Source organism: Pygocentrus nattereri, chromosome 16 (assembly GCF_015220715.1).
Source record: "Pygocentrus nattereri isolate fPygNat1 chromosome 16, fPygNat1.pri, whole genome shotgun sequence".
Classification (NCBI taxonomy): domain Eukaryota; kingdom Metazoa; phylum Chordata; class Actinopteri; order Characiformes; family Serrasalmidae; genus Pygocentrus; species Pygocentrus nattereri.
The window spans coordinates 27,742,313-27,886,491 of NC_051226.1; the positions used below are offsets into that span (position 1 = coordinate 27,742,313).

Genomic DNA, 144,179 nt, shown 5'->3' on the forward strand with positions numbered 1-144,179 from the left:
ATGTCTAATTTAAAGCAATTGATGTGATAGAAAGTAGTAGTAGAAGTTTGGGGCGCCAAGTCCTCCAAGATGTTTGTTTCTGGAGGGTAGCTAACTTAATGCGAGGCTTTTGGTGCTTCCAGTAGAACTTTATAACTGCATTGTCAACAGAGGAGAACCAGTCTGATGGTGGGGTAACAGGGGTCATAGAGAACAGATAGCTGATTTTAGGAAGTATATTCATTTTAACTGCTGATTTTCGGCCTATTAAAGTTAATGGTAGTTCATTCCACCTTTCTAGATTAGCCTTTATTTCTTGCATTAAAGGTATGTAGTTAAGTTTATACAAATTGTTTATGTTTGAAGAGATATGAATACCAAGATATTTAAGAGACTGTATGATATGTTCAGACAATACATCATAGACCTCGTCATCCCAGTTGAATTTACTTAGAGGCAGAAACTCAGATTTGGACCAATTAATGGAATAGCCAGACACCCTGCTATACTTATTTATCAGATCATGAACTGATGGAAGGGACAGTGAGGGGTTAGTAACATATAGTAAAACATCATCTGCATAAAGATTGATTTTATGGTGGGATGACTTTGACTGTATACCTGAGATTTCATCGCACTGTCTGATAGAGGCAGCCAAGGGTTCAATAAAAAGACAAAACAAAGCACATCCTTGTCGACATCCTCTTTGTAGCTGAAAGGGTCTGGATATATGTCTGTTTGTTGAGACTGAGGCAGAAGGTGAGTTGTATAGTGTTTTTATCCAGTTGGTAAAGTATGGACCAAATCCAAAGCGTTTAAGCGAAGCAAAGAGGAAGGACCACTCTACCCTATCAAACGCCTTTTGAGCACCCAAAGATGCTATTATACATGGTGATATATATGGAGATTTTTCGCTGTTATACATATGAATTAGACTGAATAACCTACGTGTGTTCTCTGAGGACTGTCTCCCTTTGATGAACCCAGTTTGATCTGTGCTTATGAGACCATGACCAATGACCAATTCCAATCTGATTGATAAAGCTTATGATTTTTATGTCTGAATTGATCAGTGAAATGGGACGGTAGCTAGAGCAATCGTTGGATTTTTTATTTGGTTTTAAGATAAGTGTGACAAGAGCCAGAAGAGACAGAAGGTCCAATCTCCTCACCTCATCCTGCAGCTTCTGTTCTTTTGCCAGGTCTTCCGTCTTCTTTTTTGAACATTATGAAATGATTTTTCCTCTCATCACAACTTTTGCTGTTTCCCAAAGTGTGCAAGCTGTAATGTCAGGATGTTCGTTAATTTCAATAAAGGCTGTGTGGATGTTTACATCTTTAGTAGAATACTTTTGAGCATTAATATTTGTAGTAGTATACATTTAAGCATTAACGTTTGTAGTAGCACACTTTTAAGCATTAATATCAGAAGGTATTAACTCGTGCTTAGCGTTAAAGAGTTATGACATTCGCATGGCAGGGCAGGCTACAACAGGCAGTATGCGACAAACATGCAGAGATGTACGCAACAGGAAACTGGCCAAGGCCACAAACTGAAGTAGGTCTGCGCTTAACCGTTAGAACATGAGGTTTTCGTTAGAACATGAGGTTTTCACATCCATATATGGTAAACCATACGTCCATTGCACCCACTAAACAGGAACATGTACACATTTAGGTTTAGCTTATACGCACACACATATTCAGCTTCAGGGTATAAAAGGAGTCAGAACACATTGGGAGGTCAGAGCTTACTTGGGATATACATGATGCATGTTCTCTGTTTGTAACCTCTCCAGAATTCTGTAATAAATCTTCGTTTGTTTCACTTCAGTCTGATGTACTTGTCTCATTTTTTTTTGCATCAACGAACACGCAGGACTGGTTTCGTCCACAGCTGCCCATTCCTGGTTAAAATAATCTAGAAATTCTTTGTCATTGAGTAAAGTAGCGTTAAAGAGCCATCTGGGTGGAGGGAGGGCTTGATAGTCTGCTAGCAAGGTGATACTAATCGGGGCATGGTCAGATATAATTATACTATTAATATCTGAATGAATTATGCTATGTGTGATGGAATTGTTAGACAAGAAGTAGTCTATGTGGGAGTATGACTTGTGGTAAGGACAGTAATATGAATATTCTTTACTACTGGGGTTCTGCAATCTCCAGATATCCACCAGTCCATGATCAGACATGCACTGTTTAAGCAAAGTTGTTGAATGATTATTTATGTTACATTGTGCTGAAGAGGAAGAGGAACGATCTATGCGTGGGTTCAGAACTGTATTGAAGTCACCACCAATTATAAAAAATGAGTCAGAGAATTTAGACGTTTCTGAGAAGAGTGAATGAAAAAAAGCAAGAGAATGTATTTGGTCCATATATATTTACTAAAGTTAAGGTATCTTTCCCAATAGTGCCATTAATAATAATGTAACGGTCCTCTGGGTCGGTCAGTATATAGTTACTTATGAATGGTATGTCCTTCCTGATCAAGTATTTAAATGGGCTGTAGGCTTAGGTTAGCGTGATGTACTGACGGGAGGGAGGGAAAAAAGGGGGGGGATCTTAAACTGAAACTGTTTGCTAGAGGTTATTTCATAGCCACTCGGTTATGGTAACAGGAGATTAGAATCATAATTAATCTTTAGGACTTTTACTTTCGATACTTAAGTACATTTCAAGGTAAATATTGTTGTACTTTTACTCAAGTGGAGGAACTTCTACTTTTACTGGAGTAATAGTTTACCTTGAGTATCTCTACTTTAACTCAAGCACATGATTTGTGTACTTCGTCCACCACTGATCAGAAGCATATGAACACAACCTGTTTTAAGCACCAAGCACAGCATAGCCTATAAGATTAAATTCATACAGTAACTACAAATGGTTATTCAAATGTGGCCCAATTGTAAGGAACAAATGCTAATAATCACCAGCATATTAAAGTTATGTTGGTTATCATTACTCCTGCAAAGCTAAAGTTTTTGCAAAGCTTTATGAGCTTAATACTTAATACAAAAAACACACAAAAAGTAATAAATTCATTCTAAAGTTCTAGATCAAAACCAGACACAACCAATCAAGTAAACAACATGTAAAGTGCATTTTTGTAGGCTACAGAAATGGCAGCGTCTTCAAACGGTCAGACAGCCACAGCCGTGGAAAGCGCTCTTAGGAAAGATGAGTACACAACAAACTAGACTACAGGTACGTTTGACCAACAGCAGTCGTTTTCAGTTTTCAATCATGAGGACACTCAGCAAGTGGTTAGCCATCTTGGACAAGACCTCATACCCTCTGCATATTACTCAGGAAACACTGAGAAACACGTTCAGTGGCCGACTGTTACAGCAGCGCTGTGTTAGAGAGCACCGTGTAAGATTTTTCTTACCCACTGCTACAAGGCTCTACAACCAGTCTCCTTACTGCAGAGAAGGTACTGATCTGTACTGAATCACATCACTAAATCACCTCTCTTGAATCATATCATAACCGCTACTGTAATGACGCTCTCACCACGCACTTTAGACTGTTTTGAAGTTCTTAGTCTGTCTGTCTGTCTATCTATCTTATGCAAATGGAAACCAGCTGTACAGGACTGCGGGCGGGAGTGGAACAAACTGCAGATTTTCCGATAAGGCTAACAAGTTTCAAAAAACTTTCAAAGCTATCAGGGGCATGCTTTAAATGGGTAAAGATAGCCTGATTTTAGCATTGTTCATTGCTCAGGCTGTAACAAAGACAGAACTTTGTTAACTGTGTGTTTAGTTTACTGATCAAGCCAATCATTACATATACCTTTTTCATTATTATTCAATTCTAGGCAGCTCAGCATGTGTCATGTAAGGGTTTTCACCGCTCTCTAACACGAGTACACTGTTTTAAGCTGTAGTTCTGCAAAAATCCTTGTTGTTGCTACTTATATTGATTCCCCCACTTATCTAATGCATCACACATGGACCAGCAGTGGGTGAATATCAAGCATGCTTTCCTTTACTTGTACTCAAGTAAACCGCCACTGCTGCTTCAGAGTGCAGAGTGTTCAGATTGATTAGCAAGTCATTTTGTAAAAATGAGTGAGAGCAGCCCCGACTTAGTGCTCATCAGAAGGGGATGCTGGAGACTTTGACATTGCATGGAAGCAGAGTGGCTTTAGATAGCAGCATTAGCAATAGACAGTACAATAAACTATGTACCATCATGGGGACAGCGCTGAAACAAACAACTAATTTGATAGTTGATTAATCTATCGATTACTGAAACAAATAATCGTTTGGATTATGAATCACTACATTACCAAATAACTCTTACCTAGCTATTAGCTTTTAAATGTATCTTGAGGTTGTTTATGCATTTACTAAATAACAATGAAGACAATATAGATGAATAACATTCAATAATTCAGTGTTTTAATGAACATTCCTGCTAATAAAAAAGATAAAAATATATATATATATATATATATTCTTATACATATTCTAATATATTCTTCCTGTCACAATTTACAACCAAGGAAGTAGCAGCAATAAAACATAAAACCCGTTTGTATAAATCAGCTTTCCTTTCCTAATCAAGTACATAGAAAAAAACGTAATGTAAATTTAAACGTTAAATTCAAACAGTGCAGTCTGTGCTCTGTGCATTCTGCTGCAACTCTACAATCACAGGTCTCTAGTGAAACGGCGGAAAGTCAGCATCTCTCGCTCCTGTGAGTCTCATACGAACTGGACCTTTGAACGACATCTGAACGATTTTATGTAAACATAACTAGGTCGGCTATACAAATAGCACAGCTGACACATTTCTTCTGAGTTTAGCTCCCACACTTTTAGGATTTTGTTCTTGAGGCAGCCATCACTCTCCAGTGAGGGATAACGTCAAAATGTTCCTAGTGAGCGCAAGAAAGACGTGTAATGACGTCACCAACTAATGGACTACGAATTTAGTTGCCAAGTAATTTGGTTATTTAAAAAAAAAAAAAAAAAAAAAAGAACAGAACAGAAGCAGTTTGGCCAGCTTGAGCTTGTTAAGATGGTACATCGGCTTAGCTGGCAGACCAGCATATTGCTGCTGTCAGAACAAAACCTTGTATCTCCATTTATGTTATTTTCAGTTTTTCACAACATTTGAAAATGCCTGTTGCCCTTTAGATTGTATGTAAATTTCACGATGAACAGACCAAAAGAAATGACCCAGAATTCTGGTTCCATTGACTTACATTAAAAGTAAAGTAGGTTTTTTTCTTCTCCTGTAAAGTTACCATTTTGGAGACATGAGGTTTAGCTGCTCTACCAGCATGACTAAGCTGGTTCACCAGCATGACCAGCTAAACTATGAAACTCAAAAACATACAGTGGTGCTTGAAAGTCCTTTAGAATTTTCTATATTTCTGCTCAAATATGACCTAAAACATCATCGGAGGAATGGGCTAAAATTCCTCCAAGCCGGTGTGCAGGACTGACAGGCCTGATCAACAGTTACCGGAAATGTTTAGATTCAGTTATTGCTGCACGGGGGGTGGGGGTTCACATACTTTTGCCACTCACAAATATGTAATATTTTAGGTCATATTTATGCAGAAATATAGAAAATTCTAAAGGGTTCACAAACTTTCAAGCACCACTGTACCCTATGTTGGTCTACTATCTTAAGCTACATAAATTATGTTCAACTATTTTGACCATCAAATACCAGCTAGCTTAGAGCATCTGATACCAGCTATCAGAAAAAAAGCTGGTCTTAGCTGTATTGATGTTTTCATGCATATATCCATTCATATATCCACATATCCAAATGTCACTCAAGCTTAAAGAACAGATATCTAAACACTGGCCTTGAGATTCCACACTACAGCAGAGTCAGCAGGACAAGTGGCACTCCAAATCATAGTGGCTAAAGCATTAAGATAAATAGAGTATAAATTAGAACAGGAGTAAACTAATGTCATTACACACTTCAAAAGCTACATCCATTGCAGTTCATTCTAAATGTCAATATTACAAATTGGGTCACTGATATTTATCAAAACCACAATCTGAACTATTGACCTAATGGAAAGTATGTGACAAACAGTGTGGGGGGGTTTACAGTGTGACTCACACCCATTTAATTTCTAACTGTCTTCCAACACAAGCGATAAAAAAGCACCAGCAGTAGGTAATAACACTGCTAATGAAAGGGTATCGTGATGCACCTTCTAATGCACTTAATTAGTCTTATCAAGTCAGTAGCTGGCAATTACCTGCTTGCCCATCAACACTTTACTAAGAAATCACGGTGTTTAAGCAGTTTTCCAAGTATTTGTATATTATACATTATGTATCACATCATGATCTTGGGCACAAGACTTTAACACAGGGTAAATGGGTTTTTCTTTCTTATACAGTAAATCACTAATTACCTCTGAATAAATACTTCTGAATTTGAAGTCTCAGATTTCTAGTTAACATTTAGTTTAATCAGATAGGAGAAGCTTCCAGAAGGTCAACCATCACTGCCGCACTCCACCAATCTATCTAGGCTTTAACACAGAGTGACCAGACAGAAGCCTAAGGCATGCACCTAAAGGACTCTCGGACTGTGAGAAACAAGATTCTCTGGTCTGGTCTGATGAAAACAAGATTGAACTTTCTGGCCTCATTCTAAGGATCATGTCTGTAGGAAACCAGGTACTGCTCATCACCTGCCCAATATCATCCCTACAGTGAAGCATGGTTGTGGCAGCATCATGCTGTGGGGTTGTGTTTCAGCAGACGGGACAGGGAGTCTGGGTAGGGTTGAGGGAACAATGAATGGGGCAAAGTCCAGAGATATTCTTAATGAAAACCTGAACCAAACTGCTTGGGACCTGAGACAGGGAAGAGGGTTCACCATCCAACAAGACAATGATCCCACGCTCACAGCCAAGACAACACAGGAGTGGTTTAGAGACTACTCTGTGAAAGTCCTTGAGCGACCCAACAAGGGCTGACTTGAACTCAATTGACCTGAAAATGACTCTCCACTGACGGTCCCCACCCAACGTGACAGACCTTGAAAGGATCTGCAGAGAAGAATGGCAGAAAATCTCCAAATCCAGGTGTGCAAACCTTGTGGTATCACACCCAAGAAGGGCTGTAATTGTTGCCAAAGGTGCTTCAATGAAATACTGAGTAAAGGATCTGAAAACTTATTTCAATGCTATCTTTTAGTTTTTCCTTTTCAATAAATTTGCTTCTAAAAAAAGCTTCTAAAATTGTTTTCACTTTGTCATTAGGGGTTATTGAGTGCAGAATGATGAGTGAATTTCTTTTCTTTTTTTAGCACAAGGCTGCAACATAACAGAATGTGTAAAAATGAAAGGGTCTGAAGACTTTCCGAATGCACTGTATGGTCTTTCATAAGTTCCTTATGCTCAGAAGAGAGTTTCACTGTGCGTCATTTTTGAGAACACATTGCTTTAGGAAAGACACAGGATGATTTTACCCCTCCATGCTGTACCACTTGCTTGTTATCTCCACATTTAGATGATAACTGAATTCAACCACATAACAAGTAACCACAAGCTGCACAAGCATAAGTGCAGTGGTGCAAAGATTTAAGACATCAACTGATCTTTATCTTACCAACACAATGTAATGCAGTAGAAAATCATAACACTTTTCTATGCGCCAAGCACACATTTGTAAGAGATCATTAGTATTCAAGTAGAGTGAAATAAGAGGACATTATATTCCATTCTTATTCTATACGTTTTTAAAAACTTCACCTTACAATCATTACCTTTAGGAGTCTAAGGGCTCCTAAAAAAATTGAACTGTTTAATAAGAGCAGCAGAGACATATGTTACAACAGCACCGAGAAGGGTAGCTGGGTCAAACTTAACTTGGAAGCATGCATCTGAATGTCAATGACAGACTGAAGCCAAAAATGACCCTAACACTTGCTTGTGGTGTATATATGCAGGCGCAGATGTGCAACATGGATATAAACAGGATTTTTTTTTTTTTTTTTTTAAAGAATCTGATTGTCTGCTCAGCGATCATTCAAAGAGCCGACCAACTCCGCGGCTATGAAGCACACTTAAATAATCTCGATCAAGATGTGGCTGATTAGCTTGTTGGTTGTGCTTAACGATTGAACAGTGGAACTGCGAGATAAACGCCAACTTGCCAAAAAGGTGGCAGCAGTTTCAGGGCTGCAGGTGCTGATGAGACAAGACTGAAAATCCTTTGACCATGTTTAGTTATCAGAACACACAGCCACAAATGGCTATGTGGTCAAGCTGGCATACAGTAGCTTCTCTGTAGTCTGTATGAAGCAGTTGGTATGACTGTATGAATGAATACTTTACCTGTCCATCTACACAGATAAAGCAAAGGTGCTGAAGTCAAGGAATACTATCCTCTCTCTTAGATAAGCTGCAATATTATTCAAATACACAGATTATAGATCAGTTCAGTCTCACATGGTGCATTTAGAAACATTGTGATTTTGCTTTGCTGCCATGTTTAATAAGCTAAGTGGTAGAATTTCAGTTACAAATTTTATACTTTGTCAATTAAGTTCTATTAAATTTAATGTTCATTTTAATTGAAAGTTCCAACACCAGATGTGTTCCTTTAGTCCTGTGAGGCTCCTTCAGCTTCTGTCTCTCCCTCTTTTGCTGTGCTGAGTAATATACTATTTTAATTCAGATTTGCAACACATCAAGAAAATAATGAGACCAGGTCAGTTTTTTATGCGATAAAAATCTTATCTGAATTTCATGGAGCTGCCGCCTCTTAATTTCCATCTACAGGTTGAAGAACTGAGGGATATACTTTTTGTTAAGAACACTATAGAACCTTTTCACTGACATTAACTTGTATAAACAACAATATATGCCAAATACCAGTGTCCCTGTTTCTAATTACTGAATAGAAATATAAAAACAAAGCATACAAATGATGATTTACATACACTGATGTTATTTCTGTCACTTGTTCTCACACTCAATATACAGAGAGGTTTCTTCAATTTCTGGAATAGTTGGCCTGTCACTTATGTTAACAGTGCAAATTATGTATTTTTATTTATATATTATGAGCCACACAAGCTATACCTAAGCACGGGGTATACGGACTGTCTTCATTTTCATCAATTCTTATATTGTAAATCATTCAATAAATGTAATTTGACCTCATATTTCTAATTAACATTGTTTAATCAGATGCCCTTCATCCATTAGAACAGCATTGTCTTTTACTTATCAATATCTCAAGAAAAAAAAAATCCTCTTTTCTAAAGAAAGTACCTGATAAACAGAACTTTTGCAGCACCTAATAGCTCTTATTTGACCTATGTGTGATCTATGCCTATTACATTGTTTTAGTCAATATCTAACTTGTTAGATTTGGTCCTTTCATCTTAGTAAAGGAATAGCTGGATGCCTTCAAATCAGTAGATGATGTAAAAACATGATGCAGAACACAAATAAAAGTGCTATTGCTTACGAAAGTAGTAAAGAGCAGCATGTTAATGACAAGGTTGATAAGACTAAATAATCACATCACAAGTGCATTATTAATAATCTGCTTTTAATTCAAACCTGCTCATATGACAATGTGAAAGTGATGGCATTATTTCTGCAATACATTTACTCAAAGACCAATAGTGGAAAATAGTTGTCATAGAAGAACAAAAAATAAATAAAATGCAATGGTTTTAGGGGTTTTCAAGAAAATATAAATATCTTCTTTCATAAATTAGAACAGAAAATTTGTTGAGAAGAGAAGAGCTCAGGTCATTTGTCCTGTGAGGTTTTTTTCTGGATACATTTGTTCAGGTGCTGGAGGAACAAATGCAGGGTGATTTCATCCCCTCTGGACACCACGCTGCAGTTTTTCTAAAAGAAAGTAGCACATCTAACATTAGTACATAGTCACACTGAAGTACAAAATCCCTTCATGCTGCACCACTTGCTCGTTATCTCCACAATAAGATGATGACTACATTAAATCACATAACAAGTAACCACAAGCTGCACACGCATCGAAGCAATGGTGCAAAGATTTAAGACATGAACTGATATTTAACTTACCAACACAATGTGATGCAGAAGAATTGGATTATAATTATATGCATAATGCAATATCATGAAGTAGGGTAAAATAAGAGAATGTTGTATTCCACAACTAAAACATACCACATGTTTCTGGTTGTATGCACTCAAATGTCTTAGCAAGCCTTGATCTTTCTGAAACTCAGAGAGTTGGGACAACTTGTTGTTTCCAGACAGTACTTTCTCAACTTGACAGAAAAACTCCGACTAAAAAAAAAAACAAAACAAAAAACAACAAACAAAGAAAAAAACAAAACAACAAAAACATTGAAATACAGATAAGTTGCAATATTATTCAAATACACAGATTATAGATCAGTTCAGTCTCAGTTGGTGCATTTAGAAACATTGTGATTTTGCTTTGCTGGCACGTTTAATAAGCTCCGACTCTGACTAAAAAAAAACAACAACAAAAACATTGAAATACATAATCTAACAGCTTTCTACTTTTCCTGGATAATAATAAAAAGAGCGTATATTTAAGGATGAATTTATATATTAATTTCCTATATATTAGAAATGTGAAATGTAAAAAAACATGAAACTTAATGAAGGTGGTAAATAGGTTGGATGCAAAAGCCAATTTATTTTACATAAGAACATCTTGGGTCATTCACACAATAGAAGAAATGATCAATTTCTCAAAATATTGAGTTAATGAAATGAATTCTAGGTGTCACTGCAAAAACATGCAAGAATAACACTGCGTGCACATTAAACAAGAATGTGGTACGATTAAACTGAAACGGAGCATAATACTGAAAGTAGCTGAACATTTTGTGGTGCCTCACCTCACAATCACTGAAAACCTTCTTTTCAATTTCCATCACAAAGATAGAATCTAGCTGCTCCTAGGGGCGAAAGAAAAACATATTAAAAGAAATTCCAAATCCAGAATGAGAGCTAAGACCCCTCACCTTTTTTCCTCAGATGTGACTTACCGTGGGCAATTTTTTAAGGATCTCGTCTACTTGTGCCTTCAACTCCTTCAACTGTTTAAAGGGAGCGCCACAGGTGTATGTAACAGCAATAGCGAGAAGCACAAACACAGTCTTCATGGTTGGGGCAGCTTGGTGAAGCCTAGCTTTGAAGGACTCTGATTGTCGTTGGAAGACTGAAGCTGAAAGTGATTCAAACACTTGCCATGGTGCACATATATATGTGCAGGCAGAGATGCACAACGCTGATATAACCTGCACTTCTTAGAATCTGACGTTCTGCACAGCAAGCATTTAAGAGCTGACAAATTAAGTGGCTATGAAGCGCATTGAGGTAATCTTGATTGAGATGTGGTTGATTAAATTGCTGGTCGTGCTTAATGATGCTTCAAATTCTCTGAATAGCGGAATTGAGAGTTAAACGACAATTTGCCAAAAAGATTGCAGTGGTTTAAGATAGAGCTTTGGATGCTGATGAGACTCTTGACCATGTTTGGTTTCCGAAATGCACAGCATGCTTTTAGTGGCTACAGGTAAATAAACTATTATAACCAATACAATAACTAATAGGGCTAAGAAAGAAAGAAATGTAAACCCATCTTACATTTATACATTTTTTATTTTCATTTTTAATTAATTGAATCATAATTTAAAGGCAATACCATGTCTTTTCATTAAGCTTATAACAGCATTTAAAGAGTAGAACCTTTCCATTTTTAATCAAGGCAAAATGACACAAGTACACTAGCCCAGCTTTACTGTAAAAAAAAAGGACTGCAATCAAGATTAGTAGCACTCAACTCTTATAAACCAGTTTTGTATTGCATATATTCAAACTATGCAAAGGATTTCAGACAGAGGGTAAATGTAGAATACAGTATAGTGGAATTTGACTGGGATAAATAGGGCAACAAAAATTTGCCCTGCAATGCACTCACACAGTGTCACGTCTGTAAATTTCAATGCTCCACAACAGAGCCAATGTCAGCTTGGCAGTAAAACGGAACACCAAGACTACATTTTAAACTGTGAGAAAGAACAAAACGCAGGGCAACAAGCAGAACAAGTGCAAGCAAAAACCTGCTGCATTTTGAATCAACAAACTGGTTTGAATGTGGGTGCTTCTAGACTTGGCAAACATGGTGCAAAGTCTTTGGCGCACAACAATAAAGAATCCCAGTCACATAAACCATCTCTTAAAACTAGAACAGAGCATGTTTATGTCAGTAGTCTACTACAGGTTTTTGTGTTCTTACTGATTACTTTAAGTATACATTCCTTTTTAGCTTCGGCAGTTCACCAGTCTCAGAATTATCCCTTAAGTGGCTTCTTCTGTACTGCTATGTTCAGCCCCTCTTTTCTGGTAGAGACATTGTGCAAGTGAAACCTCAGTGCAGGTAGGTGTTTAAACTTGTGATGTTGCACTTGGTGATCTCAGAGCATTGGTCCTGGTTCTTCTTGATTCTGTAGAAGTGCTCTACATAGTTGGAGCGACCCAGTAGCTCCACAAAGTCCTCATCGTGGGTGATGATGAGCAACTGGAAGTTGCGTTGCCGAGAACGACTCTTTATGATTCTGCCACAATAGCAAAAATAAACAGCAGAGGGTTCACAAGTCGCAGACAATGTAATACAAATGGAATTCAAATAATATCACTAAGCTTACTTGTCTGTAACATGAACCAACTGACAGACACATTTTATGTATGTTTCTAATATATGAATTTCTGAGTGGAACATTACAGGTTGGGTTGAAAGAGGAGTGGGCAGAAAGTTTTTTTTCCATCTTTGTCAAACATTCAGTCGCAGTATGCTTTTCTGTGCATATTAAGGAGATCATCACTGCTTAAAGAACACTGACCAACTACAAGTTTCATTACAGAGCACAATTAGTCCTATTTAATTGGATGTAGTGCAGTGAAACGTGAGAAATGTTGAATAATCACTGTATTCGTAGAGTTAGACAGTATTTTTTTTTAACTTGGCACTACCCGATCATTTTTGTCGGTTCCAACTTATGTTTGCCATACTGCCCATCCCACTGGAGCTTACTACACAACAAACGTGGAGAAATCTTAGGAAAAGTAACCTAATCTTTGGCAAACCTAACTTCTTATCAGTGGCCTTATTCCTGGGGTCAATTTCTACCAGAATAATGTTAACAGACAATCAAATGGTCTTCTATACAACATCTTCTGCATGGCACCCACATATGCCACATATTTGCACTCTGAAGCATAGCTTCTATCCATAATGACACTACTTCCAATGGAGTACTGCTGTTAACAGTTTAGAATACTCTGGTAGCTCTAATAATGTTTTGTATTTCTTTAAAATCTTAAAGATTTAAAAAATATATTAAACAAAAAAATGCTCTGAATTTCAATCATTAAAACACTTCAAAATCACATCAACATTTCAGTCACATCAAAAAGGGTTGATCTAGACTCACTCCACCAAGGCGTGGGCCAGGGACTCAATGTTTTCTCTGTCAAGATTGGTGGTGGGCTCATCCAAGGCCAGGATGCCACAATTCAGACAGAATGTCTCAGCCAGTGCCAGTCGGATGATGAGGGAGGCCAGCACCTGAGGAAAGCCCCACACATTTGTTAAAACCTTATTAACTGACAGTGATTTTTCTGGTTTCTTGCATAAAGTTAGCTTACCTTTTGACCAGCACTGCAACGTCCACGCATGTCTAAAGCTGTGTCTCCTTTAATCATCACCACTCTGTAGTTATATGTGCGCCTTCTGACTCCAGCAGAAGCGTTCTCGTCCACATCAGAACGGATCTCCACATACTCAATATCTGAGAGTAATTGAAATAGTTACATACGGTCATCAAGTTTTCTTTATTAAATCTGTTTTGGTAATTAGGTTCATGCATCACTGTAAGAGTGAAATGCGAATTTGACAGAGCTGATATGTACTGGGTCATACAGATTCACAATGGGTCATATAGTATCATGTGGGATTTCAGTGTTGCCTCCATGTTTGAAAACACTTCACAAATATGTAGACTCAGCATATGAAAAAAATACTGTCAGAAAAGACCTTGTCCACGATATGTGCTTCTCCACAGGTCTCGGATTATTTTGTTGATCTCTTCCATCTTCATACTGTGAAACTTCATGATTGTTCTATAAAAAATATACAGATAAAGAGAATTTCAAAACATCTGAAGTTTCATACAAAAATCTACAACAGAGCTGTTCCATAAACAAACCTACTAGAATGTGAGCGAAGTATTTTAGCTGTATACTGGCAAAATTTCAGACAGCACAATATGAAAATCTAAACTCTGCCTTTCCAATCAGATATATGCACAAAGAGCGCAGTGATGCTATCATCATGAGAACCTACTGGGCTGATAAAAAATGCTGACTAGATGAGCAAATGAACCAAATCCTGTAACTCAGAAGCCTCTTTCAAATTTCCTCTGGGTTAGCTGTTGACAAGAACATCCTCTTGATCATTACGCAGTGTAACAACTTTTGTAATAGGCAGTATAACTGAACAAAACATTGAAAGGGTACGGTCAAAATGTTAGAAATACACAAGTTAGAATAAACTGCCTCCAAAGTCATATTTGTAAACGTATTGAGAGACAACGAGCACTCTCCGAATATATGTGGTTGATTAGGCTGTGTGAACATCTGTGATTTCTCGAACGGCGGAAGGAACATTTAATCAAGACATTGTTATCTGCACTCTGCAAAGTAGCAAGCTCACCTCAACCTTATCCAGTGTCAGAGCAGACTCTGATCCCTAACTTCTCTCTTCATGTCTAAATATGTATGTATAAATTAAAGTGCAGTGTATTTTTGTATTCTGCTAGCATTTCTACAAGCTGACATCCAGGCTGGTAGTGCTTCCATGCTGGTCATGGGTGTGTTCTCATGGCATGGGTTGCGTCCACTTGTACTCCTAAACACATCGTTGACCAGCAACTGCTATGTTTTACTGCTTGGTGACCATTTGCAGCCCTTCGTGGACTTAATGTGCCCCGACAATGTCGGGATATTCAAGCAGGATGATGCACAGTGCCATCGAGCCCTAGTTGCCCAGAATTGGTTCGAAAAGCATCATGTAGAGTTCTGACGAGTGCTGTGCCCTGCACATTCGTCCGACATGAGCCCAATCGCACCAGAGATGCTGCACCCACATATACCACAGAGCTGTGGGTGACCATTCAGACAGAACTGATGTCACGTCACGTTGCTGCACTTTGCCAGGCTAGAGGTGGTCCTACATGACACTTGTTTCTGTCTCATGACTTGGAGTACTGACTCTGCAAGTATTTTATTATATCTTTTCACGGGACAATATTATAGAAATGAAACTTGGATGTAACTTAGTCAGTGCACAGCTTGTATAGCAGTATAGATTTACTGACCTCTGAAAATAACTCAACACACAGCCATTAATGTCTAAATAACTGGCAACACAAGTGAATACATCTTATAGTGAACATGACCAAATTATGCCCAATTGTGTCCCTCCCTGGTGTCATGTGACTCATTAGTTACAAGGTTCCAGGTGTGAATGGGGAGTAGGGCTGTTAAATTTGGTGTTTTGGGTACAACTCTCTCATAATGGCCACTGGATATTCAACGTAGCACCTCATGGCAAAGAACTCTCTGAGGATGTGAGAAATAGAATTGCTGCTCTCCACAAAGATGGCCAACACCCTGAAACTGAGCTATAGTACAGCAGCCAAGGTCATAAAGTGGTTTTCCAGGACAGGTTCCACTCGGAACAGGCCTCAGCAGGGTCAACCAAAGAAGCTCGAAAGAGTCCACGTGTTCAGCATCATATCTAGAGGTTGGCTTCAAAAAATAGACGTTGCCAGCATTGCTGCAGAGGTTGAAGAAGAGGAAGGTCAGCGTGTCAGTGCTCAGACCATACGCTGCACAATGCATCAACTCGGTCTGCATGGCCATCGTCCCAGAAGGGAGCCTCTTCTGAAGCTAAAGCACAAGAAAGTCTGCAACCAGTTTGCTGAAGACAAGACAAGGAAATGGATTGCTGGAACCATGTCCTGTGGTCTGACGAGACCAAGATAAACTTGTTTGGCTCAGATGGTGTCCAGCATGTGTGGTGGCACCCTGGTGAAGAGTACCAAGAGTACCTGTATATCGATCAGGCATAACATTATGACCACGTCCTTGTTTGTATGCTCATTGTCCATTTTATCAGTTCCACTTACTATATAGGTGCACTTTGTAGTTCTACAATTACAGACTGTAGTCCATCTGCATAACTTTGTTAGCCCCTTTTACCCTGTTCTTTAGTGGTCAGGACCCCCATGGACCCTCATGGAGCAGGTACTATTTGTGTGGTGGATCATTCTCAGCACTGCAGTAACACTGACGTGGTGGTGGATAAAGGATCTTTATATCAACGGGCCACGCCTTATGAATGGGCAGTCTGTCTAGTTTAGCCATTGAAAAAGGAATTGGACTAGGATGAATGGCAGGTGACTCTGTACTGTGACAGCTGAGTTTGAGGCAAACGACTCTTCGCCATGAAAGAGGAGTTTTACTAGGCCGTAAGCCAGGTGACTTGGCACCATGACATGAGATGTGACTGGGTCACAAGTCAGGTGATTACACATTGAGGTCAGGAAAGTTTCCTCTCCTCCCAGCATTGCGTGTTGTTTTTTTGCTATAAAGCTTGATTTTTGACATTACTTCCACTACAGACTTCTTTAAATGTTCTGTCACAAACGTCTAATGAGCTTTAGCATGGTCTTTCCTTCAGTAATGGAGTCTTCCAGGGTGAACGCCCTTCTGGAGCTCTTTTCGAGAGGTCCTGGCTCTTGGGTTAATTTTCAAACTAACTTTCTGACTTCCTGGTCGGAAAACTTGCGAGAAGCTCCTACGTGTGGCCAGTTAATGGTTGAATGATGTTATATGCTGTCATCCAGACAATGTCTTTTTCAGGTCTAGCTTATTTCAGCAAGACAATGCCATCCATTACAACAGCAATGCTCCACAGTAAAAGAGTTAGTGTGCTAAATTGGGCTGCCTGCTGTTAGATGCATCACCCACTGTAATCTGCTGCCTAATGAAATGAAAAATATTACAAATGAGACTGCTGAGCAGCTGAAAGTCTAATTCAAGCAAGAAATGGGAGAACATTTCACTTTCAAAACTACAGTAATTGGTCTCATCAGTTCCTAAATGCAATGCTTAGTGCTGTTATTAATACAAGAGGTGATGCAACACAGTGGTAAACAAGCCCTTGTCCCAACTTTTTTGGAACATGTTGCTGGCATCAAATTCAAAATGGGCATATTTTTCAAAACATGATACAATTTCTCAGTTTCAACATTTGATATGTTATCTTTGTACTGCCAATAAAATATAGGGTTTACATAATTTGCACATCATTGCACTATTTTTATTTACATTTTGTACAGCGTCCCAACTTTTTTTTTTTTTAAATGGGGTTGTAATTTTGCGTCTGTACACCACCACAATAGATTTGAAATTAAGAAGTAATATAAAGCAAAATAAAAGTGTTTTATTAAGTTTTTTTTATCTAGTTTTTTTTTTGTTTTTTACATAGCCCCTATCAGGGTCAAAAATAACTGGAACATAATTTATAAATACAAGGATTATTTTTAATACTCGGATGCAAATACTGTGTAATGACTGCTTAAAGTCTGGAACCCATGTGTATCACCGAATACTGAGTTGCCCTGAAATGAATAAGTTGTTTCTGAGCAGAAAGTACAACTATATACATTTCAGAATTTATCCTATTTCTATAAGCAGTCACATCATTAATCAACACCAATGCGCCAGTTCCATGCCATAACACGGCCTCCACCATGTTTAACAGATGATGTGGTATGCTTTGGATCATAAGCCTTTCCTTTCCTTCTCCATACTCTACTCATCTACTATTATATTCTGCTGGAAAAGTTGAACTTGGTTGCATTTTGGTAAACCAGATATTTACAGTCATGAAGATGTCTCAATTGCTGTGAAGAGGTTTTTCTTCCCAACGGGGAGAATTCTATAATCATCCACTAGATGTCTCTGTTTTAAGAAGGTACCAAATTGTTCTTCTGAACAACTCCTAACATTTCTGCTATCTTGCTCATAGATTTGTTTTACAGTCTACTGACGGCTCCCTTCGCCCGCATTGACACTTATTTGGACAGCATATTGAAAGTTCCCATGAACAGTTACCAAATGCATATTCAACACTAGGAATCATCTCCAGATCTTTTATCTCCTTAATTTGTACAAAATAACAAGGGAACAGGCCACACCTGGCCATGACAGTGCTCATCAGGCAACTGTCCAATTACTTTTGAGCATGTGAAATTAGAGGGACCAGGTTAAAAATGGCTGTAATACCTAAACAGTTCATGCAACATTTTTGTTAACCCCCTTAAATTAAAGCTGACAGTCTATTCTTCATTCACATCCCAGTTTCATATCCACTGTGGTGGTGCACAGAGGCAAAAATAAATAATTGTCACGTTTCAAATACTCATGGACCAGACTGCATGACTGCACACCACACTATATATAGGACAAAGCATTTTAGGGTGTTCATCATCCCAAAAAAAGGCATTAATGTGGTTCAGTGTTCTTTAAGTACCTACAATATCCACAGAAAAGAGGAAGTATTCCACACTACCACGATTCAATCTACTTGTCTACTTCACAAGCAAAGAATTTTTATGTAAGTAAATTTATTTTACTTCAATTAAAAAAGCTTGAATGTGACCTTTCAAACAAATAATGTGCACATCACAGATTTTTTAGCACAGAGTGCTGTGGGAATTCCCACCTATAGATATGTTAATGCGTTTGACATGAAAATGACAGTAAAATGAATGACTGTCAAATAATACCACACTGTCAGACAATACCACACATGGTTTTGTAACTTCATGCTCGATAAACTGGATGATGGTAATCTAACCCAACAATGAACTGAGGTGAAACCTCAGCACATTAATCACATTTCCTGTACTTTATTATAGATGGGTCACATACACATTCTATACTGGAGTGTCAGATAATGCTGTTTTTGTTTGTTATCTAATATACGTTTAGCAGTACTAATTAAGAACACAAAACCTTTTTAATAAAATATGTATACTAAACCAGGTTTGTCTTCATATCATCTTCCTTAAAGAGTACAACGATGATTTCAGCATAAATGAGGAAGACCATACTCTCATTTATATAAGTTAGGTCCTTGCTGCAAGTAACTATTAACAACTTTTACCAACTTCTTGGAGTCCATCTCATATAATGCATAACATGTTGATTGCTGCTCTGCAAAGAAAACCACAAAGCACAGTAGGAAATCTGGTCTAAGCTAAGTCAGTTGTGACTTTCTGGGCACAACTTTAAGACCGTTACACAATATGGTTGTAACCACCAACTTTGCCGAGCTGGGAGCAGGACCTTTTCAATGCTAGACCTTTTCAATGCTATTATAACCATTTTAAATAAGCTTGTTTTTGTTTGCAAGCAAAGATCTGTGCTAAGACTGCTAATTTCACTAGTTAACTACTAACGTGTATGAACAATAAGTTATTAGCTAACTACACTATACATATATATATATATATATATATATATATATATATACACACACACACACACACACACACACACACACACACACACACACACACACACACACACCAGCCACTTTATTAGGTAGACCTGTTCAGTTGCTTGTTAACACAAATAGCTAATCAGCCAATCACATGGCCACAACTCAGGGCATTTAGGCATGTAGAGGTGGTCAAGACAAGTTGCTGAAGTGCAAACTGAGCATCAGAATGGGGAAGAAAGGTGATTTAAGTGACTTTGATATATATATATATATATTTGTGTGTGTGTGTGTGTGTGTATCTATCTATCTACATATATCTATCTCACGGTTTTCTTCCTTGCGTTTGGTAGCAGTCTTGTGTGAAGTTTTAGCCTTGCCCATACTATATGTATAGGCAAAGCTAGCAATGTAGTGTTTACAAAAAAAAGCAGGCTGTAGAGCTGTTCTTCCAGAACTAAAATCCACATCCCCAGAGAAACATGAAGAGCTGCGGTAAGTTTCAGGGTTAAGATGGAGAGGTTATGGCTCCAAACGGTTGAAAGATAAGATAAAATAAGATAATCCTTTATTAGTCTCACAGCAGGGAAATAAACACACTATTCTACTGAGCCCGCCCACATGGACCATGGACATGGTTTATTAAAGCTGTTCAGAGGTTTATGAATCAGTGTTACTATAATCAGACTCGATAACCTCATCAAAATTCAAGTTGGCAAAATTACTTCGGCTTTTGCCAGTAGCAGATTAGGTGTGCTCGGCTTGCCTAAAGGGTCTGCTTAAAGCCACACTGACAGATAAATATCTTAACAGTTTAAACAGACAAAACGGTCATCATGGGCTGGCTCAGGGGGACAGCACTCAGTAGAAAAGCTTTTTTCAACCTTTCAGAACAGAGACCATCAAAAGATGTTCTTTTGGTTTTGTGACTTGGTCTTCTTGAAAAAACACAGCTCTACATATTTCTCTGCATGGGAGATGTGGACTGTAGTTCTGAAAGTACAACTTGGCAGGTGATAAAATGTAATGAAAGCTGAGTGTACTCTGCTACGCTAACAAACAATCGACTCAAGCTGATAGTGAACGAGGGTCTGCTCACACAGAGACGTGTTAGTGACTCTGGCGTGGTCGGACACTAAGCCGTCTTTCACTTTAAACATTCAGCCTTGGTAGTTACAAGTGGAACATCCCCTCCTCTTCACTTCCCTTAACAACCAAACTGTGATAAGATGATAGCGAACAAGAACAAAATTAGTCATTCGTCAGTTTTGGAGGAGGAAAAAAAAAACCTCAGCGATCTCAATCTCAGACCTGCCTTGAAAAACTGCAAGTACAAAAAGACACACCACTGGGTTGGAAGAACAAGATGACAGACATATCTTCATTCCTTAATGTGTCCACAACACTGAAAAATCAGCTATAGAAAATGACTAAGATTACACGTTCAATTTTAAAAGTCATTCAGGAGAGATCCAGAAGTGTGAGTTTTGGACAAACCATTTCTGTCACAATAGTCAACAGGGCATTTGAAGCCAACATTTCTATTTGCTTGATGCAATTTGACAGTAAAAGAGGACAGATAGTCATGCTTTTTGCATCCTGGTTTGCTGACTGTAATATTTATGCATGCAAGTTTTGGCCATCAATATCTTTTTTCACTTACCAAAGTTGCTTGAGCAATAACCAACACATTCACTGATCAAACATTAACCGGCACTCATGATCTTTGAAAACATCAGTTATAAAACATTCTGAAATTTGACTGACCGAGCTATGTTTAAATTAATTGTAAAATGCTTTGTGTACACACGCATATGATAACACAAATCAACTGAATTCTGTTTTAATGCACAGAGATAAAAGGATTACTTGCATGCACTGTAGACTGTAGCAGAAACAGGTATTAGAGGGAATATAAAGTAAACAACCCACAACCGGAACCAGAATAAAACAGTTGACAAAACGTTCAGCTACTTAAGTTCTATATTCTAAAGAGCTAAAGTTATATTGACCACTTAATACAAGCCTAAGTTAAAATGAACATACAGGCCATTACATGGGCTAGCATTGGCTCAACGTACCTCAGTGGCTCTCAAAAGCTGTCACTGTCCACCACACCCGGCTCTTTAATTTAACGCCCACATGTGAATTCCTCACAATAACATAATAATGAAATAATTCCTCATAATAATGAAAAGTAACAGATGCTTATATTTTATGGAAAATAAAAGAATACTTTATTAGCTACTTTCCCCAGACAAGGATTGATCAGATGTCTTGGACACTTAAAATACTTCTGAATCAAGGATTAGTCTTACTCTAGCTATAGACATATAGCTTTGTAGTTCATATATACACTTCTCAACAACAGATAACACACAAATGATGCTTATGAGAGTCTGATAAAGCATACCAGACATGTTCAGGAAACCCACACAGGAACTAACGCGATCAAAAAAAAAAAAAAAATCTGGTATTGATATGGCTGATAATATTGGGCCAAAAGACATCAGAAATAAAAGCAGAGATCAACAGTAATGATTTTCTGACTGCCCCACGATTGTGTTCAGTTCAGAAATAAGACCAAACAAGTAATTAATAATAAATATATAATTAATACATAATAAATAAATAAATGAATAAAGGAACGAACAAACAAACAAGACTATTCATCACCCACTTACTGGTCTAATGCCTTGTAGTAGATATCCAAGTCTTTGTTGGCCAGCTCAGTGGTCCTCATGACTATCATCTTATCCCGGAATCTCTCCTCAGCCTGGCGGTACTGGTCCTCACGGAGTTCCTTGCGGAAGCGCAGGATCTCCTCCTCAAAGCCCTTCTGTCGGCCTAAAGCCAAACTGCGGTTCTTTTTCATATCCTCCACCTTCCGCTCCAACTCTCGACGCTCACTGATCAACAAAAAACAAAGAAACTTCCAGTCTTTTTAATAAAAGCAATGTCGTGGCAACAGGCAGATGTTGGTTTGAAACCTAACATAGTTTTTAAGCTTCCAACAACCTGCTTATATGCATTTCACCTAGAAGAATGTTTACTTAAATTCACCATTCAAAATTGAGCAAATTAAGAATGATTCAATATAATAAACAGCAATTCGATTCAGCAATTTAACTCTAACTTTAACTGAGTATGTGTATGTGCACCAAAGAAATTTAAACGCTGACTATGATGCACTCAAGTCAGAGACAGCTTTATTTCCCAAACATTTTAGCTGATTAAAATTGTGACCACATACTGATTAATCCAGAGGAAACATGCAAGGTCTACACACTGCTGATTATTTATCTAAGTCAACAGTTGTCAACCAAAGAGTCACAAGATAATCGGGGGATGTGGGGAAGGGGTTTGAGAGGTGGTCATTTAAGAGAAAAAGCCTACATTTTGGCTAACATTTCAGAGAACGACTTATCAAGGAATATCTTTTCAATCTCACAGTAAAAGTAAGTACGAGCAGAAAATGTAGTGTATTAAACCACAACCCCAGTCAGTTGTTTTGCAAGTTCAGGCTTACAGGACACATGCAGTGTATTTTTCCAAATATAGAGCTTTGTCTGGCTCTTAGCAGCAGTACCCACACTTGTTCTTTACATTACCTCTACAGTATCATGCTGACTAATCAGAAAGTTACTGGAAGGAGCAAAGAAAAAAAAGTCTGACTTGTGCGGTTGAATAGCAGCACTTTTTGCATTAGGGGAGAGCCGGCGCACTGCTAGCAATGATGTGCTGCTCCCATAGCCAGCAAAAAGACAAAAATCCTTGATGATTCAACAGGGTACATAACATTACATAACGTGATGGTTCATGTAGCACATTCATACTACAGGGCACTCACTGGCTAGTCAATGTCTAGTAAAGTCTGATTTAATAAATAAAAATAAAAAAATAAAAAAAAAACCACATAGTTGCTGTGTTTCTTTGTAATCAGTAGTGCCTGGGCAGTGTTTTGTAAATCTGTCTCTGGGTTTCCTTTATCGTTTACATCTAGGGTTAGTTTGTGAGCACAGCCAGAGCAAATCATGAGCTGTGGAGCACTAATGTCAGGGGAAAAATCACACTAAATATCAAACACACTTGTTTAATCAAGCTTGTTCTGTTAATAAATTATCAATTCATAGCATTTAAAATTAATTTTTGACAGATTGAAATTTCTATTTTTTCCTTTGATCGATGCAGTTGCAGCAAGAGGAATTATGATTAAGAAAATTAATGAATTTCTAAGTAAACAATTCACCCCCCCCCCCTCCACCCCACCACAGAACATTCATAGCACTCTACTTGAGTTCACCAGGAAGAAAGTTCACAGAGTTTGTCATCTTGTGAACTCTGTCAATGGCCAAAAATTTACCACATTTAAACGCCTATTACAGATGCACTTAAACACACATGCAGACAACAACATGTAAAGGTGAAATTAATATAAAATAGTAAAATAATAAACAATATCTAGACTAAGGTTCACTCACTTGCGTAACTCCATGACTTTCATGTTGCCCATCTCCTTGAGTAAGACCTCCCTTTTCTTTGACACCTCTTTCAGTTCCTCCACACGCTTTCTTAGCGTCAAGTTATCCTGAAGCCAACGCTCTTGGACCTATAAGAACAGAAGGGATTAATTTACTATTCACATCAGTAGACAAAAAAAAGGCTATTAATCAGAGAGAAAGTAGAACAACACCTTCTGTGTGTCTATGTCTTGTCGGATATTGCCCATGTCCTTGTTGATCTTTTCCCGTTGTTTCTCAGCTTCAAGCAGCTGGGCATTTGTCTCCTGAAGTTCAGCTTCTTTTTGCTAAAGGAAGTAAAACGATGCCACAATGAATAACATAAATAATGTAAGATTTAAAAAAAATAAATAACAAAATGAATAAAAGAACTGATTTTTCATACCTCCTTGTACTCGTCCTTGCCCTCTTCGATATACCTGTTAATTTCTCTTTCAAGATTGGCCAAGTTTTTAATCCTGTCCTTTATAGCGTTAATCTACAATGAGACACAAAAACATCATTTTCAACTCATGACAGTTGCAAAGACATACAATACGTATGAAAAGATGATAAGACTTTAGGATTTAAGGATTAAATACTAATGAAATCCATGATATGCTCAGAAAATCTTATGGTGACAAATAATGAATTTATCAAGATAATTTAAAAAAATTATCATATTGCCCCGAGCTTGCTGAGTCAGAAAGAGAAAAAAAATGTGTGTGTGTTGAATATGCTTTGGTAAAATAAAAACATTTCACTTCCAAAACTACAGCAGTTAGTCTCCTCAGATCCCAAATGCTTACAGAGTGCTGATAAAAGATGAGGTCATGAAACACTGCGGTAAACATGCTTCTGTTGTTTTAAACGTTACTGGTGTTCAAATTCAAAATAAGCACATGTTTGCAGAAAACACAAATTGTATCAGTGTCAACATTTGATATGTTGCCTTTGTGCTTTTCTCAATATAATACAAAACGTTTAAATGATTTGCACATTGTTGCATTCTGTTCTCATTTACATTTTGCACAGAACCCAAATTTTTTTGGAAACAAGGTTGTATAGTGAATTTGTACAAAGTACCAGGTACAATCTGGGCATGACAAACATTAATAACAGCATATAATATTTTATTTATAACTGTATAAATAATAATATAATTGTTTTGGTTTACGTCCTTACAGTTTACAAGGAAAAATATATATTAAAAAAAAAAGAGACTCAACAGTTAAAAAAAAAAAATCATCAACATCATCTTGGTCCAGCTAAGGTGATGGTAGCAGCAGGGAAAGCAGAGAATCCCAGATGACCCTGTCCACTGTAACTTCTTCCAGCTTATTCTGGAGGACCTCAAGCCACTCTTAGGCCAACCTAGAGATATAATTACTCTAAAAAGTACTACGAGTAGTGGCGCCATTTAAGCTTCTCCCGGGTGTCCAAGCTCCTCACTCTATCAAGTGGAGTGTTACCACCCTGCGAAAGAAGCTCATTTTGCGTCTTGTATTTGCAATATCACATTCTTTGGGTCATTACCCAAAGCTCATGACCATAGGTGGTGGTTGGAAGGTAGCCCAACCGGTAAACATAGAGCTTGGTTCAGCTCCCTCTTCAACACTGTCCAGTACAGGGACTAAATTACTGCTACTACCTGTCCCAGTCTGTGGCCCATCTCATGTTTCCTCTTCTCAATACTTCTCAACCCAAGACACACTCCTCCTCCTGGAGCAGGTCCTTTCTTCTTACGTGGAGTGGGCATGCAATCCTTTTTCGGGCTAGGACCATGGAATCAGGCTGCAAACCCTTCAGTGCATGCTCGAGGCATCCATGTCATGGAGCAAAAAGCCCTTGCTGGATCATGTAATTGAAAAGCCAATGTAGGGGGACCGTGTAGGCATGTCACTTGCAAGATCCCATGTGGAGGATTGGTGCAATGCCATATAGGCGGTGGCAGATGGCAGAGAGGTCCTTGGCAGCATGGACCCCTGTGGTGGAAACTGACTCTTGGCACGTGGAATGTAACTTCTGGAAAGAGCTCCACCTACAGACTACATAGTTGTGCTGGGGGATTTCAACGCTTATGCTGACAATGAAACCTGATCGGGAATAACGTCTTACCCGATATAAAAATGAATGTTGGATAGTTACTGGACTTCTATGCTCCTAAATGTACTTGGCACCAGGGCTTCTTGGGTCAAAGGTTACTGTCATTTCATTTGACTTGGGAACACATGTTCTAGATACTCAGGTGAAGAGAGGTGCTGTCAACTCATCACCATCTGGTGGTGAGTTGCATCAGATGGCAGGAAATACTTACAATCAGACCTGGTAAAAGGCTGAAGCAAAATCTTGAACATGGGAGGAGTTTGAGGAGGCTATGGATAACGGCTTTCGGGTTGGTTTCAAGGAGGTTTTGGACAGCTTGCTCAAGCTGTACTTGGCAGGGGTGGAATAACTGTGACGTCAAATAAGAATACCGTCGGATGGTGGAAGGAGCACTCTGAGGAGCTCCTAAACCCGAGAGCCATGCCTCCCTCATGGAAGTCTGGGCCAGAGGCTTCTAAGGTGTCAGACTCCATTTCCTTAGTGGAGGTCACCGAGTTAGTTGCAAGGCACCAGGAGTGGATGAGATCCACCTGGAAAAGCGAAAAAGCTCTGGACGTTGTGGGGCTGTCATTGTTGACACGCCTCTGCAACACTGCATGGTGATGTACACAGTAGGACAACATGCTCTCTATTCAGTTGACCTGCTGTATCACAAGCTGTACTGAAGAAGCGGTTGTGTGTGTTAAAAATGGGCTAAAATCACACACTGTATTTCTGGCGAGCATATGCCAAGGTCATGTCTGAATTGGCAGAAGGCTTTGTGGCAACTGTGACGGTGTCTGTAACACTCCGCTGTGAGAGGATAGCCTCACTAATTGCATGCAATCTTTAGCGTGGTGGAAATAAACAATTACTGAACAGATAAATGGCTTTTTAATTCTATTTTCTCAAGAGTAAAAACATCTACATAGTACTCTGTGTACACACTGCATTTCTGAGGGAGGGAAAAATAAAATCCGCAAACTTTTTGCTGTACCATATGGGGCTCCAACTTTTTTTTTATTTGCGAGATGCTAATGACACTCAAATATTTCTGGAAATGTTAAGGTAAATACAAAGCCCTCATCATGATGTAAAGCAGACGCTCTACAGCAAACATTCGATAAAATTTCATGAATTCAAAAATATTCTCAAAAGTTTCACTGACAAAAAGTACATTCATGGTAAGTAAACATAATCCAGTCCCAATTCAACCAATAAATGTGAAAAAGGTACTTTTCCTTATCAGCGCAGCTCTTTATGATATTTATGATGTTTTGAATTGCTATATATATGCTTATAGTCGACCTCGGATTCAGGAGGAGCAGTGCGGGTTCCGCCCTGGTCGTGGAACACTGGACCAACTCTTTACCCTCTCCAGGATTCTGGAGGGTTCATGGGAGTTTGCCCAAACAGTCCACATGTGCTTTGTGGATCTGGAGAAGGCATTCGACTGTGTTCCCCGGGTATTCTGTGGGAGGTACTTCGGGAGTACGGGGTACATGGCTCTTTGCTACGAGCCATTCAGGCCCTGTACAAACAAAGCAGGAGTTTGGTTCGCATGGCCGGCAGTAAGTCAGACTCGTTCCCAGTGAGAGTTGGACTCCGTCAGGGCTGCCCTTTGTCACTGATTCTATTCATAATTTTTATGGATAGAATTTCCGAAATGAGTTTCCTCCGCAGGGTGTCTGGACTCTCCCTTAGAGATAGGGTGAGAAGTTCGGTCATCCGGGAGGGACTCGGAGTAGAGCTGCTGCTTCTTCTCGTCGAGAGGAGCCAGCTGAGGTGGTTCGGGCATCTGGTTAGGATGCCTCCTGGACGCCTCCCTTGGGAGGTGTCACAGGCAAGTCCACCCGGGAGGAGACCCCGGGGAAGACCCAGGACACGCTGGCGTGACTATATCGCCCAGCTGGCCTGGGAACGCCTCGGAATCCCCCCCAGGGAGCTAGTGGACGTGGCTGGGGAAAGGGAGGTGTGGGCCTCATTGCTTAGGATGCTGCCCCTGCGACCCGAACCCCAGAGAAGTGGAAGATGATGGATGGATGGATGGATGGAATTGCAATATATAGCATACTTTTTAAAATTGCAATGTATAGCATCTGAAACAAGGTCCATATGAAAGCTCTTTTTCTCCATTTTTGCCTCTGCAGCCATAATGTCAAAATTAATTGAAAAAGAAAAATAAATAAATAAATAAATAAAACATACCTTTTCCTGGCCTTCATCTTGCTTCTGTCTTCTCCTCTCTATCAGCTCCTGCTTTTCCTGTTGGAGCTTCTCCAAAGTGGCTGCCAAAGGAGACACTTGCTCTTTTGCTTCCTATAGCGCACACATTGTTAGGACATTTCAGCAAGACAAGAATATCTGGTTATTTATTTGAACATGTGTAGTGACTGTGCCATTATTTTAATCTTTGTAATTCCAAATCTTAATAAATAAACTATAAGGCTGAGCAGCACAAAGAAAACATATCTTAAAAATCAAAACAATAAGAATAAGCTGGTCCAGTTTAAAATGTTACCCGTATTTCTCTGTGCAGTGCCTGAATCTCAGTGGTTAACTCTACACACTGTTCTTCCAGCTGCTGCTGCTTCTGCATGTTACTGGAAATTTGGAGCTTTTCTGCACGTATTTCGTTCACATTGCTCTTCAGGGTCTGGATCTGCTCCTGCTGGTCCTGGATAAGTTTGCGCTTAAGCTCCATCTTACTGCATGCTGTATATGGAAAAACAGATAAGAAAGAAGTCTTGCTAGCTGTTTAATCAGTTATCAATCATAAATGTGCCCTGCACTTTCAAACCAAGGGAATTTCTACATGCTGTCTACTTGTTACACATGACCGTCGCAAACAAAATGTGGCACACAACCAGGTCAAATTATATGTTCTGACGATTTTATGTAAAAATCAATTTAGCACCCTCTACAGGGAACCACTGTAAATATGGCATTTTTGGTCAAGTTTAGTGCATAATTTCTTTTTATTTGCTACATTTAACACATTGGAAAATAATACAACATAAAATATACATATAAAGAATTCTGAAAATAAACTGTCTTTACAGAATGAGTTATCTTCACTTAGAAAATTAACAAAGCCATTAGAACAGAGACACCAAAACTTTTGAATATGACTCTGTATCTACCCCAAGCTACACTTTTTGTCCTAACTCAATTAGACATCAGGTGGAAGGGCAGACTGTGATGCACTGAGGAACTGAACAGTGCTTGAAGAAGCACCGGGTGCAGGCATGTGGGCCTTTTTAGGATTTTAGCATGCTGTGTGATGCCGTTAAAGATGGCAGTTTTACACACCCAAGATGCAAAGGTATGTACATGTAAAATATTAAATGCTGGCATCAGCCCAGAATTTCCGTATCTGTGCATCCCTACCAAATATTGAATTTACTCAGATTTTATGTTGAGTTTTAGTCTGGTGTGAACACTTTTGTCCAAGGTGCTCGATGGTAAAGGTTCATTGCTCGTACTGGTGTCCAGACGATGCTGGGTCTCCTGCTTTTCTTGGCTGACATGCTGCATCGTCCGGTTCAGATCCACACCCTGAAGCTTGGCCGCATGCTGAGCTATCTTCCTCTCCACATCCTTCAGGTCCATCTGCAATATAACAAAATATCACAGAATATCACATATTTTTGAATTCTGTTATATATTTTTGACCCAGGACAAAATAATGATTACAACTAAAAAAAAACAACAAACACACAAATTAAAAAACAGACATGCAGAACTAAACAGGCAAATGTGGCTGATCAGACAAAATTATTTTGCTACTACAATAAATTAAATCATAAGCTTTTATTGTGGAAATTATCAATGCAGGAAACCGATCAACGGCACATTTCATAAAAAACTGATTTTAAGAGTGGCATAGTTGCACAAGACGTCGAGAGGTTGCATGTTTCAATCACAACAATGCAGAGAGGTCAAGACAGCATAATTTGACCTACATAACTGGACACCATGTCGAATAAATATCAAGCATAGTGATAAAGGTTGGCCATCTAATCCACCTCATTATACAGTGTTATCCTGCATTTACAAATGTACTATACCATGCTGCAATGAGTTATAACCTCAGGAAGATAAGTCAGACCTGGTAGCGGTCCATGAGGGAAATGTCCTGCAGACAGGCCTTGGCTGTGTCCTCCTCTGACATCAACATAGACAGCATAGTCTCCTGCTCTTCTATATCCCCCTTCAATTTCTCTATCTCACGGTTCACACTCTGCAGCTTATTCCTCAGCTCTGGCAGTTCCTTCTCCTGCAGCTCCGCTAGAGTCTGTCTGCAGACGCAGGACACAACCACACTTTTTAATTTCCCATTAAAATGTACAAATTGTATGTAATTGTTCAGTATTTAGAGTATCCACCGTGAGTTGGTTACTGAAACAACTTAAAAAGGCACATGGCGAAACTCCCCCCTAGTCTGGTACAGTGTAATTGTCTGTAAGGAAACAAAACAGGTACATGGTGGGAACAACAACCAGTACCTTGACACGAGTCACCCTTTCAGTCTCCTAACTCTTTCTTTTTAAAGGGTAGGTGCATGGCGTGTGGACGAATTGCAGCTGGGCTCTCATTAGTAGGTCCCAGCTGAGCTGAATAAGAGGGGGTCTAGATCCTGGCCACATGCACCTCGCTGTCCACAATGCTGGTGCTGAAACACCTCTCTCAGCTGTTCAGCACCCTGGAGAAGGCCTGCATCTCCTAGGTTGGCTTGATTTGGTGTGCTATGGAGGAACCTTTGGATCTACCTTGACACCACCCCTTCTCTTTATAACAGCTTACATTCTTTGTTGCATTTTCTGCTTCTCACGATCCAAGTAATCTCAAATACATTCAGTGATGAGGAAACACCCGCAGCTTTTTTCTTTTCTTTTCTTTTTCAAACCCAGTGTTGAGTTGTCTTTTCTCAGTGGGAGTATGGACAGAAACAACTGTGAATTTTTTCAGATCTGAAGCAATAATGAAACTTGATTTCCTGCCGTTTTCACAGGAAATGAAATAACTGAAGGGTTGCATCTGACTTCCGCACAGCACAATACAAAGCTGGCAAATGAATAATAAATTGGTCATAAAATCAGCATTCAGATAAGCTGGACTGAAGAATAATTACCTAATGATCTAGTGATAAGGGAAATTGAAATGACCCCTGTGTGTCTGTCTGAACAGGTTCTGCAAGTTAAAGCAACAGTGGTCGATCAGACAAGATATGTTTGGTGTCTGAAACTCATTCCTTTAATTTTGCACTGGAGTAAAGGAAGATCATATCCCCCTGGCTAGAATCAGATCAAGCTATTAAGTGATCTTAAATAAGCATGTTTGTGTGATAAACGTACTGTCTGATGTACCTTAACCTGTGTCTTTTGAGGTAAGGTAACTCAACGGTAATATGGTGGAAAATTTGCTGCCTTTGCATGTCTTGGTTGGTCGACTACATTTGTGGTAGGAGGAAACTGCATAAATGTCATTTTGCTAATTCACTTATAAAGCAAGCTCTGCATTTTTACCCAGAGAAGGGGGACGCATACCGACTGTTTCACATCTCCTCGGAGAGTTTGTCATGAGATGTGAACGAGACATGAAAAGGGAAAGTTTTGTGCATGCTATGAATAGTCATGTCCTAGAAACGCTGTTGTTGTTCTGTTATTTCTCTGTCTTCATTAGAAAAATTGAGTCAAAACCCAGTATCAAATTATTGAACTGCTGGTTCAATTGTTCTGGAAAGATTTTGGGCATCACAGACAACATTTGTCATTTTGCTATTTTTATGTTTTCTATGACTATGTTTTTCCTGAAAGCCTCAATTATGCCTCAGCTACTTTTTCCTCTGTGGTAAGTGACAAGATTTATTTAATGTGACTTACAACCAACATCAGTTTGAACAGGACATTCTACTGAGCTGACCTGCAGGCGTAACCAATCGGCACACACTTCCACCAAACACATCTGTCCTCTATCTCTCCTCAGAAATGTGGTCCTCTTGGATGGTTTATTATGATTATGCAGATTGGTATTTGTGTGAAATACAATACTACAACAAAGTTCAGAACATCCAGAAAATGTAATTAGTATGGCACTACACAGTTTTGTATGTCATGATTGAGCCTATCATGGTCTAATATACTAAAATATGCTAATTGGAAGATTACAACATGACAGGAATCTTTTAGTCTTAAGGCCCCCCTTGTAGAGAAGAGCATCAATAGACATTGTTGGTTGTGGAGGCTGCATCTTTGCACAGTGCGCTGGCATTTCAGTGATAGTAGTCACTGTAGTAGACTAATCAGCGATAGTCCCATCTCAACTTCTCACCTGACAGGTTTGAGGGCCATCATGTCATCACGCTTGCGCTCCTTCCTCTTCAGGTCCTGCTCAGTGTTCTTCAGCTTATCAGGAACCAGACGCAATTTGGACTGCATGTCATTAATGACGTCCTGGAGCTCGGCCTCGGAGGGAAAGATGCGCTGGCACACTGGACAGCAAGGCTCACCTTCCTCAGTCAGCTGACTGATGAACTGTGTGTACACAGCCGTGGCTCCCGCCAGCATGGCTGATTGAGAGGCATTGAAAAGAAGACAAGAGGAGGGAAGGAAACAGAAAAAGTCACATGAGAAGAAAGAGAGAGAATGGTAGAGTATGTGACTAGGAGGAACAGGAAAATGTTATTGCACATTGTCTAACAGTTAGTATTTGTTACTTTCCTTTCTACAATAAAATTGTTCATTACCCCAGATAAAACCTGACAAATGAATAAGACACATGCTTTCTTTTAAAATATACAAGTTAACATAATTCTGAAAAGTAATTTAAAATGCTTTATGTCAGCTCATTACTGATAACCTTTAAATTAGATTAAAACAAATGTGTAAAATGTATTTATGACTAGGATATACTATCCTGAAATCTTTCATACCTCTCTGTTTAGAGCATTTCTCCAGGTCATCCTGCAGTTTGCTTAGGTCAGACTCAAAGTCCTGACTGCCGCATACATTGAAGAGCTTCTCCTCATAGCTGGTCAGCTGCTGCTCTTTGCGACGAATCTCAGCTGTAAAGTGACTCTTATTCTGCTCTCTGGATGCCAAATCTTTACTGAAAGATTACAGTGTGTAGACAATGTGGTTTGAGTTTGCTTACACTACAATTACAAATTAAGTAAATTACAGTTAAGTTTGCAAATCTTATGGCAATGCCAGTTCTCAGGATTGATCTGTGGATAAGCCCTGCCTATTTGGTTACTGTTGCTATAAGCTTTTGAGGGTGGCATTTAATACGTATTTAGATATAGGCAGCAAACCATGAACAGGAATTAATTACGTGCTACAGTAATGCTGCTTATCAGGCTGTGTCTACGTTATTCCTGCCTACGTTTTATTTGTTTCAGCTACAAATTAGACACTAAACCCAATGAGTTAACAATACCAAATACAAACTTTATTACCTAGCCCAGGGATCAGCAACATGAGCAGAATTGGATTTTTTTATGTAAAAATAAAATAATCCCCCTCTGCAGTAAAATAAAGCTCTGCTGATCTTTCTAACATGTTAACAACAAACGGCCTTAAATGCTTGAGTTAATATATAACTGCTAATTCACCCTTTAACCCTGAAGATCAGCGCACAGACTGCTCGTCACCATAGCAACAATAGCTAGTATGAAGAAATTTAAGACAAACATTGATCATTTGGAGATGAATGGACTTATTTGCATTTATAAATACTCTTATAAGCTGGTTTTCTGGTATGTTTAATCTGCAACGAGAAACTGTCAAGTCACTTCTTAAAGCTGCACTTAAAAGCTTCTTGTTGGAATTTTCCCATTCCATCTTAAATGATACAGCAGTTGTATTCTGGCACCTCAGGCACTATTTAAGGTGGAACGAGAAAATAAGAACAAGAAGGGTGAATGAGAAGACTTCAGCTAAAAAAAAAAATCAAACGTTGAGAGACATTTTACAAGGAACTATTCCAATTTTAAGGAAAAGTTTACTGCTGGAGAGGTGAGAAAACCAACTATAGCTGAGCTAAAGCTTAAAGTTAATACAACGTCTGCATTTTCATTTATTTATTTTTTTACTCTATACTAGGACATTAGCAAATACTGAGAAGGATTTACAGCCAGGATGATAAAATGTCGTGACATAAAATGTCGTTCCCAAGGCGGTTTCATTTTTGTTCAAAGGACAAAATGGCTTTTCTTAAAATTTGGGTTGCTGACCTGTGACTGAGCTTGACCTGCTACTTAACTGATATTACCAACTAAACCTTAAGATAAAAAAAGGAAGATGCAAAGAATTTTTAAACTCACTTGAGCTTGCCCAACTTCTCTCTCATTGTGTTGATCTCTCTGGATTTGCTATGGATCCAGTCCTCTAACTCCCTCTTATTAGGGAAGTGGCCCAGCAGAGAAACCAGGTCTTCACTGTGTCTGGACTTAATCTTTCTTACTTGATCTTCTTTATCTGTCTAGACTCCAAAATTTAAACAAAGCAATACTAGCAAAAGTATTTCGTATTCCCAAGATCACAACAACACACGTCCATAGGGCTGGATTGAACAGTTTGAAAACTTGAGTATTGTCACAAAAATTGTAATCTAAGCTATGAAAGATTTCATCAGTAATCGCCTTAGGGCATAAGTTAATCATAGCTAGTTTATGTTGAATGCATTCATTAATGTCAGGTGTCCACGTCTTCTCACTTCAAAGTGGAACAAACTGTACTGTTCTCCACATGGCCTTTGCTGGTGGCATTGAGGGTGGTGTCAGGCAGAGCACTCTGAATTTTGCAGAGGCAAAATTCTTCAGTGTGTAGACTGAACGCCGTATTCTGTGGGGTGGCCATAATTAAACTTTCAGCAATCCTGTTGCCTTGCAGCCTGAGATACATGGTAAGGGTGGTCCTTCTTGCATTCAGACAAGCCTGTTTCTTCAAAAGCTCTTCAATCATTTGTTCTATTCTATAAAACTTGTCTGTGACTGAGCTCAACTCTGCTTGCACCGCTTTCCATAGCAAAAAAGGGGCCAACTAGATCAAATAAACAAAAACAATGAACTAAACAAACTAAAACTGTGACAATGGAACTAGATAGAGCTACTAGAACCAAAAGAACAATTTGAATTTGTTACACACTTAGCATCTCACCCTTGCGAGACTATACATGTGAAGAGACACGTAAAGCTGCATCTGAAAGAGGGCTCTAAAGTCCTGGATTCTACAAGCAGTTGGGCTTCAGAATGATTATTAATACACTGTTGCCACCTACTGGATATATTCTGAACGGCAGTAAAGACACACATTTTTTGCTTTTTCAACAAGTTTAAAAAACAAACACCAATAAGTTTGAAGCATGTAAAATGCTGTTCAGCCAGCCCTACAATGCAGCACTGGGGATGAACAGAGGCAGTGGTTACACTGAAGGCAGAGTGCAAATGTCCTCACCTTGTCCTTTCTGAGCATGTCCATCTGCGTGCGTGCTGTGGTGTGCATATTGAGCGTCTCCATCTCCTGGTCCAATCTACGCTGGGCCTGGTCCAGTTCTGCTTTTTCTCTCTGCAGCTCCTGCACTTCTGCCTTCAGACTATCCACTGTAGAGCTTTGCACAGCATTATTCAGATCTCGCTCCTACACACAGTTGAAAAACAACATCTATTCAGGTTCTTAATTACTGTTGCCACAACACTACACACCAACACATACAGCAGAATTACTGTTACCTTTTTCCAATACTGATGACTGAACTGCTGTTACTATTGAAAGTCTCAGATAAATGACTTAAGAGTTCCACAGCACTCAAATAGACTTCTGGTTTAAACATAAAAGGGAGGTTACAGCCTGTTCTTCTTCTTCTTACAAACTTTTTCAGAGTGTCAATAATTGTTGCTGACATTCTGAGAGATTTCAATAAATGAGTACATGGATATATGAAGGCAAATCCTGTCAAAAAGAAAATGAAAATGAAAACAATAAAATGTAAATGCAAAGCTCTTTTTGCAGTTTCTTTTTCCAAACATCTGCGCAAATATGAAATGCCTTCATTTGTAATTTCATTTTTCACATGAGCACGAGCCGTTTGTGACAAAAATAAAAATAAATTGAAAACGCCTATTTATCATTTCATTTTAGTCGTTATTCTGGTTTTTCACGGACAAATCTAAAATGAAAACACTAACAGACAAAAAAAAATGCAAACTTCACTTTGGCTTTTATTCATGAAATGCAGAATACATGCCAAAACTAAAATCAAAATACAAAGTTTACTTTATTTCTGCAAATCTGATAAAATAAAAATGCAAAATGGATAAATCAACAGCAAAGTGGCAGTTTGTGATTCCGTTTTCGTAGTGGACGCTTTAACTGTCTGAATGAAAAAGAAAATGAAAGCGAACATCAGCGCCACCTGCTGGAGATTCACTTTTCATTTTTCTAACTGACCAACATGCAAATATATTTTAATTAGCACTAGGCGGGGCTACGGGGTACATTTTAGGACAGCCCCAGCCGTCTGAGGAAAAACACGTCATGTCTCAGATCTGGTGACCAAATGGCCCCAGAGAAAAGGTATCAGACCAAACGGCCTCAGTAAAAACTGTGAAAATGTTACACTGGCATTTATATTGAGTTACGCCATAGTTTTCTAAGTTATATGAACCAGTCTATGCTGAACCAGGCTTGTGTTTGGTCTGATAACTTTTCTCTGAGACCGTTTGGTCTGATGTTCAGTTTCACCAGATCTGAGTCATTACTGTGTTTTTTTTGGAGACTCGAAGTCTTTTATCTTGAGGAAGGATGGCGATTCTGATGCAGACGGGTTGGGCTGTCCTAAAATGTACCCCGAAGCCCCGCCTAGTGCTAATTAACATATATTTGCATGTTGGTCAGAAAAAGAAATAGAAAACTGGAAAATGAAAAGTAAATCTCCAGCAGGTGGCGCTGATGTTCGTTTTGATTTTCCTTATCATTCTGATATAGTTAAAGCGCGACCATGACGAAAACGGAATCACGAACTGTCACTTTGCTGTTGATTTATCCATTTTGAATTTTCATTTAAATTTTTTTCATATTTGCAGCCGAACGCTATGAAAAAGAAATAACAAAGTAAACTTTGCATTTTGATTTTAGTTTTGACATGTATAGTGCGTTTCACGAAGAAAAGCTAAAGCCAAAGTGAAGTTTGCAATTTTTTTTGTCTGTTAGCGTTTTCATTTTAGATTTGTCCGTGAAAAACCAGAATAACGACTAAAATGAAATGATAAATAGGCGTTTTCAATTTATTTTTGTCTTTGTCACAAACGGCTCGTGCTCAAATGAAGGCATTTCATTTCATTTTCAATTTTGGCAGGATATTTGCGAAGATGTTTGGAAAAAGAAACGGCAAAAAGAGCTTTGCATTTACATTTTATTGTTTTCATTTTCATTTCCTTTTTGGCAGGATTTGCCTCCCATAGGATATAAGTGGAAACCTTAACTTTCTCTTACAGATGGCTCCTAACCTGTGCATTTAACGTAAAGAAACACAACCACTATCGTCTAATAATTAAATGTACAGTAGCCAAATCCATACACTGCAATGAATTCTACAGCTATGATTATATATAGTTTGTAACATTTATACATGTAAAAAAAAAAAAAAAAAAAAATTAGACATATCTAGATTAGCATAGAACTAAAGTGACTTGCGTCAGAACTGCGTTACCATAAGAAAAAATCAGAAAATATGGGCGAAAAGCCTCACCGCTTTCGTGAGCTCCGTCTCCAGCTCCTGCAGTCTGGTGGAGGAGCCTTCTAGTCTCTGCAGATCAGACTTGATGTTCTTCAGCTCCTGCTGCTTCTTGGCCTGTATGTCCCTCTTCAGCTCAATGGTTCTCTCTAAGCCGGTCTTCTTATCACGGATGTCATCAACGCTCTGCTGTTTCTGTGTCTCCTTCTCTTGCAAGTCAACCTGGGAAAAGTGTTTTCCATCACATCACTACGGCTTGAAGGTAAATTAAATAAAACATGCAAGTGATGACATATGAGGTATTGTGCAAGTGCCCACAGAATATCTAGTGCTAAAGTGAATTACATTTTTCATTTTATTTATTATTCTTTTTTTTTAGTAGTATAGTATATAGTTTTATATATTTTTTTCAGTTATATTGTACATTGGTTTTTGCAGGTACGTGTAACAGCAATGAATTATCAAATGACATTGATAAGCAAATGTTGTATGTTGTAAGAAAAAAGTAAACACTTAAAATGTACTCAACAAAGGCTAATCTGTGCTTGCAAAAAGCAATACTTACCATGACCTTGTTGAGGGCCTCTATCTGATTGTCCTGTCTCTCTTTGACCTGTCTATGGAAGCTCTGGAGTTGTCGCTCATTGAATGGAGCTCTATCATAGCCCTCCATTTCTAGATAAGACGCCAGGGACTTGACTTGAGCATCTCTGTTTTTCACATGCGATGCCTGCCTGTCCGCTTCCATCTGGAGACGCCCTATATAAAAGTCATGAAGACATGTTAAATACACATTAGCAGTGAAAATACAAATGTAGTCTGTGAAAAAAGTGCACAAAAGTACAAGCAACAAACATAGATGTCCTTATTTGTAGACAAACAAAAGCAACATGCTTAGTATGAATAAGGTCAAACGATTCTAATGTAATGCTGATTTTGATACAAGTCCCATGGCTGCCCCCCCCTTTATATTATTTTCATAATACAGTCAGTCAGATTCATGATTTTTATTACTCCATCCCTTCAACACACCTCCATCTTTACCAGATTTTGATCAAATTAGCCCTACAGGTTTGTTAATGGGATTACAGAAGTTCACTGTGCTATAATAGCACTCATGTTGAAAGCAGTCAATGTGATTTTTAATGTTGTGTTTTTCAGGGATGCGTTGAAATTTCCACCAATAAAAATAGTCAAAAGTCAGTTTTTAGCCGAAAAGAAAAAAGCAAAAGATAAACGGGTCTACAATTAATTTTCAAGCCCTAACACTTAACAAATAACCTAAAGGATATTGAAAATAAACTGTGTAATTAAAGACAGTTTGTTTCCATAGATCTTCTGGTCATTGTAGATGCATTCAAACCATTTGAGCACCTGAAGATCAACAGTGAAACACCCAAATACAATTCCTTGCAGCATAGACCCACACACTACACGGCATTTAATTTACATGCTATTAACATACATTAATGGGAACTTCACAAATAAAATTTGTTCGACCCTCCTGGCATGCTCATAGTGCTTTAGTCAAGAATTTCATCACACCACTAGTGTTTTCTAAGGCTATGCTCACACAATGACCCTAATCTGACTTTCACCAAATCCAATTTTTTATTAGGCTCTACGAAATAACTTTTAAATGTGAACTATACCTGACATTAGTCTGAACAGATCACATTCCTAAACCGCATACACAAAAGAACAATGCTTCACATGGCATGCTCAACTAGAGGTAAACAATCAAAATGGAGTCAACAGTAACAGCCACTAGTCTTAATTAATGCTCATGTTAACGTGCGATAGAGGTTTCAGTTTCATCTTTGCCAGCATCACAGGAGCTATCAAGAAGTTCCAATGCTTGACAGCTGGGTTTATCACTCACTCACTACAGAACTGGAGGTGGTAAGGAATGGCAAGCTGGGAAGATCGCATGTCAGAGAGAAAACGGACTGTGTGTGGAAGCCACTGGAAAAGTGGGGAGTTGTGGTTTTGTTTGTGCTTTGCGTGTGAACAAGTTAAAATGCTTGCTGCGACTGCTTCTTCTGCCTCGAGCGTCCTTCCTCTACCTGGGGTAGCACAGTCCATGCTAAAATATAATTTAAAAATCCATTAAAGGGAAACATTAAAAGAAAAATGATTAGGTACCCTGTTCGATAAGTAGGTCGGACTTGAGGCGGTTCATTCTCTGACACTCTCGACCTGCCCTCTCCAGGTCACGCTGGCATTCTGTGAGTCTCCTCTCTTTCTCCCTTACAGTGCGCTGGTGGTTCTGGTACATCTCCTGCAGCTGCTCATCTTTACCCTGGAACACCTGCACAGATCAAATCAATAAAAAGAACAAACATAAGCACATTTGAATTATCACAGACTGTCCACCGATTTTGCTGACCAACTAATTTAACAGAATGTCTGCGTATATGTGTAGGTACAAAATGAAACGATTAAATTACCAAAAAAAAAGAAAAAAAAGAATTATATTAATCATCTGATTAAGGTTCTTTACATTCAGAGCTTATTTGGAAGTTTTGAAACAGAGAATTCATCAAAGCCCAGGATGATACATAAGACCAAACTACTTCTTTATTGCTCCTTCATTCTCTCATGTTGATTTAAAAGAGAAAAACTACACTTAAAGCTTCAAAAGTATTGATTTGTGAAAACGTACAATGATTGTAGAAATAAAGCGCATCATCTCAATTTGAAGTTTATACTGCCCTCGACAGGATTACCCTGCTACAAAAACCTAAATTCGCATAATAAACTAACTGTAAAGAATTCTTATTTTGGAGGTTAATGGAGGTCAATTTAATTTTACTGGGGAATAAATATAATTTTACAATAGTCAATTCAAGACTGTATATCAGAGTTTTTTTTAAAAAGATGCTAATATAAACAAAATTCATGCTAATCTTGTCATTATGCTAATTGTGCCATTTAATTTACAAAACAGCAATTTCTTAAAAGTTGGGACACAATGTGAAATGCAAATAAAACCAGAAAGTACTGACAGTAAATTCTGTTTGACCTGTATGAACACGAGCACATAACATCTTACAACCAATGACAATACACTTTTGCACACTTTTCACTCCACAATGTTCACTACAACTCCAAACACTGCAATGTCATTATATATAATACATAAAATATATATAAGTGTATACGTTGCTATATCTGTACTTGTCTAAACAGTCTACGCTACAACTGACTGAGGGATAAAAGAGTTCCTAAACCTATTAAGCATTGACTTCAGTACTTTAAAGCATTCATTTAAAGGCAATAAGAAAGGTGAACTATGTGAATGTATTACTATGAAATATGAACTATTTATTGTGTACTTTGTAAATACATTCATTTGAAATTTTATATCTCTAACTCCATCCAAAAAGGTAGACAGGTGCAAGTTAACCACTATGTTATTAGCATCTGCACTCTGATTATGCAGCCATCTTTCAACATTATTGATGCTGTAACAGATGTGCAGATCTGTCTCCACAGATCTGTCCCTTGACATGGGCACTAATACACTCTCATACCATGACACACTCTAGCTTTTGAACTTTACACTGATAACAATCTGGATAAACTTGAGGAAACAGGAGAACATGAATATTTCTATAAACAATCTAAAATGTTTTCTCAACAGACTGCAATACATTTCCACTGTTCTCTATTTAACATGAGTTAACATTCTAAACATGTGGTTTCACATATAAACTTCATACCTGTTTCAATAGTAACTGTTACAAGCAGATTAATGAGGCTACAGAACATTATATCTAAAGTACTTTGATTTCATACCACAACTGCATTAAGCTACTTGAAACTTCTAACACTCCTACGTCTAAAAGAACATGATTACTAAGAAAGGAAATTAGATTTTTTTTAAGAAACGTGCAGAATTCCAAGTGTGTGTTCAACACTAACATTTCTACACAATGCTTAAATTAATAAAAAGTTATAGTATAGAGTAGAGAAAGTTCTAATCAAACAAGTATTTAATTTATGAGCTTTCTTCACACAGCTCTACTTCCAAAGGGAAGAAAACCCACATGAAGACTCCCACGAAAAGATGTATAAGGTTAAAACAAAATTCAAAGAAACATATGGATTAAGTAACATTGACATTTCTGTAAAATAAATAACTTACAAATCAAAGATCAGCTCACTAATAATCCTGATTAATGAATTTGAGAATTCAAGAGTCATAAAATAATTATCAAGTGTAGGGAATCTTACACACTGACATTTTAACAGAGACACAGAGGTAGTTTCCACAGTTTGATTAAGAAAGGAGAAGTCACTGGATTTGACTGAAATATTATAGGACTTTGAATTCATCTAGTTAATACAATAGCAGAGACAGCATCCCAGGATTTTAGAGTTAGTCTTGCAAAGATTCAAAGGATTCATGACTGCTTGAATTGCACTAAACGCGTTTACACAAAAGGAAATTTTAAAAAGTGGGCTAGCAATGTATACTCAGGGTCATCTGGTCTGGTGTCTTATCTTGGTCTTTGCTAAATGCGTTCCTGTGTAGGGGAGGATATGTATGTTTGTTGATGGGTGGAGAATTTCCAAAAGTCATATATCATTTATCTGTATTAGGTCAAAAGGTCTCTAGACCTACTGGGCTGGTTTAGAGGAAAGATGGTTCTGATAAGACCTTCCCCTACACACGCCCTCGCAATTCTGTCACAAGGTGTGAGAGCAGATAGGTGGTAGGGACAGTGTCCTTGGAGCACTCTGGGGTCTATACTCAGACACTCACCAGACTTCATGGTGCCTGGGGGTTAAATCTTTGTAGCTTAAGGTTTGCTGACCCATCTTTGCTAATAAAAGAATAGGCCATTCCTGGATGCTCCTTTTATGCCCAGCCATGATGGCCTCTTCTGTGATCAACACTTCACAAAGTTTCTAGTCTGAAACTGCTCTTACATCAACTTTTTTGGAACATGCTGCAGGCATGTTTTAGAATGGGCATATACGAACCACAACAGTTAAGTTTGTAACAGTTTCAAACTACAACTAAAATGGTTGCCATTGCGACCACAATGATTAATTTAATGAAGTAATTTAATAAATGCTAATTTAATACATTTAAAATAATATTTAATTTAAGTTGCCAGTCATGAAAGGTAGCAACTTTGAACTTTATTTATTTTTATGGGTAACTGTTTATTAGTTTTGTTCTACATTTATAAATTATAAACATTATAAATGTATTTTCCTTTATCATTTTTTAACTTAAAATTCACTGACAGGCTTTAGCATCACATGAACACATTTGCCTATCAAAAAAATGCCTGCATGTGCACAGGATTTCAACCAGAGTGGCAAAATGAGACAAACAAAGCAGACGAACTGAGCTGAGCTTCTTGCACTGAAACCTTTCAAAATGAACAAGCAGCCTCAACCTCAGTACTCAGGAGAGACACAGTATTTCCTTGGTAATTCTCAATTCAATCTGGCAGCTGGTCTCAAACGTTTTTTATTGCTTGCTGTAACAAAGAGAGTTTGCTATTTAATTTTACCTATGTTTACCTATGTTTACCACTGCACTAGCGCACATTACGTTTTTGCAATGCTAGGCATATGACACTAAGTAGATATAGGCTAACTGTTATGAAATTTATTTTATTTATCTTATTTTTTTCAGGATTTATAATATCACAATATCATGAAAGTGAAAAAAATCATTTAAATACATGATGAATGATATGATTATTTTTTTAAACAGTGGCATATGTATACAATATTTACAATGACGTAAACATGAAAAATAAAAATAAAGAACTGTCCATAAATATACTTACTGTGTATCAATATTATACAGGGCTATATGAAGTCAGTCTGCCATAAAACACTGAGACCTTTATCAAGAGCTGCTCCATAAAACAGAACATGAAACAGAATTTGGGCAGTATCGGTCAAAAGATTTGCAGTACTGTTTATATTTTGTTAGCTTTTTTTGAGTTTTTAGAATTGTTTAGTCAGTTCTCCTTGATGCTGTTTGCTATTTTTAGGGTTTGTCATGGTATCTATACCATGAAAAAACATCACACTACTTAATATAAAAGTGAAAGTATACACTATCCTTAACAGTTGGGCCATGTTTTCTGTACTGGTAGTGGTGGATGTGTTGAACAATTGGGTTTTAAAAAAAAAAAAAAAAAACCTCACATGATGATGAAAACCACAATGATACCCACAGCTAACTGCAAAGCAATGCCCCAGCAGAAACTTTGATTAACAGTAATTTCCTGCTGCTGACGTTTAGACCTCACTGTAAATTTGATCACTATCTTGCAACTATGAGCAACACTGGCAGTGCTCTGGATTGTGCCATAGATAAAAGTTTGGTGTTTTTTTTTTTTTTTTCTTTTTCTGACAAAAACAGCATTACCTGTTCCATCTTCTCTTCTAACTCTCGATTGTCATCTTCCATCTGCTTTTTCCGGCTGTCTAGAGTCTTGATATCATTATCCAGTTTCATGACTTTACCAAGGTTATCGTCGATGTCATTCAGCCGATTCTGAAAATGCAGATAAAGCAGACATGGTGAGAAACACTGATTTGACTGTAAAGGCAGGCGTAAAAACTTGAAAGAAAAAAAAAGAAAAAAAAAAAACAACACAGCTGGATTTGCTCTCACACCTATACAGTAAACCTCATGTTTGTGTTTTATACACACTCGCAGTGGTCTGTTTTAGCTGTCCAATAATCAAAGCCAGAATGCATAGTGATGATGTGTTGGATGATGAAGTGCAATCATTTAGGTTACACTTATTAGTTCATATGTTCATGACATAGAAGAAGAAGAAAAAAAGCTCACTTTCACTTTAAATACTGGATGAAAAATAAACTTTTTTATTCTTATCTTAATATTACTATTCCTAATATTATTGGTAATGTGTTGTCTGTATGATTGGTCTAATTCTCCTCACTTATTTTACCTTTAGTTTATACTTGTTTAACAAAACAAAACTGAAACACTACAATGAAAAAATATGATCTTCCTGATCTTTAAAGTAGCACAATAGTCACTCTGGCAATACTGAACAGGTTGCTGCACTGTTTGAATGTGATTAGTGGTGCAGGAGAGCTGAGGAAACTTTATTACTAGAGTCTTCGATAGTAAAAGCAACTTTTTTATGGTTGAGTGGTCAGTGAGTAGGAGAATAATATATTCTGTTATGGATCCAGGCTTAATTTAATGGATATTTGGTATTGGCTACATGTCTAATCCACTTCCAAATTCCGTCATAAATGGACATGATACACAACCTGCAGAAGGGTGTTTAAAACATGAGTGTTAAAACAGGCATGTAAACAAGCATGTGCTACTGTGCTCCGAGTCTATTTTTGCCACTTTTCTGTGAGCGCCATGCCACTAACTGCATGTACAACATAAACTCCCCTGCTGAAACACTTAGCTTTAATGGCTGTGCAGTTTCAGGTTTAAAGCTGGCAAAATGAATGATACTGAGAAATAAAGAAGCAACTCGCTTTCTTTAATACAGACACATTCAAACTGTTCAAGAGGCAGAGCAAAACATACAATGCTTCACACGCATATGAACTTGAGTGACGTCCCATTCTTAATCCACAGGTTTTAATATGATGTCAGCCCACCCTTTGCAGCTATAACAGCTTCACCTCTTTGGGAAGGCTTTCCACAAGGTTTAGGAATGTGTTTATGGGAATTTTGGCCATTCTTCCAGAAGCGCATTTGTGAGGTCAGACACTGATGTTGGACGAGAAGGTCTGGCTCACAGTCTCTGCTCTAATTCATCCCAAAGGTTTTCTATCGGGGTGAGGTCAGGACTCTGTGCAGGCCAGTCAAGTTCTTCCACACCAAACTCGCTCATCCATGTCTTTATGGACCTTGCTTTGTGTACAGGTGTGGAACAGGAAGGGGTCATCCCCAAACTGTTACCACAAAGTTGAGAGCATGAAATTGTCCAAAAACTCTTGGTCTGCTGAAGCATTAAGAATTCCTTTCACTGGAACTAAGGGGCCAAGCGCACAATGCAGTCAGACAAGTACCGTTCTCATGGCAACCGCCAAACCCAGACTCGCCCATCAGATTGCCTTTCAGAGAAGCATGATTTGTCACTCCAGAGAAAACGTCTCCACTGCTGGAGTCCAGTGGCAGCGCTTTACACCACTGCATTCGACGCTTTCCACTGGTGATGTAAGGCTTGGATCCAGCTGCTCGGCCATGAAAACCCATTCAATGAAACTCTCTATGCTGTTCTTGTGCTAATCTGGAGACCAAATGAAGTTTGGAGGTCTGTAGCGATAGACTGCAAAAAGCTGGTGACCTCTGCACACAATGCGCCTCAGCATCCACTGACCCCACTCTGTCATTTCACGAGGCCTACCACTTCATGGTTGAGTTGCTGTCGTTCCAAATCGCTTCCACTTTGTTATAATACAGTTGATATAATGACAGTTGACTGCTGGAATTCACTGAGCTCCTGTGAGCGACCCATTCTTTCACAAATGTTTGTAGAAGCAGTCTGCATGCCTAGGTGCTTGGTTTTATACACCTCTGGCCATGCAAGTGACGGGAACATCTGAATTCAATGATTTGGATGAGGGAGTAAATACTTTGGGAAATATAGTTAACTTGGGAACTTTTTACCTCTAGTTTTTGAAATTCTTACTGTAACATTTGTAACATCCTGCTGTGATTTACAGCTGTGTGCTGTCTAAATATTAAAAGTTTTAAGATTAGTTATTATATAAAAATGATTTATTATTACAAAAAGATTATATACCATCATAGTAATGAAGACTGAAGCCCATCTGCTCACACGCCATCTCATTTTTCATCTCAAAGTTTTTAAAGAAATATCTTTAGCTACTTCTGCAAAGTGCGCTGAACTAGAGACATTACAAAGGAGGAGAAGGTCACTAGTTGGAAAATGAATGGCAAAGTTCGTCACTCTCAACATTTCAATAAAATGAAGCAATCAGTTTGCAGTTTAAGATGAAAACTGGAAAGCTCCCCCTCACTGTGGAGATACACGCTTGTGCAGTAGCCAGAACAAGCTGGAAAAAAGCTTGTCTTTTGTGCAGTATTTGAGCCAAATGCTCCAAACTATTTATACTGTTTTTGTCAGATTTCATCAGTAATTTCAAATACGTTTTTGACATGTTAATGTGGTTTTTAGTTTCGGTGTTGTAGGTCTTTCCTCATTAAAAGAGATACAAGCCTGGTCTTGTGTGATTGGAAATGCCTGAGGGCGCTGACAATATCACTGTCGAGTGGACAAACTTTCCTATAAAGACTGTGGCTGAACAGTTCTTGTAAGAGACCTACAGATAAATTAGCAAATTAACAAATGCAGTAGCAAAATGGAAAGTTTATCTTGAGAGCTGTTATATTAATCAACAAGCTGTATGAACATGAACAAGTGCAACACGCCTACAATCACAGAGAAGTGAGATCATTCATGATATATGCACATACAAAGATTTCTTTTATTAACATGCTTTAGGCCAAGTCCTTAACAATACATCACAGCATCATCTAAGCCCTGCTTTATTTAATGTCTTACCTCCAGCGGGTCAATCTGGCTTTCAATGCGCTGCACACTCTCTTTGGAAGCTGCTAGTTGGGCTTCTTTAGTGGATAGCAGATCCTTGATCTCCTGAGCCTTCTCTTTGTTCTGCTTCAGATATTTTAGCTCCATTTGACAGGCCTTGACAGTGTTGGACTGCTTCAGTCTCAACTGCCGAAGGGTTTCTAGCACCTTAATGTACCTATGGGAAAACAATGCATGCTAAATACAGTCTGCTAAAATGCCAACTTCTGAAAAACAAAAAAGGGAACACAGAGAAATATTCAGCCATTTAGTTTGACCAGAAAAATAATAAATACAATGAAATAAATTAGTGACTTAGTCAAGTACAGTTCCAGGTGAATAAGTGACTACAAAACCAAGGGGATTTAGTCTGCACTTAAAACCATGCAAAAAGTATTACCCCACCTATATAGTGGAAATCTTGCATGTGTCAATATGTCAAATATTTCATTTTAACAAAACATAATTGTCATGCAAGCAATAGAAGCTGACTGGTCAATGGATTACAGGAGACATCAAATTAACAATAAGAATGTGCAAAACACTGAGGAGATCAGGATTACATTGTCACCTTGTGGCTGAGAAAATTTCATCAAATTTCTGCTTCAGTGCCTTTCCTTCACTGAGTGGCCAGTTGGACTCTTCTTGGTGGCAGAAGATGACATGGTTGAGAACAGCTTTGGAAACGCCCAGAGCCGAAATCATCTCACGGTCTATCTCTGCACATTTAGAGCTCAGGCTGACCTTCTCTCCATGCCTGTCATGAACACAGATTATTGCTAATAAATATGATAATACTGAACAAAAGTAGACTTATTCTGTACTGATTCTGTAGATTTATTCTGATTTTGAACATCTACGTAAGTGATGTATCAACAGTACAAGATATTTACTTCAATATATTCAGATGTTTTACTACTGCTACTCCACTGATATGTTGTTGATGTGTTACTGACTCTTAAGAGTTTATTAACCATCTACAAAGGACCACTCCAAATACAGTGTTAAATTCATTGCAGGCATCCTCAGTTGGCCTTAGAGCATAACAAACTGTGCTACTTTCCACAAGGCCATTAAAGCTACAACTGTAAACAAACCTAAGAAACGATATGTGGGTGACTAAATTATTCAACAATGTTTTAGAGAAAAATGCTCAGTCCAAATTTGCAATAAGATTTATGTACTACACGTTTAAAAATACAGCAGCAGCAGCAGATCTGTTTATTGTGATGAAATCAATACACTTTTAGCACTTTATCAGAGAAGTCTCTACTAGACCCACTGTTAGCACAGCAGAAGAGCTGCAGCCACCACACCAATAAGATGACATAACTGATATTAAAATATAATTCTGAAATGTTACAGAAAATGAGTGTGTCGTTTGGCAGGATCTCTATACAGTGAAGATTTTTTTTTTTGACACAGGAATTTACCACAGCCATTGTGGACCAAGAGGATCACATCTGTTCCAGTCAAGACTAAAAAGGACGTCAAATATTTTGTTTTTAAGGGTGATATCACAAATAACACTCAACAACTATCTGAAGCCTGTAATATTCTGTTTGGAATAACATTAAAAGTTTCTGTTTTATAGGTCTTGTTGTATTAGACATTGTGAATCTGCTTGGCAACAGGTTGTTTACTTTCATGTTTGCATTTAGTAAAGGCAGGAATATGCAGATATACATAATCTATCCCCAAATGGCTAAACAAATAGAGATTTTTAATCATATTGTCCAGATCCAGGTGGTAGAACATTTTACAGTGAAATAAAGAATCAGCCTGCTGACCAGTTATGAAAAGCTTTAACCATAATCAAGACACAGTGCAATAAAAATGAAACCCACTTAATTCTGGTGATGACTCCTTCAAGGGTTTTGAACTCTGCTTTTTTGCCCTTCTGTGTGCTTAGCATGGACCGCTGAACAGCTACGGGCTCCCCATTTACATCTTTGAACTGCAGGCGAATCTGGGCACGTACATCTGTCTCATGGGCATCCTACAAAACAGCCATTATGACATACCAACTAATGCACTACTGCTTTTTTATATTTCCGTTCATATGCGAAAGTCAAATCAAATATCTGACAACTGAGACATTAAGCAGATTTGCTTTGAGGCACATTGGCACTTCAAAATATTTCTCAGCCACTATTTAGCCACAAATAAATAAATAAATAAATAAAACAAACATACCTTTGGATCATGAACAAACGTATTTCCTTTGCTTCCAGGTGGAAAGTCTCCAGAAGTGACATACTTCAGGCATTCAATAATAGTCTGAAGAGAAGTGTAAGGGGAAAAAAAAAACAGGAGTTTTTGAAAAATATTAGTGGACCACATGACCAATTTTGTTTTGCTTCTTGTAGCCTGATTTATGCATCCACATCATGGATGCCAACCAAGAGCCATTCAGTAAGGTGCCTTTTTTTTGCAGTGTTCTGTAGAGCAGGACGTTTCCTTGCCAAATTCAACCCACTCAGAACATGAACCTATTAACTTGGAATAATAACGGTCATTTGAAGACATTAAAGCTGGAAAAATGTATCTGACATCTAGAGTAGTCATTTGTTACGTTGTTATTCGATTCTCTATTTAGTATTTATGAACTTTCCATGTGTTTCATTTAATCTAAAAAAGTAAAGATACTTCAGAAATCATAGGAGCACTATGTCTAGTGCAATAAGAGGCTGTTCTACCATGGAAGCATGACAAGTTTAATTAATGATCTCAAATAAGTAAGTATAACGGTACTTGAGTACAGCTAGTCTCTGGTGAGGGCAACTGTAAAATGGGGGAGCTCAAAGCCTTAAACCTCATTTGTTTTGGTGAGCTCTCACAGTGGCAAAGAATAATGGCATTGCTGTTGTCATGCCGTTCTCAGTCAGACGAGACTAGCACAGGCGTGAAATCAACTTTAGTAACTCTAGCCAGCAACTTAAAAATTAAAAATCAAAGAAATCAGTGCTGCAAAAAAGAGCTACTCAAAGAAGCTGAGTAGTATGGTGTCCACAAATGAGCCATCAACCGTCCAGAAGTGCCTGCAGAACATCACCAGCTACAAAAGGACACACCCCCAGGCAATGGGCGACCGTCAGCTGGCTGGTGAGCTTAACAACTTTTACTGCAGGTTTGAAAAGCCCAGCTTCACACACCCATTCAGCACAGATTCACTCCTTCCTATCATTCAGCTATCCATGCAGCCTGCTCTAAAGACTCTTCAGGAGACAAAAAGTTAGGAAAGCACCAAGACCAGATGATGTTTCACCCTCCTGTCTGTGGGTCTGCACTGACCAGCTCACACCAGTCTTTACAGCACTCTTTAATAAATCACTGGAGCTATGTGTCGTACCTGCCTGCTTGAAACGTTCCACCCTAGTACCAGTTCCCAAGAAAGCAATCATCGCAGGATTGAATGACTATAGACCTGTTACATTGACCTCTGTAGTCATGAAATCCTTTGAGAGACTGATGCTCTCCCATCTGAAGAACATCATAGATCCTCTGCTAGACCCCCTGCAATTTGCATACCGGGCAAACAGGTCAGTGGACGACACAGTGAACATGGGACTCCAGTTTATTCTTCAACAGCTTGAACATATTCAAGAATTTTATTCTTGGACTTTAACTCAGCCTTTAATACAATCACCCCAGGACAGCCACACAACAAACTACTCCAAGTAGTGTGCCAAGCCCCACCTGCCAGTGGATCACCTACTTCCTCACTGGCAGAGAGCAGCAAAAGAGGCTGGGAAAGTTCACCTCAAACACCCAGATCATCAGTACAGGCGCTCCACAAGGTTGTGTTCTCTCATCATTGCTCTTTTCTCTATACATGAATGACTGTACCTCCACGGACCCCTCAGTCAAAATCTTGAAGTATGCAGATGACACTACAATCACCGGTCTCATCTGAGATGGTGATGAGCCTGCTTACGGATGGGTGGTTGACCAGGGTGTCCTTTGAAGCAGCCACAATAACCTGTTGCTCAAGACAGCAAAAACAGTGGAGATGACAGTGGACTTCAGGAAGAGGCCTCCAGCCCTGCCAGCACTCACCACCCTGGACAGAACTGTGCTGGCAGTGGAGTCTTGCAAGCTCCTGGGCACAACAATTACCAGGGACCTGCAATGGGACAGCAACATCAGCTCCATCATCAAGAGAGCCCAGCAGAGGATGTACTTCCTGCTCTAGCTGAGGAAGTTCAACCTGCCCCAGGAGCTGATGGTGCGGTTCTACACAGCCATCATAGAGTCTGTCATCACCACGTCCATCACAGTCTGGGGCAGCTCAGCTACTAAGCATGACCTCCAAAGACTTCAGCGCATCATCAGGTCTGCAGAGAGGACAACTGGGGTTAAGTTGCCTACACTGCTAGAACTGCATGCCTCCAGAACCAGGAAGCGTGCAGAGAAGATCTCCACAGGCCCCTCTCACCCTGGACACCACCTATTCCAGCTCCTTTCCTCAGGCCGGTGCTTCAGTCAGATGAGGATTAGGACATCTAGGCTACAAAGGAGCTTCTTCCCACAAGCTATCACTCTCTTAAACAGTTAAAATATTACACAAAAACAATATAGTATCAAGCTCAACTCCATCCTCTGGAACTGCCGCTCAAACCAGTGTTTGTTCTAGCATCTTACTCATCTGCCATATTACCCCACCTATCTGACTGTCACCTCATTGATCCCTTTCTCTGCCACTATACACTAGGGGTGTGCGATATATATCGTCTACGATAATATCTTAATTGCCGCGTTAACGATGTGTAAGATGACGTTATCGAGTATGCTACAGACTGGGGGGGGCGCCTCGGCTGCTGCGCGTGCGCATTGAGAGAGTCCATACTGTGCACTAGCATAAATGCCTAATGCTAAACATGAGTGAAGACACTGCGCCAGCCTCGCAATCTACCGCCTTAGATTTAATTCCTAGGCGAGGATCATCTTCACTCGCGTGGAGATGGTTTGGATTTGAAAAGACTGACGTTGGTCAAAAGACACCAATTTGCAAACTTTGTAAGAAAGCGGTTGCCGTAAAAGAAAGCTCGACAACTAACCTGTTCCATCATCTCCGAACAAACCACCGCAAAGATTATGAGGAATATGAAAAGCTGCGGGAGATCGCTGTCATAGACAAACCTGAAACAACTAATGTGTCTGGTAAAACACACACACAGCAATCATTAACGGAGGCATTTAATAAAAAAGTGCCTTACAACAAAAAAGGCAGCAGGTGGCAAGAGATAACAGACGCGGTCACATATTATATCGCAAAAGACATGGTGCCTATTCAAGTAGTTGAGCGAGATGGCTTTAAACAACTTTTAAACACTATAGATTCAAGATATAAACTGCCTGGCCGAAAATATTTCAGTCAAACCGCTTTGCCCAAACTGTATGAATCATGTCGCCAAAAATCTGGCGCATAAACTAAAAGAGGTCGCACATTTTTCCACCACGGCGGATTTATGGTCAAGCAGAACGTCTGAGCCATACCTCTCACTGACAGCGCATTTCATCGACGAATTTTGGCAACTGCAAAGCTACTGTTTGCAAACATCATACTTTCCTGAAGATCACACAGGAGAGTTAATTGCCCAAGGTCTGCAAGATGCGCTGGCATCTTGGTCGCTGCGAGAAGACCGCATGGTGTGCATGACAACAGACAGTGGGGCTAATGTTGTCAGTGCACTACGGATAAACAAATGGAAGAGGCTTCCATGTTTTGGACACAGACTACATATTGCTATTGGTGAGTAACTTTTATATAATGCAATTGAAGTTACACTTTGTTACAGTAGTGTGTGCAAACGTGAAAATGTTATGTACATTGTGTAACATAAAGCAAAGCTGTTGTTGTATGCAAATAACAATATTTTAAATAGTACATGACATTTAAATATAATGTAATATATAATAGGTTGTAATGTTTTATATATATATAACATTTTTCAGAGAGGAGCATGCGGGATCCGAGAATAGACAGAGCCATTGGGGTTTGCAAGAAGGTGGTCGGAGCTTTTTCCAACAGCTGGAAAAAAAAGAAAAAACTTGCTGATGCACAAGAGCAGCTGAAGCTTCCGGAGCATAAACTCATCACAGAGTCACCAACAAGATGGGGCTCAAGACAGTGCATGATAGAGAGATTCCTTGAACAGGAAAAGGCCATTCGTCATGTGTTGGCTGAAGACAAAAAGCACAGACACCTTGTCCCAACATGGCAGGATGTGGAGGTGCTGGAAGCGGTCAGCAAAGCACTTGGGCCTCTTCTAGAGTTCACAGATGCTCTTTCAGGTGAGAAACTTGTAACAGTTTCCTACCTAAAACCTGTGCTGGCTTTGTTTAACACTGAAGTCCTGAAGATAAAATCTGATGACACAGACCTAACCAAAAAAAATCAAACAAACTATCCTTGAGTAGCTTAACACAAAATACACAGAGGACTGTGTGGACGAACTGTTGAGTCTGGCATCAACACTTGACCCCCGGTTCAAAAATCGCTACAATGATGATGACACAATCAAAGTCATTGTGACAACAGCTACAGCAGAACTACAGGCTATAGCAACAGAGGAAGACAGCCCTACCCAAGGTCTCTCAACTGCTTCAGCTCAGGCATCAGCAACAAAAGTTGGAGGAGATGATGACACAGGAGAGCCAGCAAAGAAGACACAAAAGTCTTTTAGCAGTTATTTTAAGAAATTGCAGGAATTCAAAGAAGGTGAGTCCCTGCACACCATAATTGAAAAGGAGATCAAGAGCTACTTGATGATACCAGAAGTGGACAGTGATGTAAATCCACTTGACTGGTGGAAAACGCAAGAAGTAAACTTCCCCAGATTGGGTAAGCTTGCGAAAAAGTACCTGTGCATCCCTGCCTCAAGCAGCCCTTCTGAGAGGGTTTTTAGCACCGGAGGAAATATTATTACATGTAACCGTGCTGCTTTGAAGCCAGATGCTGTGGACAGGCTGGTGTTTTTGTCACACAACTTGAGGTAAATCCCAAGAAGCCCAGTGCATCTTAAAATTGATGCTGGAAAATGCTGCTATTTTTTCTGTCCTTCTGTCATTTTGATACAAAGACAATGTTACTTTCTTGTCTGAAAATTGTAGACTTTGTTAACATTAGAGTCATTGGATTACAAATGCTTTAAAAACCTTTTTTCCCCCAGAAGTGCTGCACCTTTTTTGGCAAGTTCTTCAGTTTGTTTAATACTTTTTGTTATGTATGTGCAATATTATATATACTTATATTATATATATTAATATATTATATAACTATTATACAGTATTATGGTTATTCATTTACTTAAACATGCTATAGTTTTTTGCCTTTTGTGCAATTTGACCAAACTTGAAGCAAGTAATTTGTTTACAAATGTTGTATTTGTTTCTGTGTCTGCTGAATATTTGTTCTATTTGCACTATTGATTTCAATGTTTTTGTTTGTTTGAAATAAAATATGCCTTAAAAAAGAAAATGCATTAAGTATATTGTTTCAATTAATAAGCAATAATTAATATCATTTAAGAAGTGCAAGCTAAAAATATAAGAATATTATATATATATATATAAAGGCTTTAAACAAATGTTTAAATAGTGCAAAATATCGTCTATTATTGTTATCCACAAAATTACAGAAAATATCGAGATATCATTTTTTGGCCATATCGCACACCCCTACTATACACCCTTTAACTGCTGCTGCACTCAGCACTTTAACCCCATACTTTGTATATATATATATATATATATATATATATATATATATGTATGTATGTGTGTGTGTGTGTGTGTGTGTGTGAGAGAGAGGTAGGAATGCAGGTTTTATTTTATTTTGTTATATTTCGTATTTATTTTATCTTATTCCCTACATGTGAATGTCTGTCTGATACTGCGCACTGTGAGCTCCTGTAACCAAAACCAAATTCCTTGTATGCGTAGCATACCTGGCCAATAAAGCTTGATTCTGAAAAAATAGAAGTTTGGCTAATAGAAAGAAAAAGAAATGTGCTAGTGTGTGTTATGTGTTTATTTATCCCACACATTGGGAACTTTGTCAAAAAAAAAAAGTAAACTAATAGGAAAAGACCATCTGAGATTTTGGCTCTGAAGAAATCAGAATCAGCTACAAAAAATTTGAATGGTGCATGACTAAATCTAAATAAAACATATTAAAACTAAACCAGCATTTACTATATAAAGCGATCATTTTAACCGGTTACACACTTTGAATCTAGATGTGACTCATAAATGCCTCATTGAACAAGAGGGCTAAACAGTGGACTACTAATATATTGCTGCCGCCTATTGGATATATTTTGAATTGCAGTCACAAACATGCAAAAAATCAGTGGTTACAGGTGATTTTGAGCATTAATATTTGAGTACTCATACTGAAACACATTCCAGTATTCGAAGCCCGTAAAAATGGTGCTTGGGCTAACCTTAGAAGACATGGATGGACAACTTTACATCTTGCCTTCCAATAAAACAGACTAAAGCATGACAAGCTCCTCATGAGAGCCTTGGAAGCAAAACAGCTGTGTTGCTCCAAGTATTCATATAGGCAAAACTCAAAAGTGGAGGAGGAAGGAAAAAAAAATAGTTATTTCTTAAAAAAACCAACTGCAGTTTCATGTTAAAGGGAGGGAAGTTGCAAAACTCAAATAAGGAAAAGAGAGAAAAAGTTAAAAAGAAAGAGGAAACAAAGTTAAAGGTTATGACTTTTACATCACTATCTTTTTCGAAGAAACAGAATGACGTCACGTTCATGGTGTCAGTACAAAAAGCGAGGAGTGCTGGTGCAAAAAGAAGACAAGCATCGGAACCAACCGTTTTTCCAGCTCCATTGGGTCCTACTAGCACCGTCAAAGGGCTGAAGAATGCTATCACTTGTTTATCCTTGTCTTCTACACCAAAACTCCTCACGCCAAGGATGCTCATCTTCTCTATTTTCGACATTTTAACTGTGTCCTTAAGCCTGCAAGCAAGAAATAAAGAAAAGCAAGTTAAAAACTTTCATCTCCGCTACTTGAAATGGCTACTGTCATCACCTAGATCAGTGGCTCCCAATACGGCTCTTGGAGTGTCCCCCTTTCCTGACACAACAAAATAGTTTATTTCCTAGACTAAGAAAACATGGGAATCTGCGACCTAGAGAATGACACTAATCTGACACTAGTTTGCGATATCAGGTCGAGATCAGTTGAAATGCTGGATGGCACATAGATTGGGAAGAAGAATGAACCCAATCCAGGCTGAAACACTCCACAGTCATACTAGGTGTTTCCTTCTGTGGGGCAGCAGAGTGTTTTGAGTAATTTGAGCACAAAGATACTTTAAGTGCATCAAAAAAAAGCATGTTTAAACAGAAATATCAGATTGGTATCTGTATGGGATCAAATTTAAGATTTATGTGTTGGTATATGAAATTAAAAGTGGTATTGTTCCACCTCTATCATCTTTTAGACTGCAAAAAGCAAACCTGTGTTTCCTCCCCCATAACAGACCATTAACTAACATGAAAACTGCTGGCGTTTTCAAAGCAACAGCAAGCAAATGCCAACTGCCTCCGAGCAGTTCAGGAATTACTGTAATATTCTTTAAGGCCATTTCTATGTTTATGTTTTATCTGTACATATTACTTCATTATTGCACCTTGTCAGTTATTTTTCTTCTTTTGTCCATCTTTTTTTCTAATTCTACTTATTGTTTTCATTATTATTATTATTACTATTATTGTTATCATCATCACCACCATTATTCAGACAAAGGGGAATTTCACAAAAAGCCCTCACATCTAGCCTGATAAATTTGATTTAAAAACAAACAGTCGAATAGATATTATTATTATTATTCAGACAGGACATTTCACAAAGCAACAATTCAGCCATTTCTTCTTGCCTGATAACAACAGTCCAAGACAATCCTGAACTTACTGAGAAATCCTGCTTTGTGAAATAGTGAAATACCCCACAGCCGTGGGAGTGATAAAAAAGACAGTTTCAGTTTTAAACGAGCTGTAATCTCCCAAGCTAGCTAGCCAGTTAGTGGAGCTGTCAACATTACCTTAACTTAGTTAACTAGCTAGTCACCTAACCGACTGTTAATGTGCCCTCGCAATCCATCACTGTTTATAGCTAGCTGGCTAGTCAGCTAACTTTACCACGTAAGCAAACAGGAGGCAACAGTAAGCACAGCAGCGACATGGCGCGCTGTGTACTAAAACTAGAACAACGGACGCTCGACACCGTTTTAGTCCAGCTCTCCTAGTGACGGATGTGAAATAAAGCAAATAAACGCTCCATACTTTCACAACGCAGGTTACTCTGTACAGCTAGTGTTGAAGTCCGCCGCACTCTCGGACTCGCCACTTTCCCGCGCCTGACGTGACGTTCTTCCGCAACGATCAACGACTACAAATCCCACAATGCCGCAGCGCTGCCAGACACCTGAAGACTTCGTGAAAAGGCCAGTGTACAAAAGTTCGACCTGAGTTTTCAGCGCTGAACAGTTTAAAAATGCTATAGTATTAGCTATGCAACCGACGTGCTTCCAAAATACCAAAGTTCTGCGAATCTTTGCTTGTCCTGTTTCTTCTCTGTAAGTAGTCTCTGTATGGATGCAGTCCGTGCGTTAATTTCAGTGAACGGTTGTTAGCTGTGTAATCATCTAACGGTGTAATAGGCTACGCTGCGTGATTGTACAGTATCTCCAGATTGGCGTTTGAGCTTTCAGAACTTCAGGAGACGCGTCATATTTACATGAATCCCTCGGTGTTAAACCAGATGAACCAGCAAAACCGAGCTCTGCTTTTCATGGTGTTCTTCTAACACTCAGCTTTGAGACCTGTGGCAGCACTAGCAGTGAATCAACAGAGTGGCCTAAAAGCATTCCACTAAAAAAAATGCTGCAAAGAATTGTTGCTTGTTGAAATGAAGAAAAAGTAGATAAATAAGTCAAGAAATAACTTCAGTTAGAGTGAAAAAAAAGATTCAGACAGCTTGAAAGTGAGAGCAAAGCATCCCATCCACTGTATGAAAAGGAACTGGCAGCTAAATGTAACTTCGCATACAAACCTATGTATATAATACATGGCATACTTTGTGATATCAAAAGGAAGTGTGGATTAACTTACAATTTAAATGACACATTCTTAACCAAAGCGATATATTTTTGTGGCATATATGATAAGTATATACCACGGTTGTGAGAACAGGAGCCTCCTGGTTTGTGTGTGTACAGTCATGGCCAAAAGTTTTGAGAATGACAAATTATATTTTCACATGATCTGCTGCCCTCTGGTTTTTATGTGTGTTTGTCAGATGTTTTTATCACATACAGAAATATAATTGCAATCATATTATGAGTAACAAAAGCTTTTATTGACAGAATGAGTTAATGCAGCAAGTCAATATTTGCAGTGTTGACCCTTCTTATTCAGGACCTCTGCAATTCTCCCTGGCATGCTCTCAATCAACTTCTGGACCAAATCCTGACTGATAGCAGTCCATTCGTGCACAATCAATGCTTGCATTTTGTCAGAATTTGTAGGTTTTTGTTTGTCCACCCGTCTCTTGATGATTGACCACAAGTTCTCAATGGGACTAAGATCTGGGGAGTTTCCAGGCCATGGACCCAAAATCTCTCTGTTTTGTTCCCTGAGCCATTTAGTTATCACCTTTGCTTTATGGCAAGGTGCTCCATCATGCTGGAAAAGGCATTGTTGATCACCAAACTGCTCTTGGACGGTTGGGAGAAGTTGCTCTCGGAGGACATTCTGGTACCATTCTTTATTCATGGCTGTGTTTTTAGGCAAGACTGCGCGAGAGCCGATTCCCTTGGCTGAGAAGCAACCCCACACATGAATGGTTTCAGGATGCTTTACAGTTGGCATGAGACAAGACTGGTGGTAGCGCTCACCTCGTCTTCTCCGAACAAGCTGTTTTCCAGATGTCCCAAACAATCGGAAAGGGGATTCATCAGAGAAAATGACTTTACCCCAGTCCTCAGCAGTCCACTCCCTGTACCTTTTGCAGAATATCAGTCTGTCCCTGATGTTTTTTCTGGAGAGAAGTGGCTTCTTTGCTGCCCTCCTTGAGACCAGGCCTTGCTCCAAGAGTCTCCGCCTCACAGTGCGTGCAGATGTACTCACACCTGCCTGCTGCCATTCCTGAGCAAGCTCTGCACTGCTGGTAGCCCGATCCCGTAGCTGAAACACTTTTAAGAGACGGTCCTGGCGCTTGCTGGTCTTTCTTGGGCGCCCTGGAGCCTTTTTGGCAACAACGCAACCTCTCTCCTTGAAGTTCTTGATGATGCGATAGATTGTTGACTGAGGTGCAATCTTTCTAGCTGCGATACTCTTCCCTGTTAGGCCATTTCTGTGCAGTGCAATAATGACTGCACGTGTTTCTTTAGAGATAACCATGGTTAACAGAAGAGAAACAATGATGCCAAGCACCAGCCTCCTTTTAAAGTGTCCAGTGGTGTCGTTCTTACTTAATCATGACAGATTGATCTCCAGCCCTGTCCTCATCAACACCCACACCTGTGTTAATGGAGCAATCACTGAAACGATGTTAGCTGGTCCTTTTAAGGCAGGGCTGCAATGAAGTTGAAATGTGTTTTGGGGGATAAAGTTCATTTTCTAGGCAAATATTGACTTTGCAATTAATTGCTGTTAAGCTGATCACTCTTTATAACATTCTGGAGTATATGCAAATTGCCATTATAAAAACTGAAGCAGTAGACTTTGTAAAAATTAATATTTGTATCATTCTCAAAACTTTTGGCCATGCCTGTACATAATGCAGCAATTTGAATATAAAATGTCTTTGTGTTTTCACAAAAGGAAGCTGTATCTGATGTTTCAACGCTTAAATCTCTCCATAAGTAAACCTGAAATTATACATCTAAAAGTTATTCAATGAAATGGTTACTACACTGTGTGATGCCTGAAACATTGCTTTATGCTAGTTTTGAGCCGGTAATGGCCTAAAACGTGTTTCTTCCAATGTCTTTATGGCAGTGAGGTACATGTATGGTGTTTTAAAGCAAGAAATCCACCGCAGTGGAGGATGGAGTGAGCTTTAAGTCGTGAAAACCATCTTTGAGCCATGTAATGACACATGAAGAGCCTAGTAGTTGTTAAAGCTACACTTGCAAAACTTTATATAGTAAACGGAAACTAGTAAAACTCAACAAACAAAATGACCAGTTTGTAGTTTAAGCCACCTTTGTGGTGGACGGAGTGTTTGGAAATGGATGTGGCCGGCGGTGGTAGAAGAAAATCCTGACGAATCTCAGATTCTGCCAAGGCAATATGCTACACTTCACAAAATCAGTACTAATACATAATAAATCAAAAATAAATGGGCATTAATGTGATCACACGGGCCTAAACCACAGCTCTGGTGACATACATGGGTTGGTCATAGTTTCTTTCTTTACACACCCCCAGCTTACTGCAGATCCACAGGTTATGTATAGGAACTGCTAGTCATGTTAATTTCTAGTGAAATTCCCCACCACAGGCTACATGTATAAATAGCCTGATATGTTGATCAAGCTCAGCCCACTCTCTTATGATGCTCAAATTGTGTAAATGCATTTTGTTCCTCTGCGTAGTGTTGCAGGGCACGACTCGAGGGGATGACACAATCCGTGAAATCCTTGGCCGTCTCAAAGACCTTTCTGGCTACTCTGAACTCTTCACTTTTGTGAGTTGTGCACCTTCATGCTTTGCGGACAAATGTTTCACTTGTGAAGATGTATTTACAAGAAATGATTTGCTGTAAAAACTGCCATTTGTCTTGGGTTTTTATGTTTTCTCTTTTTTTCTTCTTCAAAGGACATGAGCACCATTTACGTGCCAAATGTGCTGATGGATAACAGCGATGTAAGTTTCTAAGATCTACAAAGCAACAGGTTTCTCAGAGCTTGATATTTACACGGTGGAAAGCAACTGATACACTAAGTATTACTTTTACTAGTCCTTTTGTGCTACTTATTTAATTCAGTAGGTGTTACATTTTATTGGATCTTCATTTTCTATGTGTCATCACCAGTAGACTCCTTATAGCAACAGTAACAACTGATAAATATGCCAGTGAAACTGACAAATTCAGTGAATACAAGCTCAATGCTGAATAAATAATATATAAATAACTTTTGCTTTTGTTCAACAGTTTTGCAACTGTAAGGAATTATTCGCCCAAGAAATTCTGAAAACTCTTGTTCTGATAAAGACCACTGACCAAGGCATGGGTCAGGAGCCACGTGCGATCGTCCGAATGCTGCAGTACAATATTAAGTCGCTGCTTACTTACTCAGGAGCAGTAAGTAGAACTCTGTTCCTTTTTTTTTTTCATTGCATAATTTCCTCATAACTGCTACACTCTTAAACATAATGGAGCAGATTTACTGAGAGCTGCTAATTACCTACAGACTTCTTTGCACTGATGGGTTTGGCCAGTTTAGTGGTTTATCTCGTACAAACTCCCTTGCAAATGAACACAGGTGGGGCTTTGTAATTAACATGTGACCAGTGAAGTATAACTGCATGTTTGGCTCACATGCTTTTTGTATGAAATCCCAAATCCACCAGGCAACAGGAAAAAAAAAAATTATTCTTCTGTTTCAAAATTAAACTCCTACTTTATTTTCTCAACGCTCATTGTTTCTCAATATTTTGACTTGTACAGTAGACAAAAAGAGGTACTACTTGTGGAGGAAGCATGTGATTATTTCAATATAGAAAATTATTATTATGAGAAATTAAAACAATTTTTGGCATCAGAAAATTTACAAAAGTGATTATTTAGATTTTCTGTTTTCAAACGTTATTTTTATACTGAGTGGATTAGTTGAGTTCTGTGTTAAGTGCACTTGGAACTGCTATTGTAAAATCTGAGCTAATCCAGGTCACTTGGAAATCCTATAATTTTGAGCACAACCTCTTAAGTACATGCAGCATATTGAAGAACGGCTGTATAACAAAGGAAAGCGTAGCTTTAGTAAAGAAAGAACCATCATTTGGAAAAGAAAACTCATTATTTAGGCCCATGACGCAGTCCCATTCAGCCTGCAAAGTTTTCACGTTCTTTTCTTAGTATTCTGTTTCACCCTGAGATGCACTACAGTGCCCAGCATGCATTGCAACATAGAGCGCGTTCTGACCCCCTTCCCCCAACAACAATCTCTGAGACAGCAGTTAGACAAAAAGAAAAAAATGCCTTGTTAAAAAAACAAAAAAAAACAATTTATTTTTATTTAGAATTATTTTTGAATAAGCATTCAATGCCAGTTTTGCTGTTGCAGTTTTAGCATGTTTTGAATACATAATGGCCTGTTCAGGTGATGGCAAAATGCTAAGTAAAAAAATACTAAGATAGCTGGCCCACAGAGTTGGTGAGATTTTTAAATATGACCTTTTTAGTGGTTGGGTTCAACACCCTGATTTAGGCAGAACGTGCTCTTTGACATACCAAAGCTTTTTTTTAAACATATCTTTTTCTAAAAGTATTTGGATTTTGATTTTTATTTCCTTCATCACATTAAGAATAAAATGGCATGCATGGCCGGCGTTAAGGGTTTTTGTCCATTGGAAATACATAAATTGTCTGGGGAAAAAAACTCTTTATCTGAGCACAAACAATTGCAGCCATGTCAGCGCCAAGAATAAGACAAGCTTTTCACAGACGTTAAACAGTATCGCATTTACTATCAGTCTTAGTAATTTGGAGCAGGTGCTTCATTATAATAATCTCCTCCCAGTATTTGGTGCTTTGAGCAGCTCCTAAAAATGCATATGCAATGAAACTAAAGCACAAGAGAGCAAAGATGCTCCTTTTGCTCCTTTATAGATGCAAAAAGGCCACTTGGCCTATTTAGAGAAATCTGCCTAAAGGTTCCCAGGAACAACCAGAGTTAGTGTAGAACCTTCACATTATGTTTAGGGTTTTTCAAAAGCACTCATACAAAAACGGTTCTTTCATGGAATGGAAGTATAGAAATGTACTTTATGGAACCAAAAGTTGTTCTTCTTTTGGTATTTCTCCAAAGAAGCGTTTTTGGAACCTTTATTTTTAAGGGTGTAATATTACATTCCAATGCATTCATTTTTCATGAATGGTGCCAATTAAAGGGAAATTCTGCCGATTTATTTTTGTTTACAGTTGATCACGTAAACAAAGTCATTCAGAGTGGTTTGATGTAAATTACTCCATTCGAGAAACTTACTAACTTGGGTTTTTTCACAGTGGTGGTGATTGCGATTTCTACACTCTTAGCCATTTTACTATCTAAAACCACCGGCAAACACATCTTATAGGTTCTTATATGGAATATTGATATTAAACAAATAAGTAAAATAAAGTTGTAAAAAAACTTTTTTTTTTTTTTTTTGTTTTTTACAATTATGTCTAGCAACACCCTGCATGTACTCCAGACCTATATAACAATGTTTCAGGCAGTGTAGTCATAAGTATTTCATGGAATAACTTTCTGTGATGAAGCTTTTAGAGGATTGAACAGGTGTCTGGTTCCCATTATCACCACTGTGAGCAATTCTGTATCTGCAAGTTTCTCTACACTGTAAAAAGGTTGATATTGCAAACCTGCTGTTAAAGTACTTTAACATTTCATGGTCAACACCTGTTTTTTTTAAAGGTTAAATGCATGCAAATAAATGCAATATCTGGTTCTGTTATTACTGTAATAAAATGTGAGAAATAGTGAAAGGTAGTGTTTCTAAGAAATTACATGATTACCAGGTTTTGTCTACAGCTGGACTTTTTACTGTATTTTCCTGCTTTTTTACAGTGTAGAATGCTTAACCATTTAATTGTGCCAAACCTCCACTTCAATGACAGTGTTAACATTCACAAATGTATTTCTATGTTTATTTTGCTTTTCTCCCTTTTGTGAAAGGTTGAAGAGCACTGTCCAAAGGATAAAGCAGTAGTCAACTTGAGGACCCGGCAAAAGGCTCAACACTTGATCTTTATAAAGCAGTGGATCATATTTTTTCAAGCTTGGATGAGTAGGTGTGTGAGCAGTCATGGCTATTGATCTATTATATTAGGTTCATTCTTGTAATGGCATTATACATCACAGCTTGTTGAATAAATGAAAACTGAATGGCTTCTTTCAACTTTCTGACTGCTGTTTGCTTGGCCTGCCTCACTGTTTTAGCTCACCTCCTGAACAGGAGGTTTGATGTTTGCCAATACATTTTTTTGCCTCAGATTCAGTGTGATTGGTGGAAAACTGTGTGCTTGAGGGTGTCCTGATTTGTGGTACCTAAATGTGAACAGCAGAGGGCTGTATCTTACAACAGGGATGCTACTTCATTGTATCAGATGGCAGTTGTAAGCTGCTATATTGTGAAGGATAAAATCCTGGTGTTTATATAGATTATCTTGTGAAAACCAGTGAAAAGTGTCTGGGTTTAGTGTGCATTAGAGTTTACTGCATATGGCTTCATGTTGTGAGTTCATGGCAGAAATAGGTTATAGGCTTGTGCAATTTTCTAAATGTGTAAAAGGCCCATATCCAGCATTTTTATTTTTTTGTTTTTGCTCCGGAGATCCACTTAGAACATTTCTTTGGATTGATAGTAACAACTCATTTTTATATGACCATCTTGCAATCTCTATTTACCCCCTACACTCAGAAAAGGGGACGACACTTGAGAATTACACCATTAGTATATGTGCCCTTTAAAACATTTTCTAAACAGTGCAGTTATTCACTCAGTAGTTTTCTTGAAAAAGAAATGAACAAATTCATGTGTTTTGCTTGTATTTTGTAAACTTGTTTTAAATGCAAGCCAATATCAAAATGGTCTTTTTTTCCCCTTTTTTATGAAAAAGTTTTTAGTTGATGCCTCGGGCAAACGTTAAGTACAATTCATCATATATCATTTGATAATATTTCCCTTCTACCCATCGTTGAGGAAACAAATGCTCAGATTGATTTACTTTGTAAAGAGCTCTTTTCACATTTCTGAGCCTATTTTCTGTTTATAGAAAAATGGTTGCAGAAATAAATTGAGTGGAAAAGCAATGCCAGCTCACAGCAGCTACAAACTAAAAGCACGATCTAAACCACATGTGTGGAAGTGAAACTACCTCCAGTACACAATCAAAGATCATACAGACCTTAACATTAGTTAGTAAAGGATATGCACTCCATTCATGCACACATCACACTACATGAACTATCGTGTTCTTTTGAACGTGAGATGCTCTGAAGGGACTGGAGTGAAACGCTTTCATCTCTATTACTACCTTTTATTAAAAAAGAGCAAAATGCCAAACTAATAGAGCTCGAAATTGCTATGTGCTTGATCCTGTATCAGGGAAGTATTTGTGTAATTTGTGCAGCCAGCTGATTTAATAAAATGAATAGAAGATGAAGACGCCCAACGTCATTCGGTGCAGCCCTGGAAGTTCGCATACCAGTTTGGGAACCACTGCTTTATGGGATGGTATGCCGCTTTTAAACATCTCTAGTTTCCTTTTTTTATGCACTACTGGAAATTCAAATTCTGACATGCTGATAATGAACTGAAGGGTGCTTGAGGCAGTGGCAGATAGCAACGGTTGCTAAGCAGTGATTGGAGGGCTGAGGAGAAGAAAGCGATGCTTTTCAGACAGCATAATGATTTGATTGGCCACAATACAATGACAGCACACTCACAGAAAACAAAATTTTAAAGAATTCAGCATAATAAATGTCATTACCTCATTGGATTGGGTCACCCTGTGATCAGTCTGGGCAGGCCCTTGTTTCAGAAATATTTAGTCTCTATTTCACAACTTGTTTACCTTACCTGAAACAACATCAGCTTGTGGTACACGAACAGTTGCTGTTAGCAGTGTCCTGATTATATTCTTTAGCAGTGCTGTGATGAAGCTGGATTAATTTATTAGCAAGCACTGGGAATTTCATGCTGCAAGCAGTAGGAGCTCAAGGTCGACCGTTAAGAGCCAACAGCGAGACGAGGTCTTATTATGCCTCCATCTGCCTTCTGTACATAAAGATTCACTGATTGTGACCTATTTCTGTAGTGGAAGGTAGAAGTCATGTACTCATGTGCGCACACAAAACCAGCTCTGCAGCTGCTTAGAAACACACACATCAGAATCTCAGAACAGAAGAAGCGAGCAGGTGGAGCATTGAAATGTAGGCGGTGAGTTATTTTGAGAAACTGAGGTGGGTTGAGGAGGAGTTCGAGTGGTGGTATAGGGACCAGAGAGTTGTTTGACAGACCATACTAGACAGTGCTGTTACACACACAAGCACTCGCTCTCACTGACACTGCAGCATCGTCATAGCACATCCCTGTTAGTCAAAGAGGCTGGTAGTTTAGGGGGTTTCGCAGTGGAATTACTAGTGTTGTTACGTTTAAAATAGTGCGCCCTAAAGTAACAAATTTACTGAATTAAGTGGCCTATGCATGGTCCATCTACAAATGCATTCTTTTGCAGCAACTGTTGCTAGGTTGGACGAGCTTTGTGGCATCCTATTCATCCTCATGCTGTGTGTATTATGTTTTGCTAGATATGAAGACCCGCTTGGACACGTCTTCTAACTAACTACCTACCTACCTCACTCACTCACTCACATTTAGCAGGCTGACGGTCATCCGCACTCAAATAGCTGTTGATGTTTCATAAGAGCAATGCTTTGCATCAGTAGCACTAGGTGCATTTCATTTGCCTTCAAAGTTCCCTGCCAAGTTGAACTACACAGTATATTCAGGCATTTTGAGAATGATTCCAAACCATACAGAGTGAAAATGCTACTTTGGCAGAGAACATTAAACTGCACAGGGTGTAGTTAACAATGGTTAACCACTTCACAGCGAGTTGCAGGAATGTTTCATTGTCACGTCTGTTGAAGATGTGTGTTGCTTCAGGTTTGATTATGATGCTGCATGAAAATCTAAATGAAGGTACAGTCTTATACACCAGTGGCCTTAAATGTAAGACATATCTATCTTAAATGTAGAGGATATAACGAGACTGCTTTAGGGACCCTGTGGAATCAAACACAGCTTATATATCCTTGTTGTTTTGTGTAACAAGGACCACAGTGAAAATGAGCTTAACAGGAGTCAAGCTTTCAGTTTTTAGCAGTGTGTTAACGTTAATTCCCTTGAATGTACTTTCAATTTGAAGTTCCATATATTTGAAAGATGTGTCTGGTGATTGTGTCAAAGTGAGACATGATACTTCGACAGAGTTGAGACTGACAGTAGTGTCTGTGCTCCTCAAACCAAATGCAATCTCACAACAGCCCTGATGCTTGATTTGTTTAGCAAGTGTGTTTTTATACAGCCAAGTGATAATGTTTTAACATTTTAGCCAGCTCTCGACTTTTACACTATGCAATTATGAATCTGAATAATTAAAGCTCCAAAAGCCAGATAACTCTGCTGCTCAGGAGGCAAAAATTGTGCCTCATCCTTTCTCAGATCTCCATCAGTTGATCAGGGTGATCCTATGGTAAATGTTATTACTCGTGACAAATATTGTCCAGCAAACATTTGTGCCCAGGGGCAGATAATTTGATGATCCAGGCCTGGCTGCATGTGGATGTTTCTGTGATATTTCTATATGGCAATGAAGCAACAATAAAGTATTCATTTAAATCCACTTGAGACACACAGCAGTCCTTCCGTTACTGTCTTTATAATATTAAAGTCATGTTTCTTTTTTCTTTCTCCAATTCATTTTTGTGTATGACATGCATCTGACTTACCAGTCTACTTTTGCCCCATTAGCTAGATGCAATGCAGCGGCTACATCCTTTTGCATTAAGTTGAAATCTGCTGAACATTTTCGCTGCATTGAAATGAATGGGAGACAAAGTGGACATGCACCATTGGGGCTTCATTGTGTCTTTGCTGATTTACCTGCTGTCTAGTGTTATATATATTAAATATCAAATAAATTGAATGAAAAATTGAATTTTAGTGAACATTTTAGCTTTATCTAAATACATAAATTTGGAGTGTATTATTCACTTGTTCATGCATAAATTATTGAAGATTTGGGCCTTTTTCATTTTTTTATCACTCAGAAGAGCAAAAAAGTTGCATTTTTTTCCAAATATCGTTTTCATTAAAAACCTAGCATTAGCACGGTGACAAATTTGTTGTTTTTTCCAGCTTAGCTACTTGTGATTTGCTAAAACAACATAGTCCAGCTCAGTAGCAAAGCATTCTAAACTAGAAACTCAAGCTTACATAGTAAACCTAGAGAAAGTGTGCTACAGTTTCTCTTTAGGTGAAGTAGGATTTTTGCCAACTTTCTCTGAAGCTTGTCCAGCCTGCCAACCACTGCAATGAAACAACAGGCATTTTTTTATAACTATGGATCTCAATTGGAATACAAAGGCAGAAGAACAAATGAGATTAAGCAGGCTTCCATGTTCACAGAGGCTGTGAATTTTTGTATGTGGAGCAGAAGCAGCTGTCTCGATGTTTAGCTGTCTATGCTGTCAGTCAGTGGCCTAGAAGGCAGCGATGTCCACTGTGTCAGTGCTGGTGCTTTCTGATATTTTTTCTAAGCACATCAGCACAAACACAAAGGCAACCGAAGGATCCACGCTGCCTTCAGAAAATGGCCTGAACGGGGGAACCGCCACAGGCAGCATTTTACACACACACTAGATTCAGACATGACTGCATGCCTCCCTGCCTCACAGTACTGTATGAGTAGGCAGCGTTTATTATGATTCAGACATAGCCAGAGAATCCCATTAGAGTTTCCCTGTTGGGAGTGTCTTTATGAGAACGGTCCAGTGTGTGTCAGGTCACGCCTGCTCTATATAATGTGGAGACCCGAGCTTTCCCTCTAAAAATTAAATAAATAAATCCGAGTACATTTTATATTAAAAGAGAAAAACTATGACTGTCTTAAGAAATTAATTCTTAGATAGTCTGTTTTATTTTGGACTGCAGTCAGTCCTTGCTATTGCTTTTTTCCTGAGTTAAAACCTTAAAAAGGGGATTCCACTAATGTTAAAAAAATAATCAGCTACATTCAATGGTTATGATGTAAACAAAGTCGGAGTAGTTTGATGTGAAATGGTGTATTAAAGAGAAACTATCAGACAGACTTCAGTGTTGGTGATAGGAACCAGCGGTCACAATGTCATCACAGATATAACTATTTTATTTACTATCCAAACCAAACTAAGCCTACACGTGTCAATAATGGTAAAATAGTGGCACATCCAAAAATAAAAACAATATTTCAGACATCAGGTAACATATTTGTAACAATTACATGTACTAACTTTCTATGATGTAGCTGTTAGAGACATTACAGTCTTCATGCGTCTGGTTCACATCACCACCACTGTGAACAACTCTGACTCAGTATGTTTCTCTACAAAGAAGCACTTTGAATGGCTGTTTGTTTACATCTTAATGATTGAACCTTGCAGAAAAATCTGTGAAATCACCTTTATTTCAATGTGTCGAATGCAAAAGTTTGTGTGCCCTCAGTCAAAGCCCTCTGCAGAAAACACACTTGCACATTATAATGTACGATTACTGGTTACTTGTTGAAGTTAACATATTGGGGGGGAAAATAAACAGAAAATTCATGTGCAAAATTTAAGGCACATTTCATATTTTATGTCTTGGGTTTTTCCAATGTGTTAAATTCAGCAGATAAATAGAAATTGTGCACTACATGTAATAAAAAAAGCCATATTCAAGTTTCTTCTCTGCTGAGGAGGTGTGAACTTTTTTCCTTGTAGAAAACCATCAAAACGTCATTTTTTATCCAAACGACTCATTCAGTATTCAGTTCCCTTATATAATGGTCACATTCTTATGCCAGTAGCCAGTGCTTTTTTCAATGCCATCCTGTTTTGAGAAGAGCATGTATTTTTCATACATCAGTGCTCTCCAAGCTGGTGACTTGGACTGGGGCATCAAAGGCTTTAGCATTAGACAGAGGAGGGGATTTGAAAGAGATTTGACTGAGTGAAGGTGGGTGGAGTTGTCAGTGATCTGAATAAGGCATTATGAAGTAGGCTAAAGCACTGCCCATGCTTTAAGCTTTGAAGTTTATATATGAGTTTTAATATTCATCTTCCAGTAATCTGCAAAAGGCACAGTACTGCATGCGGATAATGGTTAAATCTTAAATAATGTAAGGGACATTATAGATATAATATACATTATGCCCTCATACTGCAGTATAATGCAGTTTCTGATTCCTTCATTCCTCTCATGCTAATGTTTCAGCATTTTAAATATACATAACCTGTTGTTTCAATAAATTCACCTCATGCTTGCTGGCACTAGTGAAATACATCTGTTTGAATAACCACACATGCTGTCCTTTAGCTGCCAGCAGACAAGCAATCAGTCCATTTCATGGTTTTTTATCAAAAGTGGACGCTGTCTATTCTCTGCAAATACACTTTAACCGGACAAATAGGGGAAACTAGAGGAGCTGAAATGGTCTAGTACCAGACAGATTTACACATGATGCAAAATGCAAGAAACAGCCTGACCTTAACATGTGGAATTTATAAGAATAACAAGCACGGGAGATTATACATCAATCAAAATGTAAGAAAAGCTGTCATCCTTAAGCTAGCCCCACCTAAGACCTTAATCATTCATAACCTTTCATAAAGTTTCACTTCAGATTCAACAGAGCAGGTGTTATTAGGTGGTTTATCATTCTCAGCACTGCAGTGACACTGACGTGGTGGCGGTATGTTAGTGTGTGTTGAACTCCCATGTAAATAATTCCTGCTCTGTGGTGGTCCTGGGGGGTCGTGACCATTAAAGAGCAGGGTAAAAAGGGGCTAACAAAGTATGCAGAGAAACAGGTGGACTACGGTCTGTAATTGTAGATCTACAGAGAGCCTAAAAGGAACGTGTAGAAACATGGAGGTCTATGCATGACCAACAAATGTTTTTGCTACTGTCACACAAAAAAACCCCTTTTGGTATTATATCGCACCTTTAATTTCATTTTATTTATATTTTTGGCTAAGAGTGTACCAGGATGCTTGTTCAGCTTCCAGTTCTTTGGCCTTGAGCACTTAGGACACTCTTAGCATTTTGGCAAATAAGAAACTTAGCGAAGCAGAATCTCTCCTAAGCTATTCATAACAGCTGCCAAGGGAACTAAATGTCCTTTCCGCAAAAATACACACTAAACAACCGCTCTGAGGACATATAAAGATATCAGTCAGCACGTTTGTTTACACTGAAGGAGTGGAAGCTTTTTAAAATGCCTTTCTTCTGGGATGCAATGGCAATATGGAAGGAAACAACTAGTGTTATTCTAAATAAAAGTGAAATAAGACCCAGAGATATACAGTGCTGTGAAAAACTGTGTTCTCCCCTCTAGAACAAATTGTTTTCTTTACTTTTGCATATTTCTCACAATGAAAGGTTTCAGATCTTCAGACAAAATGTAAAAGTGGATCTTTATAAACATTAAGAATTAAATTGATATTAGGGATGTTCAACACAAGAACCACCCACAGGACAATGTAATTGCCCTCTTAGTTACTCAAGCAACAAATTAAACAAATTTATTCGAGAACGTTCAGCTGATAGAACACTGCCAGGCTTGAATGTAGCCCTGTTGAATGCAAACCTCGCTCACAATCAGAGCGATGTTGTTGCCACAAAGTTTTTACAGGCATGACCAAAAGAAAATGTGAAATAGATCAGTCTGGAAACGGTTACAAAATCACGTCTATGTTTCTAGCATGCTCACACAGTAAGAGTGGTCTCCAACCCTGGTCCTGGAGAGCTAACTTCTTGTAGGGCCTAGTTCCAACCACAATTTGCCACACCTGCTTCAGCTAATTCACCTTCTCCCAAGTAACTGATTAGCTTGATCAAGGGGCAGGGAAACTTATCGGATACAGGTTGTAACTAAACTTTGCAAGAAGTTAGCTCTCCAGGACCAGGGCTGGAGACCACTCAAGACTTAAAATTGAGAATCCTAAAAACATTGGTGAATCTTCCCAGGAGTGGACAGCCTGCCACAATTTCCCCAAGGGCACAGAGACAAATCATTCAGGAAGCAAAGTGTCGAACAAAACATCCAAAGAACTGTCAGTCTCTCAGCTAAGGTCACTGTTCATGGCTCCTCAGTAAGAAAGGGAATGGACAAAAGCAGGCTTCATAGGACAGTAGTAACACTGCTAACCAAAAAAAAAAAAAAATCCATGTTTGTCTATCATCTGGACAATTCCTAAGCCTCAAATATCAAATGGACAGACCAGATTGAAGTGTAACTTTTGGGCGACACAATCATTTAAACATATGTTTTGCTTTTTAATCCCCTAGTCTAATATTACATTTTGTATACAGACCTACAACCATTCAGTGTGATAACTTTGCAAGAACAGAGGAAATCATGGAGGGGGGGGTCATGCTTTTTCACAGCACTGTATGATTTCAGGGGCTAGTCACATTCATCATCTCTTTGTATAAATTCTCTTAAAGCACCCGTTAAAACACTTGTGTACTGTCCTCGCTGACGTGTTGAGACTTCAGTTAGACAGCCAGCCAAACTCCATACACATGACACTGGAGTCAGGGAATAGCCTTTGGCTCCTTTATTTATTGCAGACTCACTGAGAGTGAAGATGTGTCACAAGAGTGAAACTAAAAGGACATCAAATAAAATATTCTTAAAACAAGTTCCAAAATAAGTTTCAGACACATTAGCATTAAAGAAAACCACTGGTACACATCTAGCATATGTTTTAACCAGGCATTAAGGCTCAAATCTAACATTGTTTTTCCTCTCCTGATCACTAAATATGACTGTATATCTGTAGATAACATATCAAACAACATAATTTCAACTTACAAGCAATGTCTCCACTGGTACATCAACAGGATGGCTACTGATTGTCTCCAGTTCTACTAACAGCTCTACACATGAACATAGGCTTCCTACTTCATGCTTCCTGTCTAAACAGGAAGTATAAAAAATATTTACAAATATTGCCTAGAGGGCAGTACAACTGGAGATAACCTTTTTTGAAAAAACATCTGGGTGGCTGGATTATTTATGATCGCTGCTGTTGGAACAAAACCTTGTATCTCCATTTTTGTCATTTTCATATTTTTGACATAATTTGAAAATGCCTGTTGCCCTTTACATTGTAAATGTCATGATAAATAAATCAAAAGAAACAGCCCAAAATTACTTGGAAAAAAGTCTGGTTCCATTGACTTACATTAAAGGAAAGTATGTTTTTTCCATCTGCTGTAAAGTTACCATTTTGGAGATAAGGGGTTTTGTTCCGACAACAATGACAAACTATGAAGTACTTCTATACCTGCACACTTCCCAATACATTCCAATTTCCTTGGGAAAAATACACACTGACACATGCACTGCAAGTCAAAGATGATGCTATTCACCATACTTTTGCCTTTGTCCTGTAATCCAAACATCGCTGCAGGGGACTGTCCCTCAAATTGATAATTGTGTGTCCCCTATGGCAAAACCACTGACTATGTGACATAATACATAATAATACAGAACTAGCAGCCCTGTACTTCCTATTCAGTTGCCTTTACTGTTACCTACCTGCGGCAATGTGAAGTGAGAAGGAGCCTAATCCCTATCACACATCCATAAAAAAGCCCTTGTTATTGCTCTGGCGAAGCACATCCTTGTTTAGATGGCCTGGCATCTCTTTGAAGCATTATCTTCTCAGCCACAAAAGTTCCTAATTTTCCTCTGAAAATGTTCCATGAAGTGAGTTATTCGGCCCTTTGAACCTCTCAGATTCTGTTAGATGCCAAGGCATATTGGCGAATCCGATTATGGATGACCACATGAGTCAGTAGGCTGGCGAAGGAAATAAATGAATACATTAGTCGCAGAAGCTCATTGGCTGACTGATGAAAGCCTGAAATAGAATAAAATATTCCAGCCAGAACAGACCTCAAAGAATCAAAGTTGCATCAGCTGTTTAAAGGAGCAGAAAATGCCAACATCCCCTGAAAGTCTGGATGTCAAAGCAGCTCGAAATTTTCCCATTATTCAATAAATGCTGAGACTGGGGAAGAGGGAAGTGATTAATTTTTCTTTTACCCTGCATTTTCAGCTTGCTAATGTGTCTCCATCCATTTGTTACTCTAATGAAATATTATGCACCAAAAATGTGATTGCCATTGAAATGACTTCCCATTAGGGGCTTCAAGGAAAGACACTGGTGTGGTCTGCTCTTTTACTCTGCAACCATAATCTCTGCTGACAATTGCAAACTCCAAACAGGCCATAATTTTCAATCTGGCACTGAAGCTTCAACATTGTTATTGTCATCATCCTGGGACAAAGTGAAATGAATACTGTGTCATCAGAGACACTCCATTGCCTTCGCAAATGGCTATTTTCTCCTCCTGACGGCTCGTGTCTGATTAGAGAGTTAAAGTCATTAAAAGTTTCAGAATGCAAATAGTGTGTCTATCTATTTAATTGGATCATCTTTGTGAGCATGCCAATTAGAAGAAAGTCTTGTCAGAAGCGTATAAATCATCTCTGACCTTCAGATGAGTGAAGAATGGCATGTGCTTTGGCTATGTAGCATTGTTCATCATTAAGACCATAGTCTTCAAACAGTAACGCTCAGGAATACAGAGTTGACCAGTGAAAGTTCAGGACTTCTCTGCCAGTTAGTTCCAAAAGAGTACCATCATGTTATGACATTATTTTGCTATATTATGCTGTTGTTGATCACACAAGGGCAATTTATCATGTCTAGCTTCAGTCAGTCTGGGAGCAGAGCCTCCAAGTGCTTTGCCCAAAGAACACAACCAGGAGTACCCAATAAGTCTGGGATTTGAACCTTCCAGCTGCTGGCACACCATGCAAAATATACCAGCATAAAATTCTACAGCTGCACTTTTCTTCACCACGCTCTTCAAAACAAAGATGCCTTTTGAGAAATGCCATAGAAGAACTACTTTCTGTTCCAAAGAACCTTTCAATGGATGGTCCTTTAAGGTGCCAGGCATGCATATTTGAAGAATCCTTTTTAAACTTATTAGAACCTTCACATAATGCAAATGCCAATTAAAGTTGTTTTGCTACAACCAAACATTCAAGGCATGACCCCTTATTTTTAATGTGCCATTCTGGACTAAAACTAAAGATTAATGTATTCAACAACTTCATTTGTTTGACAGACTTTATGATTTCATTTTTTTTGTTTGTTTTCATTCATCACTGTTCTCTCACTACAGTACCCAGTACGCATTTCACAAATATTGTAATCCATTCTTTCTAAAGTAATGATGATTTAAAGACAAGTGCCATGGTAATACAGCTGCAAGAACATATTTGAGTTCCTTCCACAATTGGCAACTAGTGGAAAAAAAGTTCAAAACTCCAATATAGTTCCTCCAACCTTCAAGATGTATTATCAGAAGGGAGTTTTCCAAGTCTTAAGATCAGAAAATCCCACTCCAGAGACTACCGAGGCACCACTGTAGCCGCCCATTAGGCATATTTAAAACAAATTACTACATTTTGTCATTTCTTTTAAAGGGGAATTTAAAGGGATTCGTTTTAAAGGGGAATTTCACAGATTTTTTTTTCCTAAATATTTACACAAGTCAATCATTGACATGTGAACAAAGTTGTTCAGGGTTTTTTGGCATGCAATGGTTAAATGCAGAGAAGCTTACTGACTCTGATTTCTTTACAGGAGTGATGACAGGAACCAGGGGTTGCAATGTCTAAAACACACTTCTGAGTGTTATAAGTAACACTGATAATGGTAAAAGAAAGGTAAAATATTTTCTCTGAGGACTATTTTGCCTCAATACTCCACCATGAATAGATTTAAAAATGAAAATGCATCAGGCAGCATATTCATGAACACTTCATGACTGACAATTTTCTGTGAGGGAGCTTTTACAGGCATTAAACACGTTAAGACATCTGGTACCTATCACCACCATTGTAAACGGTTCTGACTCTATGATTTTCTCTAGAACAGAGCTTTCACAAGAAACCACTCTGAATTCATTTCTTTATGTCCTAAACATAGGTGACCAGTGTCCTCTCTGTGTGGAGTTTCCATGTTCTCCCCGTGTCTGCGTGGGTTTCCTCCGGGTTCTCCGGTTTCCTCCCACAGTCCAAAGACATGCAGTCAGGCCAATTGGACGTGCTAAATTGCCCCTGGGTGTGAGTGACTGTCTGTGTCTGTCTGTCTGCCCTGCGATGGACTGGCGACCTGTCCAGGGTGTATCCTGCCTTCTGCCCGATGACCGCTGGGATAGGCTCCAGCAGCCCCCCCGCGACCCTGAAGGAGAAGCGGCTTAGAAAATGAATGGATGGATGGATGGATGTCCTAACCATTAAAATATGTATTCATTTTGAACAACCAAAGGCATTTCCCTTTAAGAGTGCGGATTTTTTTTTATTTCTTAAGAAAATTCTGACTTTTCTAAATAATATCAGCACTGATGCGTCCATAAACTAAATACAACAGTGTATTCAAAAGAAGGAAAGCTTTAGGTGCACCTTCACTCTCTGTATTAGTTGCTCAGGCTATCCTTTGTGTCTCCGAACGCAATCTAAAATATTCTCATAACGGATACGTTAGCCTCCACAATGTTAGTAGCATCAAAAAATCCATGCACACACACACTTCAATCGCAAATGCACATCAAAAGGCCTTTGAATATCACCCAGTCCTTTCACTCTAACCCCACCATTTAGTGCTAGCGGGAGCAGAGGATGCTCTTTGACTCCTTATCCTCCGGCTGCTCTCAACAACCGGATTAGCACCCGGCGCTAACTCTTCCCTGTCTGCCTGGCCTTGAGTGTGATTCGTGTTGAGATGACAAAGAGGATTTGCGGTGCTGTATGTCTCAAGTCATAAGCTCAGTGTTACTCTTAGTAATGGGGGGCAACATGAATTTGAGGGCTTTTCTATCTGCAAAATCCTCCCCAAACAACCCAAAACCCTGCTCACAATCCTCATATGGGAGGTTTTAGTAAGAGCAAAACAAATGAGATCTACACTCCACATGGCAGTTGCTTCATGTTGACAATTTCTTTCAATAAGAAGCATGCTGTGGTGATTTGTCATTCCTCAAATCATCCCAGCATGCTCTAGTCTGTGATGTGCTCTAATACTTTTAAGGGCTGGAACGTCAAGGAATGGTCAGTTTCAGTGCTCAGACTGTTTTATGGTTGTGAGCTCAATTTCACTCTATAATGAGTAATTGTTGGCTAAAATCAGGGCTGGACTGGGAACTAAATTCAGCCCTCGACATTTGTACAGACCAACCCCACAACCACAGTGACCTGGTGTTTAGAGGAAAAAGTGACGAAGCAGGTAACGACACATCCTGTTAGACTGCTGGTCGATTTAAAACATGGAAGCAAGGTGCTTCACAATTTGTCTTGAGCACCTTCCTCATATTCCTCATGTAGTCTTAATTTATAAAGGCACACACACACACACACACACACACACACACTCACTCACACTCACTCACACACACACACACACACACACACACACTCGAGATGCCAAAAAGAATAAAGGATATAGGCTGTTCTCCAAAAATGACATTTTTGACTTTCAAGTTAGCTTAACATAGTCAGCTAACTTAACTAACCTAGCAAGCTAACTTAGCTAACCTTACTGGAAGTTGTTGGCTTGTTTTAATATTTATATAGATATTTAATATATTAATGTTTTATATATACATGTAGTTTTAAATGTTGTGACTGAGGAGGTGACAGCGAGAGCCCGATTGTGCCAATCAATGAGGGAGAATGATGTATCTAACAAAGTATAGGTTTGACACAGCTAGAGCTAGCAACGAAGAGAGAGCTGTGGCTGCAGTGTTATTGTGTACTGAGTTGGCTAATCAAAGCTACTAGCAGTGTCCAACAAATGAGTTTAAATCTGCAGCTGCAGTGCTTAGTTAGGCTAGGCTGCTTTTGCCACCTGCTAGTCTCTGAACTTCTGATTAAGTTTATTTTTAAATTCTCTTTCTGGTCTGTTCTATCTTTAATGGTGCTGCAGTTACATTCTGCTGCCGGCACGCCATTTATGGAGACCACTAGACATTTAAATGAGAAGCCAATCTTTCTTTTGATAGTTCCTCTTTAAAGCCAGAAAAGTTTTTCCAAAGATATTGTTTAAAAGTTATTCCTGCTGATTGGCTGGATCCATTTTGACGTTACCAAGTGATTGGTGGAAATTTTATGAAAACCCATGTATGGCTAATTTTGTTCAGCGTTGTGGCACTGAGGAACACAGCAAAACACCTTAAAGCTGGAGTGCGCCAATTGTTTTGGTTTGACCAGAAGTTAAATGATCTGCTAACAGAAACCAATGAAACAAAGAACCTGGAGACATGAAAAGGGCATGTTAGCCACTGTGTGATAAGCTAGTCATCTGTAGCCCTATAGTGAACAAGTAGTATGAACCGGATTGCTTTTTAGAGACTTTCTCCATCTCTCTAGCTGGCCCTCATGATTTAACTTTCCTGGTTATTAACTATCCTGGTCATTATACTTTGGTCTGGTGACGGCATTTGTGTTTGGCCAATGGCCACACTGAAAATGCACTGGGCCATTAACGAGTCTAGATATGTGCTCTTGGCACACGTTTGCTCCTGGTGGTCTCCAATTATTTTATATAGAACTACATTAGAAGCGACTATGCATGTCTCTTTTTGCGCTCTCTCAGTGGTCCACACACATAGCAGCTCACCAGGAATTGCCCAAGTCCAGTTTTTGCATCTAGAACTGAGATGGGTTAACTCTGGTATTGGAGAGTCCTGCACAGTTGGGTGAAATTCCCACTTTATGACCCTGTTTAAAGCTGGTATTAAAAGGGCCATTTCATACAAATCCTCACTCTTTTAAATAAGAGTGTTGGGTACGATTGACTACCCAGTCCATGTAGTTGCAAAATTTTGGGCACCCTTGTGTCTCACCCAAATAAGATATGTTTTTGAATTTGTAAGTGAAAATAAGTTTCTTTCACAAGAACACACTTCTGCACCTTTCAATGCATAATTACTACTGATTTGCAGAATTTCATATACTGGGCAAACAATAAAGCATACATAAACACAGCAAACAAATAGAATTTTTTGTGTATGTTAACTTATTTACACTTAGAAAATCAACAAAATATGTCATTTGTCGTTTTTCAAACTTTTGCACTAAACCGCTGTGGCAAACTAAGCTGCAAAAATAACCACCGTTCAGCCGATGTAGCCTACAGCAGTTTAGCCGTGCCCATTCCTGCTCAAGTTATTTTAACCTAGACCTTTTTTTTTGGTTTTAGAATGAGATACAATACAGAGCAGCAAATCAGGGCCCAGTTTCCCAAATCTAACATGTTAATGGTAGAGAGAGCATTTGATGTGATGCCCACTTTACCATTTAAGAATTGTCTTAATGTTAAAATTGTTTTGTGAAATCCAGCCCAAAATGGTCATCCCATTGTGATTAGGGGTGGTCACATTGTTAAGTATTGTATTGTAAGAAAAATGTTATTCTAATAATTATTATATTGTATATATTTGTTTTATTATTTAAAAATATTTAATGGTACTATTTTGGTATATGTTGTATTTTCTAGCAGCAGGAATGCATCAATTGGATTTAAAAGGCTGCTTCTGGGCTGCTGTTCCATGTCATATGTTGGCCACATAAAGGCCAGATATGGCCCAGGTTACAGTGTTGTTACAACTTCCACGCTTAGCTTAGTTAACAGAGTTAACAAGAATGTTGACATTAATATGAAGTGAAAGGCATGATGTGACTAGAGGCTCACATTTTCTTATTATCGTGCAATTTAGCATATGATTGAAGCATGAAAGACCCTCAAATGACATGTGTGATTGTGCTTGAGTTCTCCAGTTATGTCTTTTTCTAATTCATCAGAGGACTGAACAGGAGACCTAAAAAGAGAACGCTTACAACAAGCAGTTAACTTCTTGATATTGGTGGTGCTCGCTTCACATTTATTAAGCTGCTTATTTGATAAGTCATGCGGGACTTGGCTGAAATGTCCCAGTTGTGTTCAGGGAGGGAGAGTGAACATCAGCTAGGTCAAGATTTGATACTGTTTTCAACACTGTACAACAGACGATGGCAGCTGTCTACCTGTCACACACCTCTGTTCCATGGAGGAGGCTCATCAACAGCAAAATGAAATCAGTCTGGCGAATGGACTAAATGTGTCCATTAGCTCTGCACTGTTTTCCTTCTCCAGCCTCCACCGTCAGCCTGTGTTTCTTGGAAAGTCTCCAGCTGCAACTGAATAAGCTGAGGGCTACAACAAGAAGACTGTGAATGCTTTCTATTGTCCTGCCTTAATAGAGGTTGTACAGCTGCTTTCTGTATCACAGGCCTTCACAAGTTATTTGGTCAGCTTTACTGAAAGCGTTAATACAATAGAGGCAATGAAGCTGTCATTATCTTAATCCTTTGCCTTGACTCATCGGTGGAGTTGTATGTAGTTGGTGCCTGGGTCAAATACTCAGGAGTGGCAATGAAGGAAGAAAATTACTACTCACCTTGGGTTCAGGCCAGATGTTGAAACCTCTGTAGTTACATAGTGACAATGTCAACAAATCAATATGCTTGAAAATCCTCTCCAATGGATGTCAATGTTTTGTCCTCAATACAAACAGTAATGCGGCTGTTAAGGGATGAGCAAGCAAGATGTTCTAGATGTTCTAGTGGGGTAGCAACTTATAGATGCTGACACAATTGATCCAGTTACTCAAGAACATACAGCGCTTTGGAAACGTTAAAATTCATTTCTTAAAGTGAGGAAAAAAGAGAAACAGAAAACAACTAAACAACTAATGAAATAGAATTTCAAATAACATATAAGTAATAATTTTCTGCCTTTAATGCAGCTTTCATTCTCTCAAGGAGACTTGCTTTCAGTGTTTCAAAGAAATCTGCAAGGTTATTTTTCTTAGTTTACATTTTCAGTTTTCTGATGAATTCTAATGAAGTTGGGATGTTGTGTAAACATAAATAAAAACAGAATACTATGATTTGTTTTACACAACGTCCCAACTTCACTGGAATTGGGGTTGTAGATCCTTCATTGCCTGCAGCCTGAAATATTCACTATTTATAATTCTAAAATCTTAAATTGGTAATTATATAGGGCTACTTATGTGAGTATTTAGCTTCATGTTAGATGCTAGTGATTGGAGCGGCAGTCAACATGTTTGAGACCTCTAAATTGCAAGAAAACAAGCACATAACTCATTTTTTATTCATTCAATGCAATTTTTTTGTTTGGTACACTCCCTATTAGGCCACATAAGGTCTTCATTATGCCACTGACACTGTCCAAGTTACTGCAACAAGTAACTGGGGTCCTGAACACCCCTGAAGATGTTTGTTTGTAAACAAGTCAGTTCTTTGTTCTCTAACCAGCTAGAACGCACATTATCATCACATTGTTACAGTGGGCTAAAGATGTATCATCTGATCACTTGCTACCAAATGATGCCACTTGCTGGGGAGGATGTCAAAGTATTTCTATACTGGAGCACTTCAGGATCACATATTATGTAAACTGGCCTCGCTCCAAAGCAACTCCTCAAGCTCCTTGTCAACACACATCATTTACCCTTCACTTTTGTGCCAAAGCTTATGCCAAGCATGTTCTATTCAAAAGTATGCAAAAGTATTCAAAAACTATGATTACCACAGAGAGTAATTTCCTTGTGCACTATCATAATGTAAGCTAATGGGTAGATGCTATGGCTTCACTCATACAAAACACATCCAAAAGTTCAAAAGAATCCCCACATTCGAAGGTTCTGAAATCAAGGATATTAACTGGGAACTTGTTCTAGATCACAAAAGCCTCCCCAGTCTTAAAGCTCCATCACTACACATTTCTATCATACACAGTTCCACTGCTCCACAGTCCAATGCTGGGGGACATTATACCCCTCTGGCAAATGCCTGGCATTGGGATCCAAGGTTCATATGCAGATGCTTCAGAGCATCCCATTCTACTGACAATGCTTTCTATGGAGATTACAGGCTGCATCTGTGAAACATTAGGTATGCCTTTTTAAAAATTCCACTATTTTTGCATAATTCAATCAAAGCTACACAACAAAGTTATTCCATGTGATTTGATGTGAAATGGTTCATCAGGAAGAGACTTACTGACTTGAACTTCTTTACAGTGGTGGTGATGAGAACCAGGCATGATGTCTCTAGCACAAATATATCAGTTTATTTACAATCCAAAATGACCAGTGAATCTACACTGTCTTCTGAGCTTTTATATGTAATGTTAATAATATTGCGAAACCAAACAGTGTTTCCAGGTAAAACGTTGCCCTTAAACACCTTGCTTGTACCTCTCCACTCTGCTTGTGTTAAAAAAAAAATAGGTTGTATGGGAAAAACATCTCAAAACTTCTGTAAAATGAAGTAAAATAGGGTTAAAACTGAAATATCAAGTTAGAAATATGACTCTCTGCCATGAATGAATTAACACCTAAATAAAAAAAATCTGCTCTGCTAACCATAAAACAGTGTCTCAGTCATCAGAGCTAAACATTGAAGCTTCACATGTGTTCCTATCTGCACCATGAACAATTCTGATCCAATATGTTTCTCTAGAATGGAGCACTTCACATCAAATTACTCTGAATCACTTTGTATCTTTATCATTTATTTGAAAAATCTGAACAAATCCCATATAAAGTAGCTGAATTCACTAAATTAAAGGGGGTGCATGGATAAAATACATGCAGCACATGCAGTTTGGACATACAGTAGATTGTTTTGAGTGTGCTTATTTTCTAATTACTCATTGACATAACTGCCTATGGTAACTAGCCCTATGACACAAACACAACAGCAGTGGTGGCCTGTAACAAAGTAAATATAATTGGTTACTGTATTTAAGTAGTTTTTTCATGTATCTGTACTGAAGTATTTCCATTTTGGGTGACTTTTTACTTTCACTCCACTACATTTTAAAGTCAAATATCTGACTTTTTACTCCACCACATTTTGCCAAGTCTGTCATTCCTTTTGGTTTATGTATGCATAAAACGTAATATATATCAAAATGATAGAAGCGCAAAGCAAGAACACCAATCAGGGCACAGTACACACTTTGTTTTAATCTGTTGGACATACTGACCCAGTGCAAGCACTTGGTTCAACATCAGTGCAGCAGCGTAAAATTTTGGGAGAGTCTGTTCAACATAAATGAACTAACCTAACTTTGTGTAAATAGAGCACAAAATAGAAATATGTCCACATATGCAGTCGTGACTAATGTGTCTTTTTTTCTGAATTTATACAAACAGTATTTCATTTTATAGTAAATTTGTTTTGGCTAGTTTATGTTTATGAATAGAGACCTACAGATGCCGTTTAGTAAGGGAACCTCATTTGTGAACCTGTGATTAAATCAAGTTTTTTAAACTTAAAATTGTAACTAGGTCGCAAATAAATCTTAAACTGAATCTTCGCTTATTTGCAGAAAGTTTTTTCAGAGCCACTCGGTTCTACCTGATTGAAATTGTTAGCTTTTAGTTCTATTTAAATATTGGTGTAACAAGAGTCACCCTGGAGTATTTTCACCTAAAATGAGTTAATGAAGCAAGATTCTTGTTACAGTTAGGGCATTAGAGCCATAATTCATCTTTTAGTACTTTTAATTTTGATACTTAAGTACGTTTGAAGGCAAATACTTTTGTACTTTTACTCAAGTGGCAGTCTAAAGGTAGGACTTCTACTTTTACTGGAGTAATATTTTACCTTGAGTATCTTTACTTTAACTCAAGTACATGGTTTGTGTACTTTGCCCACCACTGCACAACTGACAGATAAAAGTTGAAAAATGCTGGTTTATTGCTCAAATAGAATGACCAATAAGCTGAAATACGCACAACAAGCAAATTATATTCCATATTCACCCTTGTATATTTTTTTCTGCCGTGCTTTTGGGCCCCTTTCAGTTCAGAAAGGCTCTTCAGGCTAAGCGGATGCCCACACATCTCCCTCCAAAAAAGATATGTGGGTGTTCTAGCTGCCAGGACTTTTGCACTTGCTTGTCTACATGGATTACTCTAGCATGCACTCCGGCAGCACGGAGGCCCGTCGAGGATCTGCTCAGCCATTGGCATCAAGGCTGCTTTAGTAAATGCTGAGAAGAGGCCAGGAGCTATGAACCACCAGCTCAAAGAATACAAAATAAAGAAAGGACTATTGCAGGTGTGGATTAAGAACCTGACACTGCCATTTCCCATACAGCTCTAGACAGTTCATTCATAGAGCTAATAGGCCTGCAGTGGTGATGATCTAATCCGGTAGATGGCCTCATTGAGCCATTTCATACGCAAATACGAGGCACCTTTCGCTCCAATAACTGCTGCGCTAATATTTCACCCTCGTAATTACGCATATGGAAATAATAACAATGATAATCATAATGAGGCTGCGAGCAGAGCCGTAGTTTAAGCTGCCCGTGTCTACAGCCATGATCATATAGTAAGAGTAACAGGCTACAGCACACAAGCACAATATGACGATATCTGGGCCAAATATAAGCTGCGCTACCTGATTTTACGTTCGAGCCAGGCTCGGTTTAATGGCCATCATCATCACCACCATCATCATCACCATCATCATCCTCCTCATCCTCCTCCTCCTCTTCGCCCAGAGCACTCCAGACGCGTCAGCGCCGTCTGGGAGGACAGGAGGCGCATGGCTGGCCGCTCTGCCTCCGAACTTGCATCGTGCGTCAGGGAAACTTAGGAGGCGGCAGCGAGTTGAAGCGAGCAAAGCGAGAGCCGCTGGACTGCTGCCTGCTGCGACTCAGCATCGCAGAGGCAGTTTGGAGCGGGGTTTTTTTTTCCGGAGCTGAAACGAAGAGGAGCTTTCAAGAACGTAACGCGCGCTGATGCGCTTCGTTACGCACAAGCGAGGAGCCTCGGTGCGTTTCAGGTGACGCGAACGGGACGATATTACTTACTAATCGCAGACATACGCGTCAAGCCTCCGCGGATACCAGCGAGAAAGTTGACTAAAGGGGAGCCGAACGCTGTTTTGGGGACCCTGGAACGTAAGAATGGACCGCAGAATGGAGAGAGAGATCGCGTTAGGCTGAAGTGTGGAAACAAGTTTCACTCCAAGAACGAAGTGATGCTTGTTTTGTTTTCCCTCTTTTAGTATGTCAAGCAGCGCCAGAGACGCGAGATGGGGCACTTCTGGGGGAAACGTATGCGTCCTATAGATGCGAGCGTCCGTCCTGGCTGGAACTGTAGCGTGGACCAAATCAACCAGACACGCTTGGACGGTTATTAACGAGGACCAATCAGACCAACGCAGCGCAAATACAATCGATAGCCTGTATCGATAAGCTCATATATAAGGCTAATGATCGCGCTTGCTTATGTTTGCCTAACATGCTGGGGGAGAATACGCTGTGAAACCATCAGCAGATGCGCAAGGACCAGGTACTGAGAAGAAGAAAACATTCCCCGTTAAGATAAAACGGTCATGTAACTGAATTGGAAGTTTTTCTCAGCTTATGCTTTAATGGTCAAGTCATGCTAAATGAGAACGTGGTCAGAGATACACACAGGGGTCATCAGTTTCTGGCTTTGGGAGAGGTAATGTTGAGATAATGATGTACAGTTTCTTGCAAAATGACTGTGAGCACGGCGATAGATCCCACAGATCATCTGGTCACTCGGCTGTATGCCGCTGCTCTGATTCCTGTGTAATCTCTAACGCTTCGGACTATTGGAATTATGGGGTGACTGCTGCTGCCGCTACTCGATGAAAAAGCCATGGATGTGAACTACTCCACGGTCCTCGACAGCAATCTAGCACAGCGTGGTTCGTCGAAGCGCGTCCTGACCGGATGCTTCCTTTCGCTCCTCATCCTGACCACTCTGTTGGGGAACACGCTGGTCTGTGCCGCTGTCACCAAGTTTCGCCACCTGCGCTCCAAAGTCACTAACTTCTTTGTGATCTCGCTGGCCATTTCCGACCTCCTGGTGGCCATCCTGGTGATGCCATGGAAGGCGGCCACTGAGATCGTAGGGTTCTGGCCTTTCGGCGCCTTCTGTAACGTCTGGGTGGCCTTTGACATCATGTGCTCCACTGCCTCCATTTTGAACCTGTGCGTCATCAGCGTGGACAGGTACTGGGCCATCTCCAGCCCATTCCGCTATGAGCGCAAGATGACCCCAAAGGTGGCTTTCATCATGATAAGTGTGGCATGGACACTGTCCGTGCTCATTTCCTTTATCCCCGTGCAGCTGAACTGGCATAAGGCTCAAAGCACCAGCTATGCAGAGCTGAACGGCACCTACGATGAGGTCCCCGACAACTGTGACGCCAGCCTTAACCGCACGTATGCCATCTCCTCCTCCCTCATCAGCTTCTACATTCCGGTGGCCATCATGCTGGTCACCTATACTCGCATTTACCGTATCGCCCAGAAGCAGATCCGCAGGATCTCTGCCCTGGAACGAGCGGCCGAAAGTGCCAAGAACCGCCACAGCAGCATGGGCAACACTGGCGGCATGGATTCCGAGAGCTCCTTCAAGATGTCCTTCAAGCGCGAAACCAAAGTCCTCAAGACACTCTCGGTCATCATGGGCGTGTTCGTGTGCTGCTGGCTGCCCTTCTTCATCCTCAACTGTATGGTGCCCTTCTGCGAGCCCAACGAGAGCGCAGACTTCCTGTGCATCAGCCCCACCACCTTCGATGTCTTTGTGTGGTTCGGCTGGGCAAACTCCTCGCTCAATCCCATCATCTATGCCTTCAATGCCGACTTCCGCAAGGCGTTCTCTATCCTGCTAGGCTGCCACCAGCTCTGCCCCGGCAGCAACTCCATTGAGATTGTGAGCATCAACAACAACGGCGCCTCCGAGCCTGCCTCGCAGTATCAGCCCAAGGGCCACATTCCCAAAGAGGGCAACAACAGCAACTATGTGATCCCTCACAGCATCATGTGCCAGGATGATGAAGCACAGAAGAAAGAGGATGACTCTGGGATTAAGACCTTGGAGAAGCTCTCCCCATCCATGTCTGGCAACCTGGACAGTGATGCCGACATTTCCCTGGAAAAGATTAACCCCATCACTCAAAATGGACAGCACAAATCTATACCTTGCTAAATTTGCTGAGGTTAATGGGGTTTAGGACCACAAAATGGTATGGAGGACACATGCAAAAGAACCCTGGCGTGGAAGGAGTGTGGGATTTAAACAAACAAGAAATGAGACTGCGTTTCACTGAAAACCTTAAACAACATCTTGACTAAATAAAAATTGTGAAGATCAAAAGAATGTTCAAATTGAAGGCACTTTATCTGGATAACTATCTGCAAAATACTCACAGCATTTGTTGATGAAATTGCCAGGTTAGTTATACATTAAATAACTTGAATAAAGCAGTGCGTCCATATGTACACACATTTTTTTGCGCAGTGAAATGTGTTTACATGTGCATGCCCGTTCAGTTGTGGCAGGAATACTATTCAAGCTGTTGAACTATGGATAAGGCATTAGAACATTAGTAAAATCTTGTAGGTGAGTTCTTTACATTAATGTGTACTGCTCACAAGTAGAGATATTGGTCGCACCTATTTACTGTCAGCAGAAACGTGTATATAGCGTTGTTTTTATTTTTCACTGTTTATCAGAGTTGGCTCAGTTGACAGCTCCATATGCTGCTAGTTGTGCTAATTTTATTTCAACAGATGCAAGCGCGCTCAAATGTCCTATTATTCAAGGAGAGTGGTAGCGTCGCTCAGCTACTCCTTTATGTGCATTGCTGTGACGTGAGCCTGAGGTAACAAAGAGTCTGTGCAATTTGAGTTTGATTTATCAACTGATGTATCAGGTATTTCGGTGTAGGATTCACCTCAGCTTTAAAAGTATGTCTTCATAAAAACCCATCCTTCTCATTGCTAATGCAAGCCCGCCACAAATAATTTGACCAGCACAATGTAAAATGTGGTCTTTGAGAGGTTCCTCATGTTGTTCACTCTGTCAAATTATGTAGGGAAACCTATCATACTAGAAAAACACAAAAGCAGAAGGACATTTGTTCAAGTTCCCAAGAAGTCTGATGTAAATCTGTATGCATTGCTGCTATTCCCCACAAATTCGGTGCGACCATCCTCTGCGCATATACTTGTCAGCACATATGTTATTGTAAGTTGGGTCAGCCAGACAAAACAAGACACTGTGGTTGCCCTGAATAAATGCATAGATCGACATTTCAGATCCCTGTTGGACTGCTTTGTGACCTTGGTTAAAGTGCAATGCCATCAATATGTAATTGAAAAACGTTATCACTGTACATTCTGTCCATACAGAATACAATTGACTCATTGTGACCTCTGTGAAAACCATCAAAACCTTCATACTGCAGATTACATCTGTTTATGAGAGTGGAAAGTGGGATGTAGTCAAGTTTAACTCTTCACTGAAGCAAATCTAAGTCATTTAACAAATCTATTTCCATTGACCCTGCTCACATCTTCCTCTTTTTAACCCTTATTTCTACTGCAGTAAGCAGATGGAGAAACTGTGGTTGACAACCCATGTTTCTACATCCGTACACACAGCTGGCTTCTAATGAGCCATGCATTGAAGTCACCATTAAAGAGCAATAAGTAAGACTTTGTTAATTGTACATCAGAAGTCTTAGATGCTGCACAGCAAGTAAACCACCTAACGAATTTAGTGATGCCTCATGAGTAAGCATAAACAGGAGCACGCTGAGGTACAGTAGGGCTGCTGATGCCGTATTGCTTCTAATCGTTTCTAGTCGAGCTGTGTTGTCTGGTTATGCAAGTGGCCTAGATCTAAGTTAATTCCAGGCCCTGCAAATGCAAGCGAGAGCTGCCCATGAACATGGATTTGCACATGCTAGAATGTATGTGCTAAACATAGGATCATAGGATCACATGTTCGTGTTGAGTTTGTTACCACGTCACTTAACCTGCATCTCTGAGAGCTCCAGTCAGAAGAAGTGCATCCAGTTTAAAATTTCCAGCAGCAACACAAGATTTGTATAAGACCCAGGCATCCATCAGATTTTGCCTTCTGTGCACCGTGCCAAAATCTTAAAGCTTAAAGAGATCACCTCCCACTGCCAATCGGCACTATCTGCTTCTCCCCTGCTGCCACACTCTCTCTCTCTCTCTCTCTCTCTCTCTCTCTCTCTCGTTCTCTATATCTCCCAATGCTGAGTGGACCACTAAGCTTCACTGTGTACTTTTCAATGTCGGGTTGAAATGAGTGTCATGCAGTGATGGACAGTGGTGGAGGGGGCAGTTGCGGAAGTCAACATATTTTTTTCTAAAACTGGACATTGTTTGCTGGAGGGAATTTTCCAAAAGGCTTTATTTGTGCATTTGTTTACTCCTCTGCAGCCAACCCTCCCCCATTTCATCAGCGGCACTATTTAGACTTTCGTTTATTTCCCAGAGCCCCTTCGCTTCGAAGTGATCCTCATGATCTTTATACAGACGTTGAACTGCTGATATATTATGTTTGGATTGTAATGACCTTTTTTTAAAAAAAAAAAAAAAAACGGTTCAATGGGAATTCCAACATTTAAATGAGAGGGAACTATTTCACTGTTGCGGCCCACTGGTGCACTCATTTAACCAAAAGTCTTTCCAATGGTCAACTTAGCATTTCAAATGAACCAGTGTTGCCATTTGAAATAGTCCCAGGTGTTGTCATCCCTACTAATACTGAGGTAATGAGGTATCCTAATCAAGACTCAGAGGACTGCTATTCTTAATCCACTCAGTGAGGTGGGAACAAATTACAGAGACCTCAGATTTTCTTTCTTTCCTTTGTTACCAAGGACGCAAGCTTTAGCATGTAATTTTGCAGGTGTTTACAAACCAGAAACCATTCATTTCAGAGCGAATGCCTTCTCTACAGCCAGATACAGAGATTCACAAGTGAATTGCATTGGCAGCAGCACAGAGTTTAGTGGGAGGACGGCTTTTCTTCAAATGTTTTTTACCTCCTCTTCCTCCCATTCCTTGTCGTTGGCACCAAATTCTTTCTTTTATGTCAGCCAACACTGCCAGCGTTTATAGTAAGCTCACACCAGAAGGTTCAGCTCAGTCTGAGAGTTCATTTTCATGCTACCCATTCATCAGCAAGATAGCATCACCGCAAGACCTAAATGTAACATAAATGGAAGAAAATGTATTGTACGATGTTCAAATGTAGATGTGAACACAAGTGCTTTTTATCTTTAAGATCCTTAAATGTGAGTAGAGCAAACAAATACATGTGCTGTTTTTAAAATGTCAGTTCGTAAAATGCAGTGGAGGCAAATGTATGTGCTGCTGTTGTTTGAAGAGCGTTCAAGGTATACCCAACAAATTTATTACAGTATCTAGTTTACAGTTTGTACAAAATGTTCCCTTTCTATCTGCAAAATAAAAGTGGATGTTGGTTTTGTAATACTCTTGCTACATGAATTCTTTCTTGTTTTCTGTTGAATGCGTTGCTAGCAAGTTGCGAGCTCCCTGCAAGTAGCATGAGCTAAAAACAGTAGCTAAAAACAGCACCTTGTGTACTTGTGTCTCTTGCTGTAGACAACACAAGTTCCAGAGACTCGATAGGCAAGTCTATTTGAAGTTACTTAACATCTTAATGTGTTTTGAGGTGAGTGTGTGATGAGTTAGGCACACAGTTTGCACAATGCTAATTTGTGGGATATGCTACTATTGCTAGGCGCAATTGCCTTGAGTCTCCAGTTCAGAACTAAAGAAGCAAACTTGAGGCAAATATGTCTTGGTTGAGTGACAACAGTGCTGTGCAGAAGTCAGAGATCACCCTTCATTTATTTCATTTCCAGTCAAAACAGTTAGGTTTTGTGTCAGGAAAAAAAGCAAAAAACATTTAAATTACACAGAAGCCTCAAAAACGAAATATACCATATTTTCAGTATTTGGTGTGTTCACTCTTTGTCTTTATTACAGCTTCTTTTCAGGAGATGTGCTCTTGGTTTTTTAGTTCAGCCATAGAAGTTGGTTGCATTCTTGGCTTCCCAACACCAAACACATTCAATGACGCTGAGGTCTGCACTCCGGATGGTCATTGCATTGTTCTGAGCAGCTTTTTTGTCTTTTTTCCTCATTTCTTTTGCTCCGTAGCAACTTCTTCACAGTTACATACCCTTTCAGACCCAGTTTGTTGAGTTATCTTCAAGGAACACCTATGGATTTTTTTCAGATCTGAAAAAAGAATTAGGCTTGATTTTCTCCTCCCTCTCAAAGATGAAAGGTTTAAGTACTGTCTATCCATTGGTGACAGTCTTGCATGGCTGTTAGGAGACTTGTTTTGTCTGTATCTTTCGATCAATGTTTGAACTTCAGGTTTACACTGCTGCTTTTCTCTCTCTGACTTTTCCTCTTCCTTATGCAGTCTTATATCTGACCTCCTTAAAAATATGAATGAATAACATAATGGCTGTGTTGACTGGAAATGAAATAAATGAAGGGTGGTCTCTGACTTCAGGGTGAAGGGAAAACAGTTTTTTTTTTTCCAAATTTGAAATAACTTTAAGCCCAAGCTGTTTCTGTTCTTGTCAATCTGTATTTTTACTGTTGTCAGTATAATTATTTAATTGTAGGAGACAATTCCAATATTTAATGCAATTCAATGCTTTCCCAATTTGCACCCATAATCTATGGAAAATGGTTCAGAAAAATATTTGAATGAGCAAACGACTTCAAGAGAAGAGGAAAATGATAAATAGCCTGTTTTTAACTGCAGCTTCTTTAAGAATTTGGGAGTCGTGCAAACTGTATAAACATATTTGTTTAAAAAATAAGCAATATAAAACCTTCGCCCCACCTGTCTTCTAATATGTGCACATAATTTGAATATTGTGGGTTTTGTAGTCAGTCGTTTAACTCAGCATTGGTCATTAGTTACATATAAATATCTGGTTCACTTGGGCACGATGCAGGCCTATTCTGTGAATTCTACTTGCAAATTAGTTGGATATAGGACAGAAAACATACAATGCAAACAAAGGTCCATTTGGTGTACTCGGATATTTATACCTGTTATTTACAGCATGTCATCCATATGTCTGCTAGCAATTTATATATATATAATTTATATAATTTACATATATAAATTATATGTAATGTAAAAATAGTATATGTAATGTAAAAATATAATTTACATAAATAAATTAGCTGGGAGGATGAACATATAATCAAAGCCAGTAGTCAGTCACATTCTATTTCATTACAGAAGTTCTTGTCCACACAGCAAAATCCATTGTTGAGTACTGCAGTATTGAAATAGCAATTAGAATGTTCATTTAAGCTCAGCTACACATGGATGAACATTGTATGAGTTAATTTAACATTGGGGATTTGAGAATGTAATAAAGATGGTTAGGCCTCTGCAGTGATCTGAAGGCTAGAGTAGGCTTCGCACAAAACAGGAGCCTTACGCCCTATTCCAGGTGTATTAGTTTTAACTGGGGATGCACCGTAATTTGAGTGATTATTAATGATATCTGTCATTTGAATCCAATATGAATTTACAACTTCTGCAGTTTTTATAAGTCAATGTAATCGCAATGTAATAATTACAGACTTACAATTAACAATGTGATGAGTGGCTAAATGTTAAATATGGTGCCAAAAACAAAACAAAACCAAAAAAATCAAATACTGGATGAGGACGGAGACTTTACATCTCATTTAAATGGTGGGTGATGCCCGTTTAACTCAAAATGATGGTGCAGAATCATGGCTTATGTGAGGGAATATACACCAAATTGTTGCGGATTTCACTAGTCTTGTCATGAACTTGAGGACTAAGGATTAAGGTCAAACCAAGCTCCACTGAGCTGTTGGCCTTGTCTACAAGTCACAGGAACACTTTCCAATTACTCATTTTTACTCTTTTATTACTGTGAAGTTGAATCGATCAGGGCTGCTATTACTGATTCATACTGGAATAAAATCACAGATGTCGGTGATAATCATCTACAGCAGTTCCCTACACTCCTTCAGTAAGAGAAGTGCTAATTGAATCAACCTCATGGTAATAATGTAATATCAAAAGTGCTTAATAGACATCTGTGCCTCTGATTTTTTGGGGACTGGGAGATGAGACCAACTGCACAGTTCCTTTATCCTCAAGTTCAAAACAGACTAATCTGCAACACTTTTGGTGATGGGCTAAATACAACCCCAATTCCAATGAAGTTGGGACATTGTGTAAAACATAAATAAAAACAGAATACGATAATTTGCAAATACTTTTCAACCTATAATTAATTGAATACACCACAAAGACAAGATATTTAATGTTCAAACGGATGAACTTCAATATTTTTGCAAATATTCACTCATTTTTAATTTGATGCCTGCAACACGTTCCAAAGAAGTTGGGACAGGGGCATGTTTACCACTGTGTTACATCACCTTTCCTTTTAACAACACTCAATAAGCGTTTGAGAACTGAGGACACTAATTGTTGAAGCTTTGTAGGTGGAATTCTTTTCCATTCTTGCTTGATGTACAACTTCAGTTGCTCAACAGTGCGGGGTCTCCGCTGTTGTATTTTGCGCTTCATAATACGTCACACATTTTCAATGGGAGACAGGTCTGGACTGCAGGGAGGCCAGTCTAGTACCCGCACTCTTTTACTACGACGCCACACTGTCGTAACACGTGTAGAATATGGTTTGGCATTGTCTTGCTGAAATAAGCAGGGACATCTCTGAAAAAGACGTTGCTTGTATGGCAGCACATGTTGCTCCAAAACCTTTATGTACCTTTCAGCATTAATGGTGCCTTCACAGATGTGCAAGTTACCCATGCCATGGGCACTAACACACCCCCAGACCATCAGAGATGCTGGCTTTTGAACTTTGCGCTGATAACAATCCGGACAGTCCTTTTCCTCTTTGGCCCGGAGGACACTACGTCCATGATTTCCAAAACCAATTTGAAATGTGGACTCGTCAGACCACAGGACACTTTTCCACTTTGCGTCAGTCCATCTCAGATGAGCTCGGGCCCAGAGAAGCCGGCTGTGTTTTTGGGTGTTGTTGATATGTGGCTTTCACTTTGCATGGCAGAGTTTTAACTTGCACTTGTAGACGGAGCGACGAACTGTGTTCACTGACAGTGGTTTTCTGAAGTGTTCCTGAGCCCATGTGGTAATATCCATTACAGAATGATGTGGGTTTTTAATGCAGTGCCGCCTGAGGGATCGAAGGTCACGGGCATTCAGTGTTGGTTTTCTGCCTTGCCGCTTACTTGCAGAGATTTCTCCAGATTCTCTTTTGATGATATCATGGACTGTAGATGATGAAATCCCTAAATTCCTTGCAATTGCATGTTGAGAAACATTGTTCTCAACAATGTTGTTCACAAAGTGTTGACCCTTGCCCCATCCATGCTTGTGAACGACTGAGTCTTTCAGGGATGCTCCCTTTATACCCAATCATGACACTCACCTGTTTCCAATTAACCTGTTCACCTGTGGAATGTTCCAAACAGGTGTTTTTTGAGCATTCCTCAACTTTCCCAGTCTTTTGCTGCCCCTGTCCCAACTTCTTTGGAATGTGTTGCAGGCATCAAATTCAAAATGAGTGAATATTTGCAAAAACAATAAAGTTTATCTGTTTGAACATTAAATATCTTGCCTTTGTAGTGGATTCAATTTAATATAGATTGAAAAAGATTCGCAAATCATTGTATTCTGTTTTTATTTAGGTTTTACACAACGTCCCAACTTCATTGGAATTGGGGTTGTAGATGGAGAGTGAAATTAAATATTCATTCAGAGTGGTAACTGTCAACTCCAATTTCTTTAAATTTGCGGTAATAGAAACCAAGGATCAACAAAAATATAGCCATTTTATTTACCATCCATAATGACTAGTGAACCTATGTGTCTTCTGAATTTTACATGTAATGTTAATGACAGTAAAATATTGCTGAATTAAAAAAAGAAAGTTTTCTTTGATACTATTTTGCCTACATTTACTCCTCCATCATGTATGGGATTTAAAGATATACAAAATTCTGCAACATAATGTCTCAGGCATCAGCCAATGCATTCATGACTATGTATTATAATAACTTTATGTGAGGGGAGACATTTTAGAGATATTAACCTCTCCAGACATCTGGTTCCCATCAGCAGCACTGTGAACAATTCTGGCTTAGTGTTTCTCTAGAATCAGACATTTCACATTAAACCACTCAGAATGACTTTGTTTACTTCTCAAAGATTTAATTATGCAGATTTTTTTTTAATCTGTGAAATTTTCCTTTAACAAGGCATTCACACCCTGCTGCTGCTGCTAATTACTGCCATTTGTTCTAGATGATCATTAACCTGGCACAGTGCTGAACCTGTTCCACAGATTGGACCAACTGCGCGGAAAGTGCCCAGTTATGTAATTAAAAGTGTTAAATCTTCCTAATAGACATGAGAAAAGTCACTATTACACATATTCAGCATGTTGTCTAAAAACATTCTCTAAGTTTGCCGGAGGTGCTATGAGTCATGCTAAGAGTAAGCACGCAGGAAATGGGACTCAGTAAGCAAATTGTTTTTTTTTTTTTTCTTTTTTAGAATAAGGGGACCCCCAGGACCCTACCTACCGCTTCTAAAATTGAAACCACCCTCAGGGTTATTCAAGCAGTGAAAATACAAGGCAAAAGCAAGTGAGGTGATTGCACATTCAGGGTATGATTTGCAGCCGTAAGCTACACAAAACAAAGGTTTCTAAAAGGTTATTGGCTTGGATGTGGGTTTCTAAGAGAAACATTAATTGGGATAGAAAAGGTGTCTCAAACTTAAATTACTTAGCGGCACTAGCCAGGCAGTTTTCTCCAAGGGCTAGGGCGGTAGAAAATATCCAGGAAAAAAGTCCAATTTTAAAAAGTCTAAACTTTAAATATGTAAACTTTTCCATCTAATGTTGTAAAATAAATTACAGGAAATTATCGTATAAAGTATGAATTTTACAATCATTTAAGTGCATCTTTGTCCATGTTTCTTAGGGATTTTTGTATCACCACACACCACAACTATAAGTACTACTGCTTTTATTACGATTAATAATAGTAAACAGTAATAATATTAACAATAAAGTAGTAATTATAATAATAATAGCAAAAAACTAATATAAATAATAATTATTATTGTCAGGACTACATTTATTATTAGTAGTAGTAATAGTAGTAGTAGTAGTAGTAGTAATAGTAGTAGTAGTAGTAGTATAAATACATAAGGTGTTTAATAAATACTTTTAATTAAGTCTAATTTAAATTTTAAATAAATGTACTTTTAAGAATTATATGGGACTCTCTTTGAGCAGTGAAATCTACATTTTCAGAGGATTTGTTTGATAATTTCATTCATTTCTTCATTTTGACATTGTTTCTGCTGCCTTATCATGAATGAATCCACAAGGGCATATTTAGCTAACATTCAGCTTAAATTAGAATAATATTTAGGTGTGCTCTATTTTTAATGTAAAGCATCAACTTAAGCTGATTTTATATAGCTTAAGTTGGGTAACCAGACAGTTTTAGGTAGGTACAACTAATCTACCCATCAGATGTAAATATATACTATATTTCCAAAAGTATTCAGTCCCTCATCCAAATCATTGAATTCAGGTGTTCCAATCACTTCCATGGCCACAGGTGTATAAAACTAAGCACCTAGGCATGCAGATTGCTTTGTTATGGTGTGGGGTTGTTTTTTAGGAGTTGGGTTCGGCCCCTTAGTTCCAGTGAAAGGAATTCTTAATGCTTCAGCAGACCAAGAGATTTTGGATAATTTCATGCTCCCAACTTTGTGGTAACAGTTTTGGGACGGCTCCTTCCTGTTCCAACATGACACCACACCAGTGCACAAAGCAAGGTCCATAAAGCCATGGATGAGCGAGTTTGGTGTGGAAGAACTTGACTGGCCTGCACAGAGTCCTGACCTCAGCGTGATAGAACACCTTTGAGATTAATTAGAGTGGAGACTGCAAGCCAGGCCTCCAACATCAGTGTCTGACAAATGCGCTTCTGGGAGAATGGTCAAAAATTCCCATAAACACTCTCCTAAACCTTGTGGAAAGCCTTCCCAGAAGAGTTGAAGCTGTTATAGCTGCAAAGGGTCAACACACATCATATTAAACCCTATGGATTAAGAATGGGATGTCACTGAAGTTCATATGCGTGTGAATGCAGATGAGCAAATACTTTTGGAAATATAATTTAGTTACAGAAAAAGAAAAAAGACTAAAACAAAAACTGTAGGTGGGATTTCGGATAAACTGTCAATATGTGACAGGCTAGTCATTTGAGACCCCTGGTATAGACCCTTTATATCATGTGAACTTTAAAAAGATTCTTCACACTTGTACATCTGATTAAAAAAATATGGTTTCCATTAAAAGGTCTTTTATACAAACTAAAAGTAGTTCTTTAGCCAAAGAACCCTTTATATTTATGAATGTGTATGGACTGAGAGATGTTTCTCAGACCCCCCTTCCTAACACCCCCCCCCACCCCCCACCCCCCACATACAGAAAGAAGGCCTGGTTTGGAAAAACACATAGTCAAGGTTAATGACAGGCCCGAGGCAGTGCTCACTATGGCGGAAATGGAGGGTGGCTATGAACTGCCGTAATGTGCTTATGTAACCAGCACTCGGGTCCTGATTTCACCACTGTGAGTGCAGTATCGGCACTGGCGCTCGCCAGCCTCAGCTAAAAATATCTACTCTACAAAGGCACCGGATTCCCTCCGCCTGCCTTGGTAAATAGCTGTTTCAATTTCCCCCACTTCTTTTCAGTCTCGGGCATTCTCAAGGCACAGAAATAATAGGATTTAGCCTCCCAGAGCAATTGACCGGTGTGCAGAAGTCCCATTATTTTCACAGACAGAAACACAAATAGACTTCCACATGGGCCAAGGAACAGGGGGAGTTCTCTAATGCGGGCCAAAGAACTTCTACTAGCCTGACATTGTGGAAAATCCCTCACATATATTCTGGCACTGCAAAAATACAAGGGAAATAGGCCATTTATCTATAATATCATAGTAAGATTATTCTAAGATTATTCAATCTCTATTTCTAGGCATTGATGCTTATTTTATGCAAATTTACTGCACTGCCAGATGACGTTTTGCTGATTTTCACAGTGAAAATAAATGGCACATTACATAAATAACACGTCCTCTACAGAGAACTTAAATATGGCTTTTTACTGTGGATTTTTGTGTACAATTCCTGTTTATTTGCTGAGATTAACATACTGTAAAAATACAAAAAAGGTGCCATAACTTTTGCACAGGCTGAATTTTATGTTTTTTTTCCCTAAAAAGTTAAATTCAGCAAATAATCAGAAATTGTATATTAAAATGTGTACTGTAGAGAAGCAGTTAACTTACTCCCGCTTCGAAAATCAACAAAACATGCAATATGGTGAGGGGCCCCTAAACTTTGGTGTTCAAATGTATGCTATAAATGAACATTTTGAAGTGGATTTCTTATAATGTTCTTACAGCAATCATTTAACATGTTTACACTTGCTAAGATATCGTTGCAGTGATGAATTAAATCATTATCCCACTTATTGTAAACTCTCCTGGACCCCTTCCTTCTTTATGATTTGGTTTAATTCAGTGTGTCTTAATTATGGCCATTTGTAACGACTGTTTCTCATCATAAGATTGTTGTAACACTATTATAAGATTATTTCCCTTATTTTCAGACAGTCTTATGTGTATACAGTGATCAAATTGTAATGAAAAAAACATTTTATCTCACTACATTAGTGGCTTTGGCTTGAAACAGTCAAAGAAGGGGGCTGTCAAACTATCCTAGCACACACTGAGCTCACTCTCAAAACAAACTGCTAACAACACATCATGTGATCTTATGTAAGGTCAATGGAAAAAGGCAGATGCTGATTTGAACTGTTTTTGAGGTTTGAACTGATGGGAACCCTGCTGAAAAAGCAGCTTAGACCAGCATAAATGTATCTAAGCTGGGCTGGGCTGGTCTAGGCTGGTGTGGTGCTGCACTGTAGAAAACGGCTCGGCAGTTCAAGCTAAAAAATACTTCATGTAGTACATACTTTAAATGATTGATTATTCCAATCAAGTTCAATCTAGTTCAATTACTTGTTACTTCACGTAACAAGAATTTTTAGGTCGATTTCATGAATCATTTTTTTACAGTGTGGTTTAGCTAGTCACCCAGCATGGTCATATTGGTTGACCAGCATACCAGCATCTAAAACACAGCACATACTGGTTTTGGTGGTGATCAACGTCTGTGCTGTGCTTACCTGTGCTGTTTTTTTGTAAACATTGCTTTTGTTCATCTGATCATTATTTTGCCGTGTTTTATTTAACCATTTATTTATTTATTATTAAAGTATTTATTTCATTCAGTTGGTTAACTAACTTAAATAAAACAAGTTAAACATCTTACCATAATACAAATTTTTCTTTTTAAAAACTCTTTTATTGCGATTACTTTTCTGGTAACATATAAACTTTTCTGCTTGCCATCAGACTAAAGTTTTTTCTATAAGGGGCTCAAGGTTTTATATAACATATATTAAGGTTGCTTGTCCTAATTGAATCAGCTTTGCGTCTTAAGTCTCGTTGAGTCATGAGTCAAACAACAGACAACTTGAGTGGAGGCTTGAGTCCCCATTTCTACTGTTACATGATAAGAGGCAGCTGTGATAACTTTTTATGTGGATTTTATATGTCATATGTATATGTGCTTTTCTTGTTCTTGTTGGTGGGGTCTAGGTGTGTGTGTGTGTGTGTTGATGCCTAATCTATCAGGGCATTCATAGAAGGCCTAAATATTTTTTGCAATAAAATAAAACACATGCTTATAACTTTTAGCAAATTTTACTTAATAGAATCTTCATTCTTGTTGTATTTAAATTCTCATACTTCTATATTTTATTGTTATTTTTTGATTGGAAATAAGTTCTTGAAATGCTCATTGAAAAAATCCAGTCAGATTTTTCACACTGTGGCATCTAGGTAGATACAGCTGATTGAGCTCTCAATCCATCACTCAAAAAGGATCCCTTGCCTTGCTCTTTTTTCCGTTGCCCTTGCTGAAGGACTTCCTCTGATAGATTACAGAGTAATGTGATGTTGATAGAGTGATCCACAGATAAGACAGTGCAAGTCAGAATGGCAGATGCCTTCTCATTAAAAGTGCTGGTGACAGCATTAAACGGCCGACCCTCTGGAAGATTTCATCTCCAAACAAATGCTAACCAAGCAGCCGTTTTTCTGGACATACATTAAACCTGGTATGAGATCAGAAAAAATTAGATTATCGATTCAGAACTGGAATGATTCTGTAATTTAGTCCAAGAGGTAATCAGAGCCCTGGAAACCAAAGAAGTGAATCACAGTATGTTACAGACGTCCTTGCTGTAGCCAAGCCTTTGAAGAACGAGAGCTTTGAAGTGAATTCAAGCACATGTTCATCTGGACATTTGATAAAAGTGTGTGCTGAGATTGAAACAAAATGCACTTCACAGCATCAGAATGGCTGGCTTTAAATTACAATGCACTCAAAAGGTTGTGTTAGAAAACCCGATCTGTAAAAAAGCAAACATAAAGCAGTCTGCCAAGCTCAGTGAGGGATATGGCGTCTGTGCTATGGTGGCTGATAGACAGCATGACATTAGCACACAGGATCGATCTGCATGACTTTGGGATGCTGCCTGCTTGTGACCAATGTGCTTCGTGGCACCAGTTCCTGCACAAGATGGATGGAGCTGACAGTAAATCCAGCAGCATGTGAGGTGTAGCTGGATGAGAAGTCTAACTCTATTGAATATTTATAGAAAACAAGCCCAAAGCTGAGTTTAGATACAAGCTGTTCCTTTAATCCAGTCTTGTAATCATAATAAAAACAGACCTATGAGTTTCACCACAAGTGAATCAACCATTACAAGAGAATGTCTCTTTTTCAAAACAAGCAGCAGCAAATTCTCATTTACTTCAGTTTTTTCATGTAATCAACTGTTGAAGGGCTGTAACTGTTAACTGACAAGCACTGCATTAAAAACAAACATGATTCTATAGAGAAAATCACTGCATGGATTTAGAAACACTTCTGAAAACCACTGTCTGTGAAAACTGTTCATTGCTCATTCAAAAATGCTAGTTAAAACACTAAAACACAAAGAAAATACTGTATATAAAAAGAAACTAGGAATGCTGCCACCTTCTCTGGGCCGAGCTCATTTAACATGGGCTGAGGGGAAGTGGAAAAGCATAGACACTGTGTCCTTCAGGCCAAAGACCACCCAGCTTGTTATCAGCGTACGATTCAAAAGCCACTATTCATAGTGGTATAGGGGTGCATTAGGGCACATGGCATGGGTGTGCATTAGTGCACATGGCATGGGTGATGTGCACATCTGTGAAGGCAACATCGCAGTACAGAAACAGCACTAGTAAAAATGATAAATGATCTTTTATTATTCACGGACCAAGGAAATGTGTCTTTGCTAGTCCTCCTTTGACACAATAGACCACTCTATCCTACTAGATAGACTAGAAAACCTTGTAGGGGTAACAGGAATAGCTCTTTCCTGGTTCAGGTCCTACCTAACTGACGCTATCAGTTTGTTAATGTAAAGGGTGAATCATCTGTTCTTGCAAAAGTAATGTATGGTGTTCCACAAGGCTCTGTTTTAGGGCCTATATTATTCACAATATATATGCTACCATTAGACACCATTATCAGTAAACATGGCATAAATTTCCACTGCTATGCCGATGACACTCAGTTATATATATCAAGCAAACCGGATGATAAAATTAAACTTAGCAAGATTGAGGACTCTATAAAAGACATAAAAGACTGGATGTCGAGTAACTTTCTCCTACTTAACTCAGATAAAACAGAGGTCCTGCTTCTTGGTTCAAAATCAGCTAGAAACAAACTGTCTAACTTAAACTTAACAATTTCTCAGTTGCATCAAGCTCATCTGTTAAAAATCTTGATGTCATGATAGACGCTGATCTGTCCTTTGACACACATCTAAGTAATATCACTAGAACAGCCTTCCTGCATCTCCGCAATATTGCTAAATTAAGAAATACATTATCTCTACAGGATGCAGCAAAGTTAGTTCATGCATTTATAACTTCAAGGCTAGATTATTGTAATGCCCTGCTGTCTAGTCCAGAACACTGCAGCCAGAGTCCTCACAAGAACCAGAAAGTTTGACCATGTCAGCCCAGTTTTATCAGCCCTGCACTGGTTACCAGTTAAATATCACACTGATTATAAAATTCTATTACTGACTTATAAAGCTCTAAACGGACTCGCCCCTCAGTACTTGAGTGAACTTCTCTCCTACTATGAACCATCACGGCTACTTAGATCACAACGTGATGGCCTACTACTGGTACCTAGAATTAATAAAGCTACATCAGGGGGGAGAGCCTTCTCATACAAAGCCCCCAAGCTCTGGAATAATCTTCCTGTTAATGTTCGGGAATCAGACACAGCCTCAGTTTTTAAGTCTAGGCTAAAAACTTACTTGTATAGTCAAGCCTTTGGTGATTATTCTTCCCTGTCAGATCTAGACCTGCTGGAGTCTCTACTGCTCTGTTATACTGTAATCTGTGATCAGCCACTCTTTACAGAACTGACTCTGTGTTTTTCTTTGCTTTCTCTGCCGAGCTGATCAGCTGCCCATCCTGTGCGTCTGATGCTGTTGCCTCTTCTGCCTTGATTGGTCCCGCTGCTCACCAGCCTTCTGCACCGGTTTGACCACCACTGAGCTTCTTGCTTTACAGCGCTGTGCAGTCCTCACCCTCAGATCTTTTCTTTTCCCACTTTACTATAATACTTCATATTAATAATGTTTGCTATCTGGTGTCGACCAGAGGAGGATGGGTTCCCCTTCTGAGTTTTGGTTCCTCTCAAGGTTTCTTCCTCTTTTAGGGAGTTTTTCCTTGCCACTGTCGCCGCTGGCTTGCTCATGGGGGCTTGGACCCAGATTTTCTTTTTTCTTTTCTTTTCTTTTCTTTTCTTTTCTTTTCTTTTCTTTTCTTTTCTTTTCTTTTCTTTTCTTTTCTTTCAGTACTACTGATTGTTCTGTAAAGCTGCTTTGTGAGAACACCTGTTGTAAAAAGCACTATATAAATAAATTTTGCTTGCTTGCTTGCTTGCAACATAAATGCTGAACAATATATACATGTTTTGGCAACATATGCTACTGTACAGATGCCATCTTTTTCAGGGAAGGCCTTGATTATTTCAGTAAGACAATGTCAAACTACATTCTGCATGCATTACAACAGCATTGCTCCATATTAAGAGTCCGGGTGCTAAACTGACCTGCCTGCAGTCCAAACCTGTCACCCACTAATAACATTTGTCACACTACGAAATGAAAAATACAACAAAGGAGACCCCAAACTTTTGAGCAGCTGAAATCCTGTATCAGCAAGAATGGGAAAATATTGATCTCCTCAGTTTAGAAACACTTGCAGAGTGTTGTAAAAGAGAAGTTGATGAAACACAGTGATAAACATTCCCCCGTTCCAACTTTTTTGGAATGTTTTGTTGGCATCAAATTAAAAATGTGCATATATTTTCTGAAAAAAAAATACAATTTCCCAGTTTCAAGAATTTATGTGTTGTTTTTGTAATGTTTTCCTTTCAAAATATGGTTTACATGTTTTGATACATTCTGCATAGCATTCCTGTAAATATATATATATATATGTATATATATGTATATATATTTACATTGTTATTGGGAGGTGTCCTGAACAAACTCCTGAACAAAACTCTTAACAAAAATATATTATTTTTTTCAATGTTGCTTTTAAAATTTGTTTGTTTTCAATTAAAGTGAAGGTTTAATGTCTTTCAAAGCAAAAGGGTTAAAAGTTAGTTAAAAGTCCAAAATATGTTTTCAACTCTGACTTTGAGCTAGTTTGATAGAATGAACCATGTATAATTTAGTGATGCAACAAAATGAAATGTCTGTGAAAAAACACAGAAAGGTTGTCAGATTAAAAATAAAATTGCATAAAATAGACTTACTCAAATGACAGCAGAATGAATACTACAGTATATGCTATGAAATCCAGCATCCTCAACAACAGAGAAAAGTTGTCCATCCAAAGCAGCAAATTCTGTAGTTTTTTACATTGTATTTTGCACTTTAGCTGTCATTTGTGAATGTTCTACTCATTTTGAAATGCAGATGAGCTCACCGTGCTGCTGGTTACTTTTCTTTCAATGTCAGTGTTTTGCTATATTGTGCCAGATGTTGCTTTGCCAGTGAAACTTGTCATAAGTTTCTGGATATTGCACCCATTAAACCAATTTTGACATTTCACTGTATTTAATCTTTGGTCAAAAATTTCTCTTTCAACCAAAAACCAAATGTGCCTTTTTTTGGCAATTTTAGGCTGTAACATTTTGATAGCAAAATTTTGACACATCCCTCATATAATCATACAAATACAATACAAATTAAAAAACCATTCATTGAACATGCCACTGATTGTATTGCTACATGTTGAGAACCCTTGATGCAAATCCTTCATTCAACTACAATTGTTTACATTTGTTGAATCATGCAAATAACTTGATACATCTAAACATCTAAAGAGCAGCTCTGATTTTTCAGGAAGATTGTGGCACACACTAAACCAGTCAGTCAATGACTATAGGTTAAGTTACATGTTGTAGAAACAGTAAAGGTACAACTAAAGGGTCTACCATGCCCTACTCTACTTGAGCTGCACTGTTTGCACTCACTGAAGGAAAAGCACTTAAAACACGAGCTAAGAATAAACGCCACCCGATGTGTTCTCTCTTTCGTCTCTCTCTCAGACTCACTCTTTCAGTGTGTGTAAATGCATGTCGCTAATCCTCTGAGAGCATCCTCTACTGACTTCTTAATTCATCTCAAGTACTCCCATCCAGACTCCGTGCCCAGAGAAGAGAGAGGAGCAAAGCTCAGCCACACTGCCTCACCTGCTTGCTCTGTTGACTTTAAGAAGTTGAGGGAGGGTTTGAGGGGTTGTTGCACCTATTTACCAAAGTTAGTGTAATGCATTACAAGGTAGATTTTAATATCACATTACAGTTACTGACCTGAGAAAAAAAGGGGTTATTGACAGTTTCTTTACAGTTACCAGGTTAACAATAACTGTGTCACTGTGAAACTGAAGAGAACTGCATCACAGACAGTTACTTTACAGTGACAATTAAGGTCTTAAAAACAGCTGCATTACAGACACTTACTTTAGATACAGAGTTAATAATTACTGCATTATTGACAGTTCCATTATAGTTGGCAAGTTAATACCTGAAAGTTATTACAGTTATTGACCTGATAAGAACTGCATTACAGACAGTTACTTTATAGTGACAGTTAGGGTCTTAAAAACAACTTAATTACAGACACTTACTTTAGATACAGAGTTAATAGTTACTGCATTATTGACAGTTCCATTATAGTTGGCAAGTTAATCCCTGAAAGTTATTACAGTTAGTAACCTAATAAGAACTGCACTATTGATATTTACCTTACAGTTACTGACTTAGTAAGAACTGTGTTACTGACAGTTACTTTACATTTACTGACTGTATAAGAACTACATTACTGAAAGGCACTTTACTGACTTAATAAGACAGTTACTGACAGTTACTTTACAGTTACTAACTTAACCTATTAACTGTATCACTGACAGTTACAGTTAATGACTTAATAGGTGTATTACAGATGGTTATATTACAGGTACTGACTTAATGGTTACCTTACACTTACTGACTTATTAAGAACTGCATCACAGACAGTTACTTTACAGTTACAATAAGTGACCTAATAAGAACTACATTACTGACAGTTACTTTACATTTACTGCCTTTGAAAGAGCTACATTTCTGACATTACTGACCTAAAAAGAACTGTGTAACTCATACCTACATTACAGTTACTGACTTAATAAAAACTGCATCAAAGACAGTTACTCTAAATTTACATGCACTGCATTACGGACACTTACCATAATTACTGACTTTATTAGACCTTTATTATTGACAGCTATGTTAGTTACTAAATAAATAATAACTGTCTCTGATAATTATTACAGTTATTGACCTAATAAGAACTGCATTACTGACAATTACTTTACAGTTACTGACTTAAGAACAACTGTGTTACTGGTAGTTACTTTACAGTTACAGTTATTCTGCTCAGCCTCTGGCAGAGTTAACTCGGTGGACTTACTGACGTTTCTGTCAGCCACTGCAGATTTAACTCTGCTACTGTTGTACTGCACTCAGCCTCTGGCAGATTTAATCTTTTTCACTCACTCACTGGCAGATTTAACCAAAGAGGATTCAAAGGATCTTTAATTTAACTCAAGTTACTGGCACACTTCACTCAGCCACTGGCATATCCCACTGTAGCCTTTTAGCAAACACTGCTTGCATGGATAGTTAGCAAATTAATGTCAATATTACAGTGCAGCACTATATTAAAGCCCTCACTAAAGTCCATCTACAATTTTAAAGAGGGTCTTAAATGCTAATAATACGACAAGTCAGTTGCCTTACCAAAACACTAGCTTTTAAAAGCTTAGGTTTGTTAATTGGTAGTAATAATACCACTGGACACCTCACCACACAGCTGAGTTTTCCTTCTTACTGCCCAGCATCTTATTCCAAATTTCCTTTCCAGCTAAAATAGTGCAGCAGTTATCCATGAACCAGTAAAACACATATATTTCTAAAAATATTTGCTCGTCTGTCTTCATACGCATATGAAATTGAATGAGATCCCATTCTTAATCTATAGGGTTTAATGTGATGTCAGCACCCCCTTTGCAGCTATAACAGCTTCAACTCTTCTGGGAAGGCTTGCCACAAGGGTTAGGAATATGTTTAGGGGAATTTTTGACCGTTCTTCCAGAAGCACATTTGTGAGGTCAGACACTGATGTTGGACGAGAAGGCCTGGCTCACAGTCTCCGCTCTAATTCACCTCAAAGGTGTTCTATCTGGGTGAGGTCAGGACTCTGTGCAGGCCAGTCAAGTTCTTCCACACCAAACTCTCTCATCCATGTTTTTATGGAACTTGCTTTGTGCATTGGTGTGCAGTCATGTTGGAACAGGAAGGGGCCATCCCCAAACTGTTCCCATAAAGTTAGGAGCATGAAATTGTTACTATGCGCCTCAGCATCTGCTGACCCCGCTCTTTCATTTTTTTGTGGCCTACCACTTCGTGGCTGAGTTGCTGTCATTTCTAATCACTTCCACTTAATACCACTGACAGTTGACTGTGGAGTATTTATCAGTGAGAAAATTTCACGACTGCACAGGTGGCATCCTATCACCACGCCGGAATTCACTGAGCTCCTGAGAGCAACCCATTCTTTCACAAATGTCTGTAGAAGCAGTCTGCATGCCTAGGTGCTTGGTTTTATACATCTGTGGCCATGGAACACCTGAATTCAATGATATGGATGGGTGAGTGAATACGTTTGGCAATATAGTGTAGTTAAATATTGTATACCATTAAGTACCACAAAACATATTTACTGTCTATGGGTTACAGCCAAAATCAAGGAGAGCAGTTAGGAAACTCTTCTTAACCTGCTTACACTGTAAAAAATAAAATAAATAAAATACGTTTAACAAAAGCTGGTGTGCCTATAAAACCTGTCAATTAATAGCAAAAGGAAGTTTTCTCAATCATGGTAAAAATCTGTAAAATTATATTCAATTCATTTCTTAGAAATACTGCCTACAAATCAATGGTTTCGTTAGTTTAACTAGTAATTCTGATATACAGCATTTAACCATAATAATAACAGAAGTGATTGTTAAATGGACATGCCTGTTAAATAAAGGCAATCGTTTGTTTTTGTAAATTTACATGCTGTTTCTGTAAATTACAGCAGTGTTAATATACACTAAATAGTGTTTTATTCATTCATTTACTTTAGTTTAAAAAAAAATGGGTATTGACCATTAAAATTACTGTACTTTGGGTTTACATTACATTACATTCTCAGGCCCTGTTTTGCCAGAAGGTGTCAAATTTGCCTGTGTGATAACGGCTTGTTGTGGCTTTAGTAAATCGCTTTGCTTTAGTAAATTGGCTGCAGCTCTGCACTGTACATGCGCCATGTGTTGTGATATAGCGCTGTCTGACTGGTGGATAAGAGTGGCTTTCTGCTCATACACACAAAAACTTCAATGGAACTGTAATTGGTCTGGAGAACAAAAAGTCCCAAACAAAACAAGGGAACGTCGTGCGTTTCTGTCATAATTGCTTCGGGGACACTGGTTCTTTACTTTGCCTTCCTGGCTAAATTCCCATCCTGCTTCACCCCACAGCACATCGCTGTTTAGCTGCTAGCTTATCACCGTAATGAGACTGACAAAACCCGCATGATGTCCATGAAATTCCTACGTATTTTCAGCCACTCGAAAGGCAGTGATAGTTATAGGCAGATGAACATAAAAAGGCTAAATGACCAAGAGACACGCTGCTAGTTTTCTTTCAATTTACGTTGATGTAAAGGGACCGAATGAGCCCCAGTGTGGGGCCTGAATTTTTTTTTTCTTTTGAAGGACTGCCTTCATTGGAAAAGGGTTTGGTCTATGGGCTTCTAGTCAATGCGCTGAGAGGTGGGCTGTGTGTTCCTTCGTGTGGCAGGCTAGCGTTCTAATTAAGTCACGTTCGGCGAGAGGGAAGCAGATGTTAAAAGGGACGTTATCGTGTTAAAGCCATGCTGCAGCAGTTCTTGCTCTAATTCCATTTCACTCTAATTGCATTCACTGCACACAAATGAATCGGTTGATTGTTTAAAAGAGTATGTGGTCCCCAGCATGTTGAAGTTCTGTAGACTCTAAGCAGAGACAATTAAAGTTGAGACTAAACTGTGTCCCAGTGTGAAAGAAGGGATTTTCAAACGAGTAAATGTTGAAGCCATAAGCTGGAGCGATATTGTTTAAATCAACATTATACATAATACATGAGTACTTGGAGACCATTTCTTTAAATGGCCCTAAAAGGTCACAGCATTTTTCATATTCCAAGTCTCTATATGGGAAAAAATAAGCAATTAGAGCTTTAGAGTTGGGTGTTGCATGTAGATCACTGTGTATGAACTCAGGGGCATCGTAACTTACTTACATCATAACATACTTTCTTGAGTTTCGGAGCAAAAATAAAAGTCTCAGTATTTGCATTTAAAAGGAGGAAAACAGCATGGCAGACTTCAGTTAAGATTATTCAATTTGTTTTTGTTTTTTATTGCAAAGTTCACAAAGTTAGAGGGGCCTATTCTGTTTACAGTACTTCATGTTTTTCCCCTCAAGTTTATTTATAGCTTCTGTGTGGTTTTAAGGACCAAAACAGCCATAATTCATTTCTACATTACCCTTTTCTAACCTCTTTCTATCTCATAAACAGGCTGTCTTTGTTACTGTGCTTTGATGACTGGTATGTGTAAATGACCTCTGTTATGATTGGCTGCCCTGTATTGTGCCGAAGGCTGCAATACCCAGTTAATAGTACTTTCACTGTAGATTTGAAAAGCAGCCCAGGCTAAACACTACTGATGATTTTGGCAATAATAGATAGATAGATAGATAGATAGATAGATAGATAGATAGATAGATAGATAGATAGATAGATAGATAGATAGATAGATAGATAGATAGATAGATAGATAGATAGATAGATAGATAGATAGATACTTTATTGATCCCGAAGGAAATTTAGGCATCCAGCAGCAATAACACAGCAGAAAGTAACATATTCAACATCTATTAAACACAGAAGAAAAGAAATATATAAGGGTATAAAAACTTTCTGTACAAGGTAAAGAACTATCTGTAGATGGAGCAGTGCAGTAGATTTTGCTAACAGCCAATAAATAAATTCACAGAGCAAAGTGCAATGGGCAAACGACATTGGTTATAAAAGTGACTGATGTGTCATATAATTATTAATATGTACATGTAAAAAATATAGTTCTGTAAAGTGAATATGTGAATATATGAATAAATGCTTTAGGCTGAATGATCATAACCATGATGAGATCATAACCATGATGAATTCCTATTATATGCAGACTGCAGTTGCACTGCCACATACTGTTGTCAAATGGCAACAAAGTGGTTTTTTTCAGTTTAAAAATGTTGTCCTTACTAGTAAGAAGAAGAAGAGGAAGAAGGATTTTGTTCATGTGTATTTCATAAGTCATGAGGTAAAAGGTTAATAGTAATTTCACTGGACATTCAAAAAGCATCCCAGGCTGAAATACGTCTCATGTTTTGAAGGACATGGATAAACTTCTGTAGCCTGAATGAATTGCCCAGAAGCTTCATTATATGGGTGTAAAACTCAGGCAGGCTAACATGTTTGCTGAGTGATGATGGGGTGTAGCACTCTTTGTTCATGCCTTGTATTTCCTACTGACCTTTATTCTTCCTCCACTATGAATCACTCTTGTCTCTGTTTATGTTGTTGTGTAAATGACCTGATTTATGTCTTCACCATCTGGGACACACTGGTAAAACTGTGGCTCTCATAATGCCAGCTCTGTGAGTTTTACAAGCCTGCCTTTGAACTTCTCCTTTGCCTTTGCAGTTTATTCCCCACGTACACCACTATTCATCTGAGACACGCTCACTTTTCCAGAGTCAAGCCCCAGAAACTCTGATACGCTTTGCTGTGTCTAGACACAAACGTTACATCTTCGGACAATAAAACATTTTTGTATTTTTCCACCTGATCTCTAACTTCTGTATCTGCATAGCATCCTTTTTAAACCCTTTACTGCTTTGTGTTGCCAGATGGTAACATTAGCTTTCTTTTAATGTTTTCACATCTCAATTCTTTAGAGAAACTGAAAGCTTAATGTGAAAATGGTATACTTTTTTCTGACGACCTGCCTGGTGACACACACTCATACACGCCTGAGTACTTGAAGTTCTCTCAAAGTTTGTTCATAAATCAGTAATTAACTAAGAAAACAATAAAATATTGATGTTAAAATGAATAACCTGCAAGTTACAATTGCTTTTTCACACATGAAACCAGCTTGGGTGCTATAGGCTTTATACAAAAACGATAAAATACAATTGCTGCCATATAGCAACAGCATGGAGCAATTGAGCAGCATTCTGTAAAGCATGTAATGGGAGTAATGGAGCACAGTGCTTTTGAATGTATCACATTAAAATATTTTATCAGTGCGATTATTTTCATAGCTTTCTTTATTCTGAAACACACTTACTATGCATTTCTTTTGGCATGCCTGAACAGTGAAAGTGGCTTTGACTTATGGCAGTATACTGGATTACTCTTGTTGTACACACTACAATTCCATTGCTGCATGCTGTTGTTGAATGGCAACAAATGGCAAATTGTACCTGGACAAAGAAAAATGATCATTTTTAATAAGAAAAATTATGAAAACTTTTTTTTCATGTATATTTCACAATTCATGTAAACGGTTAGTAACAACAACCACTGTATAAAAAAACAACAACTTTTTACAACAAGTGTTGTCACAACGCAGCTTTACAGAACAGTATTACAGAAAGAAAAAGAAAAGAGAAAATCTGGGTCCAAGCCCCCATGAGCAAGCCTGTGGTGACAGTGGCAAGGAAAGGGCAAGAGGAAGAAACCTTGAGAGGAACCAAGCCTCAGAAGGGGAACCCATCCTCCTCTGGTTGACACCGGATAGCAAACATTGTTAGTATAAAGTATTATAGTACAAAGCAGGAAAACAGGTGGTTAATCTGATTAGTTTATAATTATGCAGCGGCAGCAGCAGCATCTGAGGGTGAGGACTGCACAGCGTTGTACAGCAACAAGGTCAATGGTGGTCAAGCCAGACCAGAAGGCTGGCAAGCAGATCAAGGCAGAAGAGGCAACAGCATCAGACGCACAGGACGGGCAGCCATTCAACTCGGCAAACAAAGGAAAGAAAAACACACAAGAGTTAGTTCTGTAATGAGTGACTGATCACAAATTACAGTCCTTCAAACAATGGGATCCAACTGTTCACCATGTGGCCATGATGGATGCAATCTCACTTCCTTCCACTTCCTTCATTTCACTAATCACTTCCGGTTCCGGTTGAGAGTACGCTGTGCGCTTTGTTTGCTGCCGCTTCTCGCTGGATCTTCTTCTATTTTTTTTTACTTTTTTCTCTTTTTTCACTTTTCTGTCTGTTATACTTTGCTGGACTTTACCTCGACTGCTCTGGATTTGGGTTTTCTCTGGACACCTGTTTTGATCCGCTGCTGCAGCTTTGCTTGCGCTGTGGTGACATTCCTGGCTTTTTGGTTACACCGGCAGTTTCATCGACTGTTGTTGCTGTCTGCGAGCCTGCCTGCGAGCCCGCCTGCACAAACTGCACATTCCTAACTTTTGGTTGCACCGGCAATTTCGTCGGCTATTGTTGCTAGCTGCGAGCCTGCCTGCACGAACCGCCCCTGTGGCTCTGATGTCGAGCGGGCGACTAAATGGGCTTGCGGTGTGTTTACTTTTGCCTTTCCTCGGATTATCATTTCTTGATCGGGCGATGGAGGAATTAACTACTCCGAGCCTTTATCCTATATACTCATACTCCAGCGAGGACTTACGAAGGCTGCGTTCTTTCCGTCGGCTTGATGCTCCCACTTACAATCTTTGCTGGTCTATCAGCATCTCTAGACGACCCCGATATATACATCGTGGCTGTAAACGTCAGACTTATCCAGCACCTCAGGCACTGTGCATCAATCATCCCGCAGTACGGATTACTGATCGTTGCTTTAGGCGACGCCCTGGAAGAGCGCATCGTGGAGTGAACCATAGGTTTCTACTGGAGGTCCCTCATTCTACATCGTCGCATCAGTCTGCTCCTTCGATCTCGGCACAGCATCTATCTAACCTGGCGCTACTGAACTGTCGCTCGCTCACAGATAAGGCTGCATTAGTCAATGACCTTATCGACCAGCATCAGTTGGATCTATTCTTTTTAACTGAAACGTGGCAGGTACCGGGTGACTTTTCTTACCTGAATGCTGCTTCTCCCCCTAATTTTAATTATCTAGCCTCACCTAGAAAAACAGGTAGAGGTGGGGGACTGGCAGTTTTATTCAGGGACAATTTTGAATTGACTTTGGGAAACCCACAAGATGTTTCCTCTTTTGAAGTCATGGTTCTCAAGGCTCCTGGGTGTATCTTCTTAATGATTTACCGCCCCCCGAAGAGTTCTCTGACTGAATTTTTGTCAGAATTTGGGGAGATCTTGGCGTTTGCCAGTTCACTCTCCTCTTCCATCATTGTTCTTGGCGATGTTAATATCCACCTTGACTCTAACCCTTCTGCCTCTTCAGAATTCCTGTCATTGATAAGCTGTTTTGATCTAACTCAACACGTTGACTTTCCGACTCATAAGAAGGGTCATATTCTGGACATAATCTGTTCTACGGGTGGGATTATTACTAATATAACTGGACATTGTGTTGGTGTGTCTGACCATATACTAATCAATGCCTCTTTCTCTCCACCTGTTCCTAAACCTCACTCAAAATCTGTACTTACTTATCGTAATGTTAAGGCTATTGATTGTCCTTCTCTGTTGGCCTCTCTGGAAACGTTTAATTTTGCCCATCTTATTTCAATGCAATCCACTGATGATGCTGTATCATTCTATAACTGTACTCTACGTGCTTGTCTTGGCACCGATGAAAACTAGATCTGTGCCTTCTACTCATAGATCGCCTTGGTTTACTCCTGCTCTCCGTAATATGAAAACAGCTAGAAGACGTCTAGAACGTCTTTTTAAGAAATCCGGGTTGCAGTTTCACTATCTAGCTTACACTGATCATCTGGCCTCATACAAAGTAGCACTAAACAATGCTCGTGCATCATACTACGCGGATGTTTTCAGTGCTGCTGGTCAGAATCCCAAGCTTCTGTTTTCAGTGGTAAATAAGCTTCTGTGACCCCCATCAACTCCAAATACTGCCTCAACTGATCTATGTAATGCCTTTCTGAAATTCTACGGTAACAAGGTGTCAACTATCTACAAAGACCTGTTGAATACCCCTGCTGACTACCATGGGCCTATCGTTTTCTCACCAACTCTGTCACATTCTTTTTCAAATTTCTCTCTGACTGACTCAACTTCTATTGTCAATATTATAGCTAACTCTAAGACTTCATCCTCTCGACTGGACCCTGTTCCTACCCATCTTCTTCAACGCTGTGTCTCTATCTTTTCCGAACCAATATGCCACTTGGTTAATCTTTCACTCACTTCTGGATATGTTCCTGTGTCTTTAAAAACAGCAGCTGTCACTGTCACTGTGTCCTAAATGACCTTCTCCTTTCCGCGGATACAGGTTGCATCTCCATTCTTTTGCTTCTTGATCTCACTGCTGCTTTCGACACAGTAAATCACAAAGTTCTTTTAACTAGGCTCACTGAGATTGGTCTCTCTGGAACCGTACTATCCTGGTTCCACTCGTATCTGACTAACAGGCTTCAGTTTATTTCAATTGGGAACCATACGTCTGACACAGTGCCCATTGAATATGGTGTCCCTCAGGGTTCCGTCCTTGGTCCCCTCCTTTTTATAATCTATATTCTCCCCCTCGGTCATATTTTTCGTAGTCACAATTTACATTTTCCATTGCTATGCTGATGATACTCAGATCTATCTCAGCTTCAAACCAGCACCACTGTTTCCTCCACCCCAGTTAAATAGATGTCTTATTGACCTGAACTCCTGGCTTAGGGCAAATTTTCTTTCTTTAAATGCACATAAAACCGAGTTTATAGTCACTGGCTCCAAGTCCACTGTTCATGCTCTCAAAAATCTTGCTCTCACTGTAAATGATATTACAATCACTCCATCTGTCACTGTCCGAAACCTAGGTGTTCTTTTTGACCCTTCTTTGTCTTTTGAACCGCACATCAAGTCTCTGTCTAGGTCGGCATTTTTTCACCTTCGCAATATTTCACATATCCGTCCTTTACTGTCCCCGGCTGCAGCTGAGTCTCTGGTCCATGCTTTTGTTACTTCTCGCCTGGACTATTGTAACTCATTGCTCTATGGGCTCCCCGCTAAGTCACTTAGGTTGTTACAAATAGTGCAAAATTCTGCAGCACGGATTCTCACATAAAAAATCTGAGCACATTACTCCTGTTCTTCAGAGACTTCATTGGCTGCCCATTACTTTACGTATTCACTATAAAATCCTACTTCTCACATTCAAGGCACTTCATGGCCTGGCTCCTGCTTACTTACTCGACCTTCTAATACCCTACAAGCCCACTCGTAACCTCAGGTCTTCGGAAGCAGGCCTTCTAGTGGTCCCTAGGTTCAGGCTCAGCTCTATGGGTGGTCGTTCCTTCAGTGTTGCGGCCCCCTTGCTCTGGAACTCTCTGCCTCTCTCTCTTCGCTCTACCTCTTCTCTTTCTCACTTCAAATCTTTATTGAAATCTCATCTTTTTCTCCTTCATTTTTCTCCTGCATCTTCCTCGGGCCTTGTGTAATGTGATATGCATTTGTAAAGCGACCTTGGGTTTTGTGTAAAGGCGCTATATAAGTTCAACTTATTATTATTATTATTATTCCTGCTCTGAAATGCAGGGGTTTGTCCAAAATAAGGCTGAAAAATATGAACTATAACTCTTTGTGTTTCAGCAGTGAAAAGTTAACTTTTAAAGTTTAACTTAATCTAAAATGTAAGTATTATTTTTACAAGATGAAATCTGGGGTTAGGGATTCAGTCAATAGTAAACATTTTGGTTTGGGACAGCAATCTCCCAGTAGAAAGTACCCTATAATGATGATTTTGTGTAGATTTAGTCTATCTTAATTAATGTTTTTAGTTTAAAAAGAACATAGTCCTTAAAAATATCAAAAGTATTTTTGTAAAAATTTAATAATAAATATTAGATATCAACATTTTAAAAATATTTTTTTAATTCAGCAGAGTGTCCCATATTACAAAACTACAAAAGGTTGGCGACAAAACAATAATTACACATTTTTCTTCAAGCGTTGTGGTAATGAGAATTTAAGGTTAGAAAATGATACTAAAAACAAATCATTCAGATTTACTTTCAATTATACAACTAGGAATCACCATTTGCATATCTGAAAAAGAAAACATTACATTTGTCACGATTGGCCCCTCCCAGTCCTGTTATATGCTGTGTTGGTTGTACTGTTTGATTCTGGTTTATGTCATGTCTGGTCCCCGATCTATCCATGTTGGCTCATTGACACTGGACCGTTTTGACCATGACCCTGGATTTGCCCATGATAAAAGCTATTTATCTCAGCACGTGCGTCTGCCTCCTTGCTCCCCGTTACAATTATATTACATATATTACATTATTGTCATTCTCATTTTTTGAGGTTGGTTCCCAGTGTTGTGTTGTAACTATGTACTTGAGTTAAAGTAGAGATACCCAAGGTAAAATATCACTCCAGTAAAAGTAGAAGTTCCTCCTTTTAAACCTCCACTTGAATATAAGTACAAATGTATTTGCCTTCAAATGTACTTAAGTATCCAAAGTAAAAGTACTAAAACATTAATTATGACTCTAATGTCCTGTTACCATTTTTGTCACAAGACTCGCTTCATGAACACATTTTAGGTGAAAATCCTCCAGTGTCTCTCTTGGTAAACCAACTGACGTCTATTAAAATGATCATAAGCACAAAACACTGAAGGTAAACAATTTCCATTAAGTAGAACCGAGTGGCTGTGAAATATCTTTTTGCAAACAAACAAAGTTTCAGTTTCAGATTTTTTTGCAACTTAGTTACAAGTTTACGTTAACAAAAACTTTAAACACAGGTTCAAAAATTAGTTTTCCTTTACTAAACTGCTCTACTCATAAACTACACTGTTCATAAACATAAATTAGCAAAAAGAAGTTTCTATAAAATGAAAGTGTTTGTATAAATTCAGAAAAAGACACATGCTAGTCACAACTGCATATGTGTACACATTTATTTTTTTGGGGGGTTTTACCCAATTTTCTCCCCAATTTAGTCGTTTCCAATTCCACCCGCTAGTTACGATTTCCCCAATCACACGATGCTATCAACGCTAGGAGGGTGAAGGATAACACAGCCTTCCTCCAAGACCTGTGATACCAGCCACCACTTCTTTTCGAACTGCCACTCACGCAATGTCATTGTACAGCTGTTATGTCAGACACTGGTGCTGACTAGCATTGCGTAGAGTGATGGGGAAAAAGGAAGGGCCATCCTACCCACCCAGAGAGAGCGAGGCCAATTGTGCTCTCTAAGCCTCCCGACTACAGATGGCTGATGATCTCATGATCTCCTGATGATAGGGTCAACGCTTAGACGGTTGTGCCACTCGGAAGCATGTATACATTTTTCTATATTGTGGTCTGTTTACACAAAATTAGGTTAGAGACAGGCGTTTTTTCTATCATTTTTGTTGGCACTCCTAAATTTTTACACTGCTGTGCTGATGTTGAACTGTATGCTTGCACTGGGTAGGTATGTCTAACAGATCAAAACAAGCTCAAAACTAAGTGCGCACTGTACCCTGATTAGTGTTCTTGCTTCACGCTTCATTCGTTTTGACATCTTACATTTTTATACACAAAAGATAAAAGTGAAATGTAGTGGAGTGAAAGTAAAAAGTCACCAAAATTATTTGAAGTACTATTTGAAATTTGAAATAATATTGAAATACTTCAGTAAAGTACAGATACAGATGAATAAAACTACAGTAGGGCGGTAACAAATCTATGCAGTTACTGTCCACCACTGTCTTCATGAATAGTAATCATGAAACAAAAATACACCAGAGCAAATCACATCACAGGGTTAAAGCCAACTAGATGTAATTGTTCAGTAGTTTGTTCACTTTTTGCCAAACAACTTCAGTATTCATGACACCCTTGTGTGACTTATCAGTCTCGGACAGCTCAGAGAGTTATTGGCGTCATTAACACACATCATTAAGCAAAATGATTCCTTTTATTTTCCCATGCATAATTAATAAGTGACACCTTGGCTACAGAGACTCTGGCTGAGCCTCAGTCTATCCCACCAAACCCTCCACCCCCCCTTATCTTTATAAGAGTGACAATGAGTCCAACTCTCTGCACCTGTACTGCGGAGCTGGTGCAGCCGGCTCATTTAAATGGGCGGCAAGAGGCGTGAGTCAAAATGGGTCACAGACGGCAACTATCAAATTAATTTCAAAGACACTTTGGTAATTGCCAAGGCCAGCTCAGTCTCCATAACTCACACTAATGAGGCATATTACCATACTGAAAGAGAGAAAGAGAGAGGAATAAAAGGAGGGGGGGGAGTCACACATAGTCATGCTCGTTTCCATACACATCATATCACCAGGTGTAAACAAACCTGGAGGAAGCTTTCAAAGAGGTACTGCTGCTACCTACTCTACATAACCAATGAGTCCTGAGGTGTCTTGGGAAACATGGCCTTTTGTCTGACTCCCAGGTGTGCAGTTATGTAGAGAGAACACTCTTTAGTGGATGACAGAGAGAGAGAGAGAGGGTGAGAGGGTGACAGAGAGCATCACATACAGTGATCCGAGTTGCTTTCTGTTGACTCATGCTAACTCTAGGCTTGTTGTGTAGACACTTAAATTTATATGACAGTTAGCTCCAACCCCACAATGTGAATGGTTTGTTTAGTTGAGACCACCAGAGTAGGGTGACCAGAAAAGGTCCCCTTTTCTGTGGACAGCCCCTGATTCTGGCTGGAGCTGTCGCCGGATATGTTCTCGACCTGGCAGCAGAGCAGAAACTTGTTTTGGCCAACAGAGCAGGCTGGCTGCTGCAATCTACTGACCACGTCTGCCACTTGCTCACCTAGTTTTATAGAACACTGCTGTATGAAACTTGACCAGAAGCTAGAAAGTGCCAAAAGAGTCCAACATCACCACAAATTTCTTTTCAAGACACGAGTTATCACAGGGATTAAAAGCAGGGGGTGGATTACGGACCTTGGCTCATACTACCAGGTGAGAGATGCATAGGCTGATTTGTGTAGGCATACAGTCTACTTGCATGTAATTGACATGCAATCTACAAATAGTGCATCATTTCATATTCACATACATAATTCATATTCATTTTAAGTATTTTGGCAGTAAAACAGACTTGTGCATATAGCCCTATAACCAGATCCTAAACACATTCCAGGGCTTGCAGCAGTTCTGGAGAGACAGAGACAGCTTCTTTAAACATATGTCATATACAGATGGCTGAAAAAGTGATGCAGTTTAAATAGATGATGCACTGTTTGTAGACTGCATAGCAGCTTACAGTCAAGAACATTCTATGCTTATACGAGTCAGACCTACCTATCACCTGGTAGTAAGATTCTGTCCCATTTCACCACCCCTGCTTTACCTCGTGTCTTGAAACGACGTTAGCAGTGATGTTGTGGACTCACTTGGCACTTAGTAGGTTCTGGTCAAGTTTTACACAGCAGTATTCTCTAAAACTAGTTGAGCAAGTGGTAGAAGTTGTAAATAGATTGCAGCAGCCAGCCCGCTCAATCGGCCGAAACAAGTGCAGCAAGGGAAGTCAGCACTACTGCTCTGCTGTCAGGTCTTTCTTAAGACTTTCCAGTGTGTTTTAAATGTATAGTTAAAAACAGGGACATTTCTGGAGACAGCTCCAGCTGGGGACAGGCCACCAAAAATACAGGCTGTCTCTGGAAAGTGGGAACGTCTAATCAGCCTACCCATAGGTTCGCTCAGTGGAATTAAACAGGGATTTTACAATATGACATTATTTAAAACTGCACTTGGCAAAGAACACAATTCCACTCTTCCTTCCAGCTCAAACCAAGAAGTCACAATTACTTATTTTCTCAAATTTCTTAAATAATCAAATGAAATTTCTTTCCACATAACTCTGTCATCACATTAACTAAGACACTGTTGGCTCTCTGTGTGGGAATGCGTCTATGTGTGACTGTTTGAGCTGTTACATCAAAATAATGATTTATTGTGTTGAGATAATCACATACTTTCTCAAGAAGTAATACCTCTTTTTTTCAACTTTACTATTATTTTGACTTAGTCAAGATCAAAAGTGAAAATCTTGAGAAAAAGTCATTATTTCAACCTATTGTGTCACAGTTTGAACCTGAAACCTCCTATCTACCAGAAATAGTCTTTCCTACAAAAAAAATTGATCATAACAAAAGGTTATACTCCACTGATCATGTGTTAATTATGAACATTTATTGTAACACATTAGCAGGAGTGGCCTTGCTAACCCCTGAACACTGCTGTTTGTCTGGGGAAATTATGCTCCAACATGCACTCTGGGAGGGAGGAAGACAAGCTGGTGGAAGGTTTGTGATGCTTTATGAAATGTTTAGCTGGCAAACCCTGGGCCCAAGCATTCATGTGGGCATCAATTTGACACATTCCACTTACCTAAACATCGTTGCAGACCCAGTACATCTGTGGTCCACCTCTTCATGGCAACAATATTCCATGAAGGCCATTGCTTTTTTCAGTGTGTGTGTGTGTATGTGTGTGTAAGAGGAGCAGCTGTTTATAGTCTATTTAATACAAAAGTTTTTCTTATTGGAATGCAAATACAACGCTTTGTTATTTAACTTTTGCCTTAGTGAAAAGCATTGTCTCAAAAAGTAATAATAAATATCAATAATATGATCACATCAGTGACCACAGCTCACCAGAGTCAATTTCTCATAGTATACACTGTAACACTTTGCCAAAGTCAGAGACCCCCTCACATTTATTAAGATTCCAGTCAAAATAAAGTTTTGTACAAGTTATTCATTTTCCAGGAGGTATTTCTGAGGAGATTGGATATAAGACATCTACTTGCATAAGGAAGGGGAAAGTGAAAGGAAAATTAGTCAAAAGAAAAACTTTTTTTTTTTAGTTTTAGAGTTTCCAAATCTGACTTTGAAGAATTATTTAAAAAATGACAGTCTCAGAATTTTGTACACTGCACCACTTTTTCCTATGCATGATTGTGTAACAGCAGGATAACTGACTTTTGCTATAGATTTCCTCTAGCCTAGCTTCTGGTACGTGTCGACACCTATGTTTTGGTCATCAAATGGTAGCCCATATTGCAGTGTTACACTGCATGCCATGAGACTGTTGGTCAGCTTCCTTCCAGAAATGAGGCCAGGCTGGCGTAAGGTTAGGCTGTCACTGTCCTGCATCACTCACATTAGCTAAGCTCACACCAGACCTCAGGCTCCAGGCTTCAACACGGGAATATCGGTGACCTTGCCCTTGGAATTCAAGTCTGCTCAAGCTGTTAAACAACATGGCTATATTTCCATGCAGTGGCCTCTATTCTACTTGATGGATCAGGGCTTCTGCACTAGGCTAGGCCTAAAATAGAGGCCCAAACCCGGCCAAAACACAGCTCATGAATATTTTGTCTGAATTACCAAACTGGACTTAACACATGACACCTGCTATGTGAGAATGTTAAGTTGGTGACAAAGGCATAGATCAGATCATCAAAATAAATAAATAAATAAAAATGAGCCTTTTGAGAAACTGAATGCTTTATCCAAATGTCTTGAATATTCTAGGTAGTAAGCAAATGCTTGGTTCTCATATAGCATGTTGGACATCGGAGAAATGGGTGCCTTTGACAAGTGCACTCCCAGTTAGCAGTGGTGAGAATGAACTGACGGTGGTCTGAGGAGAGCCAAACCAAGAATCATAAAGGCTCATCAATGCACGAGAGCAATAAAGGCAATCCTGTCTGTTCCAAACCAACAGAAGGGCTACTGCAGCCCCAGAAATATTTAATGATAGTTAGAGGAGGAATGTGTCACAGTGCATTGACAGCACCTACAGCGGGCATGTGAGGATCAGAATTGGACTTTGGAACAATGAAAGAATGTCAGCTGATTGGATGAGTTGCATTTTCCTATACATCATGTTGTGCTGGGACAAGCAGGGACAAGCTCAGGGAAAAATCCTTTAAAAGTAGGAAACAGACTGTGGAAACTCAAAAGTGAAATATGAATGGACCCTGAGCCCGACACATACGTAAGAAATAACATCCGAACCCACCAAACCTCAACGTGAACAGTCGGATCCCATCAGGTTCAGAAAAAAATATTTCAAGCTCTACTCGCTGCTAAGTAGGCATACCTTGATGTATGGGGCCACTACCTGCGATGGGCAAGTGAAGCAGGCATCAATAATTGATACATTTAAGTGCCTCACTTTCAAAACAATGATTTAATCCAAGAAAATGATCTGTGCCGACAGCAACAAACAAGTACTCTCCATGCATGGCGTGCACCTAACCTTCTGGTAATAAGTATGGATCACTTATTGATCGCAGTTGGCCATGAAAGGCTAGGTTGCCGTGAACAAAGGCAAACATTTCTATCAAGGACTACAGTAAGTGTAGACCGCGGTAACTTCCAATGTTGATCCCATGTTTAGACATAAACCTGCTCAATGCTCAAAGCTTCTTTCACTCAGATGAGCCAGTCATCTCTATCACTGATATGGTGAGCAGCATGTCTGCAGGTTTTTATGTGCTTAGCATGCTTGCAAATGAAAAGAGTGGTGTTGTTTGGGAATGTGCTAAAAATCCTTTACTCAAATCTAAATTTATATGAGACACATCATAGACCACTTTCACAAGATTTCTTTCCTGAAATATGTTGTTGGAAGTGGGCTTTACACATATGTAATATCAATGCTACCATCTGTTAGAGAACGACAAATGTGTGTCAATCATACTTCTTTTCAAAGGCATGTTATATCCAAAACATTACAAAAGGATATACAGCATTTTGGAATAAAACTCTTCTTATAGTTGGATGGAGAAAAATTGAATTATAAGGTACAGGTAGCTCTATATGCTAAGCAGTTAGACTAATTAGGTAGCTAACCATTGTAGCTAACTAACAAGCATGATAACAGACCGGACAGAAGTTGTACTGATAATCTAGAAAGCTGAAGCGGATCTTCCTATGCTTTTTTGGACCACTGTTGCTAGGAAACAGTCTATTTGTTTGCTAGATTGATTTGTTTGATAGGTGTTAGCTAGCATGCTAATTCCGTCTACTTTTAAAGCTGTTGATATGTACATTTCAAGAATTGTGACCATTCTTATGGCCTGAAAAGTGTTTCCTATCTTTGTGAATGCCTTCCTAGTAAAATCAACTTCCAGTGGTTGGTTTACTAAAATGAATTCCAGTGGTTGGTTTGTTAAGATGAATGAGATGAATATGGTGTATTATGAATTATGGCAGTTCTGGCAGTTTTAAGTGCATAATATACACTACTGTGATATAGCATAGCATATAATATAGGCCAGTTTTCTTATGAACATTAATCTATTTCAATATGCCCCACTGGGACCTAGTAGAGACCTAATGTGTAGCCCTGGCTTTTCACCCAAACAAATGTTGGTTAACAGAGACTTTGCTTCCCTCTGTGTTGCCTGTGTATGCTCTGTTTGTCAGCAAACGGGTGATCTGGTCTCTTCATGTTGGTTAGCCTTGCTAGCCTTGTGTGGAGCTATGCTAAGAAAAGCTTTTTAAAATGTAAAGCTCTTTTCATTGCAATTTTCTTTACCTTATCTTGCTCACGCACACTCTGTTAAGCTCTTGGGTTGAGTATCGCCTAATCTCAGCACAGACTTTTGACACGCTAGTCTGTGCTCTGGTGAAAGGCACTGGTGAGGGCCAAAGGAGTGAATCACTGTAGCTGAGTCAGGGAGGAGGGAAGCAACAACGGCCCAGACTGTGCTTTGTTTTTGTGAATGTTCTGGATAAAAATGCCCTGGTCCATTGACAGAGTATGGATGGATGCAAAGGTTGGTCACCCTTGTGCACACCCCATGTGTATTTGATTTTTGCAGTGAAAAGAAGCAAAGACAACCACTGCAACAAGTAATCTTTTTAAATAGCATAAGTGCAGTTATAGTTAATACACAGTTAATTTATAGTCAGTTAACTTTTTTATTCATTTCTCTTCTCTTAAGCTACTTATCATCCTCGGTTGTAGGGAGTGCTGGAACCTGTACCAACATTCATTGGGCAGAATGCAGGAAACGCCTTGTGAAGTCCATCACAGGGCAGACACACAGACTGACAACCCCAGAGTCCAGACCTTAACATCACTGAATGTGTTTGGGATTACATAGATTGAAAAAGCATGAAATACAACCAACTTCTAGGACTGACCTTTTGCTTTGAAAAACTGAAAGCAAGTGTCCCATTAAGAATAGAGGCGGTAATAGAAACAAACAGTGGAAACACCAAATACTGAAGAAAAATAAATAAATAAATAAATTAATTAATGACATTGCTTAGTTGTGGGGGCTCTGTGTAGTTTTTCCAATAAACATATGTTTTCTGCTTTTTCGCAGACTCCGAAAAATGTATTGGCTGTTTTTATTGGAAATTAAATAAATGGTGGGTGGACTGACTTTTGCACAGTGCATTTAAATATACCATGACCAGATATTGTATAAAAAAGGAATGCTGTGTGTGCGTGTGTGTGTGTGTGTGTGTGTGTGTGTGTGTGCGTATGTGCGTGTTTGTGTGTGTGTGCGTGTGTGTGTGTGTGTGTGTGTGTGTGTGCGTAGGAAACTCCCACTGACCCCAGATGGAGAACAAGAGTGGTGACTTGGCTGCCTTTGATGCTACAGGATAGTTCTGCTCTACTGCTTCATCCCCTCAGCTTGCCTCTAAAGACAAGGATAAGCTTCCCTATGTCTCTCTCTTTCTCTCTCTATTTCTCCGTAGGGGTGACTGGTAGCACCGCATTCTAACTATTTAATGCTTCTTTGAGATCGGCCGATTGTTTCCGTTTCCAGAAACAGCAGTGTTGTGCTGAATAATATAACTCGTAGATAAATAAAATAAACATAATTTGATGAGAGAAGCATGTTTGAGCTTCAATCTAAAAGTGAATTTAGCCTAATGGTTGTTAGATCAACAATTTACTTCACGTTTTAATTGAGAACAGTGTATGTGTCTAGGTATCAACTGCGGCTCATTGCTTTGACTGCTATGAGCAAAAAGTTAGTGTAGTAAGTCTTCATCATAATTGTTTTCGTCGAGGAGAATCTGGCTGAGTAAATCAAATTCTCCTGGAATTCTTCTGCTACTCCTGCAGATGCATTATTTATCTGTCACATATCTACATCACTGTCCTTATGTAATGTTATGTTATATAATGTATCGTCTCAACTGTTTAGTGGGTGCACATCTAACTAATTCTTTTCTTAGGTGCAAGCGCCTTTTAAGAAGGGCCATAATAGCATCATAACTTTTCATTCCCAAATATATTTACTGACCATCACAGCACTATCTCATCACTTGAGCAAGCAAAACAAGGAATTAATCCCCATATAACAATGTGCATTGATTTTGTGCTGTTGGAGAGTGAAAAATCTATATGTGAAAGCAGATGTTTGCATCAGCACACTGGCCGAAACCTGCACAGAAAATAGGAAGCGGTTAAATGGAATTCTACTGATTTTTCAACATTTCTGCATAATTGAATTGCTAAGGTGTAAACAAAACCATTAAGAATGGTTTAATGTGGAATGGTGTGTAGTAGAGAAATGTACCAACTCTGATTTCTTTACAGTGGTGATAGGAACCAGCGGTCAATACAAATGCAGCCATTTTATTTACTATGCAAAAGGACCAGTGAAAGTATATAATAGGCCAAAAGCTTACCTCAAAATTCACACAATAGATCTAAAACGTCTCAAGCATCATGTAGCATATTCATAACCATTTTGGTTCCTATCAACACTACTGTGAACAATTCAGACTTCTGATGACCTTTTCAGTACTTTTAATAATGCAGAGATTTCAAGAAACCAGATATATCGAGAACTGCAGTAACTGCAGTAACCAGTTCTCTTTCCGAGTGTTGGCTGATCAGAATGCTCGCTGCCAATCAATGCTGGTGTAACTCAATGGGCAACATTGTCCAAGCCACCTATTTTTAGAGCCACCTACTTTTAACTTGCAACCTCACCACTGTCATATCATCCATTTTCACCGCTATCAATTTCCATTTCCATGTCCGATATTTAGGGATGGATTTGTATGGGGAGTGGCTCTGGAATAAACATAAGGGTTCCAGACTCAAACTGGGTCAATATTACATAATGCTGCCAGACCTCACTGATGGCAGATGGTTATGACCGGAATGCAAGTTGATGGCTCAGACGGGCTCAGAGAACCAACCGGGACTTGTCTAGAACTGACAGAGGTGAGAGAAGGGTGAGGGAGGAGAGCGGGTGTATGTTTCTACTAACCGACTATTGAGACGGGGAAGCAGTCATGTGGAACCTGTTGGAGCACAACCCATACAAATCTCTGTTTTCATGTGTGCTGGGAGGTGGCGAGATCGTTATGGCTAACATTTAGTTAATATTTTGAATAAAAATGATGAGACAGAACATATAAGATATTAACATATACCTTAACCTAGAGTGCCTTCAGCATTAGCAATGGTAAATCATGACTATTAAAGCCATTAAAGGACTATCATAAGGCCTTCAGCTCAGGCCATAAAGGTCAAAACATGTAAAAACATTAAAAAAAAACTATTACCAAAAAAAAAACTTCTACTGGGCTTCTAATGTTATGTTGATGTTCAGGCAGGTTTTGCTGTTGCACATGAACATGTTTTACAGTTCTAGATTAAACTTCAGTTTTCATTCAACCATTTTGCAAATCTTAAGCAAATTTCCAAAAGTCTGTAAAAGAAAATGAATAAGAGACTGAATGCCTGTTTCTATGAACTCCATCAACTGTATTTTGTATACAATGGAGAAAGAGCATCATTCTGGTGGAACATTAGAACATGAAAAGGATCTTCTTTGCTTCTCTGGGTCAAGGGAGTGAGGGGCCTGCAGCCACAGGAAAGAAATAAGAAGAAGGAAAGAAAATAAGAATTTTTGTTGGTTGCTTGTACTTTTCAGGACACAGTGTCTCTGCTCACAAATTCTTAAACACACACATTCTCAAAACACTACACATGTATAGCTAATTCTCCCTTATTGAGAGCAAAATGAGCCACTAGTTACAAAATCACGAACATAATCCTAAAAATGAAATGTCTGCATCAAAATATCAAACTTTTATCGTATGAATTTCTACAACAAATCAGGTTTTTCATGCTGCAAATAGACACCAAGAATGCAATTGTCTCAATGAGTTCGCTGCTGTCTTTGGACTAAAGAAAATCTAATTATACTAATTATAAACCACACTAACATGCTTTGCTATGTAAAGTAAAACATGTATACATACATTATAAGCTGTTAGACACTCGTGTCTGTCTCTACCTATTTGCATTATATTCATTATATATTTTGATAGTAATGAGAAATGCCACTTTGACTTTGTTTCCTCATTCACTCACTGCTACAGGAGTGTAGAGAAATGCTCTGTAATTTTTGTCCCAGTGCAGCCAGAGCTTTGAAACTAATTTCCAAATTTATGCATTTTCTGCCTTCATCTCTGAGGAAGATTTCATGAAGGATTATCCTGAATTTGATAAGAGATGGAGAACTGTGTTTAGTGTTCTGTAAAACTATGTGAGTGGTTTGTAATGAGAGAGAACTGCAGTGAAATCTGTTTAGACATTTGCTGCACTGACACAAGTAAAAATCACCTGAGCGTCAGATTAAAAATATAAAATAATATAAGCGACCAGCGTGCAAATAATGTAACAATCAAATTTCATAGAACATTTCCAACCTAAAAAATGCAGCAGTTTTAAGTCAGCATAATACGATTCGAGGAACAATAAATACTGTCACATACTAAGGCTTATTATTCAGTAACTACAAGGACTTCAGTACCCACTGGCTGAGCAATTCTTAGGTTATAGAGGTGTATAATACAACCTGGCTATTTAAGGGGTTAATATCAATCAGAAGTCTGATCTGCCAACTTTTTGAGATTGAGAATTTTAATAAGCCCTTTAAGGGCTCAGAGGTGCTGTATTTAAGGATCCATTGCTAAATCCTATCTTGGCAAAGGAAATGGTCCTGTAATAATGGCTAGTAGCACCACTATGCTGTGTTGCTAACTGACACATATCTTGGAAAAAGCAAGGCAGTAAAGGTAAAGATGCATGATATGATAGCAGTGTCAAATTGATATGGTAATTACAGATTATTTCTATTCAGAATTCACAATCCAACTGGATATTGATCCAGCTTAAATGATTTGGGCTTATATTATTCTTCATTCCTCACATCATCACCCAGAGGCTATATTTATGAGGCCAAGCGTAACTAATTCTGCACTCTATTCTCTCCCTCTCTCAGACGACATCCATTTTCCTCTCGAAGAAATGCTTCTAGAAGCAACAAAATCCCCTTTTGTCATTTATATTGAAATGGATGGATGAGAGGGTGGAGGGGATCCAATGCTCTGGCTCAATCAGCTCAACACGCACTTTAGGTTAGCAATGGCCGTTTCTCATTGATGAGGGCTGTTCAGCGAAAAAGGGAGGTAGTTGGAAAAGGAAAAATAAACAAGCTCATGAAGCTCATGTGTTCGTTTCACCCTGCATTTTACATTTTACTCCCGCTATTCCCAGCCTGCCCCAAAGACTATGGCCTGCATTTTTTACACATACAAACACAGCAAAAAGAAGAGGAAAACGGAAATAGTGAGTGCCGATGAATATTTAAGACTAGCATCCTGTTTATCTGCTTGCTCTCCTACCCCTATACAGTCACCCAAGATCCTTCCGCTGGCACAGTATGCAGGGAGAGTTTGTCTTTGCAGTTCCATGCATATTGCATGGGCTTAGTTAAAAATTTGAAACCCTAAACTGTAAAAGCCACAACACAGAAAGTCTACACTAAGTGTAAAGAGAATTCTCAGTATATAGCGCACAATTAATGTTTCATATGGAGTACAGTAAGCAGTTCAAAGAATGCGTTCTCAGGCAATGCATGACTGGTCGTAGGTATCAGCATGCTTTAAATGCAAAAACCATCAAAAACAAGCTTTGATCCACTATCATACATTTTGAAGTCAAGTTAGGTACTTGTAGTGGCCTTTGTGTACATGAGATAGTGTCCTGTAGAGTTTTACATTGGGCTCTAGGAATCTTACATTAGGCTTATGGAATTCTACAGTGGGCTTGTTGGGGCTATTGAATTTTACATTGGGCATGTTAAATTTTACCTTTGGTTTATGGATTTTTACATTGGGTTTGTGGAATTTTACATTTGGTTTATGGAATTTGAAATTGGGCTTGTGGAATTTCACACTTGGCTTTTGGATTTTTACCTTGGGCTCACTTTGGAAATTTGGATTTTTACATTAGACCTTTGAAATTTCAGATTGGCCATGTAGAATTTTACACCGGCGTTTTACAAATTTTTGTTTAGCCCTTGGAATTTTTCATTAGGCTTGTGCAGATGTACAGTGGAATTTAAAATTTCACATCAGGCATGTGAAATTTTGCATTGAGCTTGTGGAATTTTACTTGTGGCACTTTCTTCCGGGAAGTGGCCCATCAAACACTGACATTGTTTTACTGAAGCATTCAAAGCCCAAGCTACCATTTCTTTCTGCTGCACTGCAATTTCAACCATGCTCAAAATGTGAGCTATTTTTGTGTCAAACCCCTGCTCAGAGTCACCCAACTCACAACCCCCCTCTGGATGGCAGAGGAACTGGAAAGCAATTCCTTTTGACGTAGTGTCTTTGCGTAAGAACAGATGGTGTGTTTAAAGTGGGTTTGATTTCTACTGTTTCTATAGGCTACTGGAGGCTGCACAGCGTTAATCATAGCCCAGCATATATCTGAAGTGTCAGTCCAGTCTTTCTGTAGCACTAACTGCACCTAGGCTAATATTATGCCAAAATCTAGTGCCTGAGACTGAAGCATCCAGACTTTTGTCTTATTAAATTAAACTGTAGAGTGAATACAAAACCAAATGTTATAATGTAGTTGCAGAGGTAGCACAATAACAGTAGTAGCACCAGCAGTACTAGTGTCAGAATGGCCAGAATGAAATGCTTTAAGGGTTAATTTGCCACAAGTAACCATTACAGCTATCACTGGGTCTTCTTACACACATAGGTGCTTTAGTCAATCAATACAAGTAATAGACCACTATACACACAGAAAGATCAATACAGGTACTAATTTAGTATTATTAAAATGCAGTTTTATTCTCTTGGAAAGTTACTATTTGGTAATACAAACTGTAACAATGACGCTTGTTCTGTTACATATTCTGAGTCCGGCTTAAGCAGATGCTCACAGACAGAAAACATTTTTACTCAGAGATTATCTAAAGCTACTGTATCTTCCCTGAACCCCAATTCACCTCTCTCTCTCTCTCTCTCTCTCTCTGTATCTCTCTCTCTATCTATCTCTCTCTCTCTCTCTCTCTCTCTCTCTCGCTTGCTTTCACTTTCTCTCTCTCTCTTTCTCTGTCTCTCTTTCTCTCTCTCTCTCTCTCTCTCTTTCTCTCTCCCTAGCCATGGAGTTTCTTATCACAGCCTGGCGTGAAATAAAAAATTAAATAAAAATGAAAAATGCACGAAAAACACCCATTCATAATTTCTCTGATGTGATATATACCCCAAAATGCAAAAAAGAAGACCTCAAATTGAAATTCAAACAGAAAAAAGTGCTTTTCAGAATTACAGGAACCCAAAAATAAACATCATTAATAACAGAGAACAGATAGAAACAGTGGACAAAAGGTCAATATCTATATAAAGACATTCAAAGACTAAACTACAGTAAAAATAAGCTAAAGGCAAATGAGAGAGAGGGAGAGAGAGAGAGAGAGAGAGAGAGAGAGAGAGAGAGAAGCACAAAACAAAGGGTGAAAGCATCCTCAGGTGTCCCCTTACTTGGTTAACTTGGTTAATGATTAACCCAGTAAACAGCAGCCAGCAAATACATAAATATCTGACTGATGCTTACTGAAATAATAGATTTTTAAATAGGACATAGGCACTCCAGGTTTTCTGGGGTCTACTCTGACTCTCATATATATATATATATATATATTATAGCAGAAATTCAATTTTAAGCGTTATGGTGCTTCTGTTGAGTGCAGATTTAAGCTTACAGATGAATTACAGATTAAGTAGCCTACATCAGCCTATCTGTGTTTGTTAGCTAATAGCCAGCCTGTAGATGTTCTCCTGATAAAATAAATAAATAAATAAATAGCTGTGAGCTAAAGACTTCATTCTCAGGCTACATGTGTCGTTAAATTAGACTGTTAATATGTGGTAAAGGTGAGTGAGTAAACAGACTGCATTATGTTACATTTATATCTGTTATGGCAGACCTTCATTAAGCCTTGTTTATATAAATGTGATTTATATGATTCAGTCCTGTGTTTGATGTTTTTGTGGGTCATGTCTGTGATTTTAGGTTTGTCGCTTAATGAAGAATCAAAATAATTCCATCCCTAATGCAAACTGTATGCAAATGAAGCTGACTATGCATACTATGAATTGGTTCGCCAACATAACTAAACATAATGTCATTATATTAGATCACTCAGTAGAGATGACGTTGATGGAAAAACACTATTCTATTCTTGAATAATAGTCACATTAACCTCAAGGAACATTCACTCTCCAAGTGCCAAGATTGAAGAGAACAAACATTGTTTGAAGAGAACAAACATCACACAAACATACAACTAGTCTCTTTGACACAAAACAGGAAAAAATGACAAGAAAACAGGGATAGAAGTGGGGTGCTAGAGCACATCCCAGCACTTCTATGAGAATAAAGAGACCCCCAGCAAGAGAGACAAATTTGAACTTGTGCTATTTCCTTGAATAAAATGTGAATTTTTTTGACCAAATTAATGCCCTCACAAGAGGTGACTCTCATGTTTTAGTCATGTTAAGCACTAGACTCCCCCTAGATAAACTGTAAACTCACTCAGAACGTAACCATGCAATCTAGTGCACTGAGTCACGTCACTCCAGTTGAAAGCTGAAGAAGATTAAAGCTGAAGCGCATCTCAAACTGAAAAAAGAGGCCGATTACACCTGCTTGCTGTGTCTTGTCAGCTTCTAGGAACCACCACGCATAGTGTTGCATAGGAGATACAGCACAAAGTCTGTAGAACAGGTCTCAATGAAAGCTCAGACAAATGGCAAGTACGGTTTGATTTCACTTGCCATTTAATTCCTTTTAATGTAATAAAATCTTAATGTTATACATGAAATAATCAAGTTTGGCATCAGCTCACTAACTCTTCACACACTGTTTATTTCTGAGCTGAAATATGTATGAGGTGAAAAAGACGAGACAGCAATGCTGGCTGAGGTAAAAATCAATTATTATTAATCTAAAAGACTTTACTGTCTTCCACATGTGATCTACTCACAGATTATCTAAGATCATGTAAGGTATTACTTAGGATAAAGCCTGACTGTAATCTCATGATAAGACAGCAGTGTTGACACCCCTGCTAAAACAGGCATAGAAACCAATTAAAGTTCTGTGTTTTCCTGATGGGTTGATATCACAGTGTAAAAAATGGTTTAAACAGGCGTTCTGGGACTGACGCCAAATGCATTTGATGGGTTCCTAAAGGGATCTACAGGAAACTAGTGGTGTCTAGTGTAATGATAAGCATTAAGCCAATTCCCCTTATAAAGCAAAACCACCAGGTTTTAATCCTGATGATTGTGTCTTTTTTCAGCAACAACATTGCAGAACTGTGTAATTTTACCTTGTTTTAAAGCTGCTTTTCCACTCAATGTGAAAAGTTCACCACAGTGCTTTCAAACACAGTGGACCTCATTCACCAATATCTTCTCTAAGCTTATTCAATGACTGGAGAAAAAATGAGGGGCCAAACATATATTCTACTACCTGTATTCCTCCAGCCAAGACATTAAAGCTGCATTATGTATTTGTTTTGGGAGGAGGGGTCCAGTGGCTCCTACATGGCATAACCATCTAAGTGTGACCCTATCATCACAATATTGAGAGTTTGATCCTCTGTGATGCTACAACTGTTCTGTAGTGCTGGTAGTATCATGTGATTACAGGAGACCTAGTGGGTGGAATCAGATACTAAACTTCGGTAGAAAATCAGGAAAAATGACCTGATGTTTTGTTGATGTTTTAATTCACCTATGTCCTCATAAGATACAACTTGGGATCATTTTGGTCAAGTAAAATGTTAAAGCTTGAAAGTAAGAAGTGCGAATAAAGGTAAAGAAGTTTGGTTGTTGTCACCAACTGAACAGAATGATGAAAACATTCAAAAAATCAGACAGTAAATATGCAAGACTGAGGTGAAACCAATGGTATTACTTGAACATACAAAAGTGTAGATTTTATATATATAAGTAAACAGTACCTCTTTACTACCGACCCTTAAGAACGAGCTAGATAGAGCCAGAGCAGGTCGGCTGAGGTTACATTTAAAATGCCATTTCCTACTGGCATTTGCAGTCAGACCATTGAGATTCACAGGAGAGGTCTTGCTGCATAATAGCTCCAAACCCTTTCACTTACACCATCATTGATAGGCAGGTGTTGTTAACAGAGAGAGATGGGGACATTTTCTGCTGCAGCCTATGCACATAATCACGCATTTCTGTTCTCTGAGGAGCAGGCCAGTGTTAAAATTCCCATTGTCCACTTGCTCTGCTAAAGTCTAAGTTGGTCACAGCTGTTGTGCCTCCAGTATGTCCATGTGGTCCACATACTTCCATACACGGTTGAAAGCATCAAGTGTTGCATCATTTATATCCAGTACAAGGAAAAGAACTGGACCTAGAAGTGTGCCTTGGGCTTGACTCGCAGTCCAATAATGAGGCATGGTAATGCATCCACCGTCTTTATTTGACACAGAAGGATGTTCATGGTACATGATGTGGTGAACAGGATGGGAACAGTGATGTGGGTGACCCTGAAAAAAAGTTCTACTGTCACCGGTGAGCAAGCCATGCTGTGCTTTTCACTGTTTTTACAGAGACAGTTGGCCACCCCTTTAGATTTTCACACTTCCTGGAAAAAGTAGAACATTCATTAGTGTCCACTGCATTGTAATGTTCCATGAATGTGGATAAGAAATAGTTGTTCACTTGAACATTTCAGTGCCACCACCCCTGACACCAGTCTCAGATTTTGTGACCTTATTATGCACTTGCATAATATAAAATCTTGCATTTATGTAATTGCTGGTTAAAAAGGTTCGTTGGTGCAATGCCAAACAATTTTGGTACCACAAAGAATCTTTTAATGGATGTTTGTTTAGAGAACTAGTTTTGTACTCTATTTTAATAGTTTGAAAACTACATTATAATATTCCACAAGCCCAATGTAAAAATCTACAAGCTCAAAGTAAAACTCCACAAGCCCAATGCAGAATTCTATAAATATAAAATGTAAAATATGTAATACGTAATATAAAATCTACAGGCGCAATGTATAATTCAACAAGCCCAGAGTAAAATTTCATAAGACCAATATAAAAATCCACAAAATTTCACAAGCCCAATGTAAAAATCCATAAGCATGATATACAAACCCCTAAGCTCAAAGTAAAATTCTACAAGCTCAGTGTAAAATTCCACAAGCCTAAGGTTTTATACCAAGTATTTTTTGTCCTAGAACCAAGAACTATTTGGGAATTCTTATATTTAGTGCATAAACAATACAAACCTAAAACTTTTATGAGTTGTATGAGTTACCAGTTACTGCCCTTTGGAAGGCAGAAAACACCAAATCTTCTAGATCTTTTCCTTTTTCTTTTAAAGTTACCATTTCAGGTATACATAGTTTTTCCACACCAATAACCTACATTTTTAAAATAGCTAAATCTCTTAAGATTCTTTCATAGGAAATATAACTTACTGATGACCTGGGATCACCCGATACTATGTACATGATTCTGAAGAGAATAAATATAAAATGATCCAAGGAATGATGATAAGGAAGGAATTGTCCAAAATTGTTCAAACAATTTTTCAAAGAGTTCAAACAATAATTAAAAGATAAAGAGAAAATGGAACCCCTAACACCCATGCAAGACCTGGTAGACCAGCAACACTGATAAATGAGAGATAGTGTCTGACTTTTGCACAGTACTGAAGTTAACCCCTTAAAATCTCAGGCTTATTACATACTAATGCTTATTATTCAGTAACTATAGGCACTTTAATGCAAACTGGTTGTGTTATTCTTAGTTTATAGAAGCATGTAATATAATTTACCCTGAATATCTGTGGAATCTAAAATTCAAGAATTAGAGAATTCCACTCATCCAAAGCATACTACAACATAATCATGCTGCTTTTAAGGGGCAATTCCAATGATTTTCCAAAATATTTTCAATGGCCACGATTTAAACAAGTAATTGAGAGTGGTTTGATGTGAGTTGCTCTGTGCTAGAGATACTTACCAGCTCAGATTTCTTTGCAGTGGTGTTGATAAGAACCAGGGGTTACAATACAATTAAACTCTTAGGCATCCTATCACCAACACTGTGAACAAGGAAGAACAGACTTTTTTTCACTTATTAACCACTTACCATTTTCTTATTTACATTTTCTTTATATTATTTTACATTTAATTATGCTTAATTTTAAAAAACCAGGAAATCCACATTAAAGCTAATGAGCTCAATGTTTTTCCATCAAGAGTTCGTGTTGCAGCAAAACTATTCGAAGTGGCAGCAGCCCCAAAGCCACGTCTTAATTACCGAGCTATGGCACTCTAATAAACTGCAGAGGCACAGTGAGGCATAACAAATGTAGAGTCTGTTACATAAGCTCAAGCGTCTTCCGGTGGATCCAGACGAGCACATTTAGGTGAAGGTGATAGATGAGGGCTGGCAATTGTAGTCTAGGTTTAAACAAAGTTTTTCAGCGGCTGGGAATCTCGAATCTTAAAAGACTATTTTGGAGCACATTATCTTTTCGCCCCTACAGGCTCCTCCATACACAGGCTTGTTTCAGCTTTTCTTTCTCAATGAGACGGAGCGCCCCGTATGCCCCAGCAAATGAAATGTGACAGTCTTCAGGTCTTTTTTAGATGATAAAATGTGGCACAGACATAAAAATAAAATATGATTTTCCTTCTCCCTCCAGAAATACGATTCAAGCGAGAGATTGCTTATATCTAATGACGGATTGATGCACTTAAGCATTAATATCACAGCTGTGAGAGAAAACACATGCTACTCCTTGCAAAATATGAATTTTAATGAGCAATGAACAGCACCAATTGCGTCCCTTTACCACATGGAGGTTATGACAGCAGGAATTTTCCATGATAAAATCTCCTAACACTCCACTGACTGCAATTATTTGCGCTTTGACTAGGCAGCTTGTACATAATAAGGACTCAAATAGAATATCCTGCCATAAGATTTATGTCTGTGAGTTTAATTACCTTATCCTCTGTATAATCAAAGCTATTTTAGCTGAATCCACACATCGGTATCTCTGAGGTGTCTCTCGTTTTCCCAATTAATTTTGAGAAACGCACCTGCCTACTTTCTTTCAGAAGTTAGTGCATAGGGAGAAACTACAAACGCTATGATATATATGCTACCTTCAAAAGCCCCTAGAAACAATTGCTCTCCTAGGTTTAATCTTTCACAAATACCCTACAGCACTCTCCCATAACCTTAATGTTCTTCCTTAAAACTTGCCATTGGTGTAAAATGCACTAGAAAAATCATTCCAAAGGGACCTTTAGAATGGAAAGAATGGGAAAATGTTACTCTTTCTCTATTTCATTTACTAAATACCTCACAAAAAAGCTAAAGATGCACAATGTGCACTATTTTTTGTTAACATTGACATCTTAATGTGGCTTTAACTGCATTACATTTGCAATGAACTCATTTTTCATTGAATACATATGCAGTTGTGTAGAACTCTAAAATTTAAACAGGACTGTTCCGTTTCTCACTCTCAGTTTTCCATATTTCCACTGAACGCTGGTTAGTTTACTCTGAGAGTGCGCCAGTCAAATAAGATTTGAAATCTGCTCCTAGCTACTTTTTAACCATGTTGATATGTTCAACTGCCTTGCTAATAAGAATGTGACTACATGGGAATGTTAGGTATAGTATTAACTTACACATGTGGCAACAGCATTGAACATTATCCAAAGTTAGAATAATTAAAGTAGATGTTAAGATGTTAAGTTAGCGAACAAGCTAGCATAGGATTAGCCTTTTTTTATTTTTCCTGTGACTTTAAAGCAATGTGAGCTATCTTAATCACTGTCAGCATGTGCTGCAATTTACAAGAAATGGGTAGCGCTGTCGCTTCACAGCAAAGAGGGCCTGAGTTCGATTCCCCGTCCAGGTGACCAGGGTCCTTTCTGTATGGACCCCCCCCCTTCAATCCCCCACCACATGTGCACGTATGTGCGTTAAGGTTAATATAGTGACAGTGCATGCTTGACCTCACTGATAAACATTAAATATTTCCTGTTAAAGGAGGAGAATATTTTGTAAAACATGATAGATATATAGGGGGAAAATACTTAAATGAGGAAATAAAGAAATATTGGATTGTAAAGAATCTGTTTTATCTTTAATTTGTAATAATGTAATAATAAGAGATTTTACCCCAAGTACTAACTGAGGACGGGGATGCAGAGGTTTTAGCTTCTCTTAATTACCTCTTTTTTTCTTTTTCATCGGTTCTCTTCATAGAAAATAAATTGTGTTACAACACATTAACTCCATACAAAAGCACGTGTCTAGAGGCATTTCACATATTTTTGTTTTGTTCACCTTGATGGTGTTTTGTGGTCAAATTCATCAGAACAGCTTGTCTTGCTGAAATAGACGTAAGCAAGTGATGACTTTCCGCATAGCTGAAGGATGAAGGACATTAAAGATTTTTTTTTTTTGAGAATTTTTTAAAGAAACTTATGATTTTTATGAATCAAATTGTAAACTTAGGTAATTTTCCATACGTAAAGTCAAAGAATAGTCTGTGCTGTAATTTAACAGAATCAAATTCCATTAAATGAGTGACACAATTGTCTTATAAATTTACAGAAAATGTGCCAGTCACTTTTCTGTTTTTTATTCATTTTTTACAGTGTAAATAGAGTTCAATATGAAGAAAACAAAGGTTATGATGGCAGCAAAAGTTGCTAACTTTACAGTTGAACATGAAGTTGTAAAAGTCATGGACAGCATTTGTCTACATGAATTTCCAGCAGTGAAGAAGTACAACACAGATTGGCACTCATCAGAACAAGAATGAAGGACTTTGAAAAGACCTTCAAATGTAGCAAAGTTTTTCTACAAACAGTGAACAGAGCTGTCCAGGCTGGGCTCACAGCACAATGGCAAAATAATGTTAATCTAAAGAAATAAGCATTATTTAATACTATTCTGCATGTGCCAAAAATTTATAAAAAAAAAAAAAAAGTCCAAATCTTAATCTCAAAACTTTCATAACACAGTGTCTCAGATATCAGGAAATATATACATAACTACTTTGTGTAATAACTTTCTACAAGGGACTGAGTAGAAAGTCTGGTTTCTATCACTGTGAAAATCCAGACCTTCACTAGAACGCACATCATACCACTGAATGACTTTTACAGTTTATATCTTACCCATTGAATTATGCAGACAGATTGAAAAATTGGTGGTATTGTGGCGGCATGGTGTCTTTCAGAGCACATGGTTATCTGAACTCACACTGTGAAATATCTTTCACCACCAATTCTACTTAAAACATAATCGAAATTCCTTCTACCTGAAGTAACTTCTCTATCCTGATGTGTCCATTACTCAGAGGCCTAAAAGAAGTACATGCAGTATTTAATAACACAGAGTGACACTCTTAGCCTCTCTGTCCCTGTGTGCCTTCGTGGACTCTGAACTGGGCTAGAACTGGCACAACGTTTAATTGCTCTGTCACACAAGGAAAACTTCTCGTCTGGTTCCTCTCTTTCATTCTCTCCATGGCTCCACAGATAGCGGGAGCCCCATGAGGCCCCAGGGGAAATTAAAGTCCTTCACTCTCTCCATTCCTTTCGCCTTCCACCCATCAGTTGTCCAGGTGGATTGCGCTTACACTTTTTCTTTTTTTCGCTCCGACAACACCACTCTGAAACACCAAGTGAGGCTTCTCGCAGGCAGAATTATCCAGCTGCTATCAGATCCCATTGGACTGCTGAACTGAGCACTTTCTCCATTCCTAGTTAAGGCTTAGAGAACAGAGTGACAGAACAAGTACAGCTTGGCACAAGTCTTAGGAAACAGCTGGGACCCTGAGCAATTCCTCTAGGTAACCCTCTATGGTGGATTTGCATAATGTAAAAGGTTACGCTGTACATGTGACCTTTTTTATTCCACATCCTCCATCTTTGGAGGCCAAACTGTTGGTAAGACCACAGTCACTGCTTGATTCTGCTCATGACCTCCAGCTCATTTCATTTAATTATTGCCCACTGGATTTTACTCGATCCCAATTACACAAGAATACATGGTGTTCCTAGGCTTAGCAGTCAAGAAGACTCTTTTATCTCTAACGACCAGGTGTTGCTTTTATTGATTCATAGTGACTTGACAAATTACACAGGATGTAGAAAAGGTACCTTTACAGGAGGCTCAATAAATGACTGAACAAAGGAGATCTTCTTGATGTTTAAATGAATGCTGACATGTCCTCATTACAAAGAACAAGACCAAAAAAGGGTCTTAAATATGTTCAACATGTATAGATTTCTCACAAACTGTCAACTCTGCTGAAATCCATCCATCTTGGTGTTTCTGTACACAAATCTGCTGTAGCCTCCCTTGGAGGACAAATTTAATATGATCTTTGCTCTTCCTCGTGGTTTAGAATTCAGGCAAGTATAAAGGTCACTGTTGAAACGTAGCCTTTTGTTTATTCCTGGCTTCATTTTGCTGACTGCAGCAATTTCCTGCTGAAGACGTAATCCCATTTCTAATGCTTAGTGCTCACACCTTGTGTTTTCCGTATTGACATCTTAGTCGTGACTGCTGGTAAAGTCAAGATGAATGAGGTTGCTAGATTTCATGAATGTCCAGGTCTTTATTCATTTGAAATTCATTTTATTTTTGGTTTTTCTATTATTCACCAGTTTATCTGTACAGCTGTATGTGAAAGTTTGATTACTCCTAGACAAATGACCTGTTTTGTTGATTTTCTAATTAAAAAGAAGGTGCCACCACCTCTGCAGCAAGCTTATTTGCATTGCTGCAAATTCCAATGCATAATCATTATTTATTTGCTGCACACTGTAAAAAAAGACCATAAAATGTGGCATGTGCATACATTTGGACAACATTTCAGTTGCTAGTGTTTGACTCCTTAGGCAAGAAAATTTTCAGATAGAACTATTCATAGACTGGTCATGTCTGCAAAGCAAAACCCCTATATCACTGCCAAGGACCTATAGGAAGATTTGGCTGGCACTGGAATAGTGATACACTGGGGCACTGTGCAGTGTTGTTAAGCTGTTGTTAACTATATTATCATCATAAAGGTCAATGTCTGAAGTATGCAAAACAATGTCTAGATAGGCCAGAAGCTCTGTGAACTGCATGGATGGATGAAGCATGTCTGAATAAAAAAAAGCATTTGATGAAAAGAACACCTTGCTAACATTTAAGCATGGGGCTGGATCTGTTATGGTTTTGGGTGGTGTGGTAGCTAAGTTCACAAAAAACATTGTGTGCTGTCAGAAACAAAGTTCTTTTTTTATTCGACAAGGTACAAATAATGCAAGTGAACAACGTTTTTGAGATCTAAACCTTAAATAGTTTTTTTTGCCCCAGGGCATGCATACATATTTATACCTTTTTACTTTGTATTGTTCACCCTTGAAACATTTTTATTCATAACCTAATGTTTAAAACAGAACAATAAAATAAAAAAGGCTTGAGACAAGATGGGGTGCATCAGTCAAACAGGGTGGAATCAAATACAACTTAAAAAACATAATTGTAAAGGATTGTGGTACAATTTTGTTCTCTAACCAAAGGTTCTGAACATGTACCCATGATTCAGCACTAGGAACACATATTTAACAGAAAATGACACAAAACCCCCAACAACTAAAAATAATTTCAAATTTTGCAGATTTTTTCCCACATCTCCAAAGGCCTGATGTTGTGAGAACACTAACAGACTTTTTTTGCAAATGTCCATCTTTTATGTCTATTTCCTTTTTTCAGTAACAGCTTCCTGACAGCTACACATCCTTTCGCACCCATAGCACTGAGTTTTCTTCTCACAGTGGAAGGATGGACAGAAACGCCTGTGGAATTTTTTCAGATTTGTAACAAGAGGGGAGTTTGAATTTCTTAAATGTGAAAGGTTTCAGTACTGCTTATCTGATGGTAACAGTTTTGGTGGTCTATCAGGGTCCCATTATTTGAATAGGATTTAACAGTTTGATAGATAAGAGTTCTTTTAAGTTAAAAGTCCTTGGCACAGGCCTCATCGTCGGCCCAGGTCTTTGAACATTTGAACTAGTCCTTGGCAGATGCTGCTGTATAGGAACAGCAGGGTCAGAGCCTACTTCCTGGGCAACTGGGCAGGGATCAAAGTGGTGGTGGGGAGGAAGATGGGGAATAAAGCAATGAAAGCAGATGTGTAAGTCGAGTCATTTTAAAGACAGATGGAAGCTGGTGAAGCTCCCTTGCAGAACTTGCACTAAAGCTTTTATTTCTAGGAAAAGCTTTTACTTGGTGAAGAACCTTTATATCATGCTTTACATCTCATTTACAGAAATGGTTCTTTAAAGAACCTTCCAATGAAAACCATTAAAAGCAGTTCTTCTACTGCATCACTCCATCACTCAGAATGTACAAATAACAGTGACTGGAAATTCATATTCAGATTATCCAAGTAGTGAGGTAGCTTTGGTACTGCCAAGTCTCAAATCTCATCATGCCAGATTACGCAGGAGAATACCTTCTGATCGGATGATGAAAACGTCTGGCCAAATGTTCAATTATCTCAACTTGGAGCTAACGTTGGTGTACACAGGTGCATAAACCCCCTCCTGCTGCTGGTGATGCTGGAAATATTGCTGGGGATGCCAGCAGTGAAATTGCTTTTGCACTTCTTGCCTTCTTGCACTTTTTTCAGCTCAGTATTTCAGCTTCTTCCTCTTTGTTGCATACAGCTCGGGGGGAAGCCTGTTTTCTTCTGCCTTTGGTTTCTATAGAGGCAACATTTGTTTTCTGCAATAGACTTTTTTTTGCTCCTTTTTAACAGTAGCAAGAGTGCTTCAAGAGATCGTCTGTAAAATTTGCCCCTTCTACACTTATTTGATAAGCTCTAAAGTTCCTGTGAAATTAAATAACAAGGCTTGAACCAATTGGACAAATGATAGCGTATAAAGACAGGATAATTAGCGGCGATCTTATCAGGCAAGTTGTTAATCTCATTTGTAGAGGGATCCTCATCCCTACACTCTTAAAAATAAGGGTTCATGAATGGATGTTGGCTTCTAGGGAAAAAAAAAAACTTTAATTGGTATAGATCCTTTACATTATGCAGAGCCTCTTTAAACTTTAAAAAGGTTTCTCACACATCTCATTTACAATTGTGGTTCTTTAAAGAACTGGCCACTGAAAGTTTTGGCTAATCATGAAAATATTTGGCTAATCATGAACTGGTGAGTCGTCATTAATTGATAATTGACAATTATTTTGTAAGACACACATAAACCATTACTTGATTATGGTTTATAAACAACTCCTAAGTTATGTTTTTCAGTTCCTAGTCTAAAGTGATGTCATAGTGTCCAGTTCCAGGCTCCCCCCCGCTTTATCATTGGTGTTTCCAGCTATGTGTAGTTTCTTAGCCATTCCCAGGTGGTTTCTATTCTTGTCTTTTGTGTAGATATCTATAATCTTTCATCTGTCTACCTTTGTCTGACATAATTTGCTTCATTTGCAGTGTTTATTTTTTAATTTAAGTGATCTGTTCTTTCAAATAAAGTGTCAATGTAGGCTGGATGGGAGTATTTATTGACATTGTTTAGGGACTAATATCTCCTATTCTAGTGTATGAACATTTATTGAGGTTGTTTATGAACTAATATCTCCTATTCTAGTGTATGAACATTTATTGAGGTTGTTTATGAACTAATATCTCCTATTCTAGTGTATGAACATTTATTGAGGTTGTTTATGAACTAATAACTCCTATTCTAGTGTATGAACATTTATTGAGGTGGTTTATGAACTAATATATCCTATTCTAGTGTACGAACATTTATTGAGGTGGTTTATGAACTAATATCTCCTATTCTAGTGTATGAACATTTATTGAGGTGGTTTATGAACTAATATCTCCTATTCTAGTGTATGAACATTTATTGAGGTGGTTTATGAACTAATATCTCCTATTCTAGTGTATGAACATTTATTGAGGTTGTTTATGAACTAATGTCTCCTTTTCTAGTGTATGAACATTTATTGAGGTTGTTTATGAACTAATATCTCCTATTCTAGTTTATGA

General features: G+C 38.7%; 2 protein-coding genes and 1 long non-coding RNA gene across 6 annotated transcripts; 2 read left to right on the forward strand and 1 right to left on the reverse strand.

Annotated features, from left to right (window-relative positions):
• Positions 1 to 9,522: 9,522 nt before the first annotated feature.
• On the reverse strand, positions 9,523 to 73,474 carry rad50 (RAD50 homolog, double strand break repair protein). Of its 4 annotated transcripts, none has more exons than XM_037546127.1 (29): positions 73,392 to 73,474; positions 56,347 to 56,494; positions 49,705 to 49,788; positions 49,356 to 49,507; positions 48,080 to 48,265; positions 47,482 to 47,686; positions 44,319 to 44,447; positions 40,058 to 40,223; positions 38,478 to 38,671; positions 37,928 to 38,134; positions 35,635 to 35,817; positions 34,503 to 34,660; positions 33,111 to 33,286; positions 32,510 to 32,747; positions 30,288 to 30,477; positions 29,662 to 29,788; positions 28,698 to 28,891; positions 28,385 to 28,495; positions 24,498 to 24,590; positions 24,286 to 24,399; positions 24,074 to 24,201; positions 22,277 to 22,501; positions 14,055 to 14,140; positions 13,667 to 13,809; positions 13,453 to 13,586; positions 11,005 to 12,576; positions 10,855 to 10,914; positions 10,148 to 10,198; positions 9,523 to 9,847 (listed from the first exon to the last, which is right to left on the reverse strand). In XM_037546127.1, exons 1-26 carry the CDS (start codon positions 73,412 to 73,414, stop codon positions 12,390 to 12,392), a joined length of 3,981 nt encoding a protein of 1,326 aa, XP_037402024.1. In that variant the 5' UTR covers positions 73,415 to 73,474; the 3' UTR covers positions 9,523 to 9,847; positions 10,148 to 10,198; positions 10,855 to 10,914; positions 11,005 to 12,389. The 4 variants fall into 4 exon arrangements, with proteins under 4 accessions (XP_037402024.1, XP_017556594.1, XP_017556595.1 ...); XM_017701105.2 differs by having other exon boundaries at positions 10,148 to 10,270; XM_017701106.2 differs by lacking the exon at positions 73,392 to 73,474 and adding an exon at positions 57,824 to 57,906 and having other exon boundaries at positions 10,148 to 10,270.
• LOC108429401 lies at positions 57,961 to 64,671 on the forward strand. The gene is made up of 5 exons (XR_001858003.2): positions 57,961 to 58,116; positions 61,141 to 61,232; positions 61,364 to 61,411; positions 61,701 to 61,850; positions 64,444 to 64,671. It is a non-coding gene; the product is annotated as an uncharacterized LOC108429401 (long non-coding RNA).
• Positions 73,475 to 85,136: 11,662 nt separating the features above from the next.
• On the forward strand, positions 85,137 to 90,187 carry drd1b (dopamine receptor D1b). Its single transcript, XM_017701104.2, has one exon. It carries the CDS (start codon positions 86,378 to 86,380, stop codon positions 87,713 to 87,715), a length of 1,338 nt encoding a protein of 445 aa, XP_017556593.1. The 5' UTR covers positions 85,137 to 86,377; the 3' UTR covers positions 87,716 to 90,187.
• Positions 90,188 to 144,179: the final 53,992 nt, after the last annotated feature.

What these genes read in the sequence shown, in the direction of transcription:
- rad50 (XM_037546127.1), bottom strand. Translation starts at nt 73,414, where the DNA reads ATGTACCAGTGGAGACATTGCTT. An exon ending in TAGAAGAGAAGATGGAACAG is followed by an intron (nt 40,224 to 44,318) that starts GTAATGCTGTTT and finishes TGATCTGTGCAG; the next exon opens with GTGTTCCAGGGTAAAGATGA. An exon ending in AAGACATAGACACACAGAAG is followed by an intron (nt 24,202 to 24,285) that starts GTGTTGTTCTAC and finishes CTGTTCTTATAG; the next exon opens with GTCCAAGAGCGTTGGCTTCA.
- drd1b (XM_017701104.2), top strand. Translation starts at nt 86,378, where the DNA reads ATGGATGTGAACTACTCCACGGTCCTCGACAGCAATCTAGCACAGCGT.